Genomic DNA, 144,179 nt, shown 5'->3' with positions numbered 1-144,179 from the left:
ATGAATACTTCTTTTATGGGACAATTCCTGAACCGAACCGAATTAACTTTATTTTATTTGACAGAAAGATGTCAATGCTGGTGACTGTAGTAAGCAGAATTTTGATATAAAGCATGATTGTTTCTTAAAAAGCAGTTCTCGAAAATTGCCAAGTTCCCGAAACAAAAAATTGAAGCACGAAGCTTGCAAATTCGTAACTCTGCATCAAAAACATATATCGCAGTTCTGTAGACTCCATCGGTTAGAACCCCAGAGCAGACACTTGAAAATCAGTACTGCGGAAGCTCGCTTTGTGGAGGGAGAATCATGATAGCGAAAATGTGTCATCCACTCGGCAGTAGCTGAAAGCTAATAAAGAAACCCAATAGCGGCCCACCTCCAAAAAAAGCAAATGAATAGAAAATGTGGTATTGTTTTCATAGCTGAGATACAAAGTTGCAAACTTGACAGTGGAGCTTTGCCTAATTTTTGATAACTTCAAGACCTTTTCTAAAAACCTGATGGGCTAAATAAAACTCGCTTGCTACAATCACTAGAAATTACCTGTTTCTTTTCGAAGCAACGCACCTAGTTGAAATTGGTGCAGTGATTGCTGAAACAAGTTATTTATCCTGTCCAATGTATTTCAATAGGAGCTCCCGAGCTAAAGAAAGACGGTCCTCATTGGCCGGAAAAAACATACTGATGAAGCTCTTCTGTTAGGCAAAAAAAAAAAATTCTTTCTTAGCACCAGTGGTTTTATTGGTACTTTCACCTTGTATGTTATGAAGTAGTGGGTGGTTACTCAGTATACCAGAACGCATGTAGTTTTCAATTCTTTCTTCTTTTTTTGCACACATCCAACTTTCCCGAGAAAGTGAACCGCGCATGTCACATTGCGATAAGTCTGTAGACAATTGCGATGGATGTCTGTAGACAAGCATTTATAAGTAAATGCCACTCGTGTGTTCTTTAATGTTCGCGCTGCAATTCATCCTAGTCATGAACAAACAGGCTTAAGCAAAGACAACCATGGGCTCTACCAAATTTCGCGGTCAGATCAAGATTATTATCGCACGAAGAAACTGTCTTTCGTCCTGCCGTTTATCATGGGCACTTAAAGGCGTGCTCTTCAGTCAGCTATCCAGGGCTATTTCGCATGCAGCAAATGTAGAGACAAAAACGCTTCTGCCGGTTACGCTGCAAAGCGGTTTTCGCTGAAAGCTTTCGTATGCGTCGGCAGTGCCACCCAATTTTGCCACCCCTGCTCACGAAGTGTTTACTCTTCCACCGTTACAATAAGAGCAACAAGAAAACAAGCCAAACACTTGCATTCTGTTAGTGTTATTTAAACTAGAATAAATATCACGCTAAGGAGTTCTTAAGACCGCTAAGCATTTAGGAATGTATAGTTCGCAGCTGCGGTAAATGAAATATAGACGTCGGCAAGAAAGCCTCTATTGAGACGGCCTTTGCAGTCAGCCCATCTTCACTGCCGCTGATCTCATTGCGACTTCTCGACGGCGCAGCCACCAACGGCGGAAGACAGCCGCGACACGAGGCGTAAGCTGTGGCGCTGTCTCCTTTCTCCCGCGCAGTATTCGTGATCCTGTGCACCACGGACGTCGTCAGGAGGGTCCTGATTCTCGCTTACAGCCTTGGAATGGGCAACGGAGAATTCGTCTTCATCAACGTGAATCTCGTCGAAAGCCCAAGTGAGCAAAACGGACTAGGCTGGTTCAAGCAGAACGACAAGATGAATCGGGTGAGTTTGCATGGTCGCCCGTGGGCTACATATAAAAAAGAAAAACTCAGGGCCCTTCCACTCTGTGAGGAAGGATGACCAGCGAAGCTTTGTATGTGGGCCCCTTAATGGGCCCCTTAGCACTGCACCGCGGGTCAGCCCGGCATTTCCCTATATTCGGGATCGGCGCACGTATGGGGAGTGCCTAACGCCTGCTTCACCTCTGCTGTGGGTCGGCCCGGTATCGGACCATCATAGGGATCGGCCCACTTATGGGTGTGCTTAACGCCTGCTTCACCTCCGCCGCGGGTCGGCCCAGTATTGCACTATCTTCGGTATCGGCGCACGTGTGGGGTACGCTTAAGCTGCTTCACCTTCGCCGCGGGTCTGCCCGGTGTTGCACTATCTTGGGGAACGGCGAACGGTATTGGCAGTGCTTAACGCCTGCTTCACCTCTGCCGAGGGTCGACCCGGTACTGAACTATCTTCGGTATCGAGCCCCGTATGGGGAGTGCTTAACGGCTGCTTCACCTCCAACGCGGGTCGGCCAGGTATTTTACTATCTTCGGGATCGGCGCACGTATGGGGTATGCTTGAAAGGAAGCTTTAACTCAGGCCCAACTCCGACGCGGCCTATTCAAATACATGTAAAACGCAAAAACGTCTTTCTGAGATAACCCCTGGAGAGATTTTAATGAAATTTGTTGCATTTGAGAGAGAAAGTTAAGTTCTAGTGACTGTTGAAGCGGAATTTCGATTTAGGGCCTGAATATTGTTAAAAAAAAACTTTCAAATATTCGACCATTTGAAAAAAATAGAAGCACGAAGTTTACAAATTCGTAGCTCTGCATCAAGAACAGATATCGCGGTTCTGTAAATGGCATCCATAAGATCTTTCAAAGCGAACAAACTCTATATGTCATTTTACATCTTACGTGAATTTGTTACGTTGGGTACAAAGGTTCTGCAAAAGCTGTATTTCCATACTACTAATTTTTTTCATATTCATGTGTAACATATCAATTTTGTCCGCTTTAGATTTACTATTAGATGCAATTCACAGAATTTTATTACCCTTTTTCGTTGTTGAGTTACAGAGCTTGATAGTTTCGTTTTTCGAAAATTTTTGATTTTGCCAATTTTTAATAAGAAATTGACGAGGTAACTCAAAAATTCGACATCAACAGTCACTATATTTTAAGTCTCTCTCTTAAATGCAACAAACCTCGTCAAATTTGGTGCAGTGGTTGCCGAGAAAGACGAATTCTCCTTTTGCATGTATTTAGATAGGAGCACTCGAGCGGGTCTTCCCGGTGTTGCACTATCTTCGGGATCAGCGCATTGTATGGGAAGTGCTTAATGCCTCCTTCCCCTCCGCCGAGGGTCAGCCCGGTATTGGACCATCATAGGGATCGGCCCACTTATGGGTGCGCTTAAGGCCTGCTTCACCTCCGCCGCGGGTCGGCCGGGTATTGCATTAACTTCGTGATCAGCCCACTTATGGGGAGTGCTTAACGCCTGTTACACCTCCACCATGGGTCGGCCCTGCGTTGTACCAACATCGGGAATTTGTGTCTATATACGCCCGGCCATGATGCTGGGGTAACTATGCCTTAATAGCTTCGCTGTAAAAGTCTTAGCTGCAAATATGCAACACACCAGAGTCGCAACGGACATCGAGGGTTATTTATTTATTTATTTATTTATTTATTTATTTATTTATTTATTTATTTATTTATTGTCCACACAGTTTCAGGCACAATTTGGTCTTGGATGACCACGCTAGATGCAGGTATTCGCTGCCTGAAAGTGGCCCTTGCATATGTGCATTGCTCAAATGCATATTGCACATATACGTACAATAGCTTTGTACAACTGGTATATTAAAAAACGCAAAGGCATATAACAGTGTGCAATGTCACACAGGGCACAAAGAACAATATTATCAAGACCGCTTTCAAAAGGCACGCTTTCTTCTTTCTATATTTCGGGGAGGGTCACAGGACACAACTTCATTCTATATTCGAAAACTGCAAATTATGTGAATTCTGAAACAATTTACATAAAAGCTAGGTGCGTTCGGTGTTAGATAACTAAGCTGCTTCGTTGCAAAGTGTATCCTGCGTGGTGTTATTTTCAGGCGAAAATGACTTAGATCATCTTGCGTATTACAGTAAAAGTGTGCATCATAATATTCAAGCTCGTCTCGTATACTTTCATTCCGTATACTTTCAGATCGAAGAATTGATTCACTTTTAAAAGACTATCATGCTTTACAAAAAATTCTACTGAACAATCATCGCGATTACGGTTCTCAGTGCATCGCAGTCCTTGTTTCTGAAAAAATTATTAATCTATCAAAGTTTTAATTAATAAAGCGCCTTAACTAATTGTGAGGATGACGTGAGTATACGGGGCGTTTAAAAAAATATAAAGTAAATTTGTTGGGTAAGAAGTACGCAAGAATAAAGCATATAATCAAAATACCTTTTAGTGCAGACCAAGTACAGCCAACTACAACAGTTTATGGATCACGGGACCTCAAAAAAACGTTAAGTTTCCGAGCAGCCTTTAACAGTATTCAGTGAAACCGAATATCACGATGTTGTTCACAGATACTAGTAGTGACTGTAAATGCGAACACTATGCTGCGTTGTGAGGCGGCGCAGATGTTCAGCTTTTTCTCAGACTTCGCATTTCGTAAAATGTAGTGTTTTACTGTACACACTCGCACGCGTGAACAAAATCACGTCACTCATGGGCGTCCGCTAAAAACGGGACAGTTGCACTCTTGCTACAGTACCGTTTTGCATTTCTGGCTTTAATTGGCCGCATTGTATTACATTACAGAAATGTCAACTTGCCGCATGACTAGAACCAGTTCTGAACTCCTGGGGCGACGGGCCTTAACCACTGCTCTAAGATCAGGCGTCAGGTTCTTTCAGTTTGAAAGTCGGCCCAATATTTTATAATAAGTTTTCTAATCACGACGTCCAGTCAGAGAAAGAGATCATCAGATGTAAATAGCAGGATAGTTAACTGGAACACAGACATCCCGTTTGCTAGCTGGCTCTTACGATAGACAGAATGCACGCATTTGTGGTAAATTAAGTGCCGACAAAATTGCTTCAGGATCACATGTTTCCTCTCCCTACAGAAAATCTGAGCGCAATTTCTGAAACACCCCGTCTACACGAAAGTAGAATAAAACATAGTAGAGCCTAGGAAATATTTTCGGGAGTGTTACTGCGAGGCACAACCGCAGCCACTTGTAAATATTTCTATTCACTTATTTTCATACGGGAATCAAGTACATCGCTGACATGATAGTATAAACACATAATACAACATAATGACATGCAGAAATAATCACTTACACACGGGGTGTTCTCTTTGACAGGCTATCAGGAATATTTAAAAATCGCCTGCAACAAATAGCGCAACAATAATCCTTGAACACAATTACTGGAAAAGAGGGATAAAATGTATGGGCACTTTGCTGAGATAAACTGCGGTAGGCGAGAGCCTATATATGAGTGCCTCTGTTGCTGCTGTCTGAACTGCTCTGTTTGATTGAAATGCGCTCTGATGTTGATTAAGTGTTGGGAGACTCTGGAAGCGCCGTTCCTTTCCACTCGAACGTTGTCGCTGGGCCTGCCGCGACTTGCGCTTTCGTTCGGCAGCGCGAGCGCGCTTGGTTGCTCGAAAAACGGGAGCGCGTTTATCCGACTGACTCGGCTAGGGAGGTGCGTCTGCTGATGGCGTTTTGGAGCGCGAGGGTGGCGCCATCTACTTGGCCCATGTGGTGTTAGCTTGCACACCACTCCGATGTAGAATCGCTGGAAAAAATGTCAGAGTACCGCATTCGTTTTCCCCGCGCCGCCGACGCGTTAATTGGCCCAACCGTACCACGTGACTTTGGGGTGCCTTATACCTTCCAAGCGCCGGGCGGGCCGGCCGAGTTAGAGCGCAGGTTCCCTACGTTTTTTGTGTTCCGACTGTCGCGCTCGCGTTTGACTGCAAGGAAATCATGCCTGCCTGCTGTGCCTTCGGATGCAGCAACCGAACGGAGTCTGAAAAGACTTTTCTAGATTCCGACCGGGAAAAATGACCGAGAGCGTCGTTCTGCGTAGTTACACAAAATCGGCCGGGAGAACTTCAAGCCTACAAGAACACCCGCTTGTGCGAGGTATAAGTACACCTTGCTTGTGTTTTTCGGCACTGTTTTAGAAGATATTTTAACGAAGTGCACGCGGTGTTAGCGATGCTACGAAAATAGAAGTTCATTGCAGGGATCGTTCGCGTCTTGCACGCTTGACGCGGGTACACATTTACGCATTTATTGCTCAACACACGCGGTTATTCCGTGCTCGTGGCACGAGAAGGCACACTTGTCGCACGAGAATTCCGCGTCCTCACGTGCACCAGGTACTCGCATGATTTCTCCGCGCACGTGAGCGCGCTCTCGCCTCGAGTCACTCGACCCATATGGCACTTGTTTTTCGCAGATCGTGACGATCGCAGTCAATAAAAACATGGTCAATACGAGGCCCATGATACTTCCCTTTTTCCACTTATCCTTTGCTGACTTATACATACGCATTTCGAGCTTGAAACCTATGGCCAGGTGATATTCACAACACATGGTTCAAATTTAGAGCTTGTAAGCCGATCACATGCAATGAACTGAAGTCAGCATACATATTATGTTTTATGTTGAAATGCTACGGTGCACAACCATATAATGTTGTGCTTGATGTATAACAAGAAATACAAAACAACAGAACACCCAGTAGGTTTAGTTTCACTCTGTCACTATGCATGTTACACAAACCGCTCTAAAAGCACAAGAATTTTATACGTCGCCTATGTAACTGAGAAAAAAAGAGGATGCGTCACCAGCGGGCGTTCCTGCTTTGTTTTTTATTTTTTTGTACGCAGGCAGCAAATCTTGGCAGTCTAAGAAAACAGTCATAAATAAGTTGAGAAGAGTAGCCGCCCATGGGGGGGGGGGGGGGGGGGCGTAACGCACTAGACAGCCGCGTTCATAAATCGCAATGTAGCAAACTCTCGCTCATTATCAGTGTACAGAAGTACTGAAGTACATATACATTGCCGAATCACGCAAATGGCTCATATTGGCCTTCCACAAGATTTAGCGCGCAAAATGGTCATCGAAGTTGGTTTTTCCGCCTGCTGTGCACAGATCGTCTTACGATCACGGCCAAACACCGGTGCGCACACGGCAGTCGCAGCGTGTCGTGCGTATACGGCGGACGATGTCGCCCGGCAGAATCGAGAACGCGCGGTATCCGTTTACAAACTAAATTAAATGTATCCGATTTAGCTTGTGAAATTATGCAATGAACGTACGTGACTGTGACACTGTCAGGTGTTAGATTCGTCCTGCTTGGAAACATTCAATAGAAGCCGACGGTGGTCGACGATGTTCATGCCCAAAAGCACAAGCTTGCCTCATTCCGGCTCTAAGTGACGAAATGTTTCCTTCGTATCTCGCTCCGCGGAAGGGGAAAAAAACGCGAGCATAAGCTCCCGACAGCAGCGCTAAGCTGCTGCCCACAATCGTTGCACAGTTGCAGCACTAAACACGATCGGCGTACAAAACAACCACCGGTTGCATTACTTCGCACAAAATAACATTTTATTTTCGTTCTTAGCAAGCATTATCTCCGGGCACAAAATATTTGTACTTCAGTAAACACTCAACCCGATGGGTCACCGAATATCAAGCTCTTCCAACACGGCGACCTTCCCGCGACGCAGTCGGCTTGGAAGGTATATGGCGGTGGCCGCTCAGTGTTGCCAGTCAAATCCCGACCTTTGCGGTACTCTCAAATTTTTTCCAGTGACTCTACTCCGATGACGTCACGAGCGCCCCCTAGCGGAGTGTGACCATGTTATGTGAACGTACGCCGCCGTGGCCTCGAGAATGATCCTTTAAAGGCTTTCGCCTTTATAATTCCGCGTGAAATCAAAGCGCGCGAGGCTCGCCTTGTAAATTGCAGTGAACATTCGCTTACTAATTACGTTACCAATCATCTTGTCTCGCATGCACGGGCAAACATTAGCAGATCTCACTCGATAACCACGAACACTCGCTATGACAACAGTGGCGCGATGAATAGCGATAGCAGCGGCGAACGAATTGCCCTACGACTGCCTGCCGCTTCGACGCTAAGTAGGCGCGGGATAACACACAGCACACGAAGCCATCAGCCAGCCCTCTGCGGGCGCATCCTCTGTACCCACATGAAGTTGCCTCCAAGTCAGAACGCGCGCACTACTGCTGAACGGCGCGTTTCGCAGCCGCTTGCCTGCCACAAGAAATGTGCGCCAACATGCTTCCTCCCCCTCGCCTTTCTAACACGCGCTCACCTCACCGATTCCCCATTGTGCACCCTAGGAGATGGTGCGCATCCTCCACACCCCACCCCGTGCGCGCGCAAGACGTCACCGCGCCAAACCGCCCTCCTCCTCGGCTCTCCGTCGCACTTACAGCACACGGTGCGCGGCCGCAATGCTATCGCAAGTGGACTTCATATGAAACATGCCGATGACGGAGACACACATGACAACGGCAGAAATTCGCCTGGAGTGTCAATTTAATTGCTATCGCAATAAAAATGGGAAGGCTGTATTCCGGACGCAACCTCGGGGTTACACGGGAAACATGTTGTGCCTGCTAGAGAAGGTGCATGAACACTGAAATGATGCAACCATACAGTAGTAATTGATTGTTACAAAAAATACGCGGATCTGACGCACTGTGGATATCGATGTAAGCGCGTCTTTGTGTGCTGTTTGCTTTGGTGGACGATAATTAACCGTGATGTTGGCGGCGAATGTGCAATTTCTTCAGCGTTTAGTCCAATACAAGGGTGCTGATTTGACGTCTAACGTCACCTTGCGTTCACCCCTACGGTTTGTCTGCGTAGTCCACAGAGCACACAGGGTGAGGTGTTGTGAGGCGTTACTGTGTGCCATTGTTCATAATATTTGGGAGAGTTTAGCATTATCATTGCCTCCCATGGCACATCATATTGTGGCGAGAAGTGTTAAGCTCTATTTGAACTATGGGGCAGTATGCAACTCAATTAATTATTATAAATTGTATGTATACATACGCTCACGGTCTGCACCACGTTTCACTGCATAGCGAAGACCCTCCGGTTCCGCGCAACGCTTCGTTCGGGCCTGGTCGTTCTCGACGCGGAGTGCGCGCTTTGGAGCAATTTTGCCGGCGCGTGCTTACGTGCTCCTTCTGCACACGTAACCAGCACGTTGTTGAGAACCCGACTCTAAGCCCTCTCTTCACGCTGTGAACGATCACAATGGTTACACTATCACAGCCCAGCAAGCGACCTCCGCAGCCCAGCACCTGCATTCTTGACGCATAGGAAAGCAAGCGCAGCACGTGCCATACGCGCAGACTACGCGGCGCCGGCCGGGATATGCGGAGGCGAGCGCCATCTGGTGGTGTCGCAAGAAACCCAGTGGCACGCGTGGCAACACCATATCACAGCAGCGCCCGGAAAGTCGGAAGAAGAGGCAACGAAAGCTTCGCTCTATGAGATGGTTTACACGAGTTACATTTATTCATTGACACGTTGCAAAGCTTACATGTTCAACTTATGTTACCGCCAGTAGGGAAATTACGGTCTAATTTTCGTAGTGGGACCGTTTCCTTATCAGGGGGTGTATGGGCATTAGGGTAACGCAATACGTGTTCCTAAAGACGGACGCGCTTTGTGGTGGTCAAAGAGGCTGGATAATTCTGTCGTGTTGCCTGAGTCGCTTCACGCCATCCCCGGACCCTACGTGTCGAACGCAGAGGTGCCATAACAGAGGAAGCTTGAAATGTCTGAAAAGAACTGCGCACTTGAAGGCCCGATGGGCACCTAATTTGTCATAGCCCCCTAGTTGACGGGCGATGAAATGTACTTACTACGGTGATAGTGAGCTCTCTCAAACGCGACTAGTCCTGCTCAAATGGACAATCGTATTGCCTATAGTTGCGGTTCTCAGAACGCCGCGCGCAAGGCTATTTTACCTCCCATTGCATCATGCATGGCGCGACTACGGCGCCATCTACGCACTCAACAGACGCATGATCGAACGACGGAGAGGGGGGGGGGGGGGGGGGTTCTTCTCCAGCCACTGCTGCCTACGGCGCGGTCATGCAGGCGCCGTATCTTGAAAGCGATCTGTGACGTGTCAAAGCTCGCGTCCGCGCTGGCCTCATCTTCAAAGCGATCTGCAATGTTTTCAGAGTGCGCGTAGGGCCGGTAGCTTCGTATGCGCTGTGCTTTCCACGTTTCTTTTGCATTGAGGCGAGGGATACATTAAAAACAATTCTATCACTGCTGCTGCCGGGATTTTTCACTCCAGCATATTGACAATGATTTTACGCGCTCATCGAAGAAGATGTGTTCATGTTTACCTGTGCGTGCGTGACACTGTGCCTGCTAAATTTAGCTAACCACGTTGGCGGATTAGCTGGTTTAAATCCGCAACAGAATGTGCAAGCGCGACTGAACGAACACGTAGAAATAGACACAAAGAGACAGCGCTGTCTCGGTATGTTTGTTTCTACGTCCTCGTTCAGTCGTGCTTACGCATTATATCATTGTTAATCTAGTTAATAAGCGAATATACACAAGGTTATACTGACGATAAAACTACTATCCTTGCTTATTATAGCTATCTACCAATTTGCCATCGCAATCGGTGCTTTGCCTCCCGGACGAAACTGCGACTTTTTATGACAGGGTTACGTTCCAGGCGGTTTTAGCAAGCGAGCCCCTCTGGCCGATCTTAAAGATGTGTGACCTCGAAAAGTTAATCTCTGTTTTGTAGTGCGCCAAAATAATGGCATGCTGGGCAGGTTGGTTCTCAATGCTTGAAAAAACAGTGCGAAATTACACTGTACGAAAAGGGAGACCTGACGGACAGCATTTTGTTCGTCTTGCCTTTATTTTCGTACTGAGTAATTTCGCGTCGCAGTTTCAAGTTTCTTGAGCCACCAACTCACTCTTTCGCATAACTAGCGCACCCTTAAAGCACGGATCTTGACTAGCCGAAGCTGACATTTTACCGATCACCGAGACTCAGAAACCAGACCCGCTGACTTCCTGGTATACTTCACTCCGAAAAAAGCACGCGGCTGTTTTCATCGAGCACGTCAGCAAATAGAACAGGACAAATCAGCGCTCGCTCGTTTAGACAAAAAAAAACAATAATATTATGCATGCACGATTTGATTGGTCACTGTTTATCCCTTCGATATTCTTGCAGCACATAACGAGCAACTTTCTTTCCCGGTAACAAGGTGTATCGACGGTGAAATGTGAAATGATATAAAAAAAACATATAGATCGCGAAGACAGCCTTATTTTTTTTCATCGATGCGTCCACGATTGATTACCTCGGAAGCATAATAATTTCCAAAAGAGCAGGCACCTAAGATGTTCTTTCTATGTACGGCTCTGTTTGCCTTCGGTAGTGCGATGTTTCTCAGAAATCAGGCGCCTTTGTCTTCAACAGCGGGTGGTTATCGATCACACATGCCTCTTCCCCGTCGTTATAGTACGGATCAAGACGGAAATCGAAATGAAAACGCCTCTGGGCGTTTTCTTTTGCAGTAATCGGAAATCGCGCATTCCTCGAAGTCTTTCTTGTTATTTCTCGCCGCAACTGCGACGTCGGCGCTGGATATACTTAGTCCCAGCGAACAAACGCCTCCGCTGTGTTCTCTTCGGCGCAACCCTGCGCTAACAAAATCATCCTTGCAGCTCCTTTGCCAGAAAAAAAAACAAAGATAAATGTCCCAAGTCTCTTACGCACATCCAGTTACCGACATGATCAGCCCACGTATAAGAAGCTTACATGCTAGGGCGTCTCTTCAAGCTTTTCTGAGACGCCCGATGCTTCCTTAATAAAGCCCGACGGTGCAAACAGCTGGAATGTCGACGCAGTGAGAAACACATCGTGCAAAGTAGTGTTAGTACTGTGCCGCAGCGGGTCATGCAAACGGTGAACGTCGGTTTTTATTTGTTTCGAACAAACTGCTATGGCAGAATAAAAAAGAAAGTTTAAAACAATTTTGCGTGGTTTAACATGCCATAACTCCACAGTTGGTTAAGGCAGCCATCGTAGTGAGGGACTCCGAATAAATTTTGACAACAGGTGTAGGGTGCGGCGTGTGCTGAGATATTTGTGAGCGCTGTGCTCTTCTCGCTTCCTTCGCGTGGAGGCGACAGACAGCAAGACGGTAAAGCCTCTCGCTGCTGCGAATTATGTATATATTGCATGCGTTATTCGAAAGCGAACATGCACTTTTCGCTTCTCTTTGCTGAGTGCCTGAACCCTGCTTCACCTCCACCACGGGTCGGCCCGGTATTGCACCGGGATCTCCGAGATCGGCCAACATTCTTGTTTTACGTAACGGAAGGTTTTCTCGATGGGTAAGCAGAGAAATGCTTATGCATTTAAAACAGCACAAAGGACAGCACAAAAGCTAAGACGCCGTACACAGCCCAGTTTACGTCGTATTTGCTTGTTTTCACACCCGACGATGAACGATTGACAGCGTTAAAACGTAGCAGGCGGTATGACGACCACGATATGAAGACAATATGATTACGTTATTAAAGCGATCACGAAAACGCGACAGCATGCGAGCACAGCATGACGAAAGTCAGTTTACAAAGTTAGAATGATGAAAATGAAACGGCGATGACGGCATCAGGACGGCGGTGTGAGAACGAATACACGATGGCTATGACGACGATGGCGTGACGATGACGACGTAACGAAAGTCGGCGGACAAAGCTGGAATGACGGCGACGCAATAACCGAGATGCCATTACAATCACGAGCACATACCTGGTGGTCTAAGCTATTTCAAAACTTGGGCCACTGGATCGGAGTAGAAGCTCTAAGGACCACGGCGTAACCAGAGCCAGGTCACAATACTGGAATGACGAGGACTGAATGACCATGACGGCATCTCGACCATGAGCACATGCCTAATGGCCCAGGCAGGTAGACAACTTGTGCCACTGGGCCAGTGGAAGAAGGCAGACAGACAGACAGACAAACAGACAGACAGACAGACAGACAGACAGACAGACAGACAGACAGACAGACAGACAGACAGACAGACAGACAGACAGACAGACAGACAGACTGACAGACAGACAGACAGACAGCTACATAGATAGATAGATAGATAGATAGATAGATAGATAGATAGATAGATAGATAGATAGATAGATAGATAGATAGATAGATAGATAGATAGATATGCAGGCATGCTCAAAACGGCTGAAATAGGCAATGAATGCTAATAGCATTAAAATACCGTTGTGGTTGTTGCTGTTAATCAGTGCTTTTCGCTCCCTGAGTTTCCGACATCGCGACAATGGTCGAGATGCGAGAGCTTGCAACTGGGTGCTCCTACTAGGTCCTGTACAGCCAATCCGAAGGGTCAAGCTCTCGTTGATAAACCAATATACAGATTCATACACACGATACACACTATACTCCAATACACGGCGACTACAACGCTCATTCACCACCTGCTAGACCTCCTGAGCCCCGAATTAAGCACCATTGCACCATCTACCGACATGGAAATTCCTACATATACAAATCTCCCTGGTTCACAGTGGGCAACAAGTCTTCATCAGTGGGCCCATACTGCCCACATCATACCCTCATTATAGCGATGCGGACATCTTTCGTGGCGACCCATTTGAAAATGACCAGTACTGGCTATAGTAGGTTGCTATATGGTAGGTTGCTATATGATCAACAACTGGAGCGCGCAACAAAATCTTGTACTTGATTATTTCGCTCTACAAGACAGCGCTCGCGCATTGTTTCCGACCAAGGAAGCCAGCTTCCAAACGTGGAACGACTTTCGACGTCAGCTCTTGGACGCAGCTCCTGCCTTAACTCGTGGAACGCGAAATGGGCGACAAAGGCAATGGCCGGCTAGGTAGAAGCAGCAACCAGGGTTTGTAGCCCCTCACGCAGCATTATGCGAATTGGCTCTCCTTAGCTGTGGCATTCTGAGCAGCGGCTCTCACGGGTATGTTGTTGTGCAGGGGGTCAAAGTGCCGGCCGTTGCTCGAATACCCGCTCGATTGCAGTGGCCTTTTTTATCAATTTGTCGTTCTTCCTATTTCTCGCACTGCGCATGTCTCCACTGGATATACTTAGTCCCAACGAACAAACCCCTCCGTTGTTTTCTCTTCGGCGCAGCCCTGCGCTAACAAAAGCATCCTTGCAGCTCCTTTGCCAAGAAAACAGTATACAGATAAATGTCCCAAGTTTCTCATGCACATCCAGTTACCGGCATGATCAGCCCACGTATAAGAAGCTTGCGTGCTATCGCGTCCCTTCCAGCTTTTCTGAGACGCCCGATGCTTTCTCAATAAAGCCCGAAGGTGCAAACAGCTGGAATGTTCACGCAATGAGAAAAACATCATGCAAAGTAGTGTTAGTATTGCGCCGCCACGGGTCGTGCAAACGGTGAATGTCGGTTTTTATTTATTTCGAACAACCTAGTCTGCCAGAATACAAAAATGAAAAACTATCTTGCGGAGTTTAACATGTCATAACCCCACAGGGGATTAAGACAGCCGTCGTAATGAGGGACGCCCAATTATTTTGACGACCCGGGGTTCTTTTTCGTGCTTGCACAGCACCGGTACACGCGCGTTCTTGCGTTCCATGGGAAAGTGGCCGCCGTGCGTACAAAGGGAATCAAGCCCACGACCTCGTGCTCATCAGCATTGTGGCATCTCCCTCTCACCCACACCAGCGTGTATCGGCAAAAAAAAAATATACTCAAGAGCGGCAAATAGATTGTTTTCAAAAATCATGAATAATTCCACTCTGTGAAGGTTGAGGACCAGAGAAACTCTTTAGCACACGAGGCAGAGGTACCACATAATTCTGAAACAAAGAACGAACACGTTTATCGTTTTGATCGGTGGTCTTCGTGACGATAGGTGAGCACACAACTTGTGGTATCACCTCTGGTATTATTATACTGATTCCATCATATTCGCGTACAACCAGGACTCCCGAGGAGCAACGCGCCTACGAAGAGCGACGGCAGGAATGCAATCGTCGCCGGCGGAAGGGCAAACACCACTGGTGAAAATTGTGCGCGAGACGCCACACGCAAGCAGGGCGTCGCTCTTCGTAGACGCATTGGTCTTCGGGAGTCCGGTCTGCATGCGGCCTCCCCATTACGACGGCAGAAGAGAAGGGAAATTCAAAACAGAGAGCGGCAAGTTGTCTTAGTCGTTTTTTATATAAGTTCGCGTAGACGACGGCACCGCCGCCTCGAGGAGCCAAAGGAAAGTAGACTCGCGTGGCGTGACGATGACACCGCCACCATGAGAGAGCGGAATAAACGGAAACTAGATTCGCAAGGTGTGTGGTAGGTTTTCCGTGGTCTCCTCAGTGACAAATGAGGGGTGCATACCTTGTTTATACTTTTCTCAAAGTAGGAAGCATGCTGTGAATGGACCTGCGATAACTGTTAATACTGTGCAAGCTACTTGCAGCCATTGTAGAAAGTCACTTGCTTAAGCGTTCCACAATGTCATGCGCGGTCAATTATCCACCTTGTTTCTGAGACACCAAGCTCAAGTTTAGTGAAAATTAAAGGAATGTTAAGTCTGAAATCTGGCGAAAATCTGGCGGAACTTTAACGTTCATGACTCAGTGAGAACCGTTGCAAATAAATAATTCACTGGAAGGAGGGGGGATATTTTCCTCCATTATACCAGGTTTGTAGTTCATTTCGCCCCATCCCTCGGTGAACTGAACTAAGCACCTTGCGCATATTTGATGAAAATAAAGGGCACGTTGTGATGGGTGCGTAAGGAAAGTTCAAAGTTTGAGACTTAATCGCGGACTTTACAATTACTTACGTATGCGGGCGCTCCGGATGCGTTATGATTATTGGTGGGCTCGTTGCTTAGTCATGATGAAATTTGTCAACGCACTTGGCTCTTCATGAGTGTGTTTTACGACTGACGCACAAATTTGCCCGCTGACCTGACATAACGACAAATGCCACCGAGATCAAAGTTATCGTATATGGGGAGAACATTATGGCAAAACAGCATTTAAAGCTAGATATTTGTAAATAAATTACAGTCTTTGTAAAGGATTCTTTTAGCAAGAACTTCAAAGCCTTATGCAGTCGTTATCTGTCATATGTACCAGTGTTCCAACGTTACGTTCGACGTCACACCGAGCTTACATTTTGTGAAAATAGGGCCTCTATTGTGTATAATGTGTGACGAAGCTTTAGCTTCTCTGGCCTATTTGGGAACTTTGCAAATAATTACTGAAACTTCGTTGTTTTACTCTTTTCATGCGTTATACGAGGTTTGCATTACGCTTCCCCGGTGTGCTCGGTGAACTAAATTAGGGATCAGTGCTTCTATTTGTTTCCACAAATAGGTAGGTTATGGGTGCCAAGTAGTACGCTAAGGTCGAAGTATACGGGTTTATTAAGCCTTTGCAATAAAATACGTATTCAAGCGCTACGGAATGTTTTCTGCGCTTACGTGTGTGCGTTTATGATTGAATAAGTGTGTTCTACAAGCGATGCGGAATTCAGCTCGCTGTCCTCGTGGAATTCTAACTGGCATTGAAATCAATTTTGCTGAAATTAGTGCCGAATAGTGACTAATTCAGGTGCGAAGGTGAATGTGTGTGTATAAATAAAGCCTTCGTAAAGAATCCCTTGAATAAGTTCTTCAAAGCGTTATATGCGGGCAAGGTTTTAAACTAGCAAATATTATGCGAGCAACGTTTTAAAGTGTGTGGGTTAGTGAAAGGCAACCGAAATTTTTAATGCAAGTGCTCGGAAAGAAAAGTTTCCCTAGAAATATGGATGAGATTCTACAAAATCGCACAATTCTGCCAGTGTTCCTTCCTTTTTTTTTGTTTCTGTAACCATGTTCCAGAACTGTTCTACAGCGCACGTTAAAGGCTATGAAGGAATCATGAAGAGCGTTCAGAATAATCTTTATGTGGTGGTTGCCCGCAAGGATAATTAGTTATGCTTGTTAAATCTGCCGACAAACCAGGGCAAGCACCGATGGTTTTCCGGATAGAGTATGACAGCGCTCCATAGGTTATTCGGCTCCATAAGCGCTGGAACGCTGGACGTTGTCCAAGTAATGCGTACTTCCACTTTCTCATCTCCTAGCAGCACAATGCCGTTATCAATGTTGATGAAACTTGACACGACCAGTTTAAACGACAGCGCTGCGGCAAAACGAACTGCTGCTGACGGCGGCTTAATGTAAATTCATGAGGCAAGCAAATTACTGCAGGTGCCGGTCGAGGTGGGCTGATGACGTTCCGATCATTATAAGCTGGTATCGCTCTTTAGTGCCTTATCAATCCGCGTCAAACCATTATGCGCCGCGCGGGCTTTTATCTTGAGCGCGATCTCCGAATCAGACAGAGAATGCCAACGGCTGATAGCTTCGCGCACTGTGCTTAGACCCCTTCACGTTGAAGACAGACGTGCAGTCCCATATCTTGAAAGCAATCTGCGAAAGGTACATGATGCGGCGTGTGCTGTGTGGTTTGTGAGCGCTGTGTTCTCACCGCTTCGTTCGCGTGGAGGCGACAGACAGCAAGAAGGTAAAGCCGCTCGCTGCTGTGGGCTCTGTCTGTAATGTGTACGTGTTTCCGAAGAATGTATGCACTTTTCGCTTCCCTTTGCTGAGTACTTGAAGTCTGCCTCACCTACACCGCGGGTCGGCCTGGTATTGCCCCGGGATCTCCGGAATCGGCCCACATTTTTGTCATAAGTGACGGACGGTTTTCTGTTTGGGTAAGGAGAGAAAAAGCTTACGCATCTAAAACAGCACGAAAGCTGAGCCGACGTACACAGCACGGTTTACGTCGTATCTGTTTGTTTTCATAGCCGACAATGAATGATTGACAGTGATAAAACGTACAAGGCGGTGTGACAACGAGGCAATGACGGCAATAGGATTGCGTTACTGAAGCGATCACGATAATACGACAGCGTGATTACCACAGCATGACGAAAGTGAGTTGACAAAGTTCGAACGATGAAAATGGAACGGCCATGGCGGCATCAGGACGGCGGTGTGACAACGAATGCACGATGACTATGACGACGTAACGTGAGTCGGCGGACAAAGCTGAAATGACGGAGACGCAATAACCAAGATGGCATAACGACCACGAGCACATACCTAGTGGTCTGAGCTATTAGACAACTTGGACCACTGGGTCGAAGTAGAGAGTTTGAGGGAGACGGCGTGACCAGAGCCAGATCACAAAACTGGAATGACGATGAGTGAATAACCACGACGGCATCACGACCATGAGCACAATAAGACAGACAGACAGACAGACAGACAGACAGACAGACAGACAGACAGACAGACAGACAGACAGACAGACAGACAGACAGACAGACAGACAGACAGACAGACAGACAGACAGACAGACAGACAGACAGACAGACAGACAGACAGACAGGCAGGCAGGCAGACAGACAGACAGATAGATAGATAGATATACACTAATACATTAAACATTAATAATAACTGCATTGTCATTGCCAAAGATGCTGTAAACAAATTCTTCAACGCTACGCACTTTCAAGACAAGTAAAATATGTACTTTTTCATAAAAAACTATACTCCTATGTCTCAAACTTGTGCCCGAAGTAACTGATATCAATGCTTCCATGTTTTCTGTATATTTAATAATTTTAGAGCAATATCAGTTTCAAACCAGCAAAGCAGTGCATGCCGCTGATAAGAAAAATGTAAAGACCATGAAATGTACAAGTTGAGAACAAATATTTTAATGAAAATTTGTTAGCCTCCCAGCCCTTCTCTGATGTGCATCTCTCTCTCTCTCTCTGTCTCTCTCTGTGTGCGTGTGTGTGCTTGTGTCTGTGTCTGTGTGTGTGTGTGTGTGTGTGTGTGTGTGTGTGTGTGTGTGTGTGTGTGTGTGTGTGTGTGTGTGTGTGTGTGTGTGTGTGTGTGTGTGTGTGTGTGTGTGTGTGTGTGAGAGAGAGAGAGAGAGATAGCATTGAAGAACATTTATCCTCAGCCCTGCATGTCACGTTTGCAAATGAGATGCCTATGTGTTATACGCATGCCTCGCAAATTATGAACCGAACCAATATTGCGCCGGATGGGTTGGCTCACTTTCACTTAACTCGCCCACGTACATTAGATATGCGAAGGTGCAATGGAATATACTAATGTATTCCAGGACAGCGAAGCCGAAATAATGCAGCAGATCGTTACAAAGTACAACCCCCTCGCCGTGGGGGCGAAGCGTATCGGGAACACGACGACAATAATCGTAGTGTTCAACGAAATCAAGGTTCCCAAGTATGTGCGTTATGGATCGACGCTCTATCCGTGCAGTCTCTACAGGAAGCAAATAGAAGTTTGCAAAGTATGCGGCAAGGTCGGCCACAGGCGCGACGTGTGCCCCACGCCGAACGTACGTGTTTGTCTTTCATGCGGTGTTTCTAATCCTAGAGAGGGCCACAAATGTTTCCCCAAGTGCAAGCTCTGTGGCGAAGAACACCTCACTGGGGACCGCCTCTGCAGAGCGAAATACAAGGTTCTATACGTCGTGCGGCGACGGCGATGGGAACGTCGTAACGCCGAAGAACAGCGAAAGCAAGCATCGAATCAAGCTCCTTTCCACGCCTAGGACGCTCCCGCTCGCGCAGCGCTTCTCGTGGCGGATCTCGCAGCGCGACGCGCTATGCCTCACGCCACGCATCACGTTACGCTTCCCGTCATGCCTCGCGCAGCGCGTCCTGCGGCCGTGACTCGTCGGACAGGAACAGCTGCGGCGCAAAGCGATCGCGCTCCCGGGACAAAGTCAGCTGGGCCGACGTAGCCAAGGGCGAAGTTAAAGGCAGCAGCGCCAGCTCCAACAGCGCCACTAGTGGCCGAAGCACTCAGAGCAGCTGGCAGGCGTGGATTACCAGCCCCTACTACAAGGAACTCGAACAACTCCGCGCCACCAATGCGACGCTGGTAGAAACCACGCGCCGGCTTGCCGAAGAGCTCACCGAGGTCAAGAAAGAACTTCAAGTACAGCAAGCCCATCCAAGGAGAGACGCAGCTCAGTGACTCGAGACGCCTACACCCGCCACCGACACGCCATCACACCAAGGCATACAATCAATGGACACAACCCAAGACACGCCCCAGGAGAAGAAGACCACTGACCCAACCACCAAGAAACGAACACGCACTTCATCACGACATTACAAGGACCTGACCCAATTGGAAATTCAGCTCGAAGCCAAAATTGAAGCGCTCGCCAATACCTACGCCAGCACGGCTGCCATGACCGACCAACGACTGGCGCGGCTGGAGGAAGTGATCACCACGTCCTTCCGCACCATACAAGAGCGTTTCGAATTAATTGAACACACCCTCAAGCCCATAGTGCGCAGCCCCATCTTTTCAGCGGAATTCACCAACCACCCATACCTCCAAGAACAGAAGCAAGCCCCACCCTGGCCACAACTATGTCCCAACCCCAAACCGCAATAGGATCGCTACCGGGCCTTACGGTCTGGCAGTGGAACTGCCACCGTTACAACAACAAGAAAGCAGTGCTGCAACAACATATTACCAGAGTAAACAAGAAATCCGACATTATCCTGCTGCAAGAAACGGCGACGGTGACCCCCACTCTCCCTGGATATCGCGCTCACATTAGCCAAGCAGAGGGACGGGGCGCCAGCACGTTCGTCCGCAAAGGGCTCACGTTCATCGAACACCAACTCAAACACGGCCGCAGCAGGGTGGAATACGCTTTCACCGAAATCATCCCAAGCAAACAGCGGAAAGGCAGCCTGTTCATCGCCAACATCTACAGTAACCCCAAGCACCAAACATAGAAATTCAAGACCCTACTACACACAGCCAGCACCCAAGCCAGAGACAACACGTTGCTGATCGGAGGGGACTTCAACGCCGCCCATCGAGCGTGGGGTTACGTGAAGGGCACGGCCAAGGGGCGGGGCTTATTACAGGAGACCCTGGACCACAACCGTGTCCTGATCACGGACCCCGCGCATCCTACCCGCATCGGTAACTCCGTAGCACTAGACACCACACCAGACCTTACATTTATCAAAAATGACCACACGGGCAAAGTAACATGGCACAACACGGGCGTCAACCTGGGCAGTGACCACTACATCGTTAAAATTACGATACACAACCAATTACGGAGCAATACCATTATACACAAGTGGACGGACTGGGACGGATTCCGTAAGGGGGCGCCTCACCACAGCACAAGAGATCACAGAGATCTAAACCTGGACGGTGGAGCTCCGCGATGCAGTGCGCTCAGCCACAAGAACCATAGAAACAAATGAGGATGTTATCATCATGGACAGCCGCCTGGCCCATCTGATCGACGCCAAACGTTCGATACAGGCGCGTTGGAAGCCGCACCGGTTGAATCGCAAATTGAGGAAGAAGGTGTCTGACTTAAACAGGGCCATTGAGCACCATTGCATGCTCCTGTGCCGTCAGCAGTGGAACGAAATCTGCAACCGAGTTTACAGGAAACTGCATCGCAGTTGTACATGGAATCTATTTCGGCACCTCCTAGACGAAACAAAGACCAAGTCATACCAGCTCGACCGCCTGGCCCGCCTCATGCACACCATCACACAAGGAAAAGACGCTGTTATCAGGATGGAAGTCAAGTATCTTCCGGACACGCCAACGGAAACCCATCCACCCTACGGGGGGCTGCCCAACGCGTGGCTCGACCGAGACATCACCATATAAGAGGTACAGGTAGCGCTGCACGAGCTGAACACCCGCTCAGCAGCCGGCCGCGATCTCGTTACCAACAAGATGCTACGCAACCTGGACGATGTTTCGATAGAGGCCCTGACCCTTTACTTCAATGAATGCTGGCATTCGGGCAAGCTCCCCGACAGTGGAAAACTGCAAGAACGATCCTGATTCCGAAACCGGGCAAACCATTGGACATCGGGAACCTGCGTCCCATCTCACTAACGTCCTGCGTGGGCAAGGTGCTGGAGCACGTGGTCGCCAACCGGTGGCAGGAATACCTAGAGAAGGAAGGCCTCTATCCTGGCACGATGATCGGCTTCCGGCGCAGACTCAGCACTCAAGATGCCATGTTACAACTCAAACAAGAAATCATCGACAAAAGACACAAGACAGCAAAGTAATTCTGGGTCTCGATTTACAAAGTGCATTCGACAAAGTCACTCAGCCATATTAGCACAAGTATCAAGACTCAACATTTGGCGTGTCTGTTTGTAGGGTCCGATATACGATTTTAGAAAATCAGTCCAGCTTTGGCGTCAAATGTTTACAACAACATTAAACCCACAAAGTCCCGTAATTGAAAATCTAAAGCACGACTTTGGAAATGTCAACGCAACTTTTGCATCAAAAGGTTATGAGAACTTTATGCCCATAAAGTTCCAGAATTGAAATCCCAGCGCTCCGTAGATGCCGCGGCTTCCGCAAGATGCCATGACGAGCCCGCTCGCCATCAAAACGCCCTTGAAACTTTGTGTTTGGTGGGGCTCCTTGCATTACGATATGTGACTTCCGATGCATGGGCCATGCCGCAAAATCCAGCCCGCTTTCGCAATGCTCGCGCTGAAACGCCTTTTCGAGCGTGAAAAGGACAGCCTAGACAAAATTTAGCATGATTTCCTGCGCCGCGAGTTGTTTTGGTCGGCGGCACATGACAGCACGAAAAAATTTCGGGCAGGGGAGGTCCTCAAGCCCCATAAGCGCCCCCCCCCCCCCCGGCTACGCCCCTGACGGCGACTGTTAGGCTCAGTCCCAGCTTGCTAGGCCTGAGCCCCAAATTCGGTAGCATTGCAGCTTCTACCGGCATGGAAATTCCTACATCCGCGAATTTCCCTGGTTCACAAGTGGCAACAAGTCTTGATTAGTCGACCCTTCAGCATCATAACGATGCGAACATATTTCGTGGCGACGCATTTAAAAACGCCGAGTGCTGGCTTGACCAGGCTGCTATAAGATCAGCTGGAGCGCCCAACAAAATCCTGTGATGGCTTGTTTCGCTATAGAAGACAGCACTCGCACTCAGTTTTAGCACAGGGAAGCTAGCTTCCAAGCGTGGAAGAATTTCGCCGGCAACGCTTGGACACAGCTCCTGTATCTCAAATATAGACAGGCTGGATTACGCAATGCTGCTTACCGAAGCGCGCGTTCAGCAACCCAACGAAAGCGTGTCAGGATTGGGGCTCAATCCTATCACTCGTAATCATTTGTCACGATTGGAGTCGGGCATGAATTAGAAGGTAACTGGCCCATGCCGTCGTCCAACTTATCCACGCTGAGGACGTTGATGAACGGAAGGACTGCTTCTCATCGAGAACGAGGAATATGGGTTTATTTACAGTATCTACATGCAGGTCATCAGTCCAGCATGACTGCGAGAGAAAAGTACACTGAGCAGCCGCACAACAGTGGTTTATAAACACACAGTCCTCCCCCGATACCCAGGGGAAGGAAACAGCCGACCAGCCATCGGAAACAAGCCGCCTCTCTGCGGGACGGCTTACACACAAACACTTCCGCACAGGTTCTTGGTCCGGAGCCGACGTCAGACGGACTTCGTAGAACTCGGGGCTTGTGTCAGGAAAGGTGCCTTTTATTCCCCAAGCTGACCCCGCAGCGCGGCCGAATGTCCATTGTCTTGCGTCTTGGACGGCGCGTGGGAAGGAGCCTCGAACTACGTTCCCGCGAGCACTCCCCCGCTCGCGGCAGACCAGGGCGGCGGTGGCGGGCTCAGTAACAATAGTTGGTCCGTTGATTGCATTCAGTCACAACGGCAACGAGGCTAAAGCGTAACGGTGGCGTTCCAAGAAAAGGTTGCCGCTGATGTCGCAACTAGCTGGCAAAACTTGCATCTCAGCGGGCCGTTCTTAACAAGCGTCGTCATGTTTGCTGAGGACATGGCCCGTCTATATTTCACCAAACTCATCCCCGTATAATCGAGGCTAAGAAAGTTCGCCATCCCGTGGGAGGAATTGAATAACCACTGTTTGCAGGCTTGGTACGAAACCCGGCAGACACGGCAGACAAATTCATAAAGGAGGCCACCATGATCGAGCGGACACTCGAGCAACGGCCCGCACTTTGACCACTTGCCCAACGACACACCCGTGAGAGCGGACGCTCAGAATGGCATAGATAGGAAGAGCTAGTTCGTACAATACTGCGTGAAGGGCTACAAAGCCTGGTTGCTCCTTCTACCAAGCCGGGCACCGCCTGTGTTGCTGATTTCGCGCGACAGGAGTTAAGGCAATCCTTATCATCGCCCGCCGCTTACCCCCAAACATGTCCGCTGAGCTATGCCGATGTGTTGCGTCGTCCTGCACCTTAACCACCGACAGTCCCGTTGCATCTGCGTCCCGTTAACACGCCCTCGTGGCAGCGGGAATCTGGTAGGCGACCACCGGTTCACCGAAGTCACTTGCTATGCACGGCCGGACATCTACTACTCTGCTCCTACTCCGGGTAACAGGGCCGCAAGGAGTGCTACTGCCGTCGACGAGAAGTTGAGTTTGGAGGTCCAGCTTCCCCGCGCTTTTAAGACCATCGTGATCAAGGTTTGGAGATAACCTGTCGACCAGCCAAGCCGCTGCGCCACGTCGTAGCTGGTAGTTTCCGTGACCTGTGCTTTACGCTTTCCCGAGGGGCCAGATTTTCGGTAACAAAGGGGGGGGGGGGGGGGGGACGCTTCCAACTGCCGACACACGGAAAGAACCCTCAACCGCTGTGCAAGAAGACGGCAGTATGGAGAAAGCGTTCTCTCCTGCCACTATTGATCTAATTTAGCATTCAGCAACTAATTTCTGCGGAAATTCACCAGGCGGCTTAAGTTTTACTTATGGGAAAAATTGATATACACTCCTAGCAGCAGTACTAATTAACTTACTGCTGCTTTCGGTTGCAGGACAATACTTTCCAGATAATTACAGTATCATGAGAAGGGTTCCGGGGGTTCAATGAGACATATCAGAATGTAGCCTTCGTCAAGTGCAAGCTTGTGATTTAGGCCATGTTTTAGTTCTTTTAGGTATGCGGGTAAACAAAAAATTAAAGAAGAATGATGGATTAAGGTTATGACCTCGTCTGAGTAAAAAGAAGTTATATTATTTTTCTGTAGATTTCATCTGTTGTCACACTTGTAGTGGGCAAAATCAACACACTATACAGAAATATTATGCCAATTTCTGTGTTCGACTCTTGGGTGAGTGCCACAAATCCGACGGCACTTCAAGCCAAACATATTGCTACTTACGTTACCTTTCTCATTGCATTCGTGCATTTATTTGCCATCTGTGCGTTTCATCATTTTGCATGTCACACTTTTCATTCACTACTATGAACATCACGCCAAGCCGTAAGCCAAGCAACCATCTCAAGCTTTACAGAAATGTAGTATACCTTAAAGCAACGCAACTGAGACCATTTACTTAAGTTTAAGGCCGAATTTCGGCAATCATATTGTTGTTTGTCACTTCGGCAGCCATTGCAATGCTAGCTGTGTCGATTATAGATCCTTGCTATCGAAAGTGCTACGAAAAGTACTCACGTGTTGCTGTTTGTTTTTCATTTAGGTAGCAAAACAAATGTATCAGTCACTTTTAGTGATCGGAGTGCGCGTTCCTACAAGTGTGGAATACCGAAATTTTGTGGCCTTGCTGATCAAGTACACGAAGGACAACTATAACTCCATCATCTACGAATATGATGTAAGTATTCATCCTGCATTCTATCTCAGTCTTGCAGATTTCTTCGCGCTACCGAAGTGTATCTGCACGTTTCGTTTACCGCAAAACCATAACGGTATCATTGTATAATGCGCAGTGCTTGTTATGATTCTCAGCTGCTATTGATTCTGTCAGCGAAATTTGAAGGGCTGAGTGACAGGGTACTTGTTACAAGGTAAAGCTGCTAGCAGTTATTGAATGCGGCTGTTCTTGCTTATATGAAATATCGCTAACTTCAAAACATTAAGGCACGTGTTTAAGTAAAGATTACGAAAGCAAACACACCCTTATCTTCACTTGCGAGCCAATTCAATAAATATATTTGATTATTTCACTCTATGTTTTCAATTCAATCAATATTTGAAAATTGATTGGAACTAATTTATTGTTACCATGGTCAACAGCGAAGACAACTGGTCAGGAAAGAAAGCCGGAACTCTTGCGCTCTCACCTAACGGTCTTCTTCAATATGGCGACGAATAGATAGCGGCTCTTTCGCGTAACCTGAACGAGACTTTAAAAAACGCAGTGGCAAAGCTAAGACGAGTCAGAGCAGCGTACTACTCGTAACCGTTTTGAATTTCTTTCAAGTGCGATAAGCCAACTGCGTAGTTAAGTTTTATTATGCAAAATAGTACGCATTCGTTTTAGGGCATAAGACTTATTAATGGAGTTGCACAGCGTGCTCCGCAGCATCCAACCAAGTTTTCTTGATGTTATCGTTTAGGCAGTTCTTTGTTCCATGCTTTAAATAAAGTCCACAAGATATGAAAGATATATATATATATATATATATATATATATATATATATATATATATATATATATATATATATATATATATATATATATATGTATCGCACCGTTCACTAACGTGTTTCAAAATAAGTAAGCCCGCAGGAGCATCGCAACAGAAAAACCAATCGGCCATGGCGTCGAGCGCGCTAAGCCACCACCTTCGCTGAGAGGATCGAAATTGGCGACGGCCCTAAGTAATAAGCGATAGGATGGCGTTGAACAGGGATGCAAACACACTCGTTGGTCAGTTTGCACGGGCGTGCGTGCAACGTTGTTTCGAAACACAATTAACAGACTTGCAATCCAGACGCGCAGGCACACAGTGGCGTCCTTTTTTTTTTCCGCATTTTCCGAGGGATTTTTCAGAGCAAAAAAAAAAAGAAGAAAGGGAAGTGCCTAAAACATATCATCATGGAAACAACGCCCTACAACTTTTCAAATAAGGTGCAGACCGAAAAACTAGTATTTAGAAATATTGCATAATTACACGTAGCCTACAAGCCAGCAAATGGCACTTAGACACATGGTCCGAGCAATTTCAGACGACTATGAACAAAACGCCTCTGATCTGATCTGTAGAAGATGTGGCATTCTATTTTCAAAGATTGATTGAAATTTCGTGAAACATATGCTATAATAATAGGTTATCAAGGAAGGCGCGACATAAGGTACAGAATACCGCACATAACGGCAATCAATAGCGAAAACGCACAACTTTCATTGACACGCATTATTCCTACAGCTGGCCGGTAGAAAAAAATAACCTAAGACGGTTAACATCACAGTACGCTTTTTTGCCTCCAAGAACGTAACACCAGGGAATAACGAAATATCAAATACCGTGAATTAACAAAATATATGGCATTCACAAAGCCAGTAGTATAATGATGTACTTCCGCGCACTACATGTTGCACTGTATGGCGTTAATTTTTGGAAATCGGTAGCAATGCGCATTAAATGTTATATCGCGTACGAAACTCTCTCTTGTACCTTAAAATCGAACGCTCATATCTAGTGAACTCAAAGTAACATGTATGCTGTTATTAGCATCATGTATCCATAACATCAAGATTTGCCATTCTATAATTGAAGCTAGAATACTCGGAATAAAGAAATAAAATGTTCTTATGATATACCTACTTGTATCGTCCCCCTTACAGAACACTAAGTGGCAAGATGACTGCTCTTGAATAATATGAGGCAAAAAGATAGATATGCCTACAGTTAGTTGATAGTGGCTGCTCAAACTGAAAACAACATGCTCGACAATTTGACAAAATCAGGTAGGACACAGAGACACGTTTTAAAAATAAACCTACGACACTCATCGAAGATGGGGAATAAAATAGAATAAAATTTGAATGCCGCATCAGAGTCAGTTTAACCTGTAACTCACTAAAATGCATACCTGAGAAAGTGTTTGTTCTGCTCACGCACCTACGTTATTTGAAACGCTTTGTACGCAGTTGAAAAGACAATGCTGAGAAATTCTCTCCGTTTAATCTTTGAAAGTTGGCAATAAACGTACCGCGTGTGAAAGCAATATCAGCTTCACTTGCCTGCTACCGTAAAAACCAATTGAAAGCGCGCCTTTTCGCCATAATAAAAGTATCATCCCATGCTTCAAGGACGATGATTGTGTCACATATATATCAGACCATTAAAACGGAGCATTCGAAATATTATTAGAACATGTTTTAATTTTAGTGGCATTCCATTTAGCAATTATCATATCTTCAGAAATGTCCGCCTTCGCTTTTCCCCAAAAGCTGCTCAGGATTTTTGCGCGAAGAACGGTGTTATTGGGGCTCTCGCACCGAATCACGCTATATTTCTTATCGCTCTAAATAACCAATCAATCAGCCCTAATTTACCTGCAGAGGGCGATACATATGGACTCGCTCTATCTTGTCGGCTACTTAGTCGAGATAATCTTGGGCTGTTGTCTCTTTGTATCGTTATTATTTCCCTTCCATCCTGTATAGGCACTGAAGGTTGTTCACAGTGATTATTTGAAACGCTAAATTTGTTCCCTGAAAGGAAGTTCATGCACTAAATCGCATTGTTTTACTATTTACTGCTCAGCGTGTTTCATCGCATTATCACTAATACGAACTTCTCGTTCGGCGCCGGAAGTGCATCCTGTATAAAAAGAAATTACTTAATGTTGTCGCCGATTACGACTATTTTCTAATTAGATGCGAATAGTTTTCAACATTTGCGAATATGGGCGAGCCTCAGGAATCACTCTATTATATACGGTTACAGGTTTATGAACAGCCCAACGATTTCACCTACTTAAGATTCGATGGTCATCGAGAGTGCTGGTCGCTATCCCTGTGGTTTGAATTTCGTATGTTTTCTGGGCAATTAGCTCGCCCGTGAGCGAGTCACATATTCTTAATTCAATGATATGGCATTGTTTAACTCGTCTACAACGTCGCAATACGGCGAGTATTCTGCAGCATGGCAAGTCCAACGTAAGTACATGTTGGAATTATGTAATGCTGAAATATGACAGCGCACTTCGAAACAACGGCGTTACACAAAATGAACAAACACGAGCGCTGTTTTTGTATAATGTTTGTGCTTAAGTTTATCGGTAATCGGGCTTATGTTGATACAGATGCTTAGCTGAAGTTTATCGACGTTCGAGCGCAGTTTTGGCCACATACTTCTTGTGAAGTGAGCGCAAGAGTTCATCATGTGAAGTTCACATAGATTCGAATAGGTGCGTTGGGCACGCATGATTCCTTTGCGCGCATCTGTAACTACCGTGTTTGGCGGCGTAACATTTACCTGCCTCTTGAGCGAAACGCCTCTCCTTGAGCTTTACACCTCGACAGTTGGGTGAATGTGCTTCGGTCCCACGTGACGCACAGCCAACACAAAACCCGCACTGACAACGTGCGCGTTAACCCGCAGTTGTTCCCATCATCACGTGACCCACTTGGCACGAAAGCGACGACAAACGGCACGCGAACCAAAAAAAGCTTCCCTTTCGAGAGGACGCTGTAGCTCAGCGGACCCTGTTTAAATACGTGGCAATTTACTAATCGTTCTTCTCGGTTGCCACTGCTCAGAAATTGCTGAAGATTACTGCATACAAAAGAAAAAGGTTAAAATATAATGACTGTCGTAAGGCAACATTTCATTGAGATAGACAGTTGTATTATCAAAATTTTTGAAAATTGCGAAGTTTTAGGAAACAAAACTGTGTAGTTTGCTACTCTGTAACTCAGCACTGAAAAACGATATCACAGTGCTGTTAGGTGCACCTATACTCCGTTCCATACATAGCAGTACACGCTATGGAGGCTAGAGAGACTTCTTGCAGTGGGGGGGCTTCGGTCGCACTTGGATATAGTTCGACGTTTTAAAGCGAAAGCTTTACTGGCCGTGAACTTGCGATTTCGCCGTGGCCGTGCTCCGAGGAGGCACATGACGTCACACCACGTTCCTCGTCACACCGCGTTCCTCGTCGTTGCGTTAGCCTCCGCTCGCTTCGCCAGTCGCATGCTTGATAATATGTCGTAGGATTGAAAGGGAGAGCTCGCGTGCTCCGCAACCACAGTTGAGGCGGTAATATAGACAGCCACAATTCTGATAAGCAGTAGGAGGCCTGGAATCGACATCGGAATGAGATGAAGAGGAAACGAATCGCCCAGGAAACAGACGAACAGCGCGCCGAACGACTGACTAAACGCCGCAACGTAGCTAGACAACCAGACTAACCTGCACTTGCAGTCAAGATTAACCAAGGCTAATCATGCTATGCCTTAGGTTTCGCTACGTATATCCTGGCATAGCCGAGCTGAGCCACTGCCAATTTTTTTTCTGGACGCAATTGTGCGCAAGTGTTTGTTATATGGGCTCAGTATTGAATGAAACATGTTTTATTCCTCAGACACACTGTGGTGACATAGGGTTGCTAATGCATCTTATTAGATTTTCTTATTTTTGCTGTTCTTTTCGGTTTTTTTTTTTTTTTTTCGTTAGCAACCGGTCGTGAGGAACCTCTCTTGCATGCTTGCGCGAGCTGTTGCGCAGCCAAGCGTGGACTGAACGCGCGGAGTGATGACTTGACCGAACTTCTAGCGTAGCTTCCATAGCGTTGACTGCTGTGTATAGAACGGAGTATAGTAGTACATCCCAGCGGACAAATTTGACATACTAATTTCTGTTTTAAGTGAACTTGGTGCAGTGTTTATGGCGTTTTGGCAAAAGCCCTACCCATATATTAGTGGTGCAACGGCTGTAATGTGCGAGTAGTTAGCGAACTAAATTCGTTCGTTCACTTTTACTTAAACGCTGATCCATGAGATTTCTGTGTCTATGAGTCCCTCCAATATATGTAGAATGAATACTACGCATATTACAAAGGAACTCTCTAGCACTGAGTCTTCGCCACTGCTCATATTTTGCATCTACAGTCGCTTACAATACGAGCTGCAACACGCTGACCATGTTAAAAAGAGCACCTAGATTGGACTCGGTGCCGCCCTACGAATCAGTGGACAACTAAACATCTTTACAATTACTGCCATTTGTTACACCAACTTTTCGAACGTCCGCGCCACCGTGCAGACTTGGGGTCTTTGGAACACGTGCAGCGTGTTTCAGCTCGTATTGCGCCCGACTGTACTTGCTTGCTTCAAGCACAATGGCCGTGGAACATTCGTGAGCTTCCTGCTTTTCCATTTCAGATCAATCCTGTTGTGGCGGCATTCTACGACAGTGTCAGTATGTATGCGTGGTCTCTGAACGCAACATTAGCCGATGGCGGAGATCCCAGGGACGGCAGATCATTGGCACGAAGGCTGTGGAACACTACCTTTAAGTCAGGTTAGTGAACTACCTGTGAAGAGAGCGAATAAAAAGTAGGCAACTGATACAAACAGGCAGTCACTATTGTGAGTGCACGAAGCAAAGACAGGGGAGAAAGGTTTGAAACAGTGATTCACTGCATTCTTCCGCCGTCAGGAAAGAGCCAACGAAGGTATTAAAAAAAAGGTATTCTGTAACAAAATGCAGAGTGAATCCGGCTTCACACTGGTTTTAGGATTCAGCACAAAAATTCGTAAGACGCCCTAATTTCTGCGCTAACAAACAGTCCGGTAATGTATGCCGTAGTAACGTGTGGGAACATGTCCCGCACTTGAGCTCAAGATATTCGTTATTTAAAGGCGATTTAATGTTTGTGAATATATGATCGATCCGAACGCATTCAGCACGTCACCCATAATATCGCATGCAAACACACCCGTGCGATAATTTGAAAAAAACGTAATGTAGCGCATAATGCTCACTCTCAAACGCATGCTAAATTAAGCATAACCTGAGTATCCGCCCACTTGGACTGTTTACTATTGTTAATGGAAGAAACGCGGCATAAAACACGAGCGAATAGTTTTCGGTTATCAGATGTGTGCATGGATTTAAACAGACTTTGTCACGTCTGAAATGAGTGCTGCTTTATTGGACTGCAAGCACAGGGCCTTTTATAACAGGGGAAATATTTTTTTTTCTCCCAGATGATAGAGATAGAAGATTCCAAGGCAAGGACTTAGGTAAACGGACCAACTTTGTTCTACTCTACAAATTCAAAAACAAATAGATGACATTTTTAGCAGCGCCTCATCGCTTAAACTCAACATCTCTTTTGTGCCTTAATTGGCGCTATTAAGTAATCTTTAGCGAAATTATGATGACAGTGAATAACCGTTAGTGTATAGGATGACGTCATTTCACCCGATGCTCACAAACACTTTTAGGCTACATTAAGGTTGAACCATCCAGTAATGCACTCATTCCTCTGCACGCCTAAACTGTCTGATAGCCTACACTAAACAGTCAGTGTGTTGTGTTGGATTTTTTTACTCCAATACTAAACAGTTTCCTTGGAGCGTTCCAAGAAATGTGGCTGCTGGTATGAACTCACTATGCTCAGCTAATTGAAACAAAAGCAGATGGGCGTGCACTTCCTAAGTGCCTGAAATCACCGTAATCAGTTTTGCCAAGGCATGACGTTTTGAAGGCCTGTTGCAAGAAACACTATGCAATTCATCTATTAGGTGCCTTAATAATATAAATCATCTAGTTTACATTGAATTAACTCATCCACTCGTTGCTTACTTCGAGAAAACAGTGCGAGCCATTACATACCAGACTCTACTTTTAAAAAAAACATGCTGACAAACTGTAGCTCTGAGGCTGGCAGAGGTTTCAGTAGGCAAGTCTAATATTTATCAAGGGTCCCCATAGAACAGGACTACTTGTAGAAACGATCGGCAGCTTTTATGGGTAACGTTACCCAATTCCAAAGGTTTTTCTTTAAAGCGAACCTTTCTTCGCGTCTTCCACTTTCCCGCTGCCGATGGCTGCTGTCTGCTGTGATTTTTCCAGCCGTCGTCGTCATTCCGCCGTAATTTCATCACCTTCAGGCCATTTTTGTCACCGTCATCCTTCCGCCGTGTTCCCTCTGACACTGTCGCTGCGTGACGTACTATCATCATCGCTCCGCCATACCCGAGCCGTCGTCGTCAGACCGTCGTCGTCATTCTATCATCAGCAATCCGTCGTCGTGGTTCTTTCGTCGACACTCCAGCGTCGTCATAGCGTCGTCGTCACAGACCTGCCTTCATGTCATCGTGGTCGTCCTGGTCATCCCGTTGTCGTCGTGCCGTATTATGACGTCACCCCATCACCATAACTCCAGCGTCGTCATCCCACGGCGGTCATGCCACTGTCATATATTGCATGATCGTCATGCAGTCGGGATCGTTCCGTCATCGTCGTGGTGCCGCTGTAATTTCCGTGGTCTTCTCCGGTCGTCGTAACATTGTAATCCTTCTAACATATTTTAACATCGGCATTTTTTTCTGTTCATGCCGTAGCCGTCATTTCAGCTCCGTCATTCCCTTCGTCACACCTCCATCTTCGTAAACATCATTCCAGCATTGGCATCATGTTGTCGTCACTTCGTCGTCGTGGTCAATCTGTCCTATTGATTCCAATCCCGTCTGGCCGTCGTCTTCATTCCATCGTCGTCTTCACGTCGTCGTCACACAGCTATCTGCATGCTGTCGTGGTCGTTACATCGTCGTCAATGGCGGCATGTGCGCGATCGAGCGCAGCAAGTTTATTGAGCGACGCGATTCCTAGTGAACGTGTGTCCACTGGAGTCATGTGAGCTCTACTTTAAAACGATCGCTATGCAGGAGCAGCATTCCTTCACAAATACCAATGAAAGCCTCGCTTAAACCGATTCCCACTGTGCAAGGGATCCGCAGGTTTTTATTCTTTCCTTTTTCTCTTGTTCTCAATTTTTGGCCCGGGCATCACGACTTGGCGCATCCTCGTGTGTGCAAGGTTTAACGCGAGCTGACAGGCTCGGCAATGGTGCGTATAAACAAAAAGCAAAAGCAACGAAGTCGGCAGTCCCAGTTTCCGTGAGCTTTATTGGATTATACATTCCCGGTGGTGAAAAATATCTTCCAGCGTGCCAGAGCTGCCGCACCTAAAAGCCTATTCTGCGGCAACTTCGCAACGTAAAGCTGCCCATAAATTACTGCAGTTTACGAGAGCATTTAGAGGCAGCAGAAACAGAGTGAGCTATGTGAACGCACGTACAATGAGGCACCATACTAGACGTTATGTCCCTTCACATAGCAAATTAATGCCTGCAATCATAAACTCGTATACAGTAACAATCGATGGGTTATTACATATATGCTAAGGCTACTACGCTACTGTCCTAAGGAGAAGTAGTGGAGAGCTCTAGATCAATTATGATCGCGTGGAGTTCCTCGGAAATCAAATAGTATAGATGCTGTGGTGTTACGGCCCCATATGAACGCGGCTTCCATGGCACGGGATCGAACCCTGATCATTACGCTCAGCAGCGGAAAGCCATAGCTGGCCCAGCCACGGAAGTGGGCACGTCGAGAGCGCTTCCGGCGTGGTATAGCATAACTGACCATAACTAAAGGTTGAGCTAATGACAGGAATTAACAGGAAGAATATTTTTAGTCTATTCTGTGCAGAACAGTGTGCTTACTAAAAGGAAACATGAATCCTTTAAAGAAATCTAGGTAAGCAAGCCTTTCAGCCCTCCAATTATTAAGCCCGTAATAGCCAAATCACATAAAGAGGAAACATGCAAATTTTGTTTATATATATGATGGAATGAGCACGCAGGACATGACAAGTCATCACACGTTTACATACAAAACTTTTTTCTATTCATGCTCCGGATGAAAATATTGTTAAATGTTCAAGCTCTATTTTGTACTCATGCCGCACAACTTTTTTTTTTTTTTGCATGCACGCTAACGCATATTTGGATTCTTGTAACTGCGCTGTCTTGGATTAGGGCTGACCGGCGACATAACTATTAATGAGAACGGTGATCGAGAAGCGGATTACACTCTCAACGACCTCGACCCGGAAACAGGACTAATGATTGTGAGTATATTTACCTCTCGCCGGATATATATCGGACGTTTTTTGTAAGCTCGTAACGCATCGTCGTAGCTTCGTGAATCGAATAAGCTGATGCAATAAATATAAAGATCCTAATGCGTGTTTCGTTGTGTCCTTGATTTCGTTTTCTACATTGAATTTGCCGAAATTTGTGTCATAAAAGTCATTCGGTAGCTTTTGGCACAAAATTAGTGCTTCTGGTATCAAGTACAGACGGGTTCGACTCGTGTCGACTTACGTATTCTAACCGCTTTACAGCGAAGGGCGCTATTCGACGTAGTAAGGGTTACAGTATCAATGCTTGGAACGCAGTGAAAGACAAAAGACATAAAAAAGGAAGGCACAACCACAAGCGCTCCTTGTCTTTCGTACTTTGCTGCCGCTTAATTATCGTTAGTCCAATGCAATGACGACTAGGTAAGCTTTCCATCCTATTGTGTCGTGAGCGTTCCTTCAGAGGATTCGTTCGTCCCTTCGATGCGGTTGCACTTTCCCGGTAACCGCATTACCGATGCTAATAGAATCGAAAGAGAACGCCGTCCTTCGAACTTCGTGCTAAATAAGTGCGACCGATTGAGGCCTGGGCAGCACTCGGCCGCCGCTGGTTTTATTAACCCTGTCAGAATGGAAAAGTCAGCGCCACTTCAAGCGAGGTGCGCTTCAGCGCAACGAGCATCGACGTGTCGGCACGTTGTCACTGGGGAACGAAAGTGTTACTTCAAGTTAATGGCAATGCGAATGAATGAGGAAGTAAGGGCACCACTTGTTCCTTAGTTCAGACAATGCGTGCAACACCAAACTGCGGAATAGCCAAAACAAAATTTACAATAACTTTCAATTTCAACCGTAAAGAACTCAACTCATTGCGATCGCATTAACATGGCCAATCGTGACCGACCATCCGATGAGAGTACTGTATACAAGACGAACGGAAGATTAATACCATTTCTTGTACTAATTGTTGAAGTGATGCTTTTGACCCACCCTGTAACGGCCGACAGGCCAACAGTATGAGTAAATAAAAAAATGGAGCGCTTCATTGCGCATAGGACGGGAACGCGTGTAACACTTGATAGCACAAGACAAAATGTTTTAAGGTTACCGCAGACTGCTGAGGAAAGGGTGTAAAAACAGCATGAAGGACAGGACGAAAGTGGAGACGACGTTCAAAGCGCTGACTTACAACGACTATTTATTGCATTTTCAATTGCAATATACAGGAATCCTTATGCGTAGGAAGCTACAAAAATGCATATATCACACGCCACTGTTATCTGCAGTTTACCATACGTTTGATAGGTAGCCGCATTTCGATGCAATGTAAGGATACATAGAGCATGCCTACACACAATCGTCATGTTCGCGTGTTAGGAAAGCTTCACGTATTTCACGAGCAGGTTGCTCTGGGTAGCGTCCCAGAGGCGTACACTTTTCAAGATAACGTGTGCAGCCACAGCATCTGCAGTGATCTGCCAGGTGACTTGCGACTGAGCTCCTGAGCCAGCATGCGTGTTCTCGTAAACGATCGTTAATGCATTGGCTAGTTTGCACTATGTAGCAGTGACCGCGTGAAAACGGTATCTTATGTACGATTTTACATGAGCGGATAATAAAAGGTCGTAATAAAATAAAGGTTCACTATCTTTTATTAACTGTGCTTGTAAAGGAGGCTGTGGGGCTCAGTCTAAATTCACCTGGCAGATCACTGAGAGACTGTCGCTGCACACGTTATCTTAGATTAAATTTGGAGTTTTACGTGCCAAAACCACTTTCTGACTATGAGGCACGCCGTAGTGGAGGACTCCGGAAATTTCGACCACCTGGAGTTCTTTAACGTGCACCTAAATCTAAGCACACGGGTGTTTTCGCCCCCATCGAAATGCGGCCGCCGTGGCCGGGATTCGATCCCGCGACCTCGTGCTCAGCAGCCTAACACCATAGCCACTGAGCAAACACAGCGGGTACACGTTATCTTGAAGAAAAAAAATTACGCTCCTGGGACGCTACCCATACCAACATGCTCGGGAACTATGCGAAGCTTTCTTAATACACGAACATGTTAATTCATGTGTAAGCGTGCCCTTTGTATTCTTACATTGCATCGCAATGATCTGCTTATCAAATGTACCATAAACTGTAGACAACGGTGGCACGTAATATATGCATCTTGCACCATTATGTACTCAGGGAATTTCTACACGGGGTGATTATTTTTAAGTTCTTCGGAATTTTTAAAAATCGATTCTGCCAGATAGATTGTTGTCCTTGAACTGGATTATTGGAGGAGGCGGACATTCCTACCACGAGAAATTGAAACGCATATTCCATAAACAAGAATCCACGAAGTACCTTCTTAATTAATTACTGTACATCGCACGTTGCAATTTACGAATTTTAGCCGGTGAGCTTGCAAGACCTATCCACTTGCAATCAATCTGCAGGATGACATCAGTTTCGAGATATTATTTCCCAAAGTGTGGGACAAAATACATGACCATTCTAGTTACTTTCGTGCTTCAATGCATAAACGATCGTATTGTTACAAAACTAAATGGAACAACAGTGTATTATTAGGGCGAGTTTGATGACGCTTCTCTCTAAACTGGTACTGTTCTGTAATTTCATTCCAAATGGATAAGCATCACAAACTCACTGGCCACAGTTCGTAAATTTGAATATGTGACGTTGAGTGACTAATTAAGAAGTTAATTAGTGATTTTTTGTTATATATTTGAATACGCTTCGATTTCCTTTTGCAACTATTGTCGGCCTGTTTGAAAAATCCAGCTCAAGGGCTGTGATTGTCATCTATTACAGGCGATTTTTTGAAATTCCATAGAACTTGAACAAGATCATCCCGTATATCGCAACTGAACATTCAATAAAGGGTGGTAGTCAGTCAGCACTGGTTGCGTCGTGTGGGGTTCCGTCGTGTCCTTCGCGTTGTTTTTATCTCCTTCATCAATAACCGACGAGCACAATTCATTGAACATTCCTGTAGACTCCTGAATATTACTTTGTAAGGTGAGTGCGAGGCGTTCTAGACCAGTAAGTATTGCTATACATTCCTCTATTAGTAGCAAACAAGGGAAATCTGAGCCTGAAGGCTACTTGATGAAATCTGAGGGCACCTGGCTGACGCTTCTATTGTTTTCTCGAGCGGTGATCACTACAGTTCTCCATATTACTCAAAACTTTTTAAGTGGTGCGAGTTTGAGCTAGCCAACAATGGCACTAGCGGTGAACTGCACTGACATTTAATCGATACTAACCTAGTACTCCTGACAAGGGTGCGACATGAAGAGATATCTATATCACTTATCACTGTTCAGCTTCTCTCGTACACCTATATGCATGCCCACGCGTCTACCTAGCGAATTTCTTGACAAGGCCCTATAACCCAAAGTGGTTATGCCTCGAGAGCTCGCCGTTTGTCATAACTGCGTTTGGGTGACCCACCAAAACTTTCCGTGCGTGCTCGTGTTACCGTGTGTTTACTCCTGTGCGTTTCAGCCTGTGGCCGCCTTTCTCGGAGCGAGACAAGAGTTCGACTACGTTCCCGGAGTCGAGATTCACTGGCCAAATCGAAACGGCCCGCCATTAGACGTTCCGGAGTGCGGCTTCCAAGGCGACGCTCCGCACTGTCAAGAACCAGGCAAGCTAATGCGGCACATTTTGATCTCCTCAGTCAGCAGGAAAGAACGTGATTTTCGCGTACACATGAACCGCCTGTTAAGACTTCCAGAGGAGGATTTGGTGGAGAGTGTTTCAGGGTGTAGGAGGGTCTAGCGTTGCAAGACATACCATGGCAGTCATACACCCGGGCGCGGACTTTCAGAAAATTTTAGCAATGTTTGTCACCATCTAGAAGCGAAGCGTGGGGTCAGTGAACAAGACAACGCGCCCAGCGAGCCGAAACACGAAATTAGCCCGTAGCCTAGCTGACGGCCATCCAGAGCACGGTGCCTGGTCGCCCAACGCCCGGCACGACTCCCTGATATGAGTCTGCCAGGCGTCATCAATCATGGCCTCAGTCCACATCGCTTAAGAACTTGAGCAGGAGTCAGGGCACCTCCTTCCCCGAAGTCACGTGTCCACCTGTGAATGTCACGTCATTCGCACTAGAGTGCGGAAAGCCCAAACGGCAGATTGCTTAAAATACGCTACTAACCTTGTAAAATTCGTGCTTCTTGGTTATTCCTTCATAAAAAAAAATACATGCGGGGATTCGCCGATCATTATTGACTGATGCCCATGAAGCTGGCAGATTTGCTTATTAGGAGCGCGTTCTAGTTTGAGGGAAGAATTGAAATAAAGAAAATTGCTGAGTGGAGCTTGACACGCATTTATTCCCTTCTTTCGTCATTTCTTGCAACATATCAATCTCGGCGGATAGTATTTTGTGGGCGTTTAGACACGAGAGCGCGCTTAAAGAAAAAGAATCAAACGGCATGCTTTTGTTTTCTGTAGACATATACATACTCCTAGCTAATTCTCTAATATAACGGAGCGTATTTATTTAAATCTTCCCGTGGGACCACTGCTGCACCACAAGTGTATTTACGTTAAATGGTTACGCATATCTGTCTCAGAAATTATCGCGGAAACATTCATTTGCGTGAGATGCGTCACAAGACGTTAAACCGTGATCCATTTAGCGAAACTGGTACATTTATTTGCTCTATTTGTTTAGCCTACAGTCGATTAGCGAGAGCTCATATACCCAAAATGGACGAGCCTGTTAATCGGGCGTTGAATATTCTGCCATGCATGGCAGGTACGAAATACGGTGGCAAAACAGACTCTCTTTTAAAGCTTTGCGTAACCTTGTACGGCAAGCCATCTCATATTGACGCCTGTACTTGTTTATCTTTCTCCTGTGACCGCTTTTAACCGGCTCACAAATGCTAAACGTAGCCCTAAACGTAGGATGACGCGCCGGCATGTATCGGAAGTTTCTCGAATGTTATTGATAGTTTTATTTATTTCCTCTTATCACCGGACTTTGTGCAATAACACACAAATTGCCTAGTACTTTCTGGAGGGGACGCGAGCACCAGCGATTAGGCTGCAACGTTCAATGAGCCGTGCATAACAGTCGACGCGCTTGACCTGCATATGAAATATTTTTAAAATCGCTTACTGTACTCGCCACTATCGTTGTGCTTGACTGTGACTTGTTTTTCTGCTCACAGGTTCGCCCAATAAAGAGTCACTGCACCGTGACAACTGACAAGTCGGATGTCACGTTGTGGAGTTTATCCATGCAATGTTTATCCCAAACAAATGAACGCAGCTACAGAAAGTGATAGCCCGTTGTCTCAGTGTTGTCATCGGTTTACCGTGTTCAACCGTCAGTAGCTTTGTGATCGCAGAAGCAAAACAACAGCCTATTCAAGTTCTTCACATTCAAGAACTGCTCCGACATTCAATTTGCTTATCGACAAAGCAATGTAGTCACCCCCTTCGTGACAAACTTATTCGAAGAAGTAGGCGAATTTTTGGAACTTTAGGAGCTTATGAACATGTTCTTCATAACACCATTTTATAAATCAAGATGCCAGCCATCCCTCTTGGCAGCTCATCACACCTTCTGGGATATTAAATATCCCAGGAATCTAAAAGCAATCGGCGATGTACTACCTAGAAGCAAAGCTTCTCACGCTTCTGCAACTACACCGTTTTCAGCACGATTACGCATTTGTATATTCACAGACGGATTCACATCAAATAACACTCCGAGTGCAGTTTTCCATATTCTTGCGTGCCGAGAACACGGAGGTTACCGGCTACCTCATACGACATCGTCCGCGGTAGCATGGCTTTTTCGAATATTACGAGCTGTGAGACTTATTGCCGAAGGCGGCAATAGGCGGAATTGCATGGCATATTCCGACTGTAATGGAATCATAGAAGTGATAAAAGAATTTTATTTTCTTTGATACGATTTTCCATAATATATAAAATTATCAAAAAAATTAACATCGCTTCCCTGTTGGTTATGAGGTTTGTTTATAGTGGCTACCGAGCCAGGTTGGAATGTTGAGAAACGAGGTGGCAGACAGATAAGCTGGTGCAGCACACGCATTAGGTACCCTGACACCCATGACGTCTTCTGTATCAAACGCTAAGAATGTCCTTAACCACTCTGCGGCAAAAACACTGCAACAAAATACAGGTTTCACAAACATGGAAAGCCTTCACTTTTACGTAAGATTAACGCGTTCCTGCGGTTTTCACCTAACCAAATAATTTTTCGCTAGGTGTAGCCTACACACCTCGCTTCTTGTGCCGCATCAATAGAAGAGCGCCCCCGCATTGAAGTAACTGTACAAACTTTGACGCCCAAGCGGGGCTTACTATTACACAATGTACATAATATGACCAACAGTGAGTTCGCCTGCGTCATCACTTGAACACTTCTGGAATACGTTCTCCCACATTGAGCGAAATATTTAAACCATGGTTTTGCCACCATAGGCAGAGGCGTGCATTACGCGCTGTGTGTGTTTGCGTGTTTGTGTTTGTGTTTGCGTGTTTGTGTTTGTGTTTGTGTTTGCGTGTTTGTGTTTGTGTTTGTGTTTGTGTGCGCAAGCGCGCGCGCGCGTGTGTGTGTGTGTGTGTGTGTGTGTGTGTGTGTGTGTGTGTGTGTGTGTGTGTGTGTGTGTGTGTGTGTGTGTGTGTGTGTGTGTGTGTGTGTGTGTGTGTGTGTGTGTGTGTGTGTGTGTGTGTGTGTGTGTGTGTGTGTGTGTGTGTGTGTGTGTGTGTGTGTGTGTGTGTGTGTGTGTGTGTGTGTGTGTGTGTGTGTGTGTGTGTGTGTGTGTGTGTGTGTGTGCTCAATACGTGTTACATAGAAGTGTTTTGCCGAGCGTGAAGGAAGCCCAAGATTACACACAATGAGCCTCGAGTGGCCAGTCGAGCGGCAAAAACACTATTATCTAGCCCGTATTGAGCAGCAGAAAGCTGTATCGGGATACAGCATTATAGTTGGGACATCCTGTATACCATAAATAACTGTTAGAAAATGCATAATACGCAGAAAAAAAATATTCATCGGTGCACCAACCATATCGACAGTTCTTAAATCATCTATCTAGCTAGTTAAGCATACAAATCCGCCTGCCTATGCTTCAATTGATTTCCCTAGAAAGTGTGCTGAACTTGGGTGCTAGAAACGACTGCGGCAAGCTTAATCCTCTGTCGTAGTTAGAGGAGAATCCTGATTGCAATATGGTAGCCTTTTTTTCGAAGAGTGACCCCAGTCTTTTTCGAAAGAGTGGCCCCAGTCTGTTCACATGTCCATATGGCTTTCTGTTCGTCCCATTTGTCCGCCAAATTTTGCATTTCAGGAGATATACAAAGCTACAGGTGTCGCAGTTGTAGTCTCCTTGAATTTTGAATGAGAGTGAAGGCGCGGTGCTCATCATGGGCTGAGTTTCCATCAAAGTTTTTCGCACGGTGCGCAGTCTTTCAGGTTAGCAAAATAAATTTGGAGGACCTCACGTATCCGAGGATCGTCTGGATACCTCCCGCGGAGGTTCAGGAACAATTTTGCGCATTTTCTCGCTCTGTAAGAGAATGGTATCATGTTTCCGGAGGATACGATTTATGTTAGGAGTTAATGCTGAATCCCTGAGGATAAGGTTATTCCATGAATCTGGAGGAGCTGGTTTGCTGTTGGTGGGCGTATGCTGGTCAAGGTTGTCGGCTTTTTGAATCACGCCGCTCACACCAGAGGGAACATAACGCGGGTGTAGTAATTCATTACGGAGTTTTTCACAATTCGATGCGAAGTACTCTTCTTTAGTGCATATGCACTTGAAACGAAAAACTTGGCAGTACGGAATTGCTGTTTCACAGCGTTTTACATGGCCACTATGAAAATGCAAGCATTGGAGCTTACCGGTTGGTTTTTGTAAACGGATATGAGAAGATTTTGTTGTGCACACTTACACTAATATCCAGAAAAGTTATCGCGGAAGCTGAATATGTAGGGGCTAATGAGATGGTTGGATGGAGTCTGGTGAACTTAGAAATGAACTTCAGTAACTCTTCCTCGAATTTGACGGGATTAGGAATACGTCGTCTATGAACCTTCGGTAAAACATTTGTTTTAGAGTACAGCTCTCAAGAAAGTCTGACTACAGTATGCCCACCAATATGTTGGCATAATTGGGACCTATTACAGGTAAGTTGATTTTCGCTAGCCTCTGTATGCATACCCCGCATACATGCTGAGGGGGGGGGGGGGGGAGGTGGGAGTATCCTGGATGGCTTGCGTCCCTGTGGCGTTAGTAATGTGTGTGCCGATCCCGGAGATATTGCAATGCCGGGCATGCGTTCCTAGGGAAATACTCTGGCCAGCTTGCGTCCATATGGCGTCAGGAATGTGTGCGCCGATCACGGAGACAGTGGAATACGGGCCATACGTTTCCAGGGGGGAACCCTGGCCCGCTTGCGTCCCTAATGTGACAGGCATAAGTGTGCCGATGCCGGAAATATTCCAATACCGGCATGCTTTCCCAGGGGGTTACTCTGGCCAGCTTGCGTCCCTATGGCGACTAGCATGTGTGCGCCGATACCGGAGACAGTGCAATACTGGCCATGCGTTCTCAGGGGGAATCCTGGCCGGCTTGCGTGCATATGGTGATATGAATAAGTGCGTCGATCCCGGAAATATTGCAATACCGGGCATGCGTTCCCAGGGGGTACGCTGGCCAGCTTGCGTCCCTGCGGCGACAGGAATATGATCCCGGAGACACTGCAATACCGGCCACGCGTTCCCAACAGGATATCCTAACCGGCTTGCATGACTATGGTGATAGGACTAAGTGCGCCGATCATGGAGACAGTGGAATACCGGCCATGCGTTTCCAGGGGGGAACCCTGGCCCGCTTGCGTCCCTATGTTGATAGGGATAAGTGTGCTGATCCCGGAAATATTGCAATACTGGCCATGCGTTCCCAGGGGGAACCCTGGTCTGCTTGCGTTCCTATGTTGATAGGGATAAGTGTGCTGATCCCGGAAATATTGCAATACTGGCCATGCGTTCACAGGGGGAACCCTGGTCTGCTTGCGTCCCTATGTTGATAGGGATAAGTGCGCCGATCCCGGAAATATTGCAATACCGAGAGTACCTTCCCAAGGGCATACCCTGGCCGGCTTGCAACTCTATGGCGACAGGCATTTGTGCGCCGATCCCGGAAACAGTGCAATACCGGCCATCCCTATTGCAAAAACCAGCGCCACTGGGACCCAGTGCGCCGGATTATGGGCCCAGTGCAGCGCGCTGGATGCTGGGGCGCTGGGAAGGCGCAGCGTGCTGGGAGGCACTGGCTACTCGTGCGAAAAACAGCTCTAGCGCGTTAAATATGCAGTGCCTGGACACCGTATATATTTTTTTGAATACAGAAAGCAAGGAAGAGCGCTTTAGTGCAATAAAAAAAAGAAAAAAAAACGTAAAAATAAAACCGCTCCGACAAGGATTCGAACTACCGACCTACAGATCCCAAGCCCGGCACTTTACCACTACGCCACGCCAGCAGACGGACATTCGCGGATAGTATGCCATGTCAAAGCGGAGAAGCAGTTTGTTTCGCAGAGCTACGTCTCGTACAGCCATGGTTGATGCGCTATCGCCCAGCAACTAAAACTCACGCCTGTACCAGCAAGAAAAAGTTGCTGTCCGTATTCAGCAGTATGTTTGGAAGTGTCACACCATCGATTTGCACTTGCGATTGCTGTTTTAACTTCGAAAAAAAAAGTCCTAAATGAACCGCCGACCCGGGATGGTGTATGGCCTGTTACTGCCGATTTCGATAGCCATTTCTTGTTTTTCACGTAAAGGATATGCACCGTTTCCTTAGTGCAGTGATGCCTTTCAGTCAAGATGCCTGGCTAGTCATCAATCTTCGTCAGAGAAGCGCGGGCTAGTGCTGGGAGCCTTCGGCGATAGCACACATACCTGTGTTTATGACGCGTCACATCTGCGGTCATCGCTTCTTATGCTGGCACTGTAGACATGAAAAAAATGTTTATTTCAGAACATCGATGCGAAAGCTGACATACAGAGTGATTTATCCTTGTTAGAGTTCTTGATTCCTGCGTCTAGACACGCCCAGAGGACGGACTCGGCGGATACGCTAGGCCTAAGCTTCGGTGGGGAGCGATCTCGGCGCGGGTAGTTAAAATAGCAATCGCAAGTGAAAATCGATGGTGTGGCACTTCCAAGCATACTACTGAATACGGACAGCAACTTTTTATTTCTGGTACAGGCGTGAGTTTTAGTTGCTGGGCGATAGCGCATCCACCATGGCTGTACGAGACGTAGCTCTGCGAAACAAACTGCTTTTCGGCTTTGACATGGCAAATTATCTGCGAATTTCCGTCTGCTGGCGTGGCGTAGTGGTAAAGTGCCGGGCTTGGGATCTGTAGGTCGGTAGTTCGAATCCTTGTCGGGGCGGTTTTATTTTTACGTTTTTTTTTTTATTGCACTAAAGCGCTCTTCCTTGCTTTCTGTACTCAAAAAAATATATACAGCGTCCAGGCACCGCATATTTAACGCGCTAGAGCTGTTTTTCGCACGAGTAACCAGTGGCTCCCAGTACGCCGCGCCTTCCCAGCGCCTTCCCAGCGTCCAGCGCGCTGCACTGGGCCCATAATCCGGCGCACTAGGTCCCAGTGGCGCTGGTTTTTGCAATAGGGATACGTTCCCAGAGGGGAACCCTGGCCCGCTTGCGTCCCTATGGTGATAGGGACAAGTGTGCCGGTACCGGAAATATTGCAATACTGGCCATGCGTCCCAGGCGGGAATCCTGGCCGGCTTTCGTCCCTATGGTCATAGGAATAAGTGCGCCGATCCGGGAGACAATGCAATGCCGGGCATGAGTCCACAAGGGGGTACCCAAACCGGCTTGAGTCCCTATGGCGACAGGAATGTGTGCGCCGATCCCGGAGACAATGCAATACCGAGCATGCGCTCCCATGGGGGGTACCCTAGCCGGCTTGCGTCCCTATGGTGACATCAATGTGTGCGCCGATCCCCAGGATAGTGCCATAGCAGACTAAGCCATGGCGGAGGGGAAACACAAGCATCAAGCACTCCACCAACTTCCAAAAATACGTTTATATATTGGGTCTTTACCTCGCCGTGCCTCGCCGCGAGGGTCATTGCCCCTTGCTCTTACTTGGAATAGAGGCGCCTGCCGGACTGGGGCGCCACCACAGCCACTCGGCAAACCTGCTTTTATTCCTGAACAAAGCCAGTCGACTTTCCATTCTCACGCTGTCAAAGCGTGTATTCCTTGCCTTCTCTAAACCGAGCTCCTAAGAATCGGTGACCTAAGATATTTACGTTTTTTTTTAACGCCAGCCATGAACGACGCTGCTTTTACTCCTGCTGACAGAGACGACGCTACGGTTACGTTTCCTGTCATCGCCGCATAGCTTCAGCTTCCCAGCTTTTGGCCTAAGGATCCCCGACTTTGGTTTATGGAAGTAGAGGCCCATTACACCACCTGTACAACATACCAACCACCGTCCCATCTTTTGTTCAAGGCACGCCGCACTACCTTAGACTTATCGACAGTAGCAACGCCAACGAAATCCTTTCCGACCACGCTATTCGAGTCACTTTGGCTGTTTCTGCCCTTTAAACTAACATACGCATGAGTGGAAGAATTGACGCCGTATCGAAATCCCTCGCTGTCAATCCCCAAGCGCACGCGCCTCAAGTTTACCTGTCACTCCTTAGGTTAGTTCTCACGCTCGACTATTTCGAATTCGAATCTATGTACTACCTGCAAACCTTCGGCACTAGCATGGGTACACCATTCGCTCCCACGTATGCCAACATTTTCATGGGACAGCTTGAAGCACATCTGTTCAAATCCTGCCCTTTAACACCCCACCCCTATCTGAGTTACATTGACGACATACTTATAATATGGGAACAGGACATAAGCGCGTTAACCGACATAATTAACCATTTCAATCGCTTTCTCCCGAGTATTAAATTTACTGCTCGCCACTCTCCTAGTAAAATCAACTTCCTCGACACGACGGCTTACATAGGAAACGGAAAACTGTAAACGACGTTTTATCGGAAGCCTACGGATAGCCAGCAATATTTTGACTACAATAGTCATCACCCGCGATACTGAAAGCAAGAAATTTTTGTCGGACAAGCGATACAAATATGAAGAATCTGCAGTGAAGACAACGATTATATCCACCACCTAAATGACCTGAACGCGTCACGTCAAGATTGGAGAGGCAGCCGGAGCCAGCTAAGAAACAACCTACACCAGAATTTGACAGACCGCCAGCCTTCGTAACAAAATACTCTAATGCCCTTTTAAACATAAACATCCTATGAAAATACCAGTCAATATTATCAAGTAAGGAGTGTCTGAGAAAATTGTTCCCAGATGTATCAAAGGTTACCTATTTAAAGACATGTTAAAGACATGTTAGTGCACACAAAAGTCTGCCAGCATCACTCCCCCATAATATAAGCATGTTGTCGCCCCAGGTGCAAAACCTGCAGGCACCTTAAAAGTGACATAAAAATTAAAAACACCGCACACGTAGTAAAAACTAGCTTTACATGTAGAAGTTCGGATGTGATTTATAATATTGAACTTTCCATGTGTAAGAAACAATATATCGGTGAAATGGGACAATCAATGAGCGCTAGGTTAAACGCACATCCCACGGACACAGCTAAAGAGCTTCCCAAAGCCATCGCCGAGCATTTCAGCCAACCGAGTAATAACTTTGATGAATTTAAACTCTACATATTACAGTCAAATTTTCGTTCTGATCATGAAAGAAAATACAGAGAATCATACCTTACCCATAAGTTCAAGACATTGCAACCAATAGGCATAAATGTTTCAAAGGGAGCTTTAGAATCTATTAGGTATGCTAAATTTCAAGTTATAGGGAACAACACTTAGTTATTAGCATTCTATTGTTTAGTGGCCTTTCTTTTTCTGGCCCTTTCTTTCTTCCTTTTTCCCATTATTTATGTGTTTATTCCATTTCAGTGATTTTTTTTCTCACGTGCACCCTTTTCTGCCGCAGCTTTCATTATCTCTTTCAGAGACAATATCACCCTCGACCTCCGGCGAAGCAGATGATAGAGGGGTGATGTGCACACGGCCGTTGACACGCCGGCTGGCACACAGCCGTGTCACCGCCTTGTGCACAGCACTCCTTTATTCTCAATTCTGCGCCCTCGCCGCTAACACACCTTCGCTCGTTGGCACACCCACCTGCCTTACCACATCTCCCCTTTAGAAGAGCCCTCCCTACCTGTATACACTGTGCTGGGAAAAGCATGTACCCATCTTAACGAAAAAGTGCGCGCGAAAGACCTAGACGAGAAGGAGAAACGAAAAACACGGGCGCTATTCGCAACTAATGGTTTTATTCCAAAGCAACAGAATAAAATTATGCTGAAAGGAGAATAAATACCATACACGTGGTAACAGCAAAGCTGGCTAATAACGAACAGATTTGCGGAAAATCGCAAAGGTGAGACAGCTTCTCGCGCAGTTTTTCGTTGAGATGAAATCACAATAACTCGCCCTACTCTCAGTTTTGATGGAAAGCATATGTCGTCTTGAAAACGACAAGTGCACTTGTCGAAACGTCGGCTCTCGCTTTTACCTGGTCCTCGTTTCGCGCATAGACAAGGCATTCTTGGTGAGCTTGTGTACGTGTGTGTTTGTGTATCCTATATTTTCGAAATTTTCTTGCTTTTCTCTCTCTCTCTCTCTCTCTCTCTTATTTTTCTTGTGTTACAAATCAAGAATTTTCGGATAACCTGCTCTGACGTAGCCTACCTTACGAATCACTCAGATTTAAGTGCACGTTAAAGAACCCCAGGTAATCAAAATTAATCAAAATTAAATAGGTTATCTCTACGGCGTACCTCATAATCAGATCGTGGTTCTGGCAATTAAAAGCCCCTAATTTAATTTACCTTCCCATGCTTCTTCACTTAAATAACATACAAAATATCCCTTTTCTAGCATGTGCCTCTGCGCACGCATGGTGAGGCTCATTTAAAATATTCATGTGTATAAATACACTCTACAGATATAAACATGTAGCAACACATCTGAACATTATAACCAAAAGCCGTGCGAGCTGCGCCTTTCACACTTAACAACAGTGCGACATAAATACAACGAACAAGAAGTGAACACCTAGGGCACTGACTCTACGTTTGAACAAACAAACAAGGGGCGAAAAGAACATAATACGCATGCGTAAATGGCATGTGAGAAAAAAATGCAAAGCGGATAATAAAGCACGAAGGTAAATAGCGATGTTAAGCACGGGAATTCTTTTATTCCCTGTACGATACCTATCGCGTACCATGTGCCCATGTCGTGCTGAAGTTAGTACATTGAACAAATCGGGCAGTGCGCAAACGTGGGTTTAAGCAAGCATCAAAGAAAAACAGAGAACCAAGACCGATGCCTGCATTCAGAGCAACACTGCAAATCATGCAGGTGCATCCCTAGGCTTCATTAAACGGCTCCGCTTGACAAACATAATGACAGAAGGTGAGAGATTAAATCTGAAAGCTTTCCACATCAGTAACAAAAATAAAAGTGCATTAGCCACCGTTTATCACACTGAGGGATAAGGAGGTCAAGTTATCCTCGAGCAATCATAAATCAAAACTTAGTGACATTCACGGACCGCAGTAACCCCCCCGCCCCTCAAATGTTCGTCCCTTTTTAGCTTTCTCACTTTCTTGTATTCTCAATGTTGATATGCGCGCGTGCGGAAAGAAGGAGAAAAGAAGTGAGGCTGCAGCAATGTTTGTGTAACAGACTGACACAAAAAAGGAAGCAAACAGTAATTGCATGGCTGTTCTCTGTTACCCCTAGCACTAGTTTCCCCGCTCTCTACATATTGCATTTTCCTACACTCCGCAGATGCTACACTCCACAGCAGGTAATGCCCGGGAGGCGTGTTTTTGTGAGCATGCAATCTACGTATGCAAAACATCCTTTTTTTTCTTGTTTGCTTCTTCAAATGATTGCAGTTGAGAGTCAGAGCTTAGCGTGTTTCACTTCGTTCTTGTTCGTTGTCTTCCTGTCGTACTGTAGTCAATATTTAATCATATCCTAGGGCCGCTTGTGCCACACCCAGGAATGGTGCCAGGAGAAGAAGGGGTTGGCGGGCGCCTACCCTAAGATATTTTCTGCCAGCTCTAATCTAGAAAGCAGCCACTTGGTGGTGTACACTCTCAATCGTCTGGTGCAATCGAGATGAAGCTTCATCCCAAGTACTGGAACGATATGAAAAAGAAAAAAAACTTCGAGGTGACGACAATGGTCTCTGTCGAATTTTCAGGTAAATTTCAAATAGTGTTCCACGAGTGTTACAAACTTTGCGTCCTAGCTTTGACAATTCCTGCGGGAAGTGCTGCTTGCGAGTGTACAGTTTCTTGCCTGCGTCGGCTGAAGACGTACGCGCGAAACAGAACGTCCCAGCGACAGGCTCAAAAACCGAACGTGGAAAACTCCACAGCGAAATCTCAGGGCCACTGTAGACGCATTTGACACTAGGTGAAGTGTAGATGCAACACGCAAATCCACTTGCGCTTAACGCGGACGCGCCTTGTAACTCAAAGTGTGCGTGCATATCTGTATGACTACTTACACCCATATAATCAAGCCAGCCGCTGCGCTTCTGGGTGTTATACGTTTGCCTAAAGACTGATGAAAACAAAATGAAGTCTCAAATAGCTCTTTATCTACGGACGGTTGTGGCTGAAGCGAACAATCACCCGTTAGTCTGCGAAGTTTCACAATTCTCAGGTCTCGTGACAATCGATATATCATTGCGCCTGTCACTTTCAAACATTGCTCTGACTCCCCCCCCCCCCCCGCTCTCTCTCCTTAAGAAAGTCCGGGCACCATCCATGGACATACTTCGAACAAGAATGTTACAGGGATAAAGCCACAAAAAGTTCAAGAAGACAGTAGTAATGAGCGTTACCGTTATTTCCTGCATATGCGTTGTCAACCTTCATTTCTGCGTCGTAATTACGACAGTATACACGACAAAGTTTTGCTTTGTAGTGTCATAAGCTGAAGAACCTTGCTGAGATACCGCAGAAAACTTCCTAGTGGGGCTTTTGCGACATAAATTCCCATAATTTTCAAACAGGTATCTGTCATTTCAACGCCGTCGGAGTTTTATCTTGAGTGGGGCAGTACTTAAGATAGCCAATCTGATTCTTCTTTTTTAATAGGAAGTACATGGCATAGTACGCTGCGTCATTGTTTATCTATAGGAGCAATAACATGAGACTCACGTAATAGGCTATGTCTAAAACATGGAGACCCTGTTGTGTCTCTGCCTCCGCAATCGCTTCCGGCTCATGCAGTCAGCAAAAGCACAATCTCCGAGATATGTTTCTCTTATTCAGAGGCAACAATCCCAGGGGCTTTCGTTTGAACGGCTTGTATTTAGGATCGCTCTTGTAGATACTATGTGGGTGGGTGGAATAGACTCGGACAAAGAAAGGAAGCAAACAGTATTTGCATGACTCTTCTCTGTTTTCCCAGCCCTAATTATCTCGCACTCTGCATATTGCATTTTCTTACATTCCGCAGATGCTTTCCCGTCATACGCCACAGGAGGTATTGCCCTGGCCGGCTTCATTATTATAGCCGGAATATCTGCGTTCTTCATAATCAAGTAAGTACGTGGTTCAACATCTATAAAATATGAACGACTATTTGAATTATGCTTGCCAATTGCCATTGTACTTTTCTATTTGGGGAACGCTTTTTGCCGCCCGTTGATTAAACACAGACCAGCCTTCGACAAAAGATTTGGAACAAACCCTACACGCACTCGGTCTTATGCGCTTATGTACGCTGGGCTGTATCTTGCCATGTCTGTTACTCAAACTGACTTTCCAGGGAATTTCCACATAGGGAATCACAATTACCCCTGCACATTATTTTCTCTTAATAACTATATTACGTCACCTACTTCTGTTGAAATTTTCACTGTAGTATATCCCCTAAAGTGTGCCATGCGGTCTATTTTCCGGACGGCTGGCATGAATTAGCTAAGCTTCCGTGTTTGTTAAAGGCGAAATCACAGCTCACTTCATTTAGCAAGTGTAATAGAGCCAACGTTGCCTTCCTACAGCTTCCTACCTACGGGCTCGGAATTCTGAAATAGTCGGTTCAGCAATCAAGACGACCTAGCGATTCCGAGATTGGCCGTACTTGTACGCTGTAACAAGGGCAGTTGCGAAACATGCCATTGAACCCGTCTCTCAGTATATTAATGTTCTGTTTACGCGGATGATTTCCTGCGATAAAAACATGGAAGTTTAGTGCCGAGAAAGAACTTGGTCCTGATATTCAAAAAGGCATCCCTTTCGTAAGTACGTGGTTTGCTATCGGTCGTCGCCGACGTGATCGCCTCTTTATTACATCTAGGTCGATGGATATTCTGCAGTGTCCCTACTACAGCCAATGAGAGAACGTTCTTACGTAACAGTTTTGCGAACACTAGGTCCTGCCGTTTCTCTCCTTCCACCAGATTGAGCTGCATAATAGACGTTACGCAAGTGCGTCTCATGAGCAATCATTTAACCCTTTATTTTTTTCCCTGTTCTCCGCTACACGTGCACGAGACCACAAAATAAAGCACATGCAAAGCGAATCAATTCGCACCGCTCACAACGAAATCAGCGCAGCCCCAGCGAGTGTTTGTTCCACGGATATGCATGCGTCAATAATTAAATGCCTCTTCCGAGTACGAAACTCAGACTTCCCGCGCATAATCATCGGTAATGAAATTGTTCGCGCCTGGCGTCGTCTGCACACTCGACTACGGGCATCGTCTGCACGCAGGAAACTTCAGTATGAATCTCAGCTCAACGACCAGTGGTGGAAAATAATGTGGGACGACATTACGCTGCCGGGCAAGTCGCTCAGCAGGTCCAGGGTGAGCATTCCTAGCCACAACGACAGCAGTTTGGCCAGCCAACCCGTGAGTATATACCCGCTGCAAACTATTCGCCCTCCACGCGGCCTATATAATCATGCTGCCAGGCGCCGGGCAGCAATGGCGCTATTGTTCTGGATTCAATTTGCCTCGCCTTATACACGGCAGGCAGGTTTCGCAGAGTAAATGAGCTCGTTCATTGTTTTTTTCTTTTTTATTATTGAAGTAGTGTGCGACTGTGAACTGGCTTCGATCGCCCAGCCCTTTCATATGTAGAAGATAGAAAAATGGTTCTTTTTGACCTGCACGGCAAGAAAAAATGTGATTTTAAAATTATACCTTAAATTAGCTCTTGTGGCATAAAGCACCGACGCCGTAGTTTTGATTTCGTAATTACTACTTCAACTGCGCTTTGTACAGCATTCGTCAGAAGTTTAGCAACGAAAGCGTTAAGTTATGTCACTTTATTTAGTTGTCCGGACGGTGCAGGGGTTCACAGAAAAACAGAGGCTTGAAGTGATGAACATAGGCAAGAAAGTGCATGCTGTAAATTAATCACGAGGATTCCTGAACTCATGCAAGTTGACGCAACTCGCGGTTAGAAATGTTATTTCAGTGAATTCCCAGTCACGCTGCAATAATTTGAAATGAACCAACAGAGGGATTGGTAAAATGAGCACACGAATATAGATGAAAATTTGCTATTCCGCTGCTCAACGACGCGGCTATAAATATACTACGAGAAATAGCAGCGAGAATATCGCTTGTGGCCTGGTTGGATGGAGCGAGACTAAACGGTAAATTTTATATGCCGTAGATCCTAGGTTGAAATTCGGTACCGCGAAGTATGGAAACCATTGTTAAACGCTTTCGCCTTGGTGGAGCCTACGCTAAGCACTTTCTCTTTAAACTCTTTCTACAAGCTCTGCGTCGCATTTGTGTGCAGTGGCCTCACGTGTTGCTAGACTGCCCGCTATACACCCAGCAAATGCAGAAGTTGTGCTTCAAATTTAGTGATCTATGCAATCAGACATGGTCACTTGGAAGAATGCTTGGATCATGGCCAGTCAGGGAAATTGAATTGAAAATTTCCGGTGCGGTTAAAGACGTAGTATTTGTACCGTGGCCAGTTAGAGCCTTGAAGTCAGTGCAAGGAAAGACATACTTAAAAGTACCTACATGTCCCAGAAATCCTATATGGGCCATGTAAGGCCGTGACTCACTTTCGTTGTAGTTGATTTATGTGTGTTTCACTCTTGTATATGCCAGTGTTGCGCATGTTAAGGTGCCATTTTTACTGTCATTTTCCAATTTCTTAACTTTTAAAGAGAACCTATTTTTTGCAAGGATGGGGAATGGAGTACTTCGAGACGTGTTGCTTGCAAACTCTCCGTTAAGTTGTTGTTTAACACTACGTACTTGGTCGAACAAGGAATGTTGCTGGAGCCCGTAACGTTTCGAGAAATCGAGTTGTCTTCCTCAAAGCAATAACATACATTTCTCTAGTATGGTGTATCACTTATAGCAAGCTGTGCTCCGTATCTGGAACTTTTGTAACAGCGCGAAAAAATAAGGAAGGAAGGAATCACGATAGACACCGAGTGAAAACGGCGCACAGGGCAGATGGCTCTCTTGTAAGGCTCTCTTGCTGGGCAAGAGAGCCCAGCAAGCAACCATTCTGTATCTGGACCTTGTAAGGTGTGCCCAGCGAATACGCCATAAGAGCGTAACTACAAGTGTTCTCTGTCACGTACATCCGGCCACAAAATATTACGGACCATGAAGTCTGCGAAAAAGCTGAACATCCCCGCAACCGCACAACGCAGCCTGGTATTTACATTTCGGGCCTCGACTAGAATTTGCTAACAACACTGTCGTATACAGCTTCACTGGCTACTGCTATAGGCTGCTCGGGAATTGAACGTTTTCTGAGATCCCGTGTTCCGTAAACTTTCGTGGCCGGGTGTACGTGTCACTGCTTCAATGTCCTTACAAATTTTTGCACGTCTTCCACTGGCAGCAACAGATTAGTTTCAATGTTGTTTGCAACAGGTATATATCATTAGGAAGCCACAGCATCGTAGTTATTCAACAGTTACGATAAAGGTAATTCGTTGCCGTCTTGATGTTGTGTGCGTACTGTGTCTTCTGAACCTGCATGCTTGTTTCTGGCTGAGTGACGTCACCTTTATCTCGTTAATGCTTTAGCGAACTTCCGTTTTATCTATAAGTATCCGAAGATGGAAACGTTCCCCCTACAAAGCTACATACAGTACCGTAACTGCCATTCAGTGTGCCCATAGGATAGAAGAAAAGTGCGTGAGGTTTTTATGGTGTCATAACAAACGTATGAGTAGCACAAAGTTGCAAAGCAATTAATTTATATCTTATCACCCAACAGAACATTTCGATACAAGGCACAATTCATTTTATGCAAAAAATTATTTTTAATAGTTTACAAATAGCATATACTGAAAATCTTAGTCTGGCCTAACGTCTAAACTTTTACACCATCAAATAAACGTGCTAGAAATTTAAGAACTGCTTTTCTGTCAATCGGGCATTAGAAATGAAAAGATGACTAGCGTTCCATGAACGGTACAAGCCCTTGTTGTGTATTTTTATTTATATAGATTTAAAGAAAACACTAGTGACTTTATTCGCGCCGGCTACTCTTGGCCGTGCGGCAAAAAAAAAATGAAAATAATAATTTCAATTAAAGCAGAAAGGCATTAAGAACACCGATTACAGATTAAGATCACGAATGTTTGTTGAAGTTGAGCACATATCTAGCAGAGTGCGGCATCATAGGCACATGCAGAAAAAAAAGGCAGGTCAGTCTTTATACTTTTATTTCTATCCAATTAGCATGCTTTATTGATTAGGCTGTGTTTTCGCTGCAAGATCGAGATAATGCGCCTCATAATTGGCAGCCTTTTTTTCTATTCGCTTTTAAATAGGGCAATTCGCCCACAGAAATAGCCGGATATTTCAAAATCTTAGCTAAGGAAACCCAGAGAAAAAAAAGACAGATATAACGAAACTACGAAAGACTGTTAAAAGTCCGTAATGAAATGACAAAATGCTAACAAAGCAATTCCATGGATCACAAGGAGGTTCGAAGAAAAAAAAACGACTGTTAGACTACAAGCATAACCACAGCATAAGCAAGTCATTGTAACTTAGATGTTTATCTAAAGAAAAAAGGAATTATAAGTACAAAAAGTTTAACGTTTGTACTCCTCTAAGAAAAGTACGCCGGAAGATACATCTTTTGAGAACTTGGTTTCAATTGCGAACCGTCAGAACTCTAACAGAATTTCATGCAGGAAAAACAAACCGAAACGAAGCGGAAGAAAGCAAGCGAAAGCGCCCGAGATTCAGCGCAAAATCACCAATCTTTTTAGATTTGTAAAGCTCAAGAAATTTACCTGCACTGATCAAATGTACCGACTGTCTACAATTGAAGTGAAAAATTTTACGTGGGGCTAGTGACTCCGCGCAGTCCTGGCTTGTTACGCCAGTGAAAAGAGTTGCCTCAGTTTTCTGTTCCGTTCAGTGCGCTTCAGAACATACTGCTCGCCCTAGTCATCAAGTCGCTGTTTGGATTGTAAGGTTCACTCAGTGACATGGCCGCTATGTTGCGAAGGTCGATGTCACTGTAAGCCTTCCGCATCTTTTATTAAGACTATGTTAATTTTATACCTATAAGAATTGTAAGTGGCAACCAGCACAGGTTACTGAGAAGAAATAGCCATGCAATTTCTAAGAACGCGCCACCTTCCAAGCAAACGAACACATAAATATTGATAACGGCCATATGCGAAAGAAATGATGGCTGAAAAAAACTCGAAGGCTTTCAGTCCAAGAATAACAAACCCGACAACCGGCGCAGTGATTCTCTTTAGCAGAACATAAAAAAAGGGAGTCAATTTTTTAAGACATACGAACTGAAATTTGCTTTGTCTGGTCACTTTGTTCTCGTTCTTGTCTTTGTGTCGCGCTGCATTTCATAACGAAAATTTAAGCGAATAATATCTGAAAACGATGCACCTTATCTGTACCACACATATCTGCAAGAAGACAACTAATTACAGAAAGAAAATTTGCGCATGACAATAGTTTGCCGGCCTGCTCGTTTTTTTTTTTGTTTTTTTTTATTCGTCGGGTTCCTCGCCAGTACAATATTTGTGTAGTGTTTCACAATAAAATGCAGCTTCAAGCTACTTGCCTAATTGCAATTTTCGTCCTTTTCTGTATTTATTTAGTCGTTCTTGAAATCAGTGTCCAACGTGAGCACTCTACAAGGGCTGAAGATATCGGGCGTCCAACTGGGGACTGTAAAGGTACGATCGTAGCTGGAAGTCTAGACGTAAAGTGGAACATCCAACGCTTAACCTATACTGGCGTTTGTATTCTCTCTTCTTGGGAACACCACAACAGGGAATACGAGTCGCCATAAAGCCGCTGAACGTCAAGAAGATTCATGTGAACAGGCAGCTCCTAGCAGAGATCAAAATGGTGAGCGAGAAAATTACGCACGTTCATTTATCGAGCGTGTCGGAATCTGTGCGAAGCGAAGATCTCGTGCAGCGATTATTAAAATGCTATCAAACTAAATGTGATAGGAACCGCTGATGGAACTGGGCGCGTAAGCTGATGCAATGTACGACATGTCTACGCACTGCACAGGTGGCAACTTTACCGTCGTATATTGTTTATCCTCGCGCAATATACAAGGTTCGCAATGCTTTGCCGAAATGCAAACGGCAGCCCAGGCGGGTTCAGGCCGCACGACGTCGGTGCAGTGACGTCAGGAGGACCAAGGCGACGCTTGACGTTTGTCGAGGGAATAATTGTAAGGAGAGACGTGCACAACGTGAAGGACACTTATAAGGCTGATAATTATTTCGTCCGTTTACAATCTTGCGGCCTATTCTCTAAAAGCAAATCTACAGTGCGTGTGCGTGCTCTCGGGCGTAATTGAAGGCTTGGTGCAGGCTGCTTCTTCAGCAAGACAGCGGCAGCAGTCGTCATCAGCGAATACCGCAAGGTGTTGCAAAGGAAGCTTCAGTTTAAAATTATGAGCGTCTTGTGTCAAACCAAAGCCAATGACGATTGCGTAATCCCTCAGATAGCTTCTGCCCAGGATATGAAAATGAAAACACAGCAATCCACACTGTGGCCACGTGTCGAGTAAATCGCTTCTCGAACGCAAATGTGCGCGAAGCACAAGTCTTCCTTCTACAACAGTAAAAGTTGCACAGCGTCAGTTATATAGGTCAGAAAAAAAAATACGGTTACTTCTGTGGCCATTGCTCAAGTAAGAAGACGACTTGTAATATTCAACGTGTGTTCGGTATCGCAATTTGTGTGCATGTCTGAAACAATAGCACCTCCTTTATTACCCTCATTTAACCCAGCACAAAATTTTGATACGCTTTGTTAGTATCTCCAAATTCTGACCTAAAAGAGGGAAACACAACTCAAGGCCTACAGTAGTCTTTTTGATAAGCTGAAGCGATTTTTCATTTCTATGCAAGTTGAGGAAAAACAATTATTGATGAAATTCTATGCAAATACGTTACTTAATTCAATTTTAATTCAATTCAATTCATCGTTTTTCTTAAGAATGTATTCTCCATACCCACAAATAAAGCTGCGCAAAGTACTAACTTTCCTTGACGTAGAACGGTGTGTGGGCTTCCGGGTTTAAACTTGTCCTCTGGCTACACAGGTACCGCTCACCTTTCGTAGCGATATCCCATTGACTTAAGTGCTCCTTACACATACTCTCTTAGGCTTCGGCCCTCCACTTGGGAGCTTGTTTTCAAAAATCACAACCACAACACCTTCGGTGCCTGTCTTCGCCATTCGGAAGGAATCTAACGGTTACCAAGGGCTATACTCCACCATCTTGTATTCTTTTTACCCTCCCTCAGAGTAGATTAGCTAACCAGATGTTGTTCTAGCTAACGTCCCGGACTCCTCTTTTACTTTTAGTCTCTATCTCTCCCACTAGTCCCCTTCATTTCGCTGCTTCTATATATTATCCCTTTTTATGCTCTTCTCCACACCTTGCACACAGCGTCAATAAAAATATTTGTTCTTCTTTTTGCTCCCTCTCTCTAGAGTAAATAGGACGCATTGTATGAATCACCTTTTTCGAAACACATTTACTTTGTCGCCGTTGTACTTTACAGATCCATGACCTCACGCACGAGAACCTCGTTCGCTTCGTGGGTCTTTGCTTGGAAGATCCTAATGTTTCGATCATCACAGAACTGTGCACACGAGGAAGCTTAAGGGTGAGACAGCGCTGCTTCGCCGTCTCTTCAGCGATGCCTTGTTTCTTCAACTGTACTTAATCGGTTGCTTTGCGTTCGTGAGCGGAAAATACCAAAACGTGTGGCAGGCTGACTCAACGGCCTTTGTCATAGCAACGCAAACGTGTGGCCTACTGCTTTTCGGTGTGTTGAACTACAGCAGAATCACACGTGGCTTAGAAAATGCAACGTACGTTTCCAATTTAAACATCTGCAGTGAAACGTGCCAAAATTACATGTTGGGGGAAGGGAAGGGGAGGGGCGGTGGTTTGAGACAGCTTCACTTTGTTTTTGACGACACGTGGGTTTCTTAACCTTCACCCAATGAATTCATGGTACAGAAGCGTTAGCGCGATCCGACGTCGTAACCGGGTATCGCACCCGGGACTTCGTGTGCTCAGCAGCAGGTTGCTATAGTCAATGGGCCCCCTCGGCGGATTCGTGCGTAACGTTCTGTGCCTATTCATCGTAGTTGTAACCGGAATTTCCCATAGTCGTAGGGCAACAATATTTGCGAAACTTCAAGAGGCCGAGTTTCAACACGCACACATAATGTTGCTGCAAATTCTTGTAGTGACCGCAGTTAAGCCTGTACTTACGTATAAAATTTGCCCCTCTACAGCCTAAATAAAGAATTTTTGCTTATTTACATGGGCTCTTACGCTCCACTCGTTGGCCTCGCTAGCTATAGCGACAGTATCTTTCGCGTCATGTGCGAAAATTGAAGCTTGGGTGAGTTGGTAACGGTGCAGCTTGATGATGTCCGCAATGCAACCATACCAATAAAATAAAGGAGGAGGAGGAAGGAAAATCGGAAGCATGTTACACTCCTGTAACACGTGAAGGCGAAAGTATTCTGCACACTTGTTAATGCACTAAGTTATTCGAACGGAGCAGTCAGACTTCTTGCAAGACCTAACGAGCTGCAGAGTGAAGAAAACGCATGGCGATGTAGGTCGATTTTCTCAACGACACATGTGAGCACCTAATGCACTATCTAAAGCTTATTTCGTAATCTCCGTCTTTCGGTCTTTTTTGTTTATTTCTTCCTGTGTTTCTTTGTCCTTTCTTTCTTTGTTGTTTGGTTCTTTCTTTCTTACGTTCGTTCTTTTTTTCCCTTCGTTTCTTCTTTCATATTCAGCCATTGCATGTTTGCTTGCTTACTGGGGTATGATCCATTCCTAATTACGTTATTTTCTTTCGGGTACGAGCCATTGCTGATGATGCTATTTTTGTACCCCTCGTCAACGTCTTGCAGCACTGGACTAGACGCCGCTTTCTTTTTCTTTTTTTGGTGGTGTGATCGAGTCATTGCAACGAGTTACTTAAGGCTTTCATCTTAAAAGGTAGAAGGCAAGGATGTCTAGCAGCAATGCGTCTGGTTGGCTGTTATGCGCTAGGTGAAGGGAAAGGGAGTCTAGAAAGATGAGATATACAGAAGAGGGGGAGGATGCGTTGAGTTCGCGCACGCGGGCGGAGCGCCGCACCAAGTCAGAGACGTTCACAGAGGTCAGTCGCCCACAAGAAAGACTTCACAAAGTGCCTTCACAGCTTAGTGGGCCGAGCAGTGGGTCTTCGAGCAGCACCTGGACGTACAACGCCCGATCGTCCAGACGTCGCAATGCGATATAGAGTGTTTGTCTTTGTGTCTGAAATCGACGACAGGGGCACAATGAATGTTAGTTGTTCCCTTCGCTGCCGCAGACGCCGCTCGCACCACTGTGGTTCATTCAAATCAACGTAATTTAAGCCTTCGTGAAAGTCGCTTCCAACCACGGCCGGTGACCTGGTGACCGGCGCAGAGTGAAAGCGCGTGGAGTAGAAGCTCTTCTTAATTACCTTTCATTTTTTTTCTTAGTATGCGTGCGCTGTGAAAACCATCGGGATCTATAACATTAGGGCCTGTGCTGAACGCGAACTTTCCTTATACTCCCTCTCAAAGGACATGCTCGAAAACGAAGAAATCAACATCGACTGGATGTTCAAGTGTTCCATGATTACGGACATCGTTGAGGTGAGACCGTGCACATTTTTTTCCGATGAGCGAGGCTTGACTAATTAAGCCTTGAATTCTCAGATATCTATATATAGGGCATGCACTCATTCGTCATAAACGCTTTACTTCACGCAAATTTTTTTCGCTTGTGCATTTTTTTGTGGTGTTCGTAAACGAGTTTTTTGTCAACTTATACTGCGTTGACACAGGGATGTTGTATCTGTTTCCAGGGGCTGAACTACCTTCACGGCACTGCCATCCAATACCATGGGAGGTTGAAGAGCACAAAATGCATAGTGGACGGACGATTCGTGGTAAAGCTGTCCGACTACGGGCTGCGACATCTCCACGCACAACTGCCTGAACCTGAAGACAAGAATCCGAGTAAGTGAGAGTCTGGAAGTAATTATGTGTAAAGTGTTCAAAGAACATTTTCTTTTTTTGCTAAATATGCCTTTATTTCTCACGGGATAAGGGCATCATATAATGCGTGTTAGATTGCATCTGGTTACCCCTACCTGAGGTCAGTTCGAATTCAGACGAAAACGGAAATTTTTATACGAAAATTTTACCATCCAAATTTTTAATGTAATACGTAACATTACTATATCAAAGAAATGATTGACGATGCTAAAGATGAACTGGAAAATAACTTAACAATTTGCCTTAAAGCAAGCTAAGAAGATTGAAATATGACGTAAGTCAGTGAGCATACTGGACTGTCCATCACCTGAATTGAGGACTCGCGACACTCTATTGCAATTTTTCTGGCCATAACATAAAATTAGCAAGCCATAACCGCTTGCCAGCTTATGCGTGCCTATAATGCTCGAGTGCTTTCTATTCGCAATCGAAAGTATCATAGCTGGCATTGTGCTAGTCACGAAAATTGGAAAGTACCGTTGTAGGGTTCAACACACCAAAACCGCACTGTGAATTGTAATAGAGGTATCCGGATTAATTTTAAAGCTAAGCTTATGATTAAATTAAAATCTAACTTAACTCAGTTCCATGGCGTAACTGTTTGTCAATGTGCGTCAATGATGCAAAAGTTGGCCCGAGTTGGCCGTTTTCGTACACCTATATAAAGAGAAACACACTTGCCGAAAGAGGGCGTGCAGTGCAAAACGGCGAGGCACGAAGGAACACGACATGGTAGGACGCATACGCCAACTACCGGCTGAAATTTTTTTTTTCGCGAAAAACACTCAGCGCAGCCCACCACCATACAACCGAAAGCTCAGGCCAGAGAGAGAGAGTCAACATTTACTGATGCCAGCAATCACGGGGGGAACGCAGCCTTTCTCCGCCTAGCAGACGTCCGAGAACCGCTGGGCCTCAGCGGTTGCCTCGGCTAACTGGACGGCCCAGACCTGGTCTTGCTCGTCTGAGCCGAGCAGCAGGGTCTCCCACTGCTGCCGGTTTTGAATTTTGCGGCCCTCGAAAGGAGCAGCCTTCGAGTCATGCCCATAGAATACGTGTCAGATCCACCCTGTCCTTACATAATTTACACTGATGATTGTATTGTCCCGGACAGAACCTGCTGCAGGGCACCGGGTTAGGATGCATGTTTGTATGCAGGAGGCGCCAGGCCACCGCCTGTTTCTTGGTTAACTCTGGATCAGAGGGCGGGTAACTGGCCCTTCTCGGCCGATAGTAATCGGTGATTTCTGTCTATCTCACCATGCGGTCTCCTCTCGTTCCTGGCTGGGCTGGCTGACTTGCTCGGCGAGTATGCGCTCGAGCTACATTGTATGCCGCCTCGTTGCCAGGAGAGAGAAATGTGTGGGCGCAAAAAAAAATGAAATCGGTCAAAAGAAAAAAAAAGCAGCATATCTAATCTTTGCCACATGGCAGTGGACGTATGATGCGATGAACGTAAATAAAGTCAGTCGTCTAAAAGCAACAATTTTACCCGCCGTGGTTGCTCAGTGGCTATGGTGTTGGGCTGCTGAGCACGAGGTCGCGGGATCGAATCCCGGCCACGGCGGCCGCATTTCGATGGGGGCGATATGCGAAAACACCCGTGTGCTTAGATTTAGGTGCACGTTAAAGAACCCCAGGTGGTCAAAATTTCCGGAGTCCTCCACTACGGCGTGCCTCATAATCAGAAAGTGGTTTTGGCACGTAAAACCCCAAATATTATTATTATTAAAAGCAACAATTTATTCTCAAGCATTAACGTACCTCCCGTCACTTTGTGTACCTGTTCTCGCCTTTGCGCGCCGCTTGGTGTCCTTCGACGAGAGCCACTAACTAATCGAAAACAAAATTCTGCTTGAAGAGAAGAAATAGCTTAAACATTATTATTAGACTACGCTTCTGCAATGCCAACAAACGCCACTCTTACCGAGAAAAAAGACTTCATGAGCTAGAAAGCGCTCAAACCGAAAGGCGCGTGGCGACGCCAACTTGATGCTTCTGCACTGTCCCACCCTGATCTGATACATTTTCGGGGTGTCGGCGCGGGACAAGTTAATTGTTTTATCGGTACCCTCGGACTAAGCTCTGTTCGAAGAAACAATGATGGAACTTAACAAGTTTGAAGAACATTTATCGCAAAGGCATTAGGGCCGAAATACGGAAAAGGAAAGTGCAATAGGGTGTGGAACAAGGTACGTTGGCTGAACTTCAACATGACGGCAGTCAGAAAAGGGCCGGCGACGCAAAGAGAAAAAAATAAAGAAAGACTGCAAGAAGAACTTGCCCTGTGCACTCGCTTTCTGTTTGTCACCATTCCTATTGCACTAACCAGTTTTAATCAGCCATAATGAATAAAAAAATACTTTCATATCGATGACGTAACATTGAGGCATCAGCTTTGCGCTTTCGGTGCGAAACTTGAAGACAGGAAAGGTAGACTTTTACCTTCATTTGCTTTTCTAATAATCAATCACTTCACCTTAATAATAACATAAATATAACATTTAAAGAACGCTGTATCAATCATAACTGGTTTACTGTTTGACTTCATTGTCCATTTATTAACACTCGCATTTCCTTGCAGGGTCTATGTTCTGGACTGCACCAGAGTTCCTGCGCCTCAAAGAGCCCCGGCTCCATTCGTCGCAGAAGGGAGACATCTACGCCTTCGCTATAATTCTTCAAGAGGTGATCACCAGGTCAGGACCGTACGAGTCACTGGAGCGCATCGGCCGCACCAGATCGGTGATGGAACCAGAAGGTACACCCGCCTCCATAAACTCACGTTCTCTTTCCTCATTGGTTTCACTAAGTGTATCGAACATACTGGCAAAGGTAGGACAGTTTTGCGCTACGTGCGAGGCTTTTTAAGTGATATCAGTGTATAGCATTGGGCCGCGCACCTCTCCGAGCGGCATTAATGAAATTAAATCCCGGAGTTTCGCGTGCCAAAACCGCTATATGATTGTAAGGCACGTCGTTGTGGTGGATCTCCGGAATAAATTTGACCACGTGGGCTTCTTTGACGTGCAAGCTACACGGGCGTATTTCCATACGGCCCCCATCAAAATCCGACCACCGCGGCCGGGGTCAGACACGTGACCACGAGCTTGACAGCGCACACCGCCGAACCCACTAAGCTACCGCACCGGGTTGGACGGGAAAGCGAGGAAATGGCTAAGCGAAAGACAGGCAGGTTAGCCAGGACTGGGCCCGGTTTGCCAACCGGCGCTGGGGGAGGAGAAAAAGGGAGGGAAATAATAAGAGAATAAGAGGAAGTCCGTGTCCTAGCCATACGCGCGAGTGACGTGTTGGCGCGACGCAACGGGCGATGGAACTTGTGCTGCGTAGCATAAACACCGCCCTGACCTATACCAGGCGTCTCACAACGCTGCCACGACGAGTACTGCCGTCAGCGGCATTGAAGGCGTCGCACAACCGCAGTGCAAGAAATGAAACCGTAGGGAAGCCGTCGGCGTTTGAACTTCGCTGCCTGTTAAGGCTCGAACCACACTACACAGGCAGCTTCGCTGCAGGAACAATTGAGTTTCTCCGCACAACGCTGAAAGGCAGATGGCGTGGAGAAAGTTGCGCTGCCCCGTGCAAATCTGGAATACCACGGCTTATTCCAGAGTTGGTGTGATAAATGTGTTCTAGCACACATGCTAAAAGCTCCGCATCCGGTGGGGCTAGCCGCATTTGGAGCTGATGGCTGGTGCAACACATCAGTAACGGCGACGATATCGCGTAGTTAGTAAAGTCCACGGTCACCAACTGCAGATATGCCGCGACGGCTGGTTAGAAGCTACCATGCCCATTTTTCTTAGAGTGTAGCAAATTATTTGTGCGGGCACTAGCAAATTGCAGGAAGCTTTCATGAACTGGACAGAACAAAGCTACAACAAAACTACAACAAAGCTACAACAAAGCTGGAAAGCACATCCGTACGGCCTTCGCGAAATAAAAAAAAAGCGTCGCAGTTGAAAAAAGAAGTTGTCCTGGAATTTTAATCAGAAATTCCCTCCTCGCCGTCTTTGCCGTTTTAATGTGGATAAGAGAAAAGCTCTCCGAAAGAATTTCCCCCCGCTTGAACTGTAGATCCACTCGAGAACATCAAGATTGAACTAACGATTTATAGACTTCATTATTTGTCGAGTTGCCATTTGTATCCCTCTTTATTTTAAATCAGCTTTATAACAACGAATTTCTAATTGCACCACCTCTCCTATTCCTTTTTATTTTTTTTAACCACCTGTGAAAAATGACACTGTTCTAGCTTCTCGAGGGTATTTCAGGAATTTGAAGGAATTGCCGGCAAGAAAAATTGCCACGCATAGAGAGCTAAGGAAAAAGATTCACTAAATAACTTTTAATTGTTTAGTCCCTAATTAATGATTCCGTCTGGGGTGCATATGGCTACTGATGAATCAAAGCTGAGGTGCATAATGATGTCTATTTTGTTTATGAGAAATTTTTGAAACTTGCGAAATATATGGCCTAAATTGCGCTACGAAATACACTGGCGTGCGAGTCAACAGCTCTCGAAAGCATGAATAGCGCACTTCGCGACTTAACTGAAACGCCAATACATTTCTTAGTATGTTTTCAAAAGTTGTTCTAGGCAGGATTTCTGCTAGCGGCAGCAGACTACTGTGCCGCTCGGTTTCAATTTTGCAATTGCATCATATGGCCTAACGTGAACTATTATTAAGTTAATTGTTAATCGCTATAACTAGTCTAATGGTTACCGCAACTGGCGGTGTAAGTAACACGACTTCCTCTTCAGGTGATCCACTACAGCAGGTCGAATCGCGCTGTGCGCGGAAATTGTGAAAACATTTGCTCGATTAAAAAACAATAAAATAGGCAGCACCCCGTATAACCATCGCCACAGAGGTCTTCCGTTTTCATATGCATTCACCACAAGAAAAAAGTTATGTTAATCGAAAAGCAGCGATATATGTACATTACTTCAATACGGGATCACCGTATGAAGTCAAGCATAAGTTCAAATAAATCAAGCGCAATATTTCTTACAAACGACGTGTGGGTGTACCACTATAAAGGAGCTTCAAAGCTGGAAATCAACTCAACATAAGCAGTCAATTACCCTCTAGCGCCGATCGCAAAGCTTTGAACCACTTCCCGTGTATCAATGTTGAGCGAATTTATATTCGTTCACATCAAAGCAAAGCGCAGACACCGAAACAAAAAGTAGAATGCATCTTTCCCATTACATGCAAAATATACCGCATCTTCCAGAATATTGTCATCACCCGCTGCGCAGTCTTTGGGGATGAATTTCGACTGAATATAAGCTCTTCCTTTTTTAAAGATTGTCCGCAACCATTACACTGCCGGTGTGCAAAAGTAAAAAAAAAATGTTTCCTATCCGTATTCCAACCTGTGTTTTTAATCCAACCGTATTGATGTCAAAGCAACACTAAACACTAACCTTCATTGAACACTAAAGCCTGCCAAAGCAACGTTCTTCCAGATTACCGGAACAAAACAAGTCGCGCATGTCAAGCAAGCAATATTCGCTTGCAGATGGACAGAGGCCAGTATTAGTGGCAAATATTGCATGCGCCGAGCGACCATCAATGTGCAGCTAATCGCGCTGTGTGATTTACGGCCGTGTAAAGTTGCAGGGTCAGTGGGAAAACGGCATCTTTTTTCTTCAACTCTTCCTAAGATACTAATGGCTTGAGTAATCTATACTGCCCTCCCATAGATAGTCGGCACTGCGCGAAATTTCAACACTTAGACATATAATGACCGCGTACTGTACTCAGAAAATTACGGCAGTCCTATGAGAACGAGAACGTGGGTCGTTTGAGATGATGGCGAATTTATTTCGCACTTTCCCAGTAGCGGGCATCCAATTCAAAATAATCGTGAACGAACGTGGTCATGATATTTTCAATATAATTCTGCAGTGACAGCCGAACACCGTTCAAGAAATAATTCAAAATAACAACAAAAAAAAGCTCGTGTTTATTCCATCACGCAAACTTTTTCGGGTGTGCCGGAGCGTTTTCATGTTTCCCGCATATCAAATTCAAAGCGCCCGTCGTTTCGGTATCAGCAGCTTACTTCTTCTCGAACAGCGGCAAAACTCAAATGCTAGAGCCTTTGACGCCACATCGAATACATCACTGATACGGAAAGAAATATATTGGCGAAAGTGGGTTACGTGTTACTGCTCACATTGGCCACCGCGGAAACTCTGCGGAAACGCAATTTATCGATCACTGGCGGTGTGAATTTTACTGTGGATTTCACGTAAACAAAATGCTATGCATGACGAATGTATCTCGCCTTGAAATCGAAGTTGAACCTATTTCAGTTTCAAGACGAAGTACGCGCGAAGGTTGCATTTTATGGGTCGCTGTTATAACGCGACCGTGTTCGAACATTCAGAAATGGATTTCCGTAATGCGGCAGTAAAAAAAAAAAATGAGCAAGCTGAATTTCGTGACGGCGACGCAATCAGATCGAAGTAACAAAAGTTACAGTCTACTATGCTCGCGTATAGTACATGTCGTTCGAGACGCATATCACAATTAGGAATTCATTGAACCCTGGAACTGTTCTATGGTTTAATACACCAAATATTTACCACATTCTTGGTGCCCCTTTCTCCAATTATAGCGTGAGTACGTACATTAAGGAATAACTTCGGTTAGAAAGCAAAACTGGGATAGTTCAAAACTGCATTCGCGTAGGGTTCACTTGATACGAACTCTATCGAGGCGTCGCATAGTGAAGCCGAGAAAAACACTGGATCAACAAACTGTCTTTTTTTTTGTCTTTATATGTATTTAAACGAGAGGATTATACATGTTCACGATGAAGATTTCGTCATTTTATTGAAGGGAAACTGAATAGAAAATTTTAAGAAAGACAACATTCATGCTAGTGATGCACGAAAGCAATACCTACGCGTAACCTCGCGTTGCCCCATCAACTCATATAGGGGGACAGCTGTGCTTCAGTTCAACTGCCCAACTTTAGGCTTGTGTGCGTGTGCGTACGTGTATTTGCGTGCGCGCGCGTGTGTAAGCTATCCATAGGAGTGTTAGCCAGCGCCTCTACAGTCCCATGAAAGCGGCTGACCGATTAATTTTTAATACTATCAGAAGAAAGACCAGCCATTTTGGAATAACATTTGGAAGAAAAAACAGGTTTGCAGGATCGGTATGTTATTCATCGATAGTCGTAAGAGACAAAAACGACATATCTGAACGCCACCGCTTATGCCATAATAAGCTCTTTTGTTGAGCGCCAACCTTATCGTTTGCCTGCTCCGACAATATCTTAACGATGTGTATTTGCAATCGTATCTGCGACGTGCTCTTTTGCCGCTTGTTCAGGCCGGCACAAAACATTGGCATATCAGCTTGTTTTGACGGCGACTGCGTTTGGAGGACGTCTGCGGTACGCCGTCCCATATTTCCTACACCCATATGCTTGTCACCCCCGTTTCGCGCAAAGACAAACGTTGTTTCGATGCCAGATATTCTCGGTGGCACAATCAATGACTAGCAACCGGCTCAGACTGTTTCCGTGGGAGGTGTCGACTCAGCGTGGGAACTCAGCCATGAATGAAACAGCACGCCAGGGAGAAGCAGCATCATTGAACGACTGTTGGCGCAAGTCTTCGCTTTTACGGTCCAGCTCCGTTCTTTTTTTTTTTTTTGGCAGTTTAGTCACATTGTCGGCAGTTGCTTTACGGTAAAACTGTCATTACAACTGCTGAACAAGCAGAATGGTTTGTTGGAATGAGTGATGATGATATGAAAGAAACATAATACCCGCAGTATGACCAAGGCTTCCACATCAGCGTTTGCTTTATCACAGTTCCATAAGAAAGTTGCAATCATGACGCGCAAGCGGGCATGTCAAGGGGTATTTTTTTTTTATTTCGCGGGCATCTGCAGTAAGCGGGTATATGCTAATACCTAATAGATAGAAAGCTAAAACTTAATTCGGACGTACTGCAAAGCGCTCTACAACTTTCTAACTGGAATTTTTTGTCTAACTTCGTTGCTTCAGATGTTGGTTAAATAATCTTGACTAATTATGCAATTTCAGGCAGAATGCAAAAATATAGTCTGACTTACTCCGTACAATAGTCAGCAACATGCATTCGATCGCGTCACCTTAGAGTGCGTCGGCATATCTTTAAACTCCGGCTTAATTTAGCTGTGGCACCCTGTATAACTCAAAACTAGCAATTATGCATTATATAGTATGATTTCGCGATCACAAAATCAACCAATAGCTTTGGCCGGCCCGCTGCTTTCCGTGTGACAGCATCGTGGCAGCAAGGGCAAGAGATTTTTCGCTGTGTTTGACACGCGATTGTAAATTCCCAGTTGCAGGCAGTACTGTAATATCTGGCTCACATGTTCACAGTAACCTCTACCACAGATAGGCAACGTTTTCTTGCTATGTTCAAAGCAAGAACATTCGCGCCTTTAACATTCACATTCACATTGAACATTAATGACCGAGGCAGCACGACGACGGTGCGAATGCGCTTCCAGTGCCAGTATAATTGCTGCAAACTAAAGATTCCTCTCCATAGACTCACACCATTAAGAGAGAGAGAGAGAGAAAGGCAAAGGAAAGACAGGGAGATTTCGATAGATAAGAGAAAAGTAACGAGAAAAGAAAAGAACACAGGTATTCCGCAGTGCCATGCTCCTCACTGCCATGCGTCAACGGTGCGGAGTCGTGGCGTGATTTGTACCTTGCTATATGTTTCAGAACTCTCCTTTTGGCTGAGAGTAGTTAGGCATTTTTGACGAAAATATTTTCGTCTGACCTTACAAACCCGAGTATTTGATGCATAGACAAGGCGCATGTTCTTTCCCTTTACGTGAGAGAGAAAGAGAGAACATTTATGAGGACCATCGAGGTCGTTGCTCTTGAGGTCGAGTGAGTAGTGTCCTCATTCCTGGACTCCACTGGCCAGGGCTACTCGACGTACTTGCTGGACAAGCGCTTCTTCTCCCGCCAGGGTATCGCCGGTCAGCTGTACCTCCCACCGCTCAAATGACGTGCTAGGCGTCTTTAAGTGTTGAGGATTGCCGCCGCACCCCCACGAGATGTGAAAGAGTGTAGGGCGTGTGTCGCCGCACCAGGGGCAGATGACGCGATATTTATGTGGGACCATTCTGCTGTATCTGTGTAGGTTTGGGAGTGTGTTGGTCTAAATAATTCTGAGAGCTACTGCCTCTTCAGTGCTGAGCCCGTGAGGGGGGAGGATAAATATTGCCGTTGAGTCATTCAAAAGGCCTATTACCAAAATTGAACATAGCGAGATAGGTTTTTACCTTGGTTATACAACAGAATAATTCCCCAATTACCGTTGAAACCTCCCTTACTGTGACGGTGTAGTCAGGAATGCTGCGTGGAAGCGTACAGGACGGGTTGTCAAACACGCACTGTGGAGATCGGCGACTAGATAGGGTGCTGCGTTCTTCAGCATCACTACAGCGTTACAGCTGGATGCAAAGCTTATTTGGATGTTGCTGCTTATGGTGCTCTATGCGGGCTGACATTTTCTGATGTTGGCATAATGTTATATATACATATATATATATATATATATATATATATATATATATATATATATATATATATATATATATATATATATATATGGCATGGCAACCACCATGGCAAAGTGGATTTCGGACGCGTGGAAGCGGGTCCAAGTGGACGTAGTGGTCAAATCATTTAAGAAGTGGTGGATCCTAAGCCACTTCGACGGAACGGAAGACGACTTGCTGTGTTTAGCAAGACGACTTGCTGTGGGATACCAAGAGCGGCGGTTCAAGTGGTGCGACGAACTCGAGTGGCAGTGATAGTAACTGAGCATCCGACACAAGCGGTGGGTTCACTGTCTGCACCGATTTTCCTTTTGAATGTTTGCAAAGTAAAATGTTATTACTCGCACCCGTCTCGCCGTGATGTCGCAGCAAAAAGAGGGAGGGGGGGGGGTGTCATTCTAGATTTTTCGAATCTGAGCACCCCCCCCTCACTTTGGGCATCGCGATCGTGAAAAAAAGGGGGTGCTTAGAATCGAGTAAATACGGTACATATATATATATATATATATATATATATAAAGCTATGTAGATGCTAAGTTTATGTTACACGTGTGATGACTGCTGGATTTGATACGAATAACAAAGTGTTTTGCGAGAAGTTTGAGACAAAATAGAACCAGCAAACGAAAAAAACTTACTCTGCGCCCAGTGTGGATTTGAACACCAGCCACACAGAGTCGCAATCAGGTGTTTTAGATACTGCGGACTTTTTTTCCTTTATTGCATGGAAATAATGTCAGTAATGTACTGCGAACATGGCTAAGATACATTTAGACAAACACACGAACAAAAAACGCACACTATTCTACACAGCCCAAAGAAAATTTTAAAACAGATGAGCAAGCAAACACAAGCATCCAGAAGCGGAAACCACTCAGGAACGGGATCAAAGGTATCGACCACGCTAGACACTTGAGCACTTTTTTTCTTTTTGTTACATGGCACTCGTTGCAGCGAGGGTAGCATTGGATGCGAGACCAACACAGACACTATAGTCGATGCAATACTCGTACAGCTATATGGTCCGAACACGACCTGCAAAGCAAGATGTTTGCAACTCTCACCACACAGAAAAGTGAAAGGATATTCGCGCTAAACCACACCAGGTTGCAACAACAGGCAACTGGTCAACAGAGCGCGCCAACCTGGTTGAAACCCTTTTTGATGGTACCTGTTCATATCAAATGCATATCCTGCTTGTTGTATATTACCACTTGCTTCGTTCAAGTTACTTTACCTGAGGGCTGATTTACAGTATCTAAGCTGCGGAGCGTGGCGCCAGCAAGTCATTGCAGGTATCTGCGTTATCGTGCTCTCCAATAGTGGTATACTTCCCTGCTGTAGCATCGATAGAATTGTTGATGGAAATATGGAGCCATGGCGAACAGCTGAGAGCCTCTTGCGGGAGCCGCTTCTACATCTCCACCACTCCTAACTCTTCCAGCGCGTATACGCCGCTGAAAATATGAGCGCTTTAGCGACAGTCTGCGCTGGTATTTTTCCTTCGAGTTGCCTTTAAAAACAGCTGACTTCTGACTTATTGCGTCCTTTGTGCTATTGTAAGTGCTTCTTCTTTTCCTCCCTCTAATACAGAAAAAATTAGAGGGTCTCTTAAGATCTCTCTTAAAAGGTGAACGGCGAAAGCCTACTCTTTCTCCTCTTATCATTCGCCTCTCTCTCTTCGCCTCTTCTTCTTTCTTCGTTCTGTTCATCTTCCTCTTCTTTTCCTTTCTCTTTCCTTCTTCTCTTTAACTGTTGCTTCTTTCTTCGTTCCTTCTGTTTCGTTCTTTTTCTTACTTGTTTTCTAGTTATTATTAGTCAGTGTTACTTTAATGAGCATTTGTAGTCATTTGTAAGCAATTGTAGTCGTTAGAAGTTGTCCTTAGACATACTAGTCATATCATAGTCATCAGTAGTCATTACAAATCATTTCACTCATTGCTGGTCATTACTAAGAATTTTTAGTCATTTCTAATCAATTTTAGTCGTTACAATCCGTCGTTGGACATATTGTTTTTTTCGTATTGATTAGTAGTCATTACAAGTCGTTTCAGTCATTATTAGCTATTAATGGTCATTACTAAGTATTTTACTCATTTATAATCAATTGTAGTGTTTTGAAGTTGACGTTAGACATATGGGTAATTTCATAGTAATTACTAGTCATTCCAGGTCACTTAAGTCATTATTAGTTATTACTACTCCTCATTAACCTCTACCAATCTCTATTATAACGTTATCGTTCACTAACTGTCACTATCAATCATTTTTCATTCTTTCATCAGCCTTTAATCTGTCTTCATATAGCGTGATGACGCTTCGCTGGACACTCCGGCTGTCAGGTCTGTGAAACTTCTGAATGTCATTATGTAGGGCCATACTTCCTACGTATTATTTTTTCTTCAGGTTTTATAAACTCCTCAAAAGCATTTTGGGGTTCCTGTCGCGGACACACCAGTGGATACCGGTGCCAGCGCCGGGCATGAAAACGACTAGGACCCATTCCTGCCTAAAAAAAATTCTGTGGGATACCAAGTGTAGCGTATACTGCCACAGTCCCATACATTTTCGCCAAACTTTGGTTAAAAAATGGTGCTACACCAGTAACCATCCTCACCGTCGCAATTATCATTAGTCTAAGTTTTCTATAGAACAGATACCTGTTTGAGAGATCGCCACTTACATATGTCCTGCGTCAGCAGAACCTCTCCTATGACGTGTACTATGGAAATTTGGGTAAACATAGTACTCATCCTCAAGCCATGTTCTGCAGTGGACTCAAGTAGCAGTAGGAGTAGCAGCAGCAGCAGCAGCAGTAGTACTAATAGTTGTAGTAGTAATAGTAGTACTAGTAGGAGTAGTAGTAGTAGTAGTAGTAGTAGTAGTAGTAGTAGTAGTAGTAGTAGTAGCAGTAGTAGTAGTAGTAGTAGTAGTAGTATGGTGGTAAAGGTGGTGTTGGTGTTGGTGGGCACGTGCTGGTGAAGCCAGCTTTGACGTTTCCAAACCGTGCTCCTCCCAAGATAACGGCGAATTGTGATGTACGCAATTGTTTATTCAGCACTGTCGTCGGTACTTAATGTTGTTTAGCATGAGAGGTGTTAAGGTGCCTCATGGTAAAAATCATGTAGCAGTATGCGCCGTGATAATAGAGTTTGTATTTCATTCCTAAGACGCACCGGAGCCTCCGCTTGTTGACAAAAGTACACTATGATAAGCGCATTTAGAGAACAGAATGCTGAATTGCAGCAAATGTTTTAATCTCATGTAAAAAAAACTAGCTAATTAATGAAACTTGCTTGATAAGTACGGCATTCGTTGAGGACGATTACATAGCTACGATATCTGCTGCAGCCAGTAATGTGATGCCGACAAAAAAGAACACACAATTTTCTGCACTCTGTTCTCTTTGAATATACATTATCTTAACTTTCAAGAGTAGAAACAACAAGTGCTTTGTTCCGTATTCTTCTGTGTGCGCGTTTTTTTTTTGTGTGTGTGTGCTACCATTATTTCACCACGTATACACACAACTCGCCAAAACGTCAACCGTGCTACAGAGATCCTGGACCGCGTGAAGATGGGCACGACTCCGCCGTTCCGTCCCGAGGTGTCGCCCGACGAGTGCCCCGCCGACATGCTACGTCTCATGCGCGCCTGCTGGGCCGAGGTCCCCTCGGACAGGCCCACCATCGCCGAAGTTAGGCACGCCGTCAAGAAGATCACCAAGTAAGCAGCCGGACCTTTTTGGCGCACATTTCTGGTACCTTTTAAACGAACCCTCATGGAGTTCATTGACCATTGCTGGTGGTGCTTGCCTTGCCGAATAGCTCAAGGCAGAACTCATGTCACGAATTGGCTTGTATGTAGCCCCATCTACACCGCACCTACACGCGTGTAGGTCGGCGGCGCTTTTCACTACAAAATTGCGCGTTCAAAAAAACAAACGGTGCCTCAATATCCTCTGTGGAATAAATGAGCATCAGGCATTTATTAGGGCGCAGCTCTATATGCCTCCTTCCTGGGGGTTTGGCACGTCTGCTCAGTCAGATTTTGCCGAGTAAGGTAGGCTAGCCCTGCATAACAATGCAATAGCAAATTAAGCTTACCTAGGACATGGCGTGATGAAAAAAGTTGGCTGATCCCGGAGACAGTGTAAACCGCAGTCTCGTGGATGACTTAAAAATCACTGTCCAAGCAATTTGTACAAATGTTTAACCAGCGAAGCTGAAACGTGCGGCCCCGGTTCTTGTGCTCGAGCTGCAGCATCGGCACGGCGTAGACGAGCTCGTTCCCAGTTCTGCTCGCGGCGTTGCTGATCGAAAGCTGCCTGCTCCTCAGGAGTACATATGGCTCGTGGCCTAACCATTTCGGAGCCGGAGAGAAACTGCTGTGCGCGTGCTCGGCTGCAACGGAGAATAATGACGTCACTACTGGTGCATCCCGTCACTACTGGTGCATCCCATCGCACTCCTCTCTTTCTCCTTTTTTTTCGCGCATGTGCATGGGGTTGCGCCGGAGGAGCTTTCGGCATACAGGCGACAGGCGGATGGACGAATCGACTAGCCATATGCAGCTTCGCTGTAAAACACGTCGAGAAATGCTCGCATTGTCAAGGTTCTCAGGAAGGTTCCTGTAAACAAATGAAATGAATAGCTTTGAAAAGGAAATTTGGTAAATTTCGGCCTAGGTAGGAATCGCAGCCGGGCCTCCTGGGTGCGAGGTGAGCCCGTTTCCACTCTCGGCTCCATGATTCCGGCTGACTAAAGGTGCGGCCTAGTGCGTGCGTCATTGGGCACGTGACGGTGCAGTCAATGGGGAGGAGGTGGCGCCACGTCATGAGTGTATAACATGAGCGCGTTCACGGCGTTCCGACGTCTACAAACAGTGTAATGCTTTCGCATGCCCGCACATAAGCAGTCTTAAGTGGCTATGCAGAATTTTTTTCCCCAGTACATAGAAGGCAAGAACTTCGAATGTCATAGTAGAGATAACACCGCCACATGCACACTCGAACATTCAGTGAACATACGCGTCACACGTCAACAATTGCTATACGTCAACTATTCACGCATGGCAATTTCTGCGGGGCACTGTGTGCCACTGATACTCGGAGAGTGTGGTGTCGTCTATGGACGCATTTCGGAACCCAGACGAGGCAATACTCTATCCGACGAACACGACCTTGCAAAGATAAAAACTCTTCTCTGACAGACGACTGCGTCTGCTGCGACAGCCTGCTGATGTTTCAGTTCAAAGCTTAATATTAATATAATATTATTATTAAAGCTTAATATTAATGTTGTTTTATGTTAATCGGGTGACTTCATATAGAAGACAGCGTGAACGTTGGCATTTCACGAAAATTAAGGTGTCTCTTTTATTTTCTGTTTTTCCTCGAGAGAATGAATGACGAAACTCGAGTTCCGCGCAAAGGTGATTAAAAAATTAAATTATGGGTTTTTACGTGCCAAAACCACTTTCTGATTATGATGCACGCCGTAGTGGAGGACTCTGGAAATTTTGACCACCTGGGGCTCTTTAACGTGCACCTAAATCTAACTACATGGGTGTTTTTGCCCCCATCGAAATGCGGCCGCCGCGGCCGGGATTCGATCCCGCGACCTCGTGCTCAGCAGCCTAACACCATACCCACTGAGCAACCACGGCGGGTATGCGCAAAGGTGATTAAGTTACTCTAGTCTCATTAACGTTAATGTTACATATATCGGCTGTCCAAAGTAACTTCGAAAGACTGTCACCGAAGCCGGGCACGGTGGCGTTTTTCTTTTGGCTCTCACTACGGCTCACGTCAGTACGTTAGTTTCTTTGGCGCATATGCACGTTACGCAGAAACATCATATGAGCAGTTGTCCAGCGTGCCTTCGCGGCTAGCTTCTTTTTTTTTCGGCAATTCGCTTGTCTTTGTGTTTCTTTGTCTATATTTGTTTTCTGCCTATCAAACACACGCGCAGGGAATCATGTCACTCCGGTCAATATTCTTATTTCATGCTTTTCTTTTTCTTTTTCCTCTTTCCGCTAACCACAAAACCAATCACATAAACACGTGACTCCTAGCAATGCAATCACCAGGAATGCAACTAAGTGCGTTTTCTTTCTTTTTTCATTTTACCCTTGTATTTTGTGCGAGTACACGAACGAAACCTCGAAGATGAAACACTTTTATCGCAGCAATACACCACCTGTTCACGCGAAACTGTATTAGTATCAATTTCTTGCTATAATCATGTGTCGCAGGACACCGGCTTGCCATTGCTGTATTGAGTAAGGCACTGGGAAGCGAGTGTGCGAGGAGGCACTTGCGCCCCCTCGCCCTCGCCCAAGACCTAATAGCTAGAACAAAGTAGAATGGACTAGGCGCGCGTATGCGAGAGACATATTTATTTTTGCCACTAATTTCATTACAGAGTCAAGGAACCTAGGGGGGGGGGGGGGTGCTGCACGCAAGTTAACGATGAGAAAGAGTGAAGAGCGTTCGGCAAATGCGCAAGAACAGAAAGTAAACGTCAACCTGAACAGTCTTCTGCGCCGAATAATATTTGTCATTCACTTTACGTGCCGTCGCTTGCAACGCTATTAATTTAGGCGTTGACGCACCGGTGCCCACAGTGACACGCTGGCAAGCGTGTTCAATTACCGTGACAAGACTTCAATCAACTTGCTACGAGTGTTCACTTTGCTGCGCAGAAAAGATTTACTTTTGTGCTGCACCGTGAATGCGGAGAAAGAACACCTCGGAAGTAAATATAATGCGAGACGTGTGCAACGTTGTTTTGCGTAGCGATTCCGCGGAACAAGTTACGCTTTCATTTTCTGCCATAAGGGGAAGAGGGAGGCACTGTTATTACGCCCCGCGCGTAGCGCAATGAAGCCAAGAGGTGAGAGAGCGAGTGAGAAGCTGGAGATATTGCCCGGCGTGACACTCCAAGTTGTGGGCGCGAAATGTGGAAAATGGGAAATGGTAAAATACGGCTGTTCGAGAATTACGTCTTTCATTGATTGAATAGATAGATAGATAGATAGATAGATAGATAGATAGATAGATAGATAGATAGATAGATAGATAGATAGATAGATAGATAGATAGATAGATAGATAGATAGATAGATAGATAGATAGATAGATAGATAGATAGATAGATAGATAGATAGATAGATAGATAGATTGATTGAATTCATTCATTCATTTATGTATTTATTTATTGACTGAGTAACTGACTAACTGACTGACCAATTAATTGATTTTAACATGCTAGAGCGACACTGGGGCTGTGGAAGACACTTTAGCGAAGGGCTACCGATTCTTTCAACGCCTGGTGCTGTCTAACGGGCACTTAAAAATAAATACACCAGTGGTTCGGCACTACGCCTTCATGTGAATGAGGCCGCCGCGGCCTGGAACCGAACCCGGGACCTTGTACTCAGGAGTAAAATGCTATGTTACCGAGCGGCCGCAGTCAAACGAATGGATTACCGCCCGAGAGAATGCCCTATATCGACAGGCTCCGCGTCTATATGTCCACAGTACATGACGAGCAAGATGGGTACAGTTCGTTATCCTAAGTTTCCAGGCAACGTTGTTACAGGCCCACTACAAGACACAAAGTCGACGGGGGCGCGCACCTAGGGGCCAGAAAGACTTTCGAACAAGGCTGTACATGACCCAAGGTGTGAGACTGGGCTATGGTTAGGAAACCACCTGACTTCAACTAAGATTGCCACGCTTCATCGTCTTTTTGAAGTTTGATATGATAATACATATCCTGAAAGAGGGTAATTTTGCGGAGGTGCACCCATGCAATCGGCCTTAAGCAAAAGGCGAAGGGGCTTTAGCGACGACAGAATGTGGCACACATGAAATTATGGATAACGTCGCTCCTTTCCTTTTTTTTCATATTTGCTTAAACGCAGGCGATTTGTGATTGTGATGCGCGTTGCAGCTTCATCGAGCATTGAATGTCTGACAGAGGTGGCAGGACCTAGGTTCAATTCGATCGAAATTAAGTTTGCCAAGCCAGCGAGCGACGGCAGTTGATACCCTAGAGGCCTTGTCACCCTTGACATTTCTTCATTTCGCTGTACGCAGTCCTGCAGAGTTAATGACCGAATCACTACGTACGTTGGCATGTTTGGCAGCACGTGGCCAATGGGAAGACTACAGCATTAATTTTTATTTTTTTGCGTAGTATTAATTAGCCTTATGAGACGGCTGCAGCAGGTCTGAAGTACTAGTGCAACTTTTATGATGGTTGGTATGCACGCCTTTTGAATATTCAAGTGGGCATAGCTTGCCTAGCAGCGCTAGTTCCTTGGATCAAATTTTTCTACACGGCGCATTGAGCTCGAGCTCAATTTCATGGCCGAATCGTGGCGCCCATGCGATCATCGTCTAACATCGCAAAAGTTGTATTTTCGCGCATTTTGGTTCCCTTCATGGAACAATGGTCTACATTCATACAACGCGAGTTTAAGCTTTGCCATTCCTTGGGAATTTAACGCGGTCTTGTATGCTCACAAACCAAATACACCAGTAGTGGCGAGACGCGGCAGCAACATTTCACAAGAGGCAATTGTGAGAACTTATATCTTGCCTTAACATTATCTTCTCGCTATGAGCTTCCTTTTCAAGTGAATGCCGCGTATATGACCACGGACAAAGTTTTATTACGTTGAATGCAGCGTTCAATGCAAACTCCATTCAGTTTTGCATGTTTAATCGTGCACTTTTTATTCGTCGTTGTTCCCTTTGGGGTGAAGCGATACGCTGAAACCTGTGCCGTTGTATATACTTCTTTATTTCAAATTCAAATACCAGTCTTCTGGCATTGGTTTGCCTCTTCTCCCCTACATCAGGGAATCTTGACGAGAGTTAAGGATGTCCAGGGCATAAGGGAGGCATGCAATCAGTTAGGCACCCTGAATTTTCTTCTGGTGTCTTATGTGGCACTGAATTTTGAAAACCTACACCCTAACACTTCACCTTACGCATCACAATTACTAGTGCCCCACACTGTAAGGTATAGAAGGTTCACACCATGAACCTTAATTCTGCGCTATAGCGGAAGGGGGCACGATAATTGCTATTTGGCTGGAGCAGCAAATCATTCTGAAACACTCCTGATTAGCGTTCAAGTCGCACTAGCGAACACGCATTAAAACTTGAATTCACATCCACACTCTCACTGCCCGCGTGAGCGTTTCATAGAATTTATGCAAACTCATGCATAATGCATGAATTTACTAGTTTACTAGTTTACTCATGCATAATCCTTCCTATCCGATCCACCAAGATCCTCATACTTTGGACTGTGAAATGAGCGCGAGTGCATTCATGAGTGGGCGTGTCCTGCTAGCTACGGATCAACCAAAATAGCTCTAGCTTTTCGTTTAGCCATTGCAAGTTTCGGAGACTATTGTAGAACAATAGAAAAGTGGACGAGTTAGAACATGTTCATTTCTTTGGCAGCGCACCAACTAACAGAGGCAACAGAAAGAGGAAAGTACAATTGCTGGCGCCCTGTCTGCCAGCACAGTTTACACCAGCACTGTATACCAGCCCACGGTATTCAAAACCGCTGCACTCTATGTGAGGGGACCCCAGACAAAGTTCGATTACGAAGAACGTACCGCTGAATATAAACATCATTACACTTTGGCTTTTGACAAAGAGCATCAACTACAGCAAGTTCTGCCATGCCTCCCTGTTTCTAGAGGACTGTCGAGCAAGAACTTCTTCGACAACCTGCTACAGCGGATGGAGCAATACGCAAACAACTTGGAGTCACTGGTGGAAGAGAAAACGCAGTCTCTATTGGAAGAGAAGAAGCGCACGGATGAACTGCTCTATCAACTGCTGCCCAAGTAAGGACCAGCTCTGCTTTAGGCCATTCACTGCTTAAGGGACCACTCATAATAATGCGGACATGGCAAGTTTCTCAACATTATATGAAGGGGGGGAGGTCTGAAAGGAAGCATCAGACAAGACGTACAAAAAAAGTGTGCAGCCCTTCATGTAATATCTAGATTGCAATAAATTGCAGTGCACTAACCCAGTGCTCACATGTAAAGTAGACTCTATGAATTTGAGGCTTCACAAATGTCGCGTCGTCAGAGTTAGTGCGCACAGACAGGTGTTTACGCGTACAAACGTAGTCTACAGGTCTTCAGTCCCATCGTGGCTGTAATAGATGACGGAGTACCTGTTGTTCTCATTTAGTGTGGACCTAGCTGCACAAATACTGGCCTTGATCGATTGATGTCCTTGCTCACCTGGTTAACTGATTCGGTTTAGCGTACCAAGGCAACACAAGGGGCTTGGGGGTTCCGGATTGTTTTCACTACCTTTGCTCTTTATTATGTACCCAAATATCCGTACACAATTTTTTTTTATTGTGCCCCTATAACAATGCGGCCGCCGTCTTATGGAGCCGAATATGCGACCTCGGGCTCAGAAGCACAATTGCACATCGACTGAACCGGCGCGACGACTTCCTGAACTTGAACAGCAAAGCTTTTGTGGTAGTATACTGGTGCGGCGTTTTTTTTTTGGTATTGACTTAATATGTGCACACCTCAAATTCACAAGTTTCGTGAAAGCTAGATTTAGATGCTCAAAATAAGTCTTGCCTACTAAGCCGAAGTTACAGTTGCTTTATTTGTTGTACATACGTATCACTTTTGTTTATTTGCTTTAGTTGCAGTAAACAAAAAACGCAACTTATTTCTAGCCAGGTAATTCACCCGAGAGTTTGGTCAGTCATTTATTCTGTCTCGAGTCATGCATTTATATATTACCATGTGCACGTTCCGTAATTTGTCACTGTAGCGCTTCTATGGATTAGGAAAAGCCTCTTCGAGAGGAAAAGCTTTCACCTTCTTCCTCTTTATTTCACTAATGATATAATGGTTCATTATTATGGTATACTGCATACGCAAAATATCTTTTCAGTAAACTTATAATGTATAACTTTTGTAATTGGGCTTTCTTGTGCGTTCACTTCTTTATTCTTTATGTTGTCGTATTGCATAGTTCCGAAAACGAACACTTCAAAATATACTCTTGTTATCCTGTGCGCCTCGTCTCGATTCGTGAGCGCGTTCTAAATACTTTCCACTTATTACAACGAAGGCAAGGCCTAAAATCCACAGCATTTGTTTGCATTGCATGTCAGCTCAGTGAGATGCGTGGCACGATTATCCTTTCATTGCTCGTGCAGGTACGTGGCCGACGAACTCAAGAAGGGTTCGCACGTGCAGCCAGAGGCATTCGAGTCTGTCACGATTTTCTTCAGCGATATTGTCGGATTCACGTCGCTCTCCGCTGACAGCAACCCGATGCAGGTGAGCGCTAGGCGAAGCATGCTGCCAGAGCGTCAACATTTGTTATGCGCAAAACAAGGTGATCACATACACACATATGCAAAAATTTAGGAGACGGATGCAAATTCTTCTCAGGTGTCATTCAAAAGGCGCAGCATCAACCAAGAGCAATCTCCTAAAGGCTCGCAAGAATTTTGAAACATAACCTTTATCTGTCACTAAAGTTTTCAGAGATCCCTCAAGTCGTCATAAGCCGGCCTGAACGCCGTCAAATACTTTGAGAAGGCTCTCCGCCCGTTGCATCGTGACTTCCACTTTCCCTCAGGCGGTGGCAGTGCCAAAAGCGTCTGCTATATTATTGTAATTTTTTTTACCTTCGTTAAATATTTTACTTCGTGAAGTAGTTACGCTATTTAATAAATAATACGTCAAATTTGTTAACTATTCACGGGCATGATTAAGGCATGTTTATCTTTCCCGCCCCTTTTGATGCAACTAGCCTCTTGGAACAATGGGCGTACTATTTATTTAGTTTATTCTCAATACTTATTTCGCCCGGCTGTACTCGTTCTTTTCAACATACTGGGTGTCGAAAAATTAACAATGGAAATGAAAATAGCGGTCTTAAACCTTGAAGCTTTGCTAACGGTGGTCAGTGAAGAAAAAAGACGAAAAAAGAAACACGAACAATTCCCGTCACCAAACTTTTTGAAAACATATTGGAAACTTTGTTTTTGTACGCCTCCGTTGTTTGTCGTTTGCCTCCATTTCTTCCACCAATCTTCCAACAGCCTCTTACTAATCTCTATTGCGGACATTTTTACTTTCCCCCCGCTCTCGCTGAACCCAAGAGCTTCAAGGAGGCCAGAGGCGCCTAAATCGATCACTGGTTAGATATCTTCCCATTCTAACAAAACATGCTCCATCGTTTTCCGAAGTTTAGCGCGACAAACACATGCTTCATCTTCCTTGTTGTATCTCGCTTTGTAAGTGCGTGTCTCTTCAATGTTTGGTTTGTGCCTTATGCCCAAGACATCACGAATAACAAGTTCTAGACATCAGACTGCTGCTTCACCACCTCTTCTAGCAGGGACACGACATCACGTTACAGTAGATTCTAAGTCACTATGGCATAATGGGCAATGAACATGCCGATGCAGTAGCACGATCTGCCCATGAGGAGGGCTTGCAAGACTCCATTACATGCTCTAGAACAGACGCAGCAATGAAAATTCGTGTGCTTGCAAATTAGGCCATAAGATCTTAATTCAACACACCAAGCTTGAACCATACACGCGTACACCGACTGGAGCCGTCCCTTCGACCTCGACCCGCATCTGGACTTGCTCGACTCGAGACAGCAGTACTTTGCCGACTGTGGCTTGGTGTCGCTTTCACAAGATCTCTCGCCTTCCGAGTCTGTATAGACCAGAGCGCGGCTTGCAGTCAGTGCGCCGACAAGGATACTATAGAAGACGCGCCTTGCCACAGTCCTCGATACAGTGCGCACCGGCGGTCTCTAACGGCCGTGTTGGCCCGCCTTGACGACAGGCCACTTTCAGAACAGTCTTGGAATGCCGACATGAGCTTTCGTCGCACCAAAAGTCAGTCAAGGCATTGCTTACCTTCTTACGTGGCAGTGGCCTTATAGGAACACTATAATGATCCCATCCCGGCCCCATTTCTTCTTTTTCGCGTTTTTCTTTTGCTCCCCGCTCTTCTTTCCATCTTTACTTCCCCTTTCCCTTTCCCTAGCGCAGGGTAGCAAACCGAAGGCTTGAACTCTAGTTAACCTCCCTGCCTTTCTCTCTTTTGCGTCTTTCTCTTTCTCTCTCTCTCTCTAAGTGGGTGTTCTAAGGCATCCTGATCTCGCTTCGAAAAGTAATGAGCTTCCCTTTGAGTTATTATAAATTGTTGCTTATCGGACTTCATTGGTTCCTCTTAAGTAGTTACTCAGAGCAGGTTTCTTTTCCATTGCCGCCATCCATGAGATTATCTCAGCCTCTATGACCTTCCGCTTGACGTTCTTTGTTGCTGTGTTGCTCACCCTAAAGGCCGCATACTCGCTGGTAAGCTTCCTAGTTATTTTCCTGCACTGTGAATCACTGATTTTCCTGCGCAAATGCCTCAACACTCTCTCAGCCCATTTACTATCTTCCATATTCGTCAGTCGTTCTTCGTAATTAATTTTACTGTGAGCTTCCCTCACTTCAAAACTTGTCCAGCCTATATCATCCTGTACAGCTTCATTTGTAGTCTTCCCGTGAGTGCCCAATGCAAGGCACCCCACTGACCTTTGACTGTCATCTAGTCCTGATTGTACCCCTGATTTCAAGCAAACAACCGCATTTCCAAAAATAAGTCCTGGAACGATTACATCTTTCCGCATACCCCGGAGCACCTCGTACCCGTCATATCTCCATAGCGCTCTTTGTTTCGTTATGGCCGCATTTCTCTTCCCCTTTACTGTTATTGTTTTTTACTGTGTTCCCATATATATATATATATATATATATATATATATATATATATATATATATATATATATATATATATATTGCCTTCGTTTATCCGTATGTCAAGGTATATGTACGAGAGGTGCTTCTTGGCTCTGTATCGACACTGTCTGTTACTGTTTTTATTGGATATTATAACACCTGATTTTTACCGCTAAATTTTAGACCTGCCTTCTCGCCTTCCTGTCCAAAGATACGAGCCAGACGTTGCACATCATTTTACGTGTTAGCTACCAACACAATGTCGTCCGCATGAAAGAAACCCGGAAGCTCCTGCTCCGCTACTGCGCTCGCCTGTTTGCATGAGAGATAAAATCCGGTATTACTTTCCTCTAGCGCCCTTTCCTTCCTCAACATGTACATCATAAAAAACAGTGGGGATAAAGGGCACCCCTGCCTCAGTCCCTTGTTGATTTAAAATTTCATCTCGCTCCTCATCCTTTCCCATTCAACGCAAACGGTATTTTCTAGGTAAATCTCTATCAAAAGCTCTATACCATAGTCACCTAAGTCTTCCCTTCCAGAATATCCCACAGTACCATGCGGCCTACGTTGTCATACACTCCTCTGATGTCTAAAAAGCTACACATAATGGTCTCCTTTGTGCTCTGGCTATTTCAATACACTAAGGGCAAATAAGTTATAATCCAGACGCCTGGCGACCCTGGAGCCATTATGAATTTCCCCTATTACGCCTTTATTCTCTGGCCATATTTGTAGCTTTAACTTAATCGCCTGCATTGCTAGCCTGTATATTACCTATGTAATGGTAAACGGTCTGTATGAGTAAATTCTGTCATTTCCGCCTTTAACTTTATAGGGTAAATTCACTCTACTTTGTCGCCAACTGTCTGGTATTCGTGTAACATTTAAGGCTTTTTTTTCTGCTGCTTTCAACAGAGCTTCCTTACTGTTTGGTCCCAGCTCATTATTCAGCCGAATGGGAACCTCGCCTAGCCCTGTCACTCCCACTTCGGAATTTTTTCCTCGGCTTTCTTTCAGTTGAAATTTCGAAGCACCAGCTCCTTTCCGATCTGGCTTCTCTTTCATGCTCTTTAATTCCTGAAATAGAACCTCGTCACGGCCTTGGAAGGATTCGGCTGTAATTTTTCGGATCTAACTTAATGCGGCGTCCCCTTCCTGTTTGTTTCCACCTTCGTCTAACATATGTTGTTGTATTGTTCCAGACTTCCTGCCTAATAGTTTTATGTAGTGCCGAAATATTCTAGGAGGAGCCTTCTTTTTCTCGCTAATTTCTGACAATCAACGTCCAATTTCACCCTTTATCTTTGCTTGAACCATTATTTGAACCATAGATTTTTTCTCCCTGTTTATTTGCCATTTTCTGGCTATTTCGTCCTGCGGCAACTGCGCTTTCTTTTTTTTTTGCCTGTCTGTGCTATCAGGATGCTTTCTGTCTTTCGGTGATCGCTTCTCGTATTTCACTATTACACCAGCCATTCCGTTTCTTTGTTTCTTTCCAACGACCACGTCTCAAGCTTATTACATACATTAGGAATGATACATAGTTGCGCATATACAGAAGGAGGTCTCAAGGTTCAATCACCGCTGGTGGTACCTCCTGCACAAGTAAAACGAGTAAAACTACAAAGCAAGACTACATCTTGCTTCTCTTTCTGTATTTTTGTCGTAATTACACTTAGACAAGGTCACTATGTTCCCACTTTCTGCTTAGCCATTCGCCAAGTTCTTCCTCTACTCGTATTTGTTATTTGTGCAGCGTTCAAATTTGTAGTAGCCATTCTTTGCTTCTTGCTCGCTTTCTCAACTATATATCCCATTTTAAAAATGCGTTTAGGTCACTCCCTATGCTGCTATGCCCTTCCTCTTCAATGACTATTTCTTTCAGCTTATCATAAATTTATTCTGTCATCAGGCAGTAATCAATGGTCGATTACCCGATTCCCACTTTCCACGTGATCTGACCTTCACACTTATGCCCGGTATTCACGATAACGAGGTTATGTCGCTCACAAAAGTCTACCGTTGACTCCCCGTTGTTGCCGGTATAGCCATCTAGATCCTGTATTCGGGCATTCATGTCACCTAATAAGATAATTTCGGCATCATTGCCGAAAGCCTTAATATCAGCACTTAGGCAACTCCAACCAGCCGAGCACAGCGCCAGTCCTGGGGCGAAGAAAAGGCTACATTCTCAAGACTTTTTGTGGGGTTTCAATGAAGTGGTGTGACAGGTTCTGTGCAGGGGTGGTGCTGCCATCCATGTTCTATACATCCGTAATGGGCGAAAGGTGCACCAGAAGGTGCCTGGGCTGACGTATGCGGATGACACAGTGCTAATAGAGGACAATGCGATTAACACCGAAACTTGTGAATAAACGGGGCAATGCAGCGACGAAGCTAGTTCTGAAGTTTAGCACAACAACTACGGAATCATGGTCATTCATGAAGAGACGAGTAATCACTTGATATCAATTCAACGGGAAGCCGTACCCATGACCGAGCAGTATAGACACCTAGATGTGTACACAAACGAAGGAAAGACCTACTGAAGCGCCGACCAAGATAGCTAAAAATTAGAGAGAAACGAAGGGCAGCGATGAAACAGCGCACTTTGGTGCTACAATAAATGCGAGTTGGTGCAAGGCATTTGCAGAAGTGTAATAATGGCAGCGTTAACGTTCGCAAATGCACTTCTGCGCTATAAATGAGAAATCTAGGCATGGATTGGTATAAGGCAGAGCACGGTAGGGCGACTGCCTTTTGGGGGCCCACCGTAAAACCAGAAATGGGGAAGTTCACTTAGGTCACATGTATAAAATTGCGTGGTTTCTTGTGAAAAAGCAGTTGGAAGTTGACGCACGTATATGTCGTTTGTGTCTCACTTCGTCCTCGTCTGCTTAGCGCCGTAATCTTTGTTTTTAAGTCACGAAGTTCAGCAACAAGTTTTGTTAGAGGAAGTGCAAGAGGAGATGCTTTGGGTTGATTTTGAAGTCAGCGAAGTGCAGAATAAGGTTAGCCTTGAAGATAGATTGAGGAAAAGAAACATTAGAGAAATTAAATGGCTGTCTAAGGTGCGCACATATCTTTACCTCAAAAGCGTGACACAGAATGGAGGAAGAGGCCAGGAAAGTTGGCAGCCAAACACAAGGTAATTGAGTTTGTAGGACTTTGTGCTGTGCATTGTTGGTCCCAGGACGTTGTTTCGTTTTCTGTTGTTTCTATAGGCATATATAACTTATATGGTTGCATCCGCTGTGCGAAAAGGGGCAGCCGCCACCATTATAGAGTGTCTACATCGCTGTCCTTTATTTTTATTTAAGAAAAAAGAAAGTGCAAATAAACAAGCAGGAGTCACAAAAAATAAAGAGATGCAGAGGAAGCAAAGGATTCAAAGGGGTAAAAAAGACAAAGATTTAGAAAAACTGCAAAAAAGAAATCGGGAGGGAAAATGTGTATGTTAACGCGACGGGGAGTGCCTTGGTAATTGCAGCCTTAGCTGCCTGCCTGAGAACAAAAACATGGCTGAGAAGGAAAAATTAGCACAGCAAAAGAAGCGAGGACGAGACCAAAACACAGGTCTGGCACTCGACTTTCTTTTTGTCTCGATCTTCGTTTCTTTTGCGTTGCTATTTTGCCTTTAACGAGCCATTAAGCCCAGTCGTCCAACAAAATGTTTTCGTTGTTACCAGTGTATTTGTGAAGGCGCTGGGAATAGACCGATACCCAAATTTCAATGTAAGGCAAGTATTTCGCCGTTTTCTGGAACTTGTTCGCCGTCGGTGCGGTGGTGAGCTAAGCCTAGGCTTGCTTCGCGGCCGCCGGGATAGGGCCTGACCCCGGCGTGGAACCATACGACATGGCGTCCGAGATGGAGACGGCCACGTCTCCGACGACATCGAGCCCTGGCCCCGGCCAGATGTGCGTCGAGGTGCAAGGGGAAGAGATTTCTCCTGAGGAGTTCCACAGTGGGATCGGCTGGTGGCAAGTGGGCCAGCGCATAACAGCCCCAGCGAGCGAGGGCTCCGCCACTCACCAGTCGAGGCCTAAAAAAAGAGACCACGTCAACATAAGAGTGATCGCATCAACAACAATGACAGCGAGAATGCCAGACGTGCTGCCGAGAGAGGACACCAAAGTGATCGTGAGGCCGCGGGGAGGCGTAAACATCGCAAGAACGTAGATTGGGATCGTTGCCTCGGCCATCATGGCGACGGCGAGGGTTTCGAGAGAAGACGGTGCGGCGGATACCTTCTGCCCCAACCTACACCAGGATAGCATGGTGGTGAGTACCTCCGATAAGGGGCGTGCTTTGTCCTATGCCAAGATTCAGGTCATCCGCATCGGGGACAAGATACACGAGGTAGGTGCGTACCGAACCGCACCATATGGTACGGTCAAGCGGGTCATTCGAGGCATTCACATCGAAGATACTCCGGCGGAGATTGACCGGAACCTTAACTCAAGAAATCATTAGCAAGAGAGGCGCAAAGAGTTGGCAATCGACTACCGTAATTGTAGTTTAAGAAGGCCAAAAGGTTCCAAATTATGTATGTTATGGCCCTGTGTTAACGAGGTGCAGTCTGTACCGCAAGCATTTCAATGTCTGCAAACAGTGCGGCAAAATAGGCCACAGAAGAGACGTTTGTCCTAACCCCAATGTGGAAGTGTGCTTCGATTGTGGGGCCAATAACCCTGTCGATGGCCATGAGTGTAACCCTAAATGCAAGCTATGTGGGGGAGAACACCCAATGGCCCATAGAGAATGCAAGAACAAATACAAAACTCCCTACGTAGTAACGAAAAGGCAGTGGGAGCCCACGATGGTGGAACAGCGCGTACAGCAAAAACTAGCACTCGGAGGGTTTCCACCGTTACTGACTTCAGCAGGAGCGAGCGGCACAGCTGGTCGCCATGAGTCCCGCTCGCGCGGGAACAACAGCGAAAGTCGAAAAAGAAGCATGAGTCGCCACCGCCCATCCCAAACCAAAGACAGAGTCGCCTGGGCAGACGCAGTAAAGTTGGGGGCAGCCAAGAAAGAGCAGCCGCAACAGCAGCAGCAGCAGCAACAGCAACAGCAGTCACCACCATTGCAAGGTGGCGGAGGGAAATTTAAAGACGAAAGTGAGGCAATGAAGGCGCTAAGAGAAGCAAACGAGGCGTTGAGGAGGAACACTGAACTAGAGGCGACAGTCAATAAGATCAATAAGGAAATGGCAGAGATCAAGAGAATGATGACGGTCCAGCTACAGCAGCAGCAGGCACAGCAGTTATCGCCACCGCCACAGCAGATGGCAATGACCGAGGATGAACCAGAAGTAGCGGTGAACCCGAGGACAGAGAATGCAGTCGCGGCGGGTCCGGCACCCAAGAGAAGGGCAATTGAAAAACTTAAGGAGCGGAGACTCAGCGATAGGGTAGACAACCTTGAAGATAGGCTCAACCACATTGAAGTGTATATTCGCACGACATTCACCAAGACAATCACCGACCGTTTCATAGCACTTGAACAGACGTGCCAGAAATTGACTACGACAGTACAGAAATTGGCGACACAAATGGCTAACCTTCAGCAAACATGGATAGGACATCAACCACCGCAACCGCAACAGCAGTGAAAGGCCTCCTGTTCTGGCATCGCAATCGCAACGGTTTTGCTGGGCAAAAGGCTGTACTTCAGCAACACTTAGAACAAGTATCAAGAAAGCCAGATATCATCATGTTGCAAGAGACCCTCATTGAGGAAGTCAAGCTCTCCGGTTACCGGTCCCACGCCAGCCCGCCAAGCCTCCGGGCCGCGGCCGGCAGTAACGGCAGGGGTGTTCGCACCTTCGTGAGAAAAGGCATCACGTACGTCGAGCACGAGTTGTTGAGCAAAAGCACAATCGAGCACACCATCGTAGAGGTGGTTACCGGGAAAAAGCAGAAGGAAAGCACTTTTCTCATAAACGCGTACAGTCGCCCGTCACACAGAAAGCAAAAAATTCAAAGCGCTGTTACACAAAGCGTGCAACGTCGCGGGGCCCGACAGTAAACTGGTAATCTGCGGCGACTTTAACGCGCCGAATAAAGCCTGGGGTTACCCCAAAACATTGGAAAAGGGCAGGGACTTAACGCAGGATGCTACCGACTTGGGACTAAATCTAATCACTGACCTAGCATACCCTACAAAAATCGGCTACTCGATCACCCGAGACACAACGCCCGATCTCCCTTTTGTAAGGGGTAACGGCGGCGGTTTGGCGGACTTTGAATGGCGAAACATGGGCCACGAATTGGGCAGTGACCATTACATTGTGGAGGTCGCTGTCCCACTCGGTGGTAACGACGAAGTCTGCAGAAGCTTTAGGAAACAAAGATTTACTGATTGGGACGCGTTTCGAGGATTGTTACCCGAGGAGCAGACCGAAATTACAGACATTGAGGAGTGGTCCACCGAGATAGTAAACAAGGCAGAAAAGGCCACCAAGGAAGTCGAGCCGGACGAGCGTGTCCACAGGGTCGACAGCCACCTGGCCCACCTCATCGCAGCCAACCAGTCCATCCTGTCGAGGTGGAAGACGCAGCGGACAAACAGAAAGCTACGCAAGAAGGTCGCCCAACTCAATCGCGAAATCGAGTCCCAAAGCAGAGTGCTATGCACTCATCAATGGAATGAGGTTTGTAACGCAGCGGACGGCCAGATTCACTGCGGTAAGGCGTGGAGTATGCTGAGGCATCTTTTGAATCCGGCCACGACCAAGTCTCACCAGCACCACAACCTGGCCAAGATCCTCCACAGGGCGCTGACCGAGCACGGGGAAGACGAGGTGAAAAAACGCCTCGACGACAAGTACCTACCGATCACTCCCACAGAAATGCACCCGGACTACCTAGGCGAAGCAAACTAGAGGCTAGATCGAGACATTGAAGTATGGGAAGTAAGGGTTGCCCTGCACGATATCAACAGCAAAGCCACTGGTCCCGACCTCATTACGAACAGAGCGCTAAAAAATGTTAACGAAGCGGCCATCGAGAACCTCACGGCATACTTCAACACTTGCTGGCGAGCCGGGTCACTACCCCAGCAGTGGAAAGCAGCCAAGACCATCTTGATTCCCAAGCCGGGCAAGCCACCCAACATTGAGAACCTCCGGCCGATCTCGCTTACGTCCTGTGTGGGCAAAGCGTTGGAGCATGTACTCATGAACAGGTGGCAGAGGTACCTGGAAGATCCGGGGCTTTACCCAAACACCGTCATCGGGTTCCGAAACAAGCTCGGAACTCAGTACGCCATGATACAACCAAAAAATTAAATGCTCGATGACACTACCAACACGAAAGACAAGCGAGCAATCTTCGGTTTGGACCTGCAGAGCGCTTTTGACAAAGTGAGACACTCTGCGATCCTGGCCCAGGTGTCACGGCTAAACATGTGCAAGCGAACATATGCGTACATCAAGGATTTTTTGATGGAGTGGACTACCGAAATCATCGCTGGTGACCTGCGGCTCTAAAAGAAGAAGCTCGGCAGTGTCGGGACCCCCCAGGGCTCGGTCATCTCGCCATTACTTTTCAACCTTGTAATGATAGGGGTGGCCGAGCGCCTCTCGCGAGTCGCGCGGGTCCGACACACCATCTATGCAGACGACATAACGCTCTGGGTCCCAGTAGGAAGCGACGGACACATCGAGAGTACATTGCAAGAGGCGTTTGACGCTATCGAGGAGCAGCTGGACGGGTCTGGGCTCGTCTGCTCCCCAAGCAAGTCTGAGCTGTTGGTGATTCCTCCGAAAAGAGCAGCTAGGAAGACGACAGGCAACAAACCTGTGAGAGAGCAATAGACAATAAAGATCGAGACGAGCGGCGGTCACGCGATCCCGAATGTCGAGAAGATCTTAGTGCTGGGGATGCTGATTGAGCGCAAACGAGCCAACGGCGAGACGGTCAACCGTCTCGCGGCCAAAGTCACCATGGCCATTCGCCTCATCAAGAGGGCGTCACGCAGAACAGCAGGCATGAAGGAAGAAAGCCTCACCCGGCTAGTGGAATCTTTCGCTATAAGCCACATTACGTACGTTGCTGCCTTCCACAACTGGAGGCAGTGCCAGCGAAATAAGATCAATGCGCTCATACGCAAAGCGTACAAGGCTGCAGTCGGACTTCTCGACTGTACAAGCACCGACAAGTTCCTGGCCCTGGGAGTGCATAACACCCTGGAGGAAATCGCCGAGGCGCAGAGGACCGCTCAGCTCGCGCGGCTATCGGAAACAAGAACGGGCAGACAGGTGCTGCGTGACCTAGGCCTGGGGCCAAAGGAAGGGGGACACGAAAATACAGAAGTGCCTGTACCGGCCGCAATTAGTAGATGGCTACGGGTATGTCCGGTGCCAAGAAACATGAACCCTGTGTTCCACAAAGATAGGCGGTCGGCGACGGCCAAGGCGCTCATCGATCTCCATGCAAAAGACACGGGTGCTATGTTTGTGGACGCGGCAGAATATCCACGTGACAGAAAGGCATTCGCCGCTGCAGTCGTCGGGGCATCGACCGGTGCAACGAGAACAGCGGCAAGTGTGCGGACACGAGAGGTGCATCGAGACGAGGAGGTGGCTATTGCCCTGGCCATCGCCAACCCCGAGTGCACGACTGTGCTGTGTGATTCTAGGACGGCAGTGAGAAATTACGCCAGAGCAAGGGTGAGTGGTGAAGCCGCGCGTGTGTTGCGTGCGGTCGATCTCGCGAGTGAAAATCGGTGTGTGGCGATAAAGTGGTCTCCGGCCCACATGGGCAGTGATGTGTCGGATCGCGGCAACGCAAACCACAACGAGATGGCGAATGCGGCGGCGCGAGGACTAACCAACTGTGCCACTGCCACTGCGGTCGACCCGTCGTGGTACTGGGAAACCAAGGACAAGATGACTTCCTACAACGAAATTGTTAGGTGGTACAGACTAAAGAGAAGGACTATGCCACCACCTCATCCGGGCTTGACCTGTAAGGAAGCGGTTTTATATCGACAGCTTCAAACGGGGTCGTTATTCACCCCGGTGCTGATGAGGAACGTGTGTCCAAGTGTTTATGTAAGTGACCTGTGTTGTGTGTGCCGAAAGGAAAGACCCACTGCAGCTCACATCCTTTGGGACTGTGCTAAGAATCCGCACGAAGCTACAACGATAACAACGATCCCGCCGCGGCTAGAGGCCGCAGCGAGGTGCAATGATCAAAATGTCCAAGCCCAGGCCGTCCAGCAGATTTCGGCGGCCCCCGAAAGGCAACGACCGAGCGAAACGGGAGGGAGGCTGCCACCCCAAAAGAGGGGCAGGCGCGGTCGACGAAAGGGAGTAGTGCGGCCGCGGCCGAAGTAGAGGCGCCACACGCCTCGAAGACGTCATGGCTGCGTCAAGGTGACGCCTCCCTAACAGGGGAAGGCTAACCGTTCTGCAGGCATTCATAACAAGGTTGCTTCACTCACTCACTCACTCACTCACTCACTCACTCACTCACTCACTCAGACAAAACATACCGCAGCAAATATGCGCCACAGGATGACGCATGTATGCGCTGCAAAGAAAGCCCGGAAACGACTTGCACATCGTAATGAAACGCCAAGATATTGAGAGTGAGAACTGTGTTCGTGTTAAAAAGGAAAGGATGATGCTGTCTTCTGGAGCCCTTGAGAGAGCACGGCTCAGCGCCAGCTACTAACCCAGTGAGACCAGTGAGGAGTGCCCACTTTCCAGAAGCACTGGGATTCAAAGAAGATGGACACATTAACTGGTCAACAGTCGAGATAAGACACGATTAGGGAAGAGAAGAGATTAATAGAGCCGGAGTCATTGCAAGTGTAGGCAACGGTCACATATAGTGATAAGTACATTAAATGCTAACGTTACGACTATGGTTAAGATCAAGCTCAGATAGGCAAAAGGCTAGATAACGATCGATGTAGTACAACGTGAATAAATTAAGCAGGCTTGGAGAATATTTGTCCCCGCCTGGTTTGAAAGGGAATGCCAATAAACGTTATCATCATCATCGTTGAGTCAAGGTGGAATGCAAGAGGGCAGTAACATTATAGAATGAGGCGGTAAGTACTTGCGAGAGACGCAGATGAAATACAACCAGGCCAAGGATGGATGAGTTCTAAACAGATGAGTCTGTAAAGCAGAAGTAGTATGCATGTCAGCTACTGTGGGAAAGATAGACAGGAATAAACTCTAAAAGGCAGCAAACTTAACCGGAGTACCAGTCCTGCTGACTGCTCTGCATTGGACGAAGGAATAGAAAGGATGAGGAAAAAAAGAAAAGGAGATGTGAAGACTAGGTTTTTTAATACAGTCACTGCACTTCTGAAAAGCTAGTAGTTCTAAAGCAACTCAGGTTGACGTCCACTGGGACCACGGTGCAAGTATTTATTTATATATTTATTTATTTATTTATTTGTTTATTTATTTATTTCATAAGGTGGCCCTGAGGGCCAGTAGCGGTGGCAGAGAGAGGATGGTAGGACATCTACAGCACAAACGTTTCTAAACAAAAATATAACAAGGGAAAATGCAGCATTTATGTAGTCAATCTTTGCTATTGTTTCCCAGCTGTTGCAAGAAGAAAATATTTTTAAAAAAACAGTGCAAAGTCACCAATGGCATTCGGTTGTGACAGATCTGGCACCTGAACACCATAGGCAGTAAAATTGTATCTTGCAGCGCGTTTTTTTTTTCAATCTCTTTTTCCTTGTAGCAGCTTAGCTAACGCTATCTGGCACATACAGAATACATATGCCACGTTAACATCAGCGGATCACTCAGGTTCGCGCGCGTCAAGTGAACGGGGAAGCGCGTAAATTGTGTAAAGACGCAATTGGTAACGTACTCTTTGAACGATGGCACACCTTCAATACTGGCAATGCATGTGGGGACGCTGTTCCAGTCAGAGCTTGTTTTTGGTAGAAAGGGATGAAAAAGCGAATCCAAACTACACCGGGCAACGTCATCCTTGTTCTCGTGATCGGTGCGCCGTGGCAAGTACGAGGGTCATGCAAAAGAAATTTTGCACATCTCCGCTTTTGCCAATCGGGTGAACTTCACCTCAGTACCCTAGCGTTACTCAATGGGCACCATTTAAAAATATAGGCATTTCAAAAGACAGGCCGAGTTTCAACACGTTTTAAAAATCAACATCGAAATGGTTCTTCCTTGTAATAACATACGCATCAGGACACATACGCGTTACGACACGGGAAACCTTAAAGCAGAGCGGTTACAACAACACATTGAAATAAATCAAAGACAAGTCACATAAAAAGCAAATACCAGAGCTGAAAATGTCATGATTGTAACGTATGGCATTTTCTAATGTTACAAGACGTGCTATAGCGTTAAAGGTGCAAGGTGAATTCACGTATAGAATGCTGGGATTATGTAATTTTTGGTGAGGCACGCAGAACATTGCAGCCAACAGAAACCGCAGACGGGAGAAGTAGTTGTTAATTAGTTGATGCAAAAATAAGTAATCACAATATTCTCGCCATATTTCTAGGGGCCTAATATAAATATAAGCAGTGTGTGCTATTTTATGCTCATAGGCATAAAGTGCACAGCGTCCCAGAAATCAATCGTACAGGTACGAATGAAACGCCTGCACACATTCAAATTTTACCGCAGTGGTCAAATTAATACAGCTTCATGCAACAAAACTGAAGACTAACTTATTGGCCACAAAAGAAAAATGCAAGAGAACAACGCATTCGTAAACTTTTCTGTCATTCTTGATACGATACCTATCTTTCTGTAAGATGGATTGACAATGCTTGAAACATGTTCTTCGAAAGGAAGTCGTGGGTCAACCAATATTCTTAGGTCACGCGTACAACTCGCTGTTTTCAAAAGTATGTTATCGAAGAATATTCGCATTGTAAAGGGGACATTTTGCGACTAAAGGAAAGAACACGTGTCTTAGTTGGATTAATACGCAAGAACAAGGGAGCACACCACTCCCCGACAGACTTCATATATTTTTTTAATATTTTCCAATCCTCCACTGAGATTATCTCATGGTGAAACTTATTATTGTCAGTGCACAAAAAGACCCGCCAATGACGCAAACACTTTTCACGATTATTAATAAATACATTGAAAAATAGTGGTCCTACGATAGTCCATTGCTGAACACCGTAAGTTGATTCATAAACCAAAGAGTACTTAACACCAACGCGAACACAATTTAACCGAATGGCCAGGTAGTCTAGCTTGTGTGCACAGGCTGGTACTAACACCGTAACGCAAGAGTTTAAAGGTACGAAGGTCATGAGAGGCAACGTCAAATGCTTTTGACAGGCCCAAGTATAGTGTGCCTAACTGGTTCCGTTTAGAAACAGCGGGTCCCGCACCACCAAGAAAAGAAACAAGGTTTCTTTCCAGAATTACTACCATGAAAAAAAACCAGGATGGCATAAAGTAACCTTATGCCTGAGGAAATACGACAGATCTGTGGACACAGCTAATTGAAACACTTTTGCAAGCGGAGACCAGAAAGACGCACGCTGCTTACAGCAGTCTATTGGTCCTGACTAAAACAATGCAATAACGCCGCATTAATTGCCGCCTAAGTGCCGTAATGCGCATGTCATTAGAAGGAAGTACTTTCTCGGTGTTGATAAGCTAAACTTGGCGAGCCTCAACAACTATTTTGAAATTCAAGTTTTTTTTTAACATTCTGAACATTTAGTTACGCTGGTGTAATGCAATCGAAGCTCTACAAATTCCCGAAAGGGCAACGTCCAAAATTCCTGGGCAATGCGTGAGATCTACTGTTGTCTGAGGATTCAGTTTTAGGAGTAAATTGTGAACACACATTCGCAATTATCTCCTTCAGGTGGCTGTGCAGTTTGTCAAGCGCACTGCATAGCGCTTCGTGTATGACATGTGGAACGAGGTCATCCAAAGACAGAACATGCGAACATCTGCCAATTGGCCCGGCAGTGAAAGCTTGCTGACAAATACTACTTCGGTAGCTGACCAAGTCGGGAATGTGTGCGTCTGTCTTCTTTTCTCGCACAGGTGGTTACGCTGCTGAACGACTTGTACACCTGCTTCGACTCCATTATAGACAGACACGACGCTTACAAGGTGAGTGAACTTCCACAATGTCCCCCCATCAAGCTGGAAGCAATAGCTGCACCTTTACCCAGCCCCCAGTGCACCCTCACTACCCTGCCATCACCGTTCGACGTGGACTACAGCTAGCTGCACGGTTTACATGCCAGATCACCGAGATGGCTAAAAGCTACTGGTAAGAGGCTATGTGTCTTGTACTGCTCGTAGCATCTGGCGGTGTCTCATGTCTACGCGAAATGCTCGTCACAGGCATAAAGTCACTGCATATTTTTTTTTTTAGTTTGCCAACTATGCTTCCTACGTTTGAACGTTTATAGCAGCAGTACAGCATACTGCAAAGCATGGACAAAAATGCGGGTCACAATAAGTTAGGAGATAGAGTATGACACATCAGCTAGCATTTTAAGACTTGCCTTTTACCTCTTCCCTTTTTCTGGGAGGGGGTGATGACGGAACAAAGATTGTGCTGTGAATTGTGTGTGCAATGCAATCAATTATCTAAAATTTGTCAGGGAATCAGAGAAACTGCTCATAAGACAAAAAGGTTGGATAATGTAGACATACAAAGCCGACAGCTTCGTGGTCGTAAGATAGCGCGCCTTTATTAATATTATTTGTGTGATTTCGCTTTATTATGCGCCTCCTATTCTGAGACAAAAACAGCCCACAAAAAATGTATTATATATGACGTGCCTCATAGCCCGACGTGTGAACTGCAGGAAAAAGTTTTATATTGTTCCCGTGAATTTCATGAACACCTCACAGTAGTCACTTTAAACAACAGCAGGGAGATAATTACAAAAAGAAAGTAGTTTCCACCTAGTTTTGCAATGCCACACAAAGAAAAAGTTATTTTACTCTATTTGCGAGGGACAGCCCCCGCATTTGCTTGCGAACTGATAACCAGTTGAAAGGTTTCCACTTCCCTATCACCATTCTTCAAAGAGTTGACATTGTAGCCTTCTTCAGAAGCGGGCGTCATATATTCCACTTGTCACCAACATTTTATGTTAACAGTAACAACTATAAAAAATACACGATGGAATATTTAAAAAAGATAAATAGAAATAAATGAAAAACTTCGTGGCACGAAGAGCAGCAAGAGCAGCAGCCTTCTCGTACGTTCTCGCCGGTTACGCGACGTCTCGCTAAAAAAAACTGGGCACATGCAATGAGCACCCGTATTATCAGCATTGTAATCGTCATTATCTTGTTTCATAATTTCAGATATGTTCGCAGGTATTCTCTTCCTCTAGTAGAGAGTAGCTAACCTGACGTTCATTTTGGCTAAACTCCCGGTCTTTCTGTTTATCTTTCATTTCAGATTTGTTTGTCAAATTCTGTTTCCCTCGACCGCGCTTCCTTTGCCTAGGCAAACGTATGTCACTCAACAGCAGATTACAGCTTATTTCATACACGCGTTACACGACGGGCCCTGTTACGTTTTTATTCGTTTTGCTCTCACTCACAATTATATTTTACCCCTACTTCCGTTTGATCCGTAATGCGTTTATAACGTGCCTACGACACTAGCAAATACTTCAGATACATTTTTCTTCCTATTGGTTTCGTCCGACCTCTCAAGAAAAAAGAAATTGTGCAGATCCCACGCGCTGTGGGAATCGACATTATGCGAAGCATTCAGCGGGCAGCTGACTATGCAGCCTCGTTTGGTGTGCCGTAAAGCGTTAACAGATTGACCATTGTGCACTGGGCAAATCCTGTATTTGTGTGTGTTACACGTGTGCAGTGAAGTAGAAATAACGCTAGATCCTATGTCTGTGACCACAACAGCGAGCCGACGACGACGGTAACGGCGATGGCTTGATTTCTGCGAATGATCGAATTGATGTGAACGAGTGTCATCGAGGTGCGAGATGGGTGAGAAATGAAGAAACCTAAATGTTCACTGTCTGGCCGCAAGTGGTACGACTTAGAGGACACAAACCGGTGACTTGATGGCGATGTTGTAGCAGAAACTGCGGTCCGCGTCCTTTTCTAGCCTTTCGGGCGAGTGTCGTGGAGCAGCTGGTCGCCTTGGCCGAGCCGTGATGACACTGCCATAGTGGAATTCCATGCAGCGTTGTCCCACTCGGACGCTATGTGCATCGGGAAAGAGCACGTTTCGACCATTGATTAAGAGGCCTCGAAACAACGAGAAGGGTCCTGCAAGTCGAGCACAAGCTTTAGGAGGAACGAGGAGCCGGCGCATTGCTGTCCGGCTCTAGGAAATCAACGCTCGTGGAAACTTTCAGTTCAATCGTTGTTTCAACGGATGAAGCCACCACCCTGATGTTCTGCTGAGAAGATGCCGGGACCTTGTGACGCGTGCCACCTGGCCCAAGCGCAGACGGTACGCCAGAATTAGAGGCGCGAGTCGCATTACGGAAATGGAATGACGATGCAATGACCATCACGAGCAGGAGCATATATATAGCCATCAGCCCAAATCAGTAGACAACCTTGCGCTCTGGGTCAGCATAAGTTCTTTTCATGGTGATGTCATGCCGTGCATGCGTGCATGTCACGAATTTATTTCGTTCTTGCCAAGTATGTCATGATATCCACGAGAATAATGCTATGGCTTGTTAACCAGAACATTCATGACAGTCATATTATGACATATATGCCATGACATGTCATTGGTGTCACACATGCATACCATGACAAGCAGTCAGAATATATTCAGTTAAATAACTCATTTCGTGCCATTCAACCCATTATAATCATCGCATTTATGGCATTCATATGATGGCGTTATTGTCACTCATGTCCATTTCATTTTACAGCAAGTCATATATCGGCATATCCATAACATGAATAAAATGACGTGACATGCGTCACATGAATGACATGAAAGGCAAGTCATCAGGTGAATGTCATGGATGACATAAACTGTATGTTGTGACGGCATTGTGGTCAATTAGTCAACTGGATAAGTATCAGGATATGTGTGGAAAGGCATGCAAACAAAGCATGATAGGAATGACGTGGAATGACATGCTCACGCATGTCTTATGATTGATGTATAGTCGTGCAATTCATGGCATTCAAGTCGTGACACGTATGTCATTCAACTGATGACCTTGATATCATGTCATATATGCAAGGTGATGCACGCATGTCCCCTCATTCATGTCCAGATATATGCTGATTTAAAGAAAGTACAACGACAGCATTATGTCATTGATACCACTGATGTCATGACATACATGTCATAAGAAGCATGTGATGATGTCATGACAAGGGATGCACATTTATTTTATTGCTATTCGTGATATGATGCACATGATATGTGATGAAATCAATGTCATTCATGTCATAACATTTATGTCCTGTCATGTCATCCATGTAGGTTATGCATGCATTTCATTCATAGCCTCATATACTGTGAGGTAAAAAAAACGACCACGACAGCATCATGTCATTCATACCTTTTTTGTCATACATGTACGTCATGAAAAATATGCCACGTTATTGATGTCATGACATGTCATTCATGTCATGCATGAATGCGTGCCACGCTGCTGCATGCCTATTCCCATATATGTACAGCTTGAGAAACGATCACGCCATCATCACGCTGTAGGACACTAAATAGACAGGTACACTCAAGACGTTTGAAGTTCGCAAAGAATACTCCCCATTAAGAAGTCCTATTTGGTTCCAATCTTCCCACTGTGATGCCATTGACTTGGTTGAACTCTGTCTTTTTCTTTATTTCTCATTGAAGCTATGGTGCTTGAAACACAACAGACATGCTTATGTCCTCTCTAAAGGCTCCTGCCGAATACTCCAGTAACCAAAGTCGGCGCCTTTAGCTCTGGCGTCAAGTGTTTACCTCTAGAACCAATATCTAGATATTTACCGGTGCCCCGCACCATGATGGAGTAGAAGACGCGCACTTGGTCTGGGTGAATGAATTTATGTTTTCATTTATTCCCTTCATATGCCAGACTTTATGCAGCACGTTGCAATGCGCTGTGGATGCTCTGAGCGAGATAGGATTCATGGTAGAGTGTTTTTTTTTTTATGACGACTTCACCACACGGACGGCACTGACCACATTTGAAATATGGCGGGCTGCGTCACAGCGCTTTTGAGAAATCGTTCGTATTCCTTTATGCCCCGTGCAACTTCTCAATATGTGGGCGAACGAAATGGGCGTAGTGTCCTTTGAGTCACCTAGTCTTTTCGCCATCGGTCTGGCTTGTGTCTTCCGGATCGCCGCCGGTTCGCTCTTGCGCAAACACACACGTGCGAGTGCTGGAGGCCGCTGAACGCTCGGCGCAGGCTTCGGCTCTAAGCAGGAGACGCGGGCGTCGAAGGGAATATAGCTTGTCGAGAATACTCAGCGAGAGAAATGTGACCCTACACTTCAGACGTCTCAAAATCCTTATCGAAAGACATTCCTTCGCAAAGCCGATCAAACAAACATAGGATGTACGCTTGTTATTGGAGCGAATGCTGCCGCGCGTAACGGTAGAAATAAATCGGCCTTGGTGCAGAGACTCGGTTTTTCCCGTCTTGTCAGGAAATCACGCAAAACCTTCGTGAAGGTCTTTTTGAAAGCGCACTTGTGATGCCGGCCCCACAGCGAAGCGTGGCTGAAAGTTATCTACGATTGTAAGCACGCTTCTCTATAATATACACAAACGAAAAGCACTCCTGCGTTCTTGCAGCACGCAACGTCGAAAGAATGTGCTGCTCTTATTCTAAGGCAGCGGGTAGAAAAGGCGGCGATGATGCCTCAGGGTAAAGCTCTCCAGGGTATGCTCTGTAAGGCCAACACTGAAGGAGTGCGTAAAAAATGTCAGCGTCAGCGAGGACGAAATGAGCAGGCCTTACTCGGCTCTCTTTATTGAGATTCGTGTGGTTGGTAATGGTGCCGCCGCCGCCGTGCTGTCACGCTATCGATGCACATGCGCAGTCCACTCGCGAAGGGTTAGGACATCTCCGGAGACGCGCACTGTGTTTGCTACAAAAGTGGCAAAACCAAGTGGCGCGCCGTCACTCACCGCTCAATCGGCTCCGACGAAGCCGGGAGGAAGCGTTATGGCTTCCGTTGGTGGCACCGACGTCGTGCGCGCGAGCATTACCGTTCTTGCTGATCACTTGCGCGCATATCGCACCATAGTCTGCATACCCAGTTCTTCGAGCAGTTCGGATCAATTAAGGCCAAACTAAATCTATCGAATCGTTTGATTAGACGCTGGCAAGTGGTAACGGGTTTCGGTCGTCTCATCTGGTGCACCATGACGACGTCTGTACCACAGCTACTGTCGTTCCTCATTGCCGCAGTGTCGCAACACGCCGTAACCACCAAGGCGCTGTTGTTGTTGCGGAGCAGCAGTTGCATAGCTTGGAGTGTTTCAGCATGTCGCCTCTCGCTATCCTATAGAAAGAACGCTGTGTGAAGAAGTCCAGCGCAGTGCTAAACCTTGATATCGCTTTCAATGCTTCGCGTTCGGGCCACACTGCCACTTCATCTTATGAAAGAGATATTTGCCATTGTGAGACAACAGTAATGCCACGGTCCTCAGCGAATGAATAAAGCGCAATAAATCGAGTTCGTGGATTCCGGTACAGATGCTTCGACACATTAGCATATGCGTCTTTTTGAATGCAAGTAAAGTCACGTGAACCAACCGCTATCCTCCCACCTCTCATTTCTAAACGACCATCTTGGTTCCCTGTAAAGACTCAAGTGTGAATAATGCAGTGCCCACATATATTAAATACTAATTCGCTTATAACCATACAGTCGTGTTAATAAAAAAAACAGGTTGGTTCAATTACGAACAAGAAAAGTACACAGCTTTACTTCACGAATATTAAATATGGGTGTCATTCTTCTTCCAGTTAGCAAATAATTTCCCTCACGTCGAAGTTTTAATCAAGAACGCTGATATTCTCAACATCTGCCAAGTTCACTGTTTTGATCGGAATATTCGCAATCAGTTATATTGTTTTTTGCGGCGGCACATTCTGTTTTTGTTTTCGGCTCCGACAGTATGCTAGCAACAATTCTGCCAGTGTCACCCGTTGTTCGAAGAAACGAAGATAATCTTCACACACAGGGACCAGCTGACACTGGACACCATGGAATCTTTCAACACAAAGAAAGCGAGGCGAGACACATGTCTGCCAAACCACTATAACACTGCATGGCAAGAAGTTGTGTTACCTAAAGCCTAACAAGTACCCCTTTTGCGGAAGGACAATGTAAGGAAACTTCGTATGTTTACAGGACACATTCGCCCTATCTGACTGGATTGTGCCAAACTTCCCGCAAGATGGCTTTAGTCCCTTAACTCTAAACAAAAGGCTTCGGTTACCATGAGGAGGGCCCCGGAGAGACGCGACACTTCTATGAAAACTGTGGCTGGGCGTGGCATTCACCAATGACCACGCCTTCCTTAATATTTATTACAACGAAGTTGTAAGCTTCTAGTTGGTTAGGATTTCTTGTGGCGTGCTCACCCAAAAAACGGCAGCTGGAAAAGGAGTTTGTGTTTGAGTCTCCGCGTTACAGAATTACAATTTCTTGCACTACAATCCGATGCTATCATGCGTGAAGGTTGCGTTTAAGTCGTACTTTACGAATATTCTGGCACATTTTACTTTGACAAATTCAATTAGTTCAATAACGCACTTGCGCTAGGTGGAGGGCCTACAAGAATCAGGATCTATGCTGTGCTAACGGAATCGTCACCTAGCGAGAGCAGCCACTCAGACAGACCTCAAATGGCCGTTGGAAAAGGGTTTTGTCTTTCAGTTTCCGCGTAACAGATTTATGGCTTTTGTATATCCGAATAACAATCCGAAGCTATCATGTGTGCGGCTTGTGCGCAAGTCGTACTTTAGGCATTTCCCGAAGGAATTGGCTTTTAAACAATAATTTAGTTGAATAAGGCACGTGCATTTGGTGGACGAACTCGAAGAAGGATGACGTAAGCTGCACTTCCACACACGTGCATGTGCGCGTGACGTACTTCGCTTGTGGTCGTCGTGATTGCGTGACGTCGTCTAACGTCAGTTGCGGTGGTGGTACTTGACTAATGCCTGCGCTTGCTTCGCTCTGCGTCCACTTCCACGGGGTGGAATGGAGGCGCATTTTTTTTATTCAGTTATTTCAACGTGCCTCTAAAGGCCTCACAGGAGGGGTTGGGCGAGTCAAAATTAGGTAATGCATAAACACAAACGTATTTGCACGCAAGGCAATATATGAGACCGCATGAGAAAATGAACAAGACATTACAACAAAGAGATCACGCCTTCCGAATAGGAATGGCCGACACCACAGCCTGAGACCACCACTGTGGTGAAGAGGAAACCATGAACCGCAGTATGTGCCAGTTTCCGCAGTATTTGGCGTAGGGTGAGCCCACTTGCCGTTGGGCTTAACAAGTTCGTCGACCGGCCACTATCGGGCGGCATAATCCTACAACCTAGACGCGACTCGATATCAGAAGACTGTAGATGGTGCTTTTTACATTACACCGTGTTTAGAAAATGAACTATAGCATTTATAGCTTTTTGTTTTCTCCCACTTCTCTTCCCACTTCTTTCGTTCTTCTTTCCTCCAACTCACGTTCAGGGTGGCCAACCCGAGTGTGGATCCTGGTTAACATCGCTGAAATTTCTCTCTCTCGCTAACTTTTTGTTTCAGCAGTAGTAGTGGTTACCTTTACCTTGAGCCGTTTTGTTTTATTTCATTATTATTCTTGTTTTTTTTCTATATTTTGCAGAAAAATGACTATTTTGTAGAATTTTTTTCTTTTTTTTCAGTTAATATTAATACGGACTGCTTCGCTATGCAAGCGCGATTGCTGCTTCGCTCACTTGTCTCTGTCGCCGCGCTTCAAACACCACTTCAACATACACAGCAATAAACATTTCAAACATGTTCAGCAACCCGAAAACTAGGCCATAAGTGTTACTTGGTACGCATGGTCCTTGACGCACAGGTGGAGACCATCGGGGACGCATACCTGGTCGCCTCTGGCCTCCCCATCCGCAACGGCAACGAACACGTACGAGAGATCGCCCGTATTGCGCTGACGCTGCGTCAACAGCTACAGTTCTTCAAGATCCGCCACCTGCCCAAGAGAAAACTGCAGCTCCGTATCGGCATCCACTCCGGTGAGCCTGTGCAGCTGCGCATAAAAGAAATGATATCAGAAAAACTTCCAAACGAGATCAGATAAAGCTACTGAAGAGAAACGCTAAAGCATTTTAGGCTGAAACGCTGTTCTCGCTAAACTATATCCTCGTTAATTTCGCGGTAATAGGATAAACATTAGAATAGAAAATTGAGGTTAAGCGTCATTTAGTTGAATTTCATGCCCAGATCAGTGTACCGGTACGTCAGTGTGACGTCACGGTTATTGTTTCTTTGCTTCGTATTTGGTCCGAGTTGGCTGTGTTCCATAAACTTGGCATGTACAATATTTGGCTCCTCTTCAACAAAGTGTAGTCTATCTTTACATATAAAGAACAGAGGACGTCAAAATTCATGTCGTCGCGGTGCGTTGGTGCTGGAACTTCAAAATGACTTGGCTATCCGGGATTTTCTTTTTTTATCTTTTTCGGTTCACCCAGCCTCTTCTCGGCAATAAGGGTTGCGTTTTTTTGGCTTTGTACAAAGGTTATTTACTTATACAAGGGAAAAAGTTTTTTCTATTCAATGCCACTCTGCAGCTTCATGAAAGGAAAAGAAATTGTCATTGGTCCGATGGCAGCACAAAGCTATAATGGCTTTCACAGAAAAAAAAACAAGCTTCGCAGTTGGAGAATAATTTTTCCGGAATAATTTCCAGAGTAGTGATTTCCGGTTCCAGAGCGCACCGAACCCAAGATCCACGCCGTTCCGTAGTGGTCGCTATACTGTCTGAGCTAACCAGAACGCTAGACATATTGCAGGCCAAATAAAATCGGCAACTCGAATCACAGGTAGACAGAGAGTGGCAAATAAGTTATGCGAAAGCCCTGCAAGGTGGACGAACCTATGTAAGAGAAAATTGTCCTCCACACGGCTGTAGCCACGAAGGTACAAATAAAATTCACACGGGTTTCTCGGAAACTGAGCTGCGCCGTTCAGGAAACATTCTTGACTTCCCCGGACCAGGAGGAATGTTTCTTCAACTGCGAATCTTTCTTTATTGAGTTTTCTTTGTCGCTTTGTGCTAGAGTAGGGGTGGTGGATAATTACCGTGTTCGTGAATCTTCCTACATCTTGGGGGATTCCACAGAACAGATTCGCCACATTTAAAGGTTTTGCGATTATTGCTCTTAAAGGAGTGCAGGCGCCACATTTTCGGGCGACTACATTTTACCCCTGGGTATTATACAGCATCTAGAGGACCATAATAGCGACTAGCATATGCACGATCGTGTCGCCAGTACTGAAACATCACGCATTTTGTATCACGCAGTTCCTCGTTTCGATGTATCACCGCCTGCAGGCGTGAATTGCCTTTGAGAGTAGTAAATGCTTAATTGACGTCACAGAGGTCATGTGAACCACCAAATCGCTGATGACAGCATACTCGTGTGTCGTCTGCTCAATTTCACACGTGCACCCACGTCTGCCGACGCTGGAGCTATGGGGGAGACGTGCACTTGCACCTCCCGGCCACGTTTCGGCAAACGCACGTGCGGTCGTTCTGAAAGTAGGTCGCCACCAGCGTTCTTAACGTCACACTATTGTGCTCTCAACAATGACGTCTTCTTGATGGCAATCGCGACTAGTACGGAGTAGGGAGCCACGTTTCATTTCAAGGCTTTAGAATTGAAATAAATTACCTTTTAGCCATCTGCAGTCAGCCATACATCGTGAAAGCTTTTCTCGTAGGCATGCAAAGCTTATGGTATGTATCAACTTAGCCACTAAATTTGGTGTCAAGCACCCTTTAACATTCCTGTTTTATTGCGGAAGCATTATATGCCTTATTACCCAAAAATGCGTCGGCGTAGTCGGCGTGACCGAAAGATGCCACCAAAAATGGCCGATGGTACAAAGTGTAAGAACGTGTCGCAAAATCCTGGGATTGACGGCATATTTCTAAGGGACGTTCCCGTAAACTAAGTAAGTTTATGGCTTTGAAAAGAAAGTGTTCTAAATTTCGGTCTAGGTAGGGATCGAACCTGGGCCACCGGGGTGCCAGACGAGACAACGCATCCTACATAGCAGAAGGCCGTTGCACTTCGATCCATGACGTCATGCTACATTGCCCAGCTGCCATAGAATTAACTTGGTTCTCCCGAGTAAGCTGCTGTGATCTTGACGTCACCGCTTTCGTGATGACGGGCTTGGCAATGGAAATTTCTCTCAAAGTAGCATGATGTCATAAAGCAGGGTGCACAGACCTGCTATCTAGGAAGCGTTGGACGAGCACGCTTCACCGACGCCACAGTAGCACTACGGTTCTCGTTGACTGAAGCTGTGCCTAGTACTTGCGTCAGTGCACACGTGACGGCACAGCCAATGGGGAGGAAGTGGTGCCAGGTCGTGAGTGTATAAAATGAGTGCATAAAATAAGAAGCACGCACGACCATTGAACGACGCTGAGTGGCCCTTCGAGTTGTGAAGTACACGCGAGCAAGCGAGCGCGTTGAGCCACTTGGCACGTTTTGCTTTGGCCTTACCAAGGCGCAGCTACAATGCAGGCGAGCGCCTGCGCGAAAAAAAATTATTTCACCAAAAGCACTACAATTCTTTCGCCTTTCCACACGTAAGCAGCCTTAAGGGTCTCTGCCGAATTCTTAGCGTTTCATTTTGAATCTCTTGCAAGTCGAGCTTCCAGACGATGTGATCTCCGCCGCTTCTCGAGACAGCGTTAACGGAGACACGCTCATGCCGTCCGGTGTCCCTATTTGCGGCACTACTTCCTTGCCTCCCGTTTTTGGCATTTCGATATAGATTCGAATGTTGTGTACCATTTACCCTGACACCTTCTGTAGCCAGAGGGCAGCTTGGAAGCGTGCATTCGAACATAGGTCGTAAAAGTTGGGGCTCGAAACGCGATTCAGAACTTGGGAGACACTGACAACAGTGTGAAGGCCTTGCTATCGGATGTCGACCCTTTTCTTCCCTGAATTCCTCTTAACTTCGAGCCCTCCTACTCGAATACATGTAAAACGCACAAATACATTTATTATAAGACTTATGGACCAACTTCAATGAAATCATTCGCATTTGCATTTGAAAGGAAAATGTACACTCTAGTGATAGCCGTAAAGATAGATTTGTTTATGCTTGGAATCTTTTTCCAGAATGCCCGCAAACTGTGGCAAGTCTCAGAAAAATTGAAGCACGACGGTTGCAAACCCACAGCTCAACACCAAAACAGATATCGCATTTTTGTAAACTGCATTCGTTAGTCCACAAAAAGCGAAAAATTTGATATGAATTTACAGGTTTCAAGAAATTGTTACAATGGTGACGAGGATTTTCCAAAAGTCTTACTCACAAATGAGCGGTATATTTCAGAGCAATGTACCATCAGTTCTGTCCGTTTTAGGTGTCATATTAGATGCAATTTAAATAATTGCGATGTCGTTTTTTAAAGAGTACTAACTTAAGGGGTGAGTTTGTTGAAATTTTGCAATTTCAAGAATGCGCAAAACAAACTGACAGCCTAAATAAAAAAACTGTTTCCAACAGTCACTTCCGGCCTTTTGTTTCAAACTCAGAAAATATGATGAAATTGGTGCAGTGGTTACTGAGAAAAATAATTTCTCCGTTATTATGTATTTATATAGGAGCTCTCGAGCAAAGCTTTCTGTTCAGGAAAAAAAAATAATTCTGGTGACTATAGGGAGCATAACTGCTTCATGGCTTCATATATTTTTACTGACGGTGCCGAATATTCGCAACTTAAACAAATGTGAAACAAACAAAGTTTACAAATTCATGGCTCCGTACGAAAACTGATGTCGTAATTTTTAAAACGGCATTTTTCAGAACATAACAAGCTTACGTGCGTTGGTTACGCGTGAGGTAGCAGATTACTTGAAAGCTTTACAAAACGCGTACTCGCAAATCAGTCGCATAGTACAGAGTGTTGCATAATGCATCAATTTCGTTCGGGCTACATGTGCCACTATACGCAGCGTAATGACTGCAGTACCAGTTTTGGCGTGAATCACTTTTCATTTCTGTCAGCATAGGGGGATCGCTTGCTAAAGCAGCCTGCAACGCTGCATGTATCTAACGAAAACATGTAATACTAATATCGCCTATATGGTTGCAGCCCTAACTACCTGCGCGCCTTACTTCGGGATCATTGCATAGAGAAAAGAAGTCATTATAAGGTCGTTTATGCGTCGCTTGCACAGGTTCTGTAATTGTCGAACCACGCATGACGCAATCGGAGCGAAATTTGGCCTCTCACTCAGCGAGCCGTAGCACGTGAATACATTGTCCATACGAGCGGGAGTGCCCCGTTTGGGAGGGCTCACTCAGCAGTAGTGTAGGCATGACTCACAAAACACAAAGCGGTGCCCATAAATATGTTATAAGGCTTACAAGTGTCGCAATTTCTTGCAGAAATTTGATTGGTGCTCGGCTATGCCGCCCCCCCCTCCTCCCCTCATTCTGCACGTAGGGTCCAAAAATTGACGTGGAATGGCTCGGGCTGCAAGAAAGAGAGCTGTAAATTTTGCGTCTATCACCTTTGACCATCGTGGGTCCACTACGAATAGGGAGACAGCACGAATGCAAGATTAAGCCGTATGGGACCTCGACTAGCCGTATCTTAGGTCAAGGATGTTAGGTTTGTAGTGCGTTAATAAATGTCACTTGTGCATTTGGCAACGCCATCTCTGTACCACGCACCCTCAGAAGCACGCACAAGCCGTTTTACGTACTGTACTCCACTGCAGCTGCGGCCCCGATACAGCCTCCCGGTGTTGCTCGTTTTCTTTTAGAGCGCAGCTCTTTGGCGTCCGTTCCTGGGTTTCGCGTCGGCGTCGTCGTCGGCCTCGTAACCAGCTCCGCCCCCCTTTCGTCCCCCCAGCGCTAGCAGCGACCGACTGATACCGCTGGATGCCGCTACGCCGCTAGAGACTCAAGATAACGTTACTGCATAGAACACCGTCGCCGCCACGCAGAAAGAGGAGGAAAGGGTCCCCCCCCCCTGTTCTTGTGTGGCGGATAGGGTGCTCTTCAGTTGCCGACGCGCCGGTTATTCGTTGTCCCTGAAACCAACTCCGCAGCTGGGGTTGACTCACTATCGGCGTCAGCGGCATCAGTCAGTCGCTGCTATCTCTTCCCTCCTCCCTCTATCGTGTTGTCCGCTTGCTGCGCGCGCTTCTGCCCCCATCGTTTGCCGCTGGGTGTACACGCCACCCCCCTCCCCCCTCTTCCTGCGAGTCTCCGGTTGTCAAAGCGCCGGCTCGAACTTAATTCCTTTCTTCGCTCCTCCTCCAATGCAACCCCTGTGCGGTGGCAATTAGACAGCCAGATCGGTGGCGGCGGATCTGTATATGTGCACCGCCCGAGCCGAAATTGCCGCTGCCGTTCGCCCTGTGCGGTGGCAATCAGAGAGCCAGATCGGTGGCGGCTTGACATAAAGACAAACAGCAATTTCCTAACACTTATGCGGGAGGACATCCCGTTCCTCTCGCTCGTAACGCGTCCCACGGCTGTGACAACCTCGCGAGGCACTTGTATAGATCTCGTCTTTGAGAATCAAGCATTGGTGTACCAAGTCGAACATATATCAGTCTATTTCTCCGACCACAAAGCTTCCTTCATGACTGTCAAGAACTGTTAGTGGAGTCTTTGTTAAAGGAATACGTGTGAAAAATAAAAAAAAATTCTGTGATAGCGCATACATGCGTTGCTCGATTTCTTTGCCTCAATCTATCGAAAAGGTGAAACAGCTTATTTGCTGCGCTCAAATTTCGCATTAGGAAGTAACGTAATCGTCGGCAATTTTTTTAGTTACGCAGTTGAAACCATGATACTTTATAGAACTGAAATCGTATGATGTTGTTATATTGAAAAATATTGTTGGCCTGCATTCGAAATCTGCTCCGCACAGTATGTATATATATTAAGTTTCTCCTTTATGTGCTGCAAACATGGTCAAATCTGAAGCAGTGAACACATGCAAAAGGATCACTTCTTTCACGTTGCATCTTCTGAGCTAAAGCTTCCTCTTAAAAGTTCAGTCAGTCACGGTTCCGTGCTTTGTCAGGATCTTCAGATGTACGGCATGCTCTGCGCAAAAGCAAAGTTATTCTTGATATAGTAGACGCACGACCAGCAGATGCCCGCGTCTCTTCGATATGCATCGGCACGAGCCTTTCTGTATTGTGCTTGTCCTGAGAAAGGTAGCGCTTATGTAGAATGAGATCGCAGATGTAGATATATATTCTTTATTTACGGGTAGGTCCTTGCGTCGCTGGTGTGGTGGGCCTCAAGATGCCGAAGTACTGCCTGTTCGGCGACACAGTCAACACGGCCTCACGCATGGAAACAACCGGAGAACGTAAGTCTGGCACGCATCTTCTCCGGAATCACTGCAATTTAAACGCTAACAAATCACCACGATTGATCTCCGATGGGGTTAATAAATCAGCAGCCACCTCAGGCTACTTGACGGGCTCAAAGGTCATTAGGAGATCCGAGTGGCACACACATTTTCTTCTTTGAGGGATAGTTCTGCTATTTCAGGTAAAAACTCAGGAAACTCCTCGTTCTATCAGGCTAAAGCTCAAGCTCAGCTAAGGTCAAACTGGGACTTAGCCTCCCACTAACGGTGGCAGCTGCATACGCCGCGTGGGCATCCAAATTTTGAAAGCGATCTCCGATGTGTACAAAGTGCGCCGAGTGCTTGTAGCTTCATATGCACTGCTTTCGGCGCTTAGTTGGCACTGATCCGAGACGCAGCATGAAGGTCAATTCGCTCGCCTCTGCTGCCACGCTTCCTCACTCCAGCGTTTTGACAGCGAGTTTCTGCGTTGATCGAGGGTGACCGAGTTAGATGTGTTCATGCCTACCTGTGCGCGCATGACGCCGTGCTGGTTAACTTAATTAGTAAGTGAATGCTTACAAGTTCATACAGCCGATAAAACTACTATCCTTACTTCCTATAGCTGTATACTAATTTGCTATCGTAATTGATGCTTCACCTTTCGGGCGGAACTTTGTCTTTTTCTCCGCGGTAACGTTAAGAGAAAAGTAAAGCTAAAACCCATTGCATATTCATAAAGTTCCCACTATTGCGAACATAGGCCTTTCGTATAAATGACCAACAAATTTCCCCTGCGTGAGTCGAACCCAGTTCATACTTGAAGATTTTCTAATAACTCGGGCACCCGATGCTATATTTCTCTAGATATGTTACCGATTCCACGTTACACAAATGCCGCCATCGATGTTGTTCCTGTTAATGATGATGATGATTTTGATGCAGATTTCTTTATGTGGGTCGGTTAAGGAGACTTATAAAGCAATGGTATTTCTTCTGTGGGTTACACACGACAAACCATAATTGCTGTTGGCGAAATCGCGAGTGGCATGCCATATGTCCCACATCAACCTACCGCCAATCCATACGCTGAATGTCAAAGATCTCTGCGCTCCGCTGCCTTGGAGCAAACCTTAAGGCATTAGTAGATCAAACCGGATTGAAGACATCGTTTTGCACTTCAGATTATCACCAACCTCCTGCCAAACGCTTCGTTCGCTCGTTCGACAGACGATGCTGGTGAATGCCACGTCTCCAGAGTAATACCCACGCGGTCTCGCGAATTCTCAAGAACAACCGCAAAGACTCTCGAGACCACCCTTTGAAAAATGCGGATGCACACTTTCTCAAGAGCACGCGCATACGAGCAGGGGGCGGCCCCCGTGTGAGCTACCGATGACGTTCCGCGGAAAATTGAACGTCATCAATCACGCGAAGCGCGCGCGTGAAGCTGAGCCAAAAATGGATGCCAGGAACCTTGAACATTCAGGCTGTACGACCTTCAAGTGAACGCGCCTTCCCGCCGGAACTAAGGGTTCTATATTATGACAACTGTGGGTGTACCCTTCTGAAGTGGATGTATGCGCGTGGGCCTGAAGTCATTACGCAATTTTTTTCCTTCGAGGGCGTTATTTAGGCCTTATTTTGTATTCTCAGTTAATGAAGAGTATGGTGCCTTTGGATAGCTGGACAGCGATCCAAAGGGCCGTCACTCTATCTACTGCTGATGCCTCCTCCTTGATTTTCCCTCCTCTCAACAGCGCTAAAGATTCACGTCAGCTCCAAGGCCAAGGAACTGCTCGACAACTTTGGAAACTTCCAACTCACACTAAGAGGCGAGGTGCAAGTGAAGGTGAGTAACTTTAGGGGAAGATGAAGTCGGGTGGCGCCTTTCGTTTGCTTGCGAGATAGATGGTCGTCGTTATGTCATTCGAGGCGTTCATCGAAGTATATGAAGCATATGCGTGAGTTTTTTTTTTGTTATTATTATAACGTGGCCACACATACCTCGGGTTGGCTTCTCGAATGTTTTGGTTCTGCGCAATAATATTATAACACGTGTTCTTTACTCATTTGTTTGCTTTTTCTGGCGCTGTTCAGGGCACGAATCATAACCATAAATCCAAAGTCAACACTTCACTGACGTCCCGTCTTGGCAAGAGTCACAGACTCTTATTATATATTCTGAATGTAAATTAGCTGTAGGAGTGCATGTATTCTCAGTGCTTAACATGTTCACCCTATGTCGCTTTTGTTCCTTCAGGCCTTCCTGAGCTGGAGACACCACTATTTCTTAACCAGAACCAATGCATCGATCGTACTTCTCAGCCCTCCTGGGAAAGGTCAATTGAAGGCCGTGCTTAGACAAGTGTTGACCAAGTGATTCTGCGTACGCTGTAATTGTCTGTTTTCTTTTCCCAGGCGATGTTGTTTAATGGAAGCTCTTAGCACCCAATGGGGTACCGTGTGTGACCGCAAAGAGTATAAACATATCGTCTTCGATTCGGTGGCAGCCTGTGACGTCATGCTCCACTTCCTCGCAGTACTTGTTCGATGCTCGATATATTCCAGACTCACGCCGGAAAGATAAGAACATGCACAGCGCCTCACGAAGCACCAAGGAAACGTTTGAGAACTCACTTTCAAAGATCTCAGCTAGTCGTGCGCATACGAAATTGAAAAATTTAAGTCGGGGGGCAAGCTCCGGTTGGGCCCATTAGTTGTGCATTCGAGTTGAGAGCACAAATATTGTGAATTTTGCGACATATGTTTAAATCATATGGAACCAATTATCTGCTTCAGAAGTTTTGCATAGAAAGAGGCAGTAAAGGAAAGGCAGGGAAGCTAACCAGGTTGAACCTGCGGGGGGTATATTCTGTAAGTGTCCACCTCGTGGATTGTGCTTTTCGGCCTAGAGCTGCGCGAACTAGAAAGAGGCAGGCTCAGGGAGTCTGTCTCCTTCTCGCGCGTACTCCAGGTCAACCAATTCGCGATTCAGCAGCGGAAGAAAAATGGACAGGCCACTAGATGTACACTTGCAGAATCCCTCCCCCCCCCCCCCCCCCCGGTTTGCTGCCGACAAGAAGGCAGCTAAAAGAAAGACCAAAAGTGATGCGCGCGCACACATAACAGCGTTCACTGCCCACATAAGGGCGGTCGCAGAGCCATATCGACATTAAAAATTGCAGCAGGGCTATGGCTACTCTGGAAGACGGCCGAGTCAATGGTCCAATATATTTAGTCCTGTGAATTCTCTGTCGTCTAATCGGCGTAAAGCAGCCCGTGAAGAGATTCTTTCGTCACCAAAATAAGGTCAGTCGATGAGGATGTGCACCAAGAGCCAAACACTGCAAGCGAAGCTAAATGTTTTATTCACCGACGTACTTGTCATAATAACAGAAACGAAATTTTAAATGTTGACGTCGTTATCGACTCGCAACAGCCCTGCCGTAACATTACCAACGGACGAACACCGCTGCTGGCGGCTCAGATCCTAAGCCAGAGGCTGGAAGAATCGCATCCAATCGCGTTGATGCCGGGCTACACAAAAGGGCGAACGCCTTATCTTGAGCGGTAACCAACCGAGCGGGGCAAAATCAATCGTCCTATCAATCCCCACCATTTCCCTTCGTGCTCCTGTAATCAAATTAGGGAGAATGCCTCGAGATCCAGTGGCTCAATCGCAGGATTTATCCTTATCCTCACAAAACGCTCAGCACTGAAGAGGCAGTAGCTTTCAGACTTGTCCAATCACATTCCCAAACCTACGCAGATAATACAAAATGTACCCACTAACATATCGCGGCATATGCCCCTGGCGCGGCGACACACGCCCTACACTCTTCCACATCTCGTTGGGGTGCGGGGGCAAAACTCCACACTTAGAGACGCCTAGCACGTGATTTGAGCGGTGGGAGGTACAGCTGACCGGTGATACGCTGGCGGGCGAAGAAGCGCTCGTCCAGCAAGTTCGTCGAGCAGCCACAGCCAGTGGAGTCCTGGAATAAGGGCACCACACGCTCGACTTAAATAGCAACGACTTTGACGGTACAAAATAAACGTTTACTCCCTCTCTCTCACTCTCTCAGTAGTTGACAGTCACTTTTTGCAATGTTACGGAAAGGCGAATAGCAGCGAATGAAAGACGCTTTTTCAGCAATGCAGCCGTGTATAAGGACGCTTGCCGTAAGCGGCGGGTGCATGAGAAGAGCGCAGTGGTTGGCTTCGCAAGCATGGCATTGCGCTACGGCACCGATTTGCTTACTTGGGGAAAAAAATAAGAATTAAGAAGCCAAACAAAAGGAAAAAAAGTGCAACTTTCTTTCGTCTGCAACCAAAGCTCGGTTTGCTATTTTTGATCCGTAAGCATTCCTAGGCGACTCACCAAGTAAATCTGTCCGTAACACGTAACACGATGCGCACCATAAAGGAAACCATAATAAATAGGAAAGAAAAAATTCGAAGTGCGTTCGGGTGGTGAATTTCGAACACACGACCCCACGCTCAAAACTGCGCTAAACACCCGCGCTTGCAGAGCCTAATATATCTGAACCACATCGTGTGTTGTACCTCGTTGTCTGTAATGTCGCACAACACAGACAGATAAGCAGTCGATGAGTTGGTAAGGATGATGGTAAGGTTATAAGGGTCTCATCTTGATTCATCATGTTTCGACGCGGATGGATATGATGCGAAAGAGAGATGAGGGCTTATAATGGCCGTAGTAATTCTGATAATCTTGACAAGGACTATAAGGGTTGATAAGGATTCGGTCGAGTGCGATAAGGTTGCTAACAATGGAAAAAGGTTGATATGGGTTTATACTGGTCGGATCAAGGGCCAAAACAGATTACAAGGCCAATAAAGCATACCTTTATTGAGACATCTACGGCTTCGTCGATTGCGGCAAACACACGTCGTCGTGTCGTATGCGTGTTGCGTGTAAATGAGCAAGTGGCACAATGCTTTCGCATACTTGGGCGACTCCAGTGGAGTTTCTGCATAATTTCATTTACTCTCTAGTAACAGATAACGCAGTGGCCATCGGTGTATGCGCTCACTTCTTCGAAGGGTGCCTTGAACTGCGTTCGTAGGTGGGCTACGGGACGCAGTGTCCTAGCGCCTCTGCTGGAGACGTAGAGACTGGCACCGCGTCTTCCGTACCCTTCAGATGCTCTCTCGTGTGGAGTAACTGCTGTCCACTGTGTTTATCCACCACGTATGATCTCGTTGGCCCTGCAGGGTAAACCGCCATGGTCGAAGCTCGCGTTACGCTGTGTGTGTCGTAGACGGGCACCCAGTTTCCGCTGTGGAGGTCTCGTAGACTCCTTGTTATTCTATGGTAGTAGCGACGCTGCTTGTGTCTTATTTCTTGCAGTTGCTGTGCAATAGTGCCGGTGGTGGTGATCTTCGGGTCTAGGTGACAGTTGAAAACCGGAAGTCATGTTCTGTTGTGACGTCCCATTAGTCTCTGAGCGAGCAATTGCAGCCGTTTGTCCCTCCGAGTATTCCTCCATTCCAAGAAGGCCCTGTGAAATTCAAGGGCGGGAAAACGGGCATTTCATAAGCATATTTTTAGCTTCCTCAACAGCGTGTTCTGCCAAGCCGTTGCCTCGGGGGTAGTACGGACTAGGCCGGATGCGGTTGATGTTGACTTGAGAAAGATAGGAAGCAAGCGCTCTTGAAGGCAGGAACATTATCATTGCACAGCTTGGCTCGGATGCCATGCGTCACAAAGATTTCTGCGCTTGCACTGATTAAAGTAGCAGCGGTAAACTGATTAAGCTTTTGGACTTCGAAAAACAAAACGAGTAAAAATCTCCTGCTATAAAGTATTCACTTCGTGGCAGAAAAGATCGACACCAACAATTTGCCAAGGCAAATTTGGTGGCTTTGGTGGCGCTGAATTCCATGTTCTGTACTTATTGCAAGCAGCGCATAACGTCGCTACAACTGTAATGTCAGCATTCATGTTTGGCCAGTACATTACCTGTCTGGCTCTATTCATTTCATCTTCGCCACGATGTGCAGTGGGAAGCAGGCCAAGGACTTCTTTGCGTTTAGTTGTAGGAATGACAAGCTTGTTTCTTCTTTCAAGCTGCCCCATCTTCGACGAGCAGCTCGTCGCGGTAGCTCCAGAATGCCTTTAAGGCATCCGGCGGTTGCTGCTTGCTTTGCGGCCGCTCGGTGCTAGCGTAACGGCAGAGCGTGGTCATGAAGTTACCGTTATTGGTTTCATCTTTCATGCTCAGTAGCTGTGGATCTGAAATACATAGCGAAGAAACAACATTGGCTTGAAATTGCTCCGTTTCATCAACCAGCTCGGTTCTACACGAAAAGCGTGAATGTGCGTCGGCCGAAGACAGTTTCTTTATTGGTTTGTATGTTACCGTGACAGGCATTTTTTGGAGCACTAGCGCCATGCGTTGAAGGCGGAGAGGGACGTCACAAAGCGGTTTCTTGAAAATTGATTCGAGTGGCCTGTGACTGGACTTCGCTGTGACTGCTGGTTGTCCGTGTATGTAGTCCTTGAATTTCATGCAGCCATGAACTGCGGCTAGGGTTTTTTTTACAATCTGCGCCTACCGCTGATGCGCGTCAGTTAAGCAACGGGGCTAATAAATTACAGGACGATTATTTTGCAAAAGGATCGGCACCCATGATAACAACTTCACTGATTTAGATTGGTCAAAGTAAGCCAGGACTATCGCTGTAGCATGGCTAGCTCGTAACCTCCGAAAACTGTTGTCCTGCGCTTCTGTCCACGTCCATGCGAAGGCATCATGCAAGTGTAACTTGCATGATGCCTTGTACTCTGTACAGGTCGAAGGAAACCTCTTCTGAGGTGAGGATGTGGCCGATAAAGCCTACGCAGGACTGCAAAACTTGACAATTTTTATTGAGATCTAAGTTGCCTTCTCTGCGGCGTTCACGGAAGGCGGCGAGGTTTTTACTGTGGTCCTGCCTAAAGCTTCCTTACACCAATATGCCGTCCATCATGACAGCTACGCCAGCCAAACTTCCAACCACCTCGTGCATGGGGCCTTTACAAGCTCTGGTACCGATGTGATGCCGAATGGCATGCGCAGAAGCCTGTACTTCCTGAAGCTTGTGCTTCTGGTGCAAACACGCGAACTTTCTTCGTCAAGGGCGATCTGCCATAGCCCTAACGCAGCACCGAGGGTGGAAAAATATTTATCTCCTTGTGAACGTGGCAGAACGCCTTTTAAAGTAGGCGTACAGTAATGGTCTGACAGGATCACCTTGTTCAAATCTGAAGAAGCCAAGCATATGCGCACCTTTCCATTTTCAGTACTACAACCGAGAGCTGAACCAAGCGCATCGATCTGTCATCTTTGCAATGACGGCGTAGCGTACCATCTCGTCCAGCTTTGCTTTCGCGGACTATAGAAGGGCGAAGGTCACTACTCCTAATTGCTGGTTTTACGGTGGGTCGTGTTTCTTACTTCAGCTGCAGGCAATAGGTGTCGCACTCAAGTCGTCCTAGTGCCCGGACGATGTCATCAAACCCCTTTATAAAGTCCTCAGAGGTTCCTGGATTGGCCACATCTATGCACTGTTCGAGGCCCAGTCGCTCGGAACGTGTCCGTTTGATGTCACTTGTACATCTTGAACAACGAATAACGTTGCATCTATGCTTTGCGACTTGTTACGAGGCAAGCAAGCTTATCTTACAGATTGCATTTTCTGCGTGGCCAAAAAACATACGCAACGTAACTGAACTATATTGCGCTCGCGCTCTTGATACCCTTCGGAAGACTGTTTCTTTCATGACAAAACAGTTCACTCCAGTGTCTAAATTACACTCGATCATGATACCAGCCTCATTTATTTTTGACGACTAGTGCTTGTCTCCCTAGTGATCGCTTGCACTTCCCACGTTTAAAGAAAATATTCGTAGTCATCAGATGATAGTTCGAAAGCATTATATGCGTCAGGAGGCAGAAAATCCGGCATTGTCACAAGAAGTAGCAACAAAAATCATTACCATCAGTCATGTCATCAGTGTCTTGAATTCCGTTAGAAGTAATGCAGAATTAAAGTTTGAACCAGTTGGAACAAGGTGACTTAAAGCGCACACAAGTGAATGTAGGTGAATTAAAGTGGGTGAAGGAGAATTAAGGCGGAATACAGTGGATTAAGATGTATTAACGTAGATTAAGACATGTACAAATAAGGCGCAAGGTGAATTAAGGTAGCCACTGCGAAGAGCACGCGACAATGCTTGACGTCATATATCACAGACGTAACCAATGAATTAGAGAAGTCATATGCTTTCGCATTCAAATCCCCTAAGAATACCTAAGTGACAATCATTTTTTTTCTATTTATCGTATGTGCTGTCCTTCTGGCAGCGTTTCAGAACTTGGTGTGCAACATACACTGGCGAAATGATTTCGGCCATTTCATTTCTTTTAATGCCTCCCTATTGCGTGACACCTTCCAGATTCGTGCAGTTGTAAGCCGCATCTCGGGCAGGTGGCAGTCTTCACATCTACGGCGTCTATGCTTCTTTCAGATACAAAATACGTGCTGTTTGTTTCTAGGGTCTCAGCGAACTGTTCTCTACCCTGTTATCTAACACGACAAATCTCAACCGTTTTAGGATAGCATGGATTTTCCGAGACAAGTATCTGCTTCAGTTCATTCTCCCTTACTCAAAGGATTATTCGACTGTAAAAGCGTGTTATCAAGCTCTCCAGATTCGCATTGCTTTGCTAGAATCCTGAGCTCCGCGAGCCAATCGTTGAAATCCTAAACTCGTTGAAAAGTGAGATTTGTAGCCCCCACTTTGTTAAATTAAAAAAAATTAATTATGGGGTTTTACGTGCCAAAACCACTTTCTGGTTATGACGCACGCCGTAGTGGGAGACTCCGGAAATTTTGGCCACCTGGGGTTCTTTAAGGTGCACCTAAATCTAAGTACACGGGTGTTTTTGCATTTCGCCCCCATCGAAATGCGGCCTCCGTGGCTGGGATTCGATCCCGCGACCTCGTGCTCAGCAGCCTAACACCACAGCCACTGAGCAACCACGGCGGATCGTAGCCACTTTGTGATGATCTTCGAACTCCCGAATGAAAACCACCAAATCCTTCTTCTGCTCCTCGTCTTCACACTTAATAGTATAGAAAACACGCCTTGCCTCTTACCCGATCGATGGCCATCAAAAACGTAGCTGCCTGAACATCTTCGGGCTGTTTCTCTGGCTTCTTCGCTGCTGTAAAAAGTTCGGACTCACTTTTCCCAGGTGTTACTTTTGTAGAAATTGTCGCTCGCGGCGTCGAGTGGCTTGGGCGGAGGTGGCGGTGTCGAGTTCATCCTCGTGGCTCGTGAACGCCTGCTGTCTCGCTGCCGTTCTAGAAGACAAGCTGTCTCGCACTAGCGGCCACGGGGACGCTCGTCTCTCATTATGGGCAAAACTGTGCTCGCACGGAAACGCTTGCTGCGCGGCAGAAACGAACTGCCGATTCCGCTTCTGACACCGCGTAAGCCAGTCGAGCAGCGGAGAAGAAAAGACGCATTATTCAACAACGTAGCCGCATACAAGGAGGCTTGCGATAAGCGGCGGGCACGTGGGAGAGGCGCAGTGGTCGACTTCGCAAGCATGACATTTCGCTCCGTCACACGTGTTACGATAACGATTACATTCTGTATGCGGTCAGCAAAGGGTAAAACTCAACTTCAAAACTTTGTTAGCGCTATAGGTGAAATTAAGTATTTCGGAATCAGAATTAAAAATGTTACGTATTAAAGTAGCTCCTACAAACTTCAATCGGCACTAGCTTTATGAGTCTTGAATGTGCAGCAGTAAATTACAATTAATAACAGTACAGTTGTAGAGGCGAGTTGTCAAGTACCGAGCACAGGGACAAGTTCAGATGAGCACAACATCGGCACGTCCGTCTACTGTTTTATCTCTCTCTGCACTTGAGTCTCATAACTTGCAATGTTTCTTCCTTTATTACCATTTGTTTGAAAAAGAACAGCCGTCGCCCTTTGTTTTACTTTATTTCAATGTTTCAAGAAACGCTTAACGAACTGGACGTATCACCGTCAAAAGAGAGAGAGAGAGGGCGACGCCTTTAAATGCTCTTTTGTTATCTTCATTAGCGCTGCATTATATAGCCCACTCCTGCCCTGCTGACCCCCCCCCCCCCCCCATCGCGTGAACGTCTGCTAAACTTCACAGAAAAATTTTATTTCATCCTTTTCCTATCAAAGAAGAAAAAAATCAAAGCCCCTTTTTTAGACAATGATGGCTGATCGCGAAGCTTTCCACCAATGCACACTGAATTAAAGTCCAAAGCCAACGGCCACGCAAAGAAACCAAGAAATGCTGAGCGCCCCGATGTTATGCATATGTGATTTGATTGCTTATTTAGGATAGTATTTTTTTGACGTGAAGTTGAATGAAGGCACATTTCGTTAAGTTGCATAGCCTTTATTTTAGATCATGTAGCTGTTGATTGCACGATTACATGGCGTGGTACTGGGCATGTAAACTGTAGTCTTCTACGCGGATGTTTAAGCTGGCTTTTCTGCAGTGCGTTTTTGGCGCTCACGTAATAATGAGTGAGACACAGAAAGCTGTGCTTTAACACCCAGGCTTGTTGTTGTATTTGGCACCGCTCCTACCGATGACGAACGTGCTAACGAAAGTTTGGCTCCGCCACGCATATATAATTCGGCTCCACTGCACGCTTTTTTTTTTCTCTCTCTCTCTTTTTCCCGGTGTTGCACGACCGGGGACACGACAGAGCAGCATGTCATTTTACGGCTACTAGGGGGCGTATTCTCCGACGATCAATTTCGGCGACATCACCTTTAGTGCGTGCTTATTGGCTGCTGGAGCACAGCGTCACGCCAACGCTATCGGATAGTATCGCCGAAAGTGATCCTCGGGAATACGTCCTCCGCTCTTCCAGAATGACACCGTCACAAGTTGACTGCCAAGAACTCGAGATCTAAGCCACACAAGAAAAACGATGCAAATCCTCAGATGCGGATTTCACAACTTGTTGCTCGTCACTTTCTATACTGCATTCCGCCAACTCATAAAAGTCAAAAGACAATAAAGAGACACTTTTGTACGCTCAAAACTTTCATCAGGTCATCGAAGAGAAGCACGAACTAGATCCAGGACTTTGTTGCTGCGTGACGCAGTGCACTGTACCTAGCTTTGAACGAATTGAGTTCGTTCGAACTACAGAAAGGCCAACTGCTAGTGAGTTCGAAGCCAACATTTACGGGTGATAGTGGCGCTTTAGCTTAGAGCAGAACACACCTTTTCTGCTAACCTTAGAATTTTGAAATTTCGCGGCAAAGTTTTCGTTACTACTGCGGTTAATGAAATTATACCCTGATATTTAAAAATAAAAAAAGTTTTAAAGAGTTAAAAAAAAGAAGACCTAAAGCTCTAGAGAAATCGTACCGACTGCATATTAGCGGCATTTTTGCATACTTAGAACCAGTATTTCTTCTATCACTACATGTTATATGATTAGTTGTTTTTACGTGCTCACCTTTTTAATTATTGTTTGAGTCTCTAACATGCGAACTACAAACATGCAGAGCCCCTCACATAACCTCGCATTGAAGGATTTGTTTTTTTTTCGCGCTGGCGTTTGCCTAGTTCTTGCCGCAAAAAATAAACCGAAGCCCGCGAAATACGAAAAGACTACGTGTGGCGCGCTGGCGTGGCTGCTATTGTGCTGCGCTCAACCGTGCAATGGGTGAACAAGCACGGCCGCAGCCCGACAGTGCTCACGGTGAAATGACAGGGCTTTATGCCGTTTCTGTACTCTGTACCATACACAGCTGCCAACGCTGTGCAAGCTACGGAAGAAGTTCGGCCAAGAAAAGTTATCATTCCGCGCGTTCCATCCATGCTAGGCTGCGCGCCAACAGCACGTGAGGCTCCTTGCGCCGGGTTGCAAATAAAAAATCCTGAAAAGAACAACAAAAATAAAAATGTTTTGAAACAACGCATTAGCAGCCGTACACCACCGTGTTTTTGTATTTAGGGATTAAAACTTGTTTCATTGATTACTGAGCCTACACAAAAAACAGTTGCGCATTGCGGTCAAAAAAACATCGAACTATATTCAAGTGCGAACGAAGCCCCCCCCCCCCCCTCCCCCACCCCCACTGCAAGAAGTCTCTCTAGCCTCCACAGCGTTGACTCCTATGTACAGAACGGAGTATAGGCATCTGGGCCTCCGGCTCTTGCCCCAAAACGGAGCAAATGCTTGCTACTGGCCGAGCACTGCCGAAGTGATAAAGCGTCCAGCGATTCATTCTGTTTCAAGGAAGGAAAGGGTGAAGCGTGTGAGAACGGTGGAAGGCGATGACTGCTACAGTAATTGTTCCCGTTCGATAAAAATGGCCTGGTAAATTTCTACGTCGGGTGAATTCGTGCATACAAGAGAGAGAGAGAGAGAGCGTAAACTTGCCGTGCTTATTTACCCATAGCGTGCTTTTTCAAAATGAAAAAGTGTGTATGATGTGAAGGAAGCCGATCACGTGTAGAGGTAGAGAGTGGATGAAAGAGCTTAGAAGAGCGTGTATGTGTGAATGGGTACGTATGATATATATATATATATATATATATATATATATATATATATATATATATATATATATATGTATATATATATATGTATAGAGAGAGAGAGAGAGAGCATCTGACGGTGGTGTGCTCTGGACCACCTAAGTTGCACTTCGCTTCCAGAACATGCAGTACGTGTGCCGAATGAGCTCTTGGAGAACACTTTGCAATGTGGTGAACGTGGATTAAATTATGCATCCGTTGCCTCAAATAGGCGTGACGTAATTCTTGCTCATTTCTAGCGGTTTCTCGCGCATTTACCGCTAAATCGTCATTGAAATGTTATAGCGCATTTCGCCCGTGCAAAGGAATCCTGTAGCGCAGGCTTTATTAGAAGTACCTCCATACGCAAGCAATTAGCATAATTAGCTTACGTGCGGTATTGCGGCGTATTGCTATTGTCGTTAGAAATTTATTTTATTTTTATTTATTTATGACTACTGTCAGCCGTAAGGCTGTTACAGGGTGCATTCAAACAACTCAACAAGGGCACACAGCCACAAGTACAACATTTATACAAACCTAGTTGAATTAACTTGAGACCAACAACCACGATAACACAATCGCCCAGCGGTCGTGTGGATACAGGCCGGAAATACAACATATTTACAGACCAATATTCACAACAGTTCGATGGGTTTTAGACCAGTGAAAATCGAAACTTCCACGAAATACATGGCAAAAAGACCAAAGAATGGCAATAATTTGTACTCGGATAAGTAACGGGACAAACAGTATCAGAAATTGTGCAGGTGTCTGCTTGTAAGAGAACCTGAGGCAGGCTATTCCATTCTGCTATTGTTCTTGAAAAGAAAGTGTATTTAAAGGAGTTAATTCGGGCCGTCATGGGTGTAATCTGATCTTTGTGAGAAGTTCGCACAGCTCGCGTGGAACACTCCTTCAGGTAAGAGCTTGGGTTTAGGTTGAAGCGATTATTGCCCAAGAGATACAGAAATTTTAACATGGCGACCTTTCTTTGGTTAACCTTTCTTCATCGAAGAAGATAGAAATAACACGTTATTGTATCACAAACACCACAATCATTATCATCGTATTCCAGTGACCGCGGCATTTCATATAAGGGGAGCGCAATCGGCATCGAAGTTGTCCATCATAGAGGCTAAACACGTACAATTCCAGGGACACCGCCACTATTGCAGTTCTGACCCTGGCTGCCTCTAGACATAACAGGCAGTGATTAGAAGAGTATAAGTCTGTTCTACATGAAAACGCGACCCCTACTGTAAAAGCCCAGTAGTGCTTGAACCAGACTTCCTGTTAGCTGTTGCGGAATTTCGGCTGATGACAGTGTATGCACACGATACCCTCATAATTTCGGGCCAGAAGCAGCGACAAGCGACGGTCGTGAGTTCGATGATGTGTTTGTTCTCTCTGGCATTGAGGGCACTCCCTGAAACGAAGCTCAAATTTCCACTAAAGTTGCTGATTTGCGTTTTTGCAGGGAAAGGGCGTCATGACCACCTACTGGCTGGAAGGGGAGCAGAACTGGCAACCGGAACCGGAACAATGAAAAAGCTATTTCCCAGCTGTCATGCATCCTGTTATCCAAGTCGAGCTTACTGGAGAAGACGCCGCCAGTCTGAACACAAAGAAAGCAACTCCTTCCCACCTTCCCCCCTCCAAAAAAAAAAGAAGAAAGAAGAAAAAGAACGAGGAAAAAAAGTCCGGCTAGCATAAGCCTTCCTAAAAAAGACAGTTATCAACTAAAACGGGAATGCTTTGGAAGATGGTAGCCGCATGCCAGTTGGTTTGGATGAAGGATGCGCCATTTGGTTCTTCCTTGGTAATCATAAGTGAAGATCGCACGCACTCCTACAAGCATCGGCTGCAAATGTCGCTTGCGTTGCAATAATTGTCACGCAGCTTGATGATTTTCTTTAAAAGAGAGGCAATTACATTCTCGACCAGATTTCGCACGCGTACGCTAAGCACCATGGAAATCAGTCTTCGCGCCATGTGCCTTTACGAATTACGAAGATAAATAATATCGCCGTAAAAAAAACTAAATGCTTTAGGCTTTTAAGCTCTCTCAAAAAACTCCCATCTGTGCCAGTCAGTGCTCCAATTGTTCATGCTATTACCGACATGTTAGGAGTCTAATGTTAAGAATGCGATTTCGTAGGGTCGTTTTGAGGTAACGCTAGGGATTTCTGATTGGCTACTCGTAACAGCAATGCTGAACAATCCTCGCTACAGCATGACTGCCATACGGGCGGGCTTGCAATAACTTTATGGAAAATGCATGAAATTGGCTTTCGTGAAATTTGTTTCTCGTGTTTGTCTATTCTTCGTCTGTGTTTTTTAGTGCGCGCTGTATGTAATAGTTATGAGTATATATAGTGAAATTGATCCGGTACCCGACCTATTCGCAAAATGTAAGTGCCGTTAGAATGTATTCACTCTTTGCGTGCAACTCATACGTGCTTTGAAGCGTCCTGCAACACAAAATCGTCCATTCTCACGAAGGAACTTCGCAATCTTTTTTTAACGACCTGATTACGTTTGTGTTTTTCTGGCAGCGAACGCGCGGTCAGCCTTAAAATGTCCTAATCAAATTTTAGTTTTCAGTCACCTGTCGCTATTGCGCCGTCACATGATTATTCATAGGAGAACTAACGCAACCGCTCATTTCCTGCCACCCTAGTGCTTCGAATCAGCCTTTTTCTTTGTCGGTCATTATTTACAAGACGTTCTTCGGCAATTAAGAGCAACTTCAGCTTGGAAAGCTTGTCATTGCACTTGATCTAATAGCGTTTACGCGCTACTGTTTTCAACACGCAAACCAGTCGTCCATACCTGTGAACAGCTTGCAGCGCTTACACTTGTTAAGATCCGCGTTATTTTCGGAAACGCACAAGTTACGGTGCTGAGTACAGTAGACTCCTCTTAAACGGAAGACAAAGAGACACTAAAAGAAATGATTAATTTATCCGAAGTTTCACTTATGCGAAGGGCACAGAAAAAAACACGGTTGTTTTGGGCTCTGCTTCGAATATTGCAATTTATTTTGCACAATTGACAAGTTATGTGTTCACGATCAAAAGGTTTCTGAAGAATTCTGCGTAACCCTTGAGTTCAAAAGAGCCGTGAAGACTATGAACTTGCATTTTTTTTTCGTTTGATAGCACAGGAATGTGCACCAGAACAGTAACATATAATATTTCATCGTCACTAGAATCCTTTACCATGAACTTTGCGATAATAACGCGACGTTTTCGTCGGGGGAGGTAATAGGGGCATCCTATAAGGTAGCGCTGTCTTGGGGCATGCGCCAGGCACACCTGAATGTATGGCTTGTTTCATTCTCCTCGTGTATCAGTGACGCCCTCACGGTGGAAACAACGTTGCAGCTTCGGCAATTTATGTTGCCATAACTTTCCCCTAATTGCGTAATGTACTGAATTTCCTTAATCTTTATCATCACTATTTGACATGGTAAAAAACCTTTCCTCTTCGAAAGGCGGTCAAACTTACCGCGAGCTAGGTGGTAGTTTCAGTGCCAGTTCCGTTTAACCGAAACTCACAAGAAGAATCGTCTTGTTTACCGAGGTTTATTAACGCTGCGCCTATGAATTGGCCACCCAATGGGCACCCTCATTTCCTTTATCCAGTAATTCCGTGCAAGCGAGTTTCATTTATACGGAGTCGACAGTCAATTACCCTGCTCGCATTTACTAGATACTACGGTAACTTAAACCCAACTATAGGAAGGAAAAGTAAGGCATGCCCAATGTAGAGACAATGTGACCCTAGAGAAGCCAATAGAAAAAAATTTAAAGCATAATAATTTCACGTGCTGCATGATGCATTGTCTTGCGAACACAATGTTAGAGAGGCACTTAGGTCTTCTTCAGGCTCTTCCACGCGATATTTTTCAGATGGTCAGAGGCTTCAATTGGACGAAGTAAATTTTGAGAGTGGCCCACCCAAATGTTGGACGTGGACCAAGTCCATTTTGGCAGTGGGCCAAGGCAGTTTTTGAACGTGGGCCAACTCAATTTTTGAATTGGGCAGTCAGCATCGGGGGTTGGCCACCCGTATTTCGGAGATGGGTCAAATCAATTTCGGGAGTGGGCGAGGTTGGTTTTGAACGTGGGTCAACCCAATTTTCGAATTGGGCAAGGTAAATTTTTCGAACATGGGTCACGGCGTCCGTCCGACGCCGTGGCTGTGCAGAGTAGGATTTCGCAGTCACGTGGGTCACGTGGTTTTCTTGCCATCGGATGTTAACGCAGAGTGCTCGCTGGATTCTGCGCTTCAAGGGGCATAGAAATTTTTCGCATTTAAAATGCGTTATGCTTGTGAGAACAAGACGCGATGCACAGACAAAAGTTTGGACTCACGAAACCGTTCATACTCAAGAACAGGAAATAAGATAGCAAGCGCAACCGAGTCGTCACTGAGAACCAGGATATATCGAAAGCACTCGCCAATCGCAAGCACTTCTTCAGATGATAACATCTGAAACCTTGCCTCGATGCTGGATGTCCAATTTAACAGCAGTGCCATAGGCCGGAGGAAACGTTTCTCGTGAGATCGCGCAACCACCTTCCCAGATCAGCGCTTCGAGGTCGTGTATTGAAGACCGCAAACTTGTACTAGAAAGGTCAGGTGTATGAGAAAGTTGAGGAGCGAAAGCGATTACATCTTTTTTAACAATCGCAGCGCGCGAAAGAGGCTTAGAGCGTCTACCGGACGAGCGACTGACGGGAAGCTCAAGTGGGAGATTTGCCCACATGTCCAGTGCCCGAACATGCGCCCTGACCACTTGCACTGTTACACTCAGTTTCTACTGCACCTTGTTCCTGAACATAATATAAATATGCGAGTTGGCCAATTTTCTTGCATTTTTCTATCACTACTGGTGAGCCTGCGACTCCACCTATTTGCGATCCTTTAACTCACCATGGTGGTAGGCTGGACAAAAGTGTGACCTCCGAAATCGCCGGCGCATAGCAGGACTACTGCACTGCACCGGCGTGGGCATGACTCATCAACAGCTGCTTGCAATAACAAATCTGCGGTCAGAGTCCCTTTGGGGACTACGCATAACTTCCTCATTTGGTCATTTCATGGATATTGAAATCCCACAAACCACACCTATCGCTCTTCAGCGAAAACAGAGTTATGGAGTTTGGTAAGGTATGCGCCAGGGCCCAGTACTTGCATGCAGAATAATTCACAACCAAGATTAAAGATATCCCATATGCCTTCACCGTCAATCGTTACGCCATATGACGCCATGCTTTATCAACGCAACTTGCAAAGTTAAAGCTGGAACAGGAGCACGTAAACAAAATACAGAGCTCGTGATCGCGGTCGCTGTCTCAACCATACACACGTCCGAAGCGATGGACCTATTTTTCAAGTGTTCTGACATTCCTTTCCTTCCTTTTTTAAATGTGTTTCTTTGACTTGCCCCGACGTACTTCATGGTATCAGCATCACGAGCAGCTTTACATGGTCTAAGAGAATTTAGTATTGGCCCATGAACATTACATAACTAGTTGGTGTCTCACGCCCTAAACATTCCGACCCCCTACTCAATCCCTATGCAGAACACAGTTCGCTAAACATTCGACTGAGCAAAGGATGAATACGCCCACTGTTTGAGAACATAGAAGAACACTAAACACTGTCAGTGATTATTGTGCGAGACGATTCATCACTTTGACATATGATTCTTCTCCAAAATATTATAGGCAATAACTAGCCTCAGGGACAAGCACTCGTAGACTTGTATCGCAGAATTCAGCTTTTGTTTTTTTTTACTTCCCAATCTATCCGATAATTTGCGCCTTTTGCCAGCGCTTTGAATTCCTTAGAATAAAGCACTCGGTGGTTGCGAATAACCTATATATGCATTTTTTTAGTGCTGCCCTACATGCACTAAATAAACTTTCTGAACTCATTGCGAAGGAAGCTAGGCTTCTGAAATTTCTGAAATGCTAGCTTGTATACGCATTTCATGCCATATACATTCGTATACATGGGTATGGAATGCTATGCCAAATTTATAGGAAAAACTACTGAAAAGGCCGAAGGAAAGAGGACTGAATTCACACCACAACGACTGGTCTAACAACCCTTAATAAATGATGTAATATAAATGATGTATCAACTGGGACGGATTTCGACTCTTCTGCGATACCAAGAGCGGATAACTATGCTGTTAGAGGCATCGAGGTTCCTTTTTTTGCAGTACAGCTTCTACTTATTTTTTTATTATGTTTGTTTGGTGTTTTCGAGTTATTGCTTTGTACACAGGCCATTACGTTTTTTCGTCCATGTACCCTGCGCCAACCAATATGTGCTACTTATGCCCAAAATGGGGTTTTTAAGCAGCACAAGAAAGTTGCATAGCAACCATTCGGCATGTAGCGACGACTATATGTAGTGATGATGTACTTCCTACTAAAACGCATAAAACGTGGCACCCTCAGAGAAACGAACAAGCATTTCACAAAAGCAACAATAGTACGCAAAACTTTTAAGCCGAACTGCGAAACTATGGTGCAACCTCTTTCCGTGGCAGTGACATACACGCTGTCTTCGACATATTAGTTCGGGTGAAGCATGCAGAAACGCACACGTGCTTATGTTACACATGTTTGTCCTTGAATCTCTATGAAGTAACGTTTCTGGTCTCCAGCAGTGCAATATTATAATATCTGGCTGAAGTTTACTTGTCAACAGATAACTGATGTCTCAACTGAGAGCCAAATTCCGACAACATGAGTATGTTCAGCTTGCATTACGGCAGAGAACGAGCATACTAAACCACGGATGTCCGAGTACCGTAAGGCTAATTGTCGTAGTTTCCATAACAACAGTGACAAAGTTGAATAAGAAAATCAGTGACAAGCTAATGTTTATGTATTGAAAACACGCACAAAGTATATGACAAAATTATTTGTGTTGAAGTGAAGTCACTAACAAACTCTCTTGATTATTCTTCGTCATCGTTAGTATAGTTAGTCATATCTAAACAAGATATGAGGCACGCATGGTCCCGCCTTAATGCACGTCTCTCGATGACGTGCCGAAGCCTCCAAGTAGACACCGTGGAACGTGATGGGCCCTACACTGCACGCGGATGATCTCACGGCTCCTCTCACGGTTGCCTTGCTCGTCGTCAGTAGCCTCAGTCAGAACCCTGGGTGCGGAGCCGCTGGCGGTTCTGTTAGACTAGAGTGTTCAGCCGCCCAGAAACCGATTCACCTCTCGAGATCCAGCATCGCCGTCACATTTCTCGAAGGAACTTCCAGCTCCCTTTTTTTTATCCGATTTTTTGCCTCGCAGAGTGTGGGGACCCATTTTCATTTCTTGAGGCTCAAAAATCTTCCCCACTTCATTTTTTCTTCTAGTTTTCTGCTTAACAATATTAGGACAGCTTACCCACTTACCCTTTCACTTGTTTCATATGTGGGCGCGTCTGTGTGTGATTAAAATACTGTTATAGTTACAAAAATTTCTTTTTACAAGAAAGGCATGTTGCCATTATATGCCTAACATATCTATAAGCACAACCAGGAGTTCTTACGCACCTGCCCACTGTACAAAACATGTGCAAAACGAAATGCAAATGGGAGCATAGCAACTTAACAAGTTTCAAATCTCGAATACAACTTAGAAATCATGTACCAGTAGATTCGATTGTGCGTTTGAAGATTATACTAGTTGTCATATGACTGGCACAACCGACTCACTCTCTTTCCTGACCGTTAATATAGTCAACACAGAACCTGCATTCTTCTAAAGCAAAACTTCGTAGCATGTCCTTCTTCATTTTTCAGAAATTATGCCTGAGTACTGCGATTTCAACCTTTAAAAAAAATAAGTGTATGCTTGCTCTTTTATGCGTCTCCATATTATTGCCTGCTGTGTTGTTATTTGCACTCTTCCGATGACTCCATCAAGCCGCTAACATCTCTGTTCATGTCCAGGCCAATAAAAGTCTTTATTCACTACTACGTTTGCGCCCCTTATTCTTACGTGACCTCTCAATACAATGGGAAAAACACGGTCAAGACGGGAGATGGAAATTCAAGATAATGAGCAATACCAGAACAAGGTGAAAGGAGCCAACGTTTTGAAAACTGGACTTATCTTGACAAGTGGACTTGTCATGTCTCCTTGAAGAAAAGTCCACTTGTCGAAACGTTGGCTCCTGCTTTCACCTTGTTCTCGTTTTGCTCATCCTCTCAATACAATGTCGTACAACAAAAATTTAAAATTATGTCAGTTCTTTCAGTAACATGCGAAGTGGCCTCATTTTCGGCTTTTTGTTTGAATATTCGCGTGGTTTCATAAGAGAGGAAGAGAAAAAAAATGCCGGAAGAGCCCATATCACAATGACTATGGACGTTAATGCGATTACCATTCCAGCAATGTCGCGCATTCTTCCATATGCGTATACATATAGCATATTGCGTATTTTTGGCACACCACGTATTGCTAAAGACATCTTTATTAGAATTTGCAGTGGTAATTCAGACTTTATTGCTCCGACCTTATGCGACATAAACGGTCTCCGTTATTGGCCCACTTTTCTGACACCCGCTTGCCAGAATCGATGGGGACCATGAAGGCACGACGACGAGTGTACGACTATGCAATGACGACGATTGAGCGAAGAATGCGGTATAACAACCACAGCAAAGAAAGGGCTGACAATTTTCAAGTGATTACGATGGTATAACAGCGACAATGTGACGACGACGTCACGAAGGCAATGGGCTGATGACTGCTGCATGACGACCATGGCATGACGATGACGCTATAATGACAATTGGATGATGAAGATAGAATGACGACGATGGAACGAGCATGGCGGCATGACAACAAATGCAAGACGAATAGTGCATGACGACGACGCAGGGAGGACGATGGAATGACAACGGCGGAATAGTCAGGATTTATTACGACAGTCTGATTATGGTAATACGACATAGGCCGAATTATGTCGATGAAACTACGAAGGCTTTACGAGGATGACGGCAAGCCGGCTTTCGGAGGACGTTTCTGAAATTATGGTGCTGGTAAGACGACATCGGCGCGACAACGTCACGACGGCAATGGTATTAAGATTATGGCGTGACGACGATGGTGTGACGACAAAGGCATCACGGTAGTCGGATGACATATTTTGGAATGACCACAAAGGAGCGACACCAACAAAATCACGACACTGGTAGGACAACGAATGCATAAAAAATACTGTATGATGACGGCGCAATGACGACCACGAACTGACGACAATGGCATGACACTGGTATGAGGGCAATAAAGGGACGACAACGGCATCACAGCGACTGCGTGATGACGATAGTGTGACGATGACTACATCACGAAAATCGTATGACAAAGCTGGAGTGAAGACGATGCAATGACTGCGACGGTATCAAGACAGCGAGAAGATAGATCTAATAGCCGAGCAATATAATAGACAAGATGGGGTCACTGGGTCGGCGTAGAAGGTATGACAACGAGGTTATTATGAGGGTCGGATGACGAAGCTAGAGCGACGACGATGTAAACACCACGTCGGCATCACGTTCATACGCACATAACCACTGGCCCAAGCTAGTATAGATCTTGGGCCACTGGGTTTTCGTAAGAAGTTACACAGATAAATTGCAAGTGCCTGAAGCAGGCAAAGAATACTAGTAGCGTTAAAACAATGTGACAGGTGAGTCCACAAGACAGCTGCCCCAAGTGCTTCAGAGCTGGCTCTAGAACTTTTGAGAATTCCCTTTATTTCGCAAATGTCGATTTACACTTTTTTCTTCGGGAGGATTTGCCGCAAGACTTAAATAATACAAAAACTTAAACAAAGCTTCCAACTCTGCATCGTTTAAGAACTGCAGCAGTGGCTTTCCAAACTTGGTGTCCATTACCCAACGGCCGTAGTTTTCAGGTAAGTCTGGCGTCACTCTAGTCGTTCTTAAATTATTAATACTGATCGCCCGGGTTCCAGGTTCCATCCAGAGCAGATGTCGACCATGTGACGTTGTCGCAGGAGCCGAGCACTTGGGACACGTTCCTTAGTCGTCTGTTGTCAATTCCTAAGCAGAGGTGACCAATGGTATGAGGGCCACTTCAACCCGTCCCCTCCGGAGAGATACTCCCTGCGCCCGGGTCTGGTTACTGGGAAGAAAGCACACACACGGGAAAATGACAGCACGTGTGTCTTATCGGAGGCTAGACTTCAGTGCTTGGTGGAGAGCGTGGGGATCCGAAGGAGTGGACATAGGCGTCTCAGGTGGGGCAGGTAATCGAGCTATTCGGTCTGCCATGTGGTCGAAACGATTCCAACCATGTACTTAGGCCCACTGCCCCTTAATACTAAGGTATGAAGATTTCTGGAGTGTGTCGATCTCTTGACAAGTTTGTAGCGTTCTTGTTACTTGTTTAAGGTGTTTCACTGCATTAAGTGAGTCAGTGCAAATTAATACTGTCCCTACGTTAGGTATTGCAGTAATTCTCTTGATGGCATCGTGTATGGATTGCATTTCAAGAAGCAGTGGGTCTAGCGTTTATGTCTCGTAGGTGAGAGAAGATCGAATTACGGGCTCAGATGGGCTCACACGGGCGATTCGTCCTCCCCAGAAAGAAGCCATGGTATCCACATATAAAACACGGTCACCCTAAGGGACGGTAGTATCACTGGGGTAACTCAATGGTCGGTGGAGCCTCGTAGCTTTGTTTGTCATAACCGATGCATTACAGCACGGGTGAAGGTTGTCTTTCAGCGTCATCTGAGGAGGTCGTCCAGAAAAATGGGACTGAAATGCCACAAACGTGGTATGTGGCATTATTTATTACCCTTTCTTGGTCATCAGCATTGAAATGGTGCTAAGCTGAGCGCTTTCTTGCAGAATATCAATTGGTATAAAGCTAGGGAGTTCTGTGATCCTTCCCAAGGCACCTATATTCATTAACTCCAGTCTGGCGAACTGCTGGGCAGTGAGTCTGTGGAACTGCGCATAATAGACAATACGTGGATGGAGAACTGAACACACAAAGCTGCGAGCCACCTCATATTGTTCACCGCCACTCCTAGGCGCAATCTGTGCACAAAGTGCAATGTTGCAGACGACGTCCGGTGTATCTTTCGAAGCCAAGACGTGCCGGTTCCGGACTGGTGAAGGTCAAGCAAACGCAGGCACAGTGCTTGGTCTCCTTTATGTCAGTTAGGCCAACCTTCAGCGTAAAGGCTGATTAAAATACCTGCTTTCTATAAGACTTATTAACAACATGCATATAACACGACCTCTGGGCCGAAAATTTGAGGCCGGCAGGTTGAGCGTACATATGAACGATGCCTAGGACTTCCTGTAGGCACCAGCATTGCATAGCCAAGTCTTTGTGTTGTAGTAAGTGAGAGTTATAGCTCCTAGCAAATTACGAGTACACAATGTGACAGATGACGACATGTGAGAGGAAGGCATCTGTATCTCTTTCTGGTTAAGAAATCATGGGCGGAATTTACTAAACCGCGCTCTTCCTACGCAATTTCTTAGCCAAAAAGTGCTTACGCTAAGTGTGCAAGCGAAGTGGCAGCGCATTTAACTTACGTGCGAAGGAAGCAAAGCTCGGATTAAACTCAATTGAGAAATGCATAAAGCGCAGTTACCTGATAGCATGATCGCACATCACGCATCTGTAGTTAAGGCTACTTTCTTACGGCAAATCAGCACACAACTTAATCCGACAGCTTCCTTTTCCGGGCATCTGCTACAGCGCCGACAAGCGCTACCACGCTCAACCGTTGACCGCACCACCGTAAAAGAATGGCAGAACGAGTGTCACGCATTCTTCTCACATTCAGGTGAGACGCAGAACTGATGACACATGACGTGGCACATTTGGCGCAGGAAAAGACGCTCAGGCGGAGTAACTGCCGGCCATGTCTGCCAGGCTGCCACCGCTTGTAGCAACATGATTAGTGCCACCACCACCACCACATTACGAAGCGTTTGAATGCCTTTATTTCGATACTAATTTGGCAAATATATAGATCACTTGGCCTCAAGGCCATGTGATCCCACGTGCGATCTCGTGTGACCTCAAGACCAGCAGCCGCACGTCCATCTGGATGATATATGAACGCGCTGTACACGGTTGTAGGTGTGGTTCTAATGTCGCGCCTACAACTCAGTATCAGCTCTTTCTGGCAGCCAATACCGTCTAATGGACTGGTCGGCGATGGCGTCGAGCACCAACCAACGACGAAACACACGCTCCCTTCGCATGGGATCCCTGCGGAGGGCATGGAGAGCTACGAAAGCATCTCCAAAGGAAATTTAGAATGAAGCCCTGGTTAACGACACACCAAAATTATGACAGAAAACCCCCTAGTAACAACCGCACGGGCCAGCTTCGCTGCCTATCGCACTGTGACATCGTATCACCGTTAATCGCTTCTTCTTCGCGACTCCAACTGATAAAACACGATCATGCTTCTCACCAGGTCAAGAGTGTTTTGTTTCGCACTGAAGAAGCACGGCAGATTCGGCGAGTTGGTGGTTTTTCATGATGTTTCAAAACAATGCCAAAAACGTACGCCGCACAACGGAACGGAGAATGGGACACACACGGCACTCATTTACAACTGCGTTTATTGGAGAAAAAGAACACGATGACTTTTAAAGCCTTACATCAAGCGTGCGCGCATGCTCGATGTGAATAAAAGCACTTGACATTCTTTTTATTTTCTTATTATTTTCGTTTGGCCGACAGTGGTGAGTTCCCAGTCATCATTGGGTAATGCCAGCCGTATGCACTCAGTCCCAGTTTCATTTTTCTGTAAATTTCCTTCTGATGATCAGAGTTCCTTGCGAGTAACTGATAGGTAAACTTACTTCTACGCGCATTCTACAGGCTGACTGCTGATCATGAATTCTTGTTTGCTTGCCAGGTTATTTAACATTACCTTTCTCTCTTTCTTGATTAAAATGAATATTAGGATATTAGGAAAGATTGGCGCCTTTATAGCGGCACCGGCTGCTCCTTGTCACTTACCAAAGTAAACAAATGTGCGCAAAAAGATAATGATGTGACAAAATATGGCACTCAGCAGAACACCAGATGAATAAAAACTATAGTCCAACATTACGCGAATCGCAAATTTTTGTTCCTGAGATTCAGTACACGTCCGCATATATAAAGTCAGGTATTTTGAATAGCTAAAACACAGAACATAAGTAATTAAATTGCAAGCACAGAATACAAGTAATTACACATAGCGTAAAAATTACGATCTCCACGTAAACTAATCTTGAACCTAGAACAAATTTATACCACTCATTCAGCTTATTAGAATAAACTGAAATTTAATATTCCCCCAAAATGTTTCTGTCCTCTAAGAACTGTTTTAAAGCAAGAAGTGCTCTTTTCTGAAGGCCCTCTGACCCATGGACCATGGCCCATGGACAATGTATCTGTTTTAGAGTGAATGGTCTTCTGTCTAAATGTAACAGATTTGCTAGCGTTGTGGATCATATTTAGTGCACTTGAGCAGATGATGATGTACATCTTCGTTTGGATGACCACAAGAATACTGCAGTCTAGAGGCACGTTTTATGCTGTATAAAAGTGTCGCGTAAAAGCAGTACCAAGCCGCTGGCGTGCGCTAATGTTTCAGATTTTCTGCTTTCTCTCAGATGTGACGGATTTTATAGGTTTATACATGGGTCTATAAATTATAGATGGGGTACTACTTCGCAAAAAAAAATTATAATAAATTGACAGTGCTGCAAAAAAGTGTCTTACGTGCATTCGAGGGATATTATGGCCTTGTACAAAACTTTAGAACCCCACCATTCTTATCAAACAATCTATGATAAAGGCGAACCAGGTGTAATATTACAAGTTGCTGCAAACATTAAGCAAAACAAATCACAGTGCATATTGAATGTACCCACCAATCCGCACTACAGCCTTCGACCACATAACATGAGAACACCAAAAATAAGAACCAATTACGGAAAACAGCTAGTCAGTGACCAGGCACCTTCACTATTAAATCGCATACGTGATTTTGAAGATGAAATTATGGAATGTTCGAATAGATCATACAAAACTTTTCTCATTCTGAACAATATTGAGTTCTGACTAGAACCGCAGTATAAATTATCAGTCTTTTGTCTCTTTTGTTTTCAATTTGTAGTTAGTCTGAAACAAAATGTATCGCACTTTGAGTATCCTGTCGGTTTCTCATATTTCTTACATGCATGTCCTGTTTCACGAAAATAATATTCGGTCTCGCAACACTCCAGTTGATTTCTGTATGTCTGTATGATACATGTTGCCGCGTACGGCCTGCGTGCCGAATTGTCATGGGAGCAGAAGTCTGTCAGGCCACATGGCCTTTACCTTCTGCTTCCTTTCTGTTGTAAACAGGATAACTCATTCATTCATTCATTCATTCATAACTCCGAGTTCTTATGTTAATCATCAAACCAGGCAGTTTTACTTAGACGACACGATATATGTCTCAGGAACAGACGGCTTTCACTACGCAAAAAAGGAATATCGATTGTAGCTGCATTGTCGTGCGCCCGATCCGCAGCTGCGTCCGCTGCAGTGTTATCAGGAATATTGCAGTGCCCGGGTATCCACCGATACCTTTGTCTTCTGCATGCTAATCTCCAGCCTACCCTTACACTTTCTTGGTTAAGGTCCTAAATCAACTGTTGTAACGTGTCCCCAGCGTTGCTGAGCAGGACAATGTCATCGGCAAGCTGAAGGTTGTTGAGATACACGCCGTTGAATGTCGCTACTAATCCTTCCCAGTGTAACAGCTTGAGCATTTCTGTTGCACACACAGTGAATATCATCATTGGAGAGATTGTGTCTGCTTGCCCAACCGCTTTTTCGATAAGTATTTTTCCGCTTTTCTTGCGGAAAATTAAAACCATTGAAGCCGGAACTATCAATGAGGCTGAGCCGAAGCCTTAGAAGTTGCGGATACGTGCGCTGTGGCTGAACGTAAATATGGAAGTGACACATTTTATTTATTTATTTATTTATTTATTCCTCACAGGACACTATAGGCACTGTATAAGGGGGGAAGAGTACAGTGGAAGATTATAATATACAATAATTAGAATACATGTGTGAATTAACATACGAAAAGACACGGTAAGCAATGCGCTAATGTACAGTAATATAGTGTTAAAATATGTACAAGGAACGAACTGAACGCTTTTCAACGTGACAGCTCATTCAACAATAAAATTTGACACAGTAAAATATATCCAATAGAATTACAGAGCAAGCGGTGTATAATTAGGCTATAACAAAACATAATTTACCGCCAGGTTGCAAGTTAACCCTTTCAGCCCTGGCGTCGTCAATTGATCCCACAAAGTAAAACGTATTTGTCACGTGTAAAACCCAAACTGAAACCAATAATTTTTTGTGGGGTGTTCCTCCGACCCAGGTAGCACACAAAGTCTGGAAAACGTCGTATTAAGGGATTCAACGTCTGAAACGGATTTTTCACCAAAATCGACGCATCAAAGATGTTCCAAACAAGATAGCTTAAAAACGAGGGGTGAATACGTTTTGATAACGTTGGAAGCCAGGCAGCTTAAAAACGAGGGGTGAACACGTTTTGAAAACGACTCAAGGCGCCACCGCAACGTCACGGCGCGTCAGCCTCTTTAGCGGCTTCCACAATATTCAACAACCCATCAACGCGATCCAACTTTGCGCAAGGTGGCGATACCGTCGTCAAATCATGTGACCAAGGTGACCACGTGATTCGTGATGCCGGGCAGCCGGGCGAGCCGGGCATAGTCGTGTCGTCATGGCGTCGTCGCGTCACCGCACTCGCATCGCGCTGTGGTGTGTTTGCGGCTGTTATGAATGTGCTGCCGCTGCCCTTTGCTTTGTAAGTGTTGCAGTGTTTTGCTGTCAAGAAAACGATATTCTGTGATCAGTTTGGGTTGTGCGATATGTTTGTGTGGTTTTAATTTGGAAATCAGTAGTGTTTTCAATTGTTATGTGACCAAGGCGGCCACGTTATTCGTGAAGCCGGGCATAGTTGCGTTATCGCACTCGCATGGAACTATGGTCTGTTTGCGACTGTTCTGAATGGGCTGCCGCTGCCCTTTGTCATGTAAGTGTTGCAGTGCTTTGCTGTCAAGAAAACGACATTCTGTGATTTGTTTGGGTTGTGCGATCTGTTTGAGCCGGGCATAATAGCGTCACCGCACTCGCATCGCGCTGTGGTGTGTTTGCGGCTGTTCTGAATGTGCTGCCGCTGCCCTTTGTCATGTAAGTGTTGCAGGGTTTTGCCGTCAAGAAAACGACGTTCTGTGATTAGTTTGGGTTGTGCGATCTGTTTGTGTAGTTTAATTTGGAAATCAGTAGTGTTTTCAATTGGAGGGCGCGGAGTGGAGGGCACTAATCAGCTCTTCAAGTTCATTATCATGTTATGTGAGGCGCCTTTTCACTGACGCTGTAATTAAGGCGTTAAGGGCAGTATAAGGACGAAAGTTAGAGGGACGAAATCGTGCCTGTGTGTCCCAAGCGTCGGGATCGGCCGCTATGCGTGATTCTAACAAGAAAGCATTTTGCAGAATGCGAAGAAAGGCGGCAAAATTTCTGTCTGTGCGCACCTTGCCGATCTCCGCAATAGAGCCGTCATCGTGGTATTTTAGTCTCCCGTTTAGCAAGAGTGTTGCAGACAAGGGAACTGGTTCAAACAGGCTTTTTTTTAATGATTCAATACTAGTGCGGCATCCCAAAAGGTGAGGTCAAGTGCTCGCCCTATTTTCTTCCCTCGCGCTACAGCGCACTGACAGAATTTTGCGTGCACCATACCGTGCTTTTATTGTTTGCGCTTCAGGTTCTCGATTGTGTTTTCGCCCCCTTTACCCACGTGATGGGTATTTCATGGTCTTACCGGGTACCACATGTGTCCATATATTGTGTCCAATATATGAAACGGCCCAATTCGATTTTATTTGACGCCTCAAATGGTAGTAATGTATTGAGTCCCTTGTAGCTTTGTGCTTGTTATCAATTTTACTATTTGGCGAATGGATACAGCATGTACGCTGCATAACTCGCTTGTGGATACTGCATACGTGAGTCGAGTATGCCCTTGGTATAAAATAACTTGTACGCTTTAGGTAGTACGATTGTTTGCAGTTTGGGACATGTGTCGGAATGTACGCTGTGCGCCCTTCGCGCTTTACGGCGGCCTGCCGGGTTCGTGCGGGTGCCATGTGTGCGCATGGAGTTCACGAAGCGCTCTGGCAGTTTATATATATATATATATATATATATATATATATATATATATATGTGTGTGTGTGTGTGTGTGTGTGTGTGTGTGTTCTGTTCACGCGCTTCGCACAACAGGGCATGTCGCAGTTCTTTGTCTTTGTGCAACACGTTTTCCTAGCGTACGTCTGTGCATTATTTGATACCGGTTTCACACGGGGCACCTTTAGCCGCTATCATCATCATCATCATCATCATCATCATCATCATCATCATCAGCCTGGATACGCCCACTGCAGGGCAAAGGCCTCTCCCATACTTCTCCAACTACCCCGGTCATGTACTAATTGTGACCATGTTGTCCCTGCAAACTTCTTAATCTCATCCACCCACCTAACTTTCTGCCGCCCTCTGCTAAGCTTCCCTTCCCTTGGAATCCAGTCCGTAACCCTTAATGACCATCGGTTATCTTCCCTCCTCATTACATGTCCTGCCCATGCCCATTTCTTTTTCTTGATTACAACTAAGATGTCTTTAACTCGCGTTTGTTCCCTCACCCAATCTGCTCTTTTCTTATCCCTTAACGTTACACCTATCATTCTTCTTTCCATAGCTCGTTGTGTCGTCCTCAATTTGAGTAGAACCCTTTTCGTAAGCCTCCAGGTTTCTGCCCCGTAGGTGAGTACTGGTAAGACACAGCTATTATATACTTTTCTCTTGAGGGATAACGGCAACCTGCTGTTCATGATTTGGGAATGCATGCCAAACGCACTCCAGCCCATTCTTATTCTTCTGATTATTTCCGTCTCATGATCCGGATCCGCCGTCATTACCTGCCCTAAGTAGATGTATTCCCTTACGACTTCCAGTGCCTCGCTGCCTATTGTAAATTGCTGCTCTCTCCCGAGACTGTTAAGCATTACTTTAGTTTTCTGCAGATTAATTTTTAGACCCACTCTTCTGCTTTGCCTCTCCAGGACAGTGAGCATGCATTGCAATTGGTCCCCTGAGTTACTAAGCAAGGCAATATCATCAGCGAATCGCAAGTTACTAAGGTATTCTCCATTAACTTTTATCCCCAATTCTTCCCAATCCAGGTCTCTGAATACCTCCTGTAAACACGCTGTGAATAGCATTGGAGATATCGTATCTCCCTGCCTGACGCCTTTCTTTATTGAGATTTTGTTGCTTGCTTTATGGAGGACTACGGTGGCTGTGGAGCCGCTATAGATATCTTCCAGTATTTTTACATATGGCTCATCTACACCCTGATTCCGTAATGCCTCCATGACTGCTGAGGTTTCGACTGAATCAAACGCTTTCTCGTAATCAATGAAAGCTATATATAAGGGTTGGTTATATTCTGCACATTTCTCTATCACTTGATTGATAGTGTGAATATGGTCTATTGTTGAGTAGCCTTTACGGAATCCTGCCTGGTCCTTTGGTTGACAGAAGTCTAAGGTGTTCCTGATTCTATTTGCAATTACCTTAGTAAATACTTTGTAGGCAACGGACAGTAAGCTGATCGGTCTATAATTTTTCAAGTCTTTGGCGTCCCCTTTCTTATGGATTAGGATTATGTTAGCGTTCTTCCA

The 144,179-nt window shown here is 45.7% G+C and overlaps 1 protein-coding gene and 1 long non-coding RNA gene across 2 annotated transcripts; both read left to right on the top strand.

The window, feature by feature from the left end:
- The first annotated feature begins 31,132 nt into the window (after nt 1–31,132).
- Nucleotides 31,133–34,869, top strand: LOC142581998 (uncharacterized). The gene is made up of 3 exons (XR_012828346.1): nt 31,133–31,269; nt 31,959–31,994; nt 34,799–34,869. It is a non-coding gene; the product is annotated as an uncharacterized LOC142581998 (long non-coding RNA).
- Nucleotides 34,870–57,333: 22,464 nt separating this feature from the next.
- Nucleotides 57,334–118,109, top strand: LOC142583669 (atrial natriuretic peptide receptor 1-like; the record flags this gene model as incomplete). The annotated part of the gene is made up of 13 exons (XM_075694159.1): nt 57,334–57,429; nt 59,112–59,216; nt 61,177–61,248; nt 61,461–61,614; nt 64,238–64,414; nt 74,834–75,002; nt 81,005–81,154; nt 82,510–82,633; nt 98,151–98,219; nt 106,178–106,352; nt 112,610–112,708; nt 114,451–114,542; nt 118,068–118,109. Coding segments are annotated over 13 exons (1,524 nt in total), but the record flags the coding sequence as incomplete, so codon positions are not given.
- Between the last annotated feature and the right edge of the window lie 26,070 nt (nt 118,110–144,179).

Source organism: Dermacentor variabilis, chromosome 5 (assembly GCF_050947875.1).
Source record: "Dermacentor variabilis isolate Ectoservices chromosome 5, ASM5094787v1, whole genome shotgun sequence".
NCBI classification, from domain to species: domain Eukaryota; kingdom Metazoa; phylum Arthropoda; class Arachnida; order Ixodida; family Ixodidae; genus Dermacentor; species Dermacentor variabilis.
This window is presented reverse-complemented; position numbering and strand designations above follow the sequence as displayed.